Source organism: Heterodontus francisci, chromosome X (assembly GCF_036365525.1).
Source record: "Heterodontus francisci isolate sHetFra1 chromosome X, sHetFra1.hap1, whole genome shotgun sequence".
Taxonomy (NCBI): Eukaryota; Metazoa; Chordata; class Chondrichthyes; order Heterodontiformes; family Heterodontidae; genus Heterodontus; species Heterodontus francisci.
In genome coordinates, this window is record NC_090421.1 from 33,703,957 (window position 1) to 33,836,041 (window position 132,085).

The window sequence follows — 132,085 nt, forward strand, 5'->3', positions numbered from 1 at the left end:
AGAGTGTCAAAGAGTTTCAGAGAGTGTCAGAGAGTGTCAGAGAGTGTCAGAGAGTTTCAGAGAGTGTCAGAGAGTGTCAGAGAGTTTCAGAGTGTGTCAGAGCGTTTCAGAGAGTGTCTGAGCGTGGCAGAGATTGCCAGAGTGTTTCTGAGAGTTTCTGAGTGTGTCAGAGAATGTCAGAGATGGTCAGAGATTTCAGAGAGTGTCACAGACTTTCAGAGAGTGTCAGAGAGATTGCAGAGAGTGTCAGAAAGTGTCAGAGAACTTCAGAGAGAGGCAGAGAGTTTCAGAGAGTTTCAGAGAGCTTCAGGGAGTGAGAGAGTGTCAGATCGTGACAGAGAGTTTCGGTGAGTGTCAGAGAGTTTCAGACGGTTTCAGAGAGTGTAAGAGATAGTCTGAGAGTGTCAGAGAATGACAAAGTGTTTCAGAGAGTGTCAGAGAGTGTCAGAGTGTGTCAGAGAATGTCGGAGAGTTTCTGAGAGTATCTGTGAGTGTAAGAGTGTGTCAGAGAGTGTCAGAGACTGTCCGAGGGTTCTGAGATATTCTGAGTCTGTCAGAGAGTGTCAGAGAGTTTCAGAGAGTTTCAGAGAGTGTCACAGAGTGTCAGAGAGCGTCAGAGTTTCACAGTGTGTCACAGAGTGTCAGATAGTGTCATAGAGTTTCAGAGAGTGTCAGATACTTTCAGAGAGTGTCAGAGAGTTTCAGAGAGCTTCAGAGAGTGACAGAGTGTCAGATAGTGACAGAGAGTTTCAGTGACTGTCAGAGAGTTTCAGAGCGTTTCAGAGAGTGTAAGAGATAGTCTGAGAGTGTCCGAGAATGTCAAAGATTTTCAGAGAGTGTCAGAGAGTGTCAAAGAGTTTCAGAGAATGTCAGAGAGTGTCAGAGAGTGTCTGAGAGTTTCAGAGTGTTTCAGAGAGTGTCAGAGAGTGTCTGAGAGTTTCAGAGAGAGTCAAAGATTTTCAGAGAGTTTCAGAGAGTGTCAGAGAGTGTCGGAGAGGCTCAGAGAGTTTCAGAGAGTTTCTGAGAGTGTCACAGCGTGTCAGAGAGTTTCAGAGAGCTTCAGAGAGTGTCAGAGAGTGTCTGAGAGTTTCAGAGAGTTTCAGAGTGTGTCAAAGAGTTTCAGAGAGTGTCAGAGAGTGTCAGAGAGTGTCAGAGAGTTTCAGAGAGTGTCAGAGAGTGTCAGAGAGTTTCAGAGAGTGTCAGAGCGTTTCAGAGAGTGTCTGAGCGTGTCAGAGATTGCCAGAGTGTTTCTGAGAGTTTCTGAGTTTGTCAGAGAATGTCAGAGATGGCCAGAGACTTCAGAGAGTGTCACAGACTTTCAGAGAGTGTCAGAGAGTGTCAAAGAGTTTCAGACGGTGTCAGAGAGTGTCAGAGATTGTCAGAGAGTTTCAGAGTGTTTCAGAGAGTTTCAGAGAGTGTCAGAGATTGTCTGAGAGTGTCAGAGAGTGTCAGAGTGTGTCAGAGAATGTCGGAGAGTTTCTGAGAGTATCTGTGAGTGTAAGAGTGTGTCAGAGAGTGTCAGAGACTGTCCGAGGGTTCTGAGATATTCTGAGTCTGTCAGAGAGTGTCAGAGAGTTTCAGAGAGTTTCAGAGAGTGTCACAGAGTGTCAGAGAGCGTCAGAGTTTCACAGTGTGTCACAGAGTGTCAGAGAGTGTCATAGAGTTTCAGAGAGTGTCAGATAGTGTCAGAGAGTGTCAGAGAGTTTCAGAGAGCTTCAGAGAGTGACAGAGTGTCAGATAGTGACAGAGAGTTTCAGTGAGTGTCAGAGAGTTTCAGAGAGTTTCAGAGAGTGTAAGAGATAGTCTGAGAGTGTCCGAGAATGTCAAAGATTTTCAGAGAGTGTCAGAGAGTGTCAAAGAGTTTCAGAGAATGTCAGAGAGTGTCAGAGAGTGTCTGAGAGTTTCAGAGTGTTTCAGAGAGTGTCAGAGAGTGTCTGAGAGTGTCAAAGAGTTTCAGAGAGTGTCAGAGAGTGGCTGAGAGTTTCAGAGAGTTTCAGAGAGTGTCAAAGATTTTCAGAGAGTTTCAGAGAGTGTCAGAGTGTGTCAGAGAGGGTCAGAGAGTTTCAGAGAGTTTCTGAGAGTGTCACAGCGTGTCAGAGAGTTTCAGAGAGCTTCAGAGAGTGTCAGAGAGTGTCTGAGAGTTTCAGAGAGTTTCAAGTGTGTCAAAGAGTTTCAGAGAGTGTCAGAGAGTGTCAGAGAGTGTCAGAGAGTTTCAGAGAGTTTCAGAGAGTGCCAGAGAGTTTCAGAGAGTGTCAGAGCGTTTCAGAGAGTGTCTGAGCGTGTCAGAGATTGCCAGAGTGTTTCTGAGAGTTTCTGAGTTTGTCAGAGAATGTCAGAGATGGTCAGAGACTTCAGAGAGTGTCACAGACTTTCAGAGAGTGTCAGAGAGATTGCAGAGACTGTCAGAGAGTGTCAGAGAGCTTCAGAGAGTGGCAGAGAGTTTCAGAGAGTTTCAGAGAGCTTCAGAGAGTGACAGAGTGTCAGATAGTGACAGAGAGTGTCAGAGAGTGTCAAAGAGCTTCAGAGAGTGACAGAGTGTCAGATAGTGACAGAGAGTGTCAGAGAGTGTCAGAGAGTTTCAGAGTGTTTCAGAGAGTTTCAGAGAGTGTCAGAGATTGTCTGAGAGTGTCAGAGTGTGTCAGAGAATGTCGGAGAGTTTCTGAGAGTATCTGTGAGTGTAAGAGTGTGTCAGAGAGTGTCAGAGACTGTCCGAGGGTTCTGAGATATTCTGAGTCTGTCAGAGAGTGTCAGAGAGTTTCAGAGAGTTTCAGAGAGTGTCACAGAGTGTCCGAGAGCGTCAGAGTTTCACAGTGTGTCACAGAGTGTCAGAGAGTGTCATAGAGTTTCAGAGAGTGTCAGATAGTGTCAGAGAGTGTCAGAGAGTTTCAGAGAGCTTCAGAGAGTGTCGGAGAGTGTCAGAGAGTCTCAGAGATTTTCAGAGAGTTTCAAAGTGTTTCAGAGAGTTTCAGAGAGTGTCAGAGAGGGTCTGAGAGTGTCAGAGAGCTTCAGAGAGTGTCAGAGAGCTTCAGAGAGTGTCGGAGAGTGTCAGAGAGTGTCAGAGATTTTCAGAGAGTTTCAGAGAGCGTCAGAGAGGGTCAGAGAGTTTCAGAGAGTTTCTGAGAGTGTCACAGCGTGTCAGAGAGTTTCAGAGAGCTTCAGAGAGTTTCAGAGAGTTTCAGAGAGTGTCAGAGAGTGTCAGAGAGGGTCAGAGAGTGTCAGAGAGTTTCAGAGAGCTTCAGAGAGTGTCAGAGAGTTTCAGAGAGTGTCTGAGAGTTTCAGAGAGTTTCAGAGAGTGTCAAAGAGTTTCAGAGAGTGTCAGAGAGTGTCAGAGAGTGTCAGAGAGTTTCAGAGAGTGTCAGAGAGTGTCAGAGAGTTTCAGAGTGTGTCAGAGCGTTTCAGAGAGTGTCTGAGCGTGGCAGAGATTGCCAGAGTGTTTCTGAGAGTTTCTGAGTGTGTCAGAGAATGTCAGAGATGGTCAGAGATTTCAGAGAGTGTCACAGACTTTCAGAGAGTGTCAGAGAGATTGCAGAGAGTGTCAGAAAGTGTCAGAGAACTTCAGAGAGAGGCAGAGAGTTTCAGAGAGTTTCAGAGAGCTTCAGGGAGTGAGAGAGTGTCAGATCGTGACAGAGAGTTTCGGTGAGTGTCAGAGAGTTTCAGACGGTTTCAGAGAGTGTAAGAGATAGTCTGAGAGTGTCAGAGAATGACAAAGTGTTTCAGAGAGTGTCAGAGATTGTCAGAGAGTTTCAGAGTGTTTCAGAGAGTGTCGGAGAATGTCGGAGAGTTTCTGAGAGTATCTGTGAGTACAAGAGTGTGTCAGAGAGTGTCAGAGACTGTCCGAGGGTTCTGAGATATTCTGAGTCTGTCAGAGAGTGTCAGAGAGTTTCAGAGAGTTTCAGAGAGTGTCGCAGTGTGTCAGAGAGTGTCAGAGAGTTTCAGACAGTGTCCGATAGTGTCAGAGAGTGTCAGAGAGTTTCAGAGAGAGTCAGAGAGTGTCAGACAGTGTCAGAGATTTTCTGAGAGTGTCACAGACTGTCAGAGAGTTTCAGAGAGCTTCAGAGAGTGTCGGAGAGTGTCAGAGAGTGTCAGAGATTTTCAGAGAGTTTCAGAGTGTTTCAGAGAATTTCAGAGAGTGTCAGAGAGGGTCTGAGAGTGTCAGAGAGTTTCAGAGAGCTTCAGAGAGTGTCGGAGAGTGTCAGAGAGTGTCAGAGATTTTCAGAGAGTTTCAGAGAGTGTCAGAGAGGGTCAGAGAGTTTCAGAGAGTTTCTGAGAGTGTCACAGCGTGTTAGAGAGTTTCAGAGAGCTTCAGAGAGTTTCAGAGAGTGTCAGAGAATCTCAGAGAGTGTCAGAGAGATTCAGAGAGTGTCAGAGAGTGTCAGAGAGTTTCAGAGAGTGTCAGAGCGTTTCAGAGAGTGTCTGAGCGTGTCAGAGATTGCCAGAGAGTTTCAGAGAGTTTCCGAGAGCTTCAGAGAGTGACAGAGTGTCAGATAGTGTCAGATAGTGACAGAGAGTTTCAGTGAGTGTCAGAGAGTTTCAGAGAGTGTCAGAGAGTGTCAAAGAGTTTCAGAGGGTGTCAGAGAGTGTCAGAGAGTGTCAGAGAGTTTCAGAGACTTTCAGAGAGTGCCAGAGAGTTTCAGAGAGTGTCAGAGCGTTTCAGAGAGTGTCTGAGCGTGTCAGAGATTGCCAGAGTGTTTCTGAGAGTTTCTGAGTTTGTCAGAGAATGTCAGAGATGGTCAGAGACTTCAGAGAGTGTCACAGACTTTCAGAGAGCGTCAGAGAGATTGCAGAGACTGTCAGAGAGTGTCAGAGAGCTTCAGAGAGTGGCAGAGAGTTTCAGAGAGTTTCAGAGAGCTTCAGAGAGTGACAGAGTGTCAGATAGTGACAGAGAGTGTCAGAGAGTGTCAAAGAGCTTCAGAGAGTGACAGAGTGTCAGATAGTGACAGAGAGTGTCAGAGAGTGTCAGAGAGTTTCAGAGTGTTTCAGAGAGTTTCAGAGAGTGTCAGAGATTGTCTGAGAGTGTCAGAGTGTGTCAGAGAATGTCGGAGAGTTTCTGAGAGTATCTGTGAGTGTAAGAGTGTGTCAGAGAGTGTCAGAGACTGTCCGAGGGTTCTGAGATATTCTGAGTCTGTCAGAGAGTGTCAGAGAGTTTCAGAGAGTTTCAGAGAGTGTCACAGAGTGTCCGAGAGCGTCAGAGTTTCACAGTGTGTCACAGAGTGTCAGAGAGTGTCATAGAGTTTCAGAGAGTGTCAGATAGTGTCAGAGAGTGTCAGAGAGTTTCAGAGAGCTTCAGAGAGTGTCGGAGAGTGTCAGAGAGTGTCAGAGATTTTCAGAGAGTTTCAGAGTGTTTCAGAGAATTTCAGAGAGTGTCAGAGAGGGTCTGAGAGTGTCAGAGAGTTTCAGAGAGCTTCAGAGAGTGTCGGAGAGTGTCAGAGAGTGTCAGAGATTTTCAGAGAGTTTCAGAGAGTGTCAGAGAGGGTCAGAGAGTTTCAGAGAGTTTCTGAGAGTGTCACAGCGTGTTAGAGAGTTTCAGAGAGCTTCAGAGAGTTTCAGAGAGTGTCAGAGAATCTCAGAGAGTGTCAGAGAGATTCAGAGAGTGCCAGAGAGTGTCAGAGAGTTTCAGAGAGTGTCAGAGCGTTTCAGAGAGTGTCTGAGCGTGTCAGAGATTGCCAGAGAGTTTCAGAGAGCTTCAGAGAGTGACAGAGTGTCAGATAGTGTCAGATAGTGACAGAGAGTTTCAGTGAGTGTCAGAGAGTTTCAGAGAGTGTCAGAGAGTGTCAAAGAGTTTCAGAGGGTGTCAGAGAGTGTCAGAGATTGTCAGAGAGTTTCAGAGTGTTTCAGAGAGTTTCAGAGAGGGTCTGAGAGTGTCAGAGTGTGTCGGAGAATGTCGGAGAGTTTCTGAGAGTATCTGTGAGTGTAAGAGTGTGTCAGAGAGTGTCAGAGACTGTCCGAGGGTTCTGAGATATTCTGAGTCTGTCAGAGAGTGTCAGAGAGTTTCAGAGAGTTTCAGAGAGTGTCACAGAGTGTCAGAGAGCGTCAGAGAGTTTCACAGTGTGTCACAGAGTGTCAGAGAGGGTCAGAGAGTTTCAGAGAGTTTCAGGGTGTTTCAGAGAGCTTCAGAGAGTGTCAGAGAGTGTCTGAGAGTTTCAGAGAGTTTCAGAGTGTGTCAAAGAGTTTCAGAGAGTGTCAGAGAGTGTCAGAGAGTGTCAGAGAGTTTCAGAGAGTGTCAGAGAGTGTCAGAGAGTTTCAGAGAGTGTCAGAGCGTTTCAGAGAGTGTCTGAGCGTGTCAGAGATTGCCAGAGTGTTTCTGAGAGTTTCTGAGTTTGTCAGAGAATGTCAGAGATGGTCAGAGACTTCAGAGAGTGTCACAGACTTTCAGAGAGTGTCAGAGAGATTGCAGAGACTGTCAGAGAGTGTCAGAGAGCTTCAGAGAATGGCAGAGAGTTTCAGAGAGTTTCAGAGAGCTTCAGAGAGTGACAGAGTGTCAGATAGTGACAGAGAGTGTCAGAGAGTGTCAAAGAGTTTCAGACGGTGTCAGAGAGTGTCAGAGATTGGCAGAGAGTTTCAGAGTGTTTCAGAGAGTTTCCGAGAGTGTCAGAGATTGTCTGAGAGTGTCAGAGAGTGTCAGAGTGTGTCAGAGAATGTCGGAGAGTTTCTGAGAGTATCTGTGAGTGTAAGAGTGTGTCAGAGAGTGACAGAGACTGTCCGAGGGTTCTGAGATATTCTGAGTCTGTCAGAGAGTGTCAGAGAGTGTCATAGAGTTTCAGAGAGTGTCAGATAGTGTCAGAGAGTGTCAGAGAGTTTCAGAGAGCTTCACAGAGTGTCGGAGAGTGTCAGAGATTTTCAGGGAGTTTCAGAGTGTTTCTGAGAGTTTCAGAGAGTGTCAGAGAGGGTCTGAGAATGTCATGGAGCTTCAGAGAATGTCGGAGAGTGTCAGAGAGTGTCAGAGATTTTCAGAGAGTTTCACAGAGCGTCAGAGAGGGTCAGAGAGTTTCAGAGAGTTTCTGAGAGTGTCACAGCGTGTCAAAGAGTTTCAGAGAGCTTCAGAGAGTTTCAGAGAGTGTCAGAGAGTGTCAGAGAGGGTCAGAGAGTTTCAGAGAGTTTCTGAGAGTGTCACAGCGTGTCAGAGAGTTTCAGAGAGCTTCAGAGAGTTTCAGAGAGTGTCTGAGAGTTTCAGAGAGTTTCAGAGACTGTCAAAGAGTTTCAGAGAGTGTCAGAGAGTGTCAGAGAGTTTCAGAGAGTGTCAGAGAGTGTCAGAGAGTTTCAGAGAGTTTCAGAGAGTGTCAGAGAGTGTCAGAGAGTTTCAGAGAGTGTCAGAGCGTTTCAGAGAGTGTCTGAGCGTGGCAGAGATTGCCAGAGTGTTTCTGAGAGTTTCTCAGTGTGTCAGAGAATGTCAGAGATGGTCAGAGATTTCAGAGAGTGTCACAGACTTTCAGAGAGTGTCAGAGAGATTGCAGAGAGTGTCAGAGAGTGTCAGAGAGCTTCAGAGAGTGGCAGAGAGTTTCAGAGAGTTTCAGAGAGCTTCAGAGAGTGACAAAGAGTGGAAGAGATAGTCTGAGAGTGTCCGAGAATGTCAAAGATTTTCAGAGAGTGTCAGAGAGTGTCAAAGAGTTTAAGAGAATGTCAGAGAGTGTCAGAGAGTGTCTGAGAGTTTCAGAGCGTTTCAGAGAGTGTCAGAGAGTGTCTGAGAGTGTCAAAGAGTTTCAGAGAGTGTCAGAGAGTGTCTGAGAGTTTCAGAGAGTTTCAGAGAGTGTCAAAGATTTTCAGAGAGTTTCAGAGAGTGTCAGAGAGTGTCAGAGAGGGTCAGAGAGTTTCAGAGAGTTTCTGAGAGTGTCACAGCGTGTCAGAGAGTTTCAGAGAGCTTCAGAGAGTGTCAGAGAGTGTCTGAGAGTTTCAGAGAGTTTCAGAGTGTGTCAAAGAGTTTCAGAGAGTGTCAGAGAGTGTCAGAGAGTGTCAGAGAGTTTCAGAGAGTGTCAGAGAGTGTCAGAGAGTTTCTGAGAGTGTCACAGCGTGTCAGAGAGTTTCAGAGAGCTTCAGAGAGTTTCAGAGAGTGTCTGAGAGTTTCAGAGAGTTTCAGAGAGTGTCAAAGAGTTTCAGAGAGTGTCAGAGAGTGTCAGAGAGCGTCAGAGAGTTTCAGAGAGTGTCAGAGAGTGTCAGAGAGTTTCAGAGAGTTTCAGAGAGTGTCAGAGAGTGTCAGAGAGTTTCAGAGAGTGTCAGAGCGTTTCAGAGAGTGTCTGAGCGTGGCAGAGATTGCCAGAGTGTTTCTGAGAGTTTCTCAGTGTGTCAGAGAATGTCAGAGATGGTCAGAGATTTCAGAGAGTGTCACAGACTTTCAGAGAGTGTCAGAGAGCTTCAGAGAGTGGCAGAGAGTTTCAGAGAGTTTCAGAGAGCTTCAGAGAGTGACAGAGAGTGGAAGAGATAGTCTGAGAGTGTCCGAGAATGTCAAAGATTTTCAGAGAGTGTCAGAGAGTGTCAAAGAGTTTAAGAGAATGTCAGAGAGTGTCTGAGAGTGTCAAAGAGTTTCAGAGAGTGTCAGAGAGTGTCTGAGAGTTTCAGAGAGTTTCAGAGAGTGTCAAAGATTTTCAGAGAGTTTCAGAGAGTGTCAGAGAGTGTCAGAGAGGGTCAGAGAGTTTCAGAGAGTTTCTGAGAGTGTCACAGCGTGTCAGAGAGTTTCAGAGTGCTTCAGAGAGTGTCAGAGAGTGTCTGAGATTTTCAGAGAGTTTCAGAGTGTGTCAAAGAGTTTCAGAGAGTGTCAGAGAGTGTCAGAGAGTGTCAGAGAGTTTCAGAGAGTGTCAGAGAGTGTCAGAGAGTTTCAGAGAGTGTCAGAGCGTTTCAGAGAGTGTCTGAGCGTGTCAGAGATTGCCAGAGTGTTTCTGAGAGTTTCTGAGTTTGTCAGAGAATGTCAGAGATGGTCAGAGACTTCAGAGAGTGTCACAGACTTTCAGAGAGTGTCAGAGAGATTGCAGAGACTGTCAGAGAGTGTCAGAGAGCTTCAGAGAGTGGCAGAGAGTTTCAGAGAGTTTCAGAGAGCTTCAGAGAGTGACAGAGTGTCAGATAGTGACAGAGAGTGTCAGAGAGTGTCAAAGAGTTTCAGACGGTGTCAGAGAGTGTCAGAGATTGTCAGAGAGTTTCAGAGTGTTTCAGAGAGTTTCAGAGAGTGTCAGAGATTGTCTGAGAGTGTCAGAGAGTGTCAGAGTGTGTCAGAGAATGTCGGAGAGTTTCTGAGAGCATCTGTGAGTGTAAGAGTGTGTCAGAGAGTGTCAGAGACTGTCCGAGGGTTCTGAGATATTCTGAGTCTGTCAGAGAGTGTCAGAGAGTTTCAGAGAGTTTCAGAGAGTGTCACAGAGTGTCAGAGAGCGTCAGAGTTTCACAGTGTGTCACAGAGTGTCAGAGAGTGTCATAGAGTTTCAGAGAGTGTCAGATAGTTTCAGAGAGTGTCAGAGAGTTTCAGAGAGCTTCAGAGAGTGACAGAGTGTCAGATAGTGACAGAGAGTTTCAGTGAGTGTCAGAGAGTTTCAGAGAGTTTCAGAGAGTGTAAGAGATAGTCTGAGAGTGTCCGAGAATGTCAAAGATTTTCAGAGAGTGTCAGAGAGTGTCAAAGAGTTTCAGAGAATGTCAGAGAGTGTCAGAGAGTGTCTGAGAGTTTCAGAGTGTTTCAGAGAGTGTCAGAGAGTGTCTGAGAGTGTCAAAGAGTTTCAGAGAGTGTCAGAGAGTTTCAGAGAGTTTCAGAGAGTGTCAAAGATTTTCAGAGAGTTTCAGAGAGTGTCAGAGAGTGTCAGAGAGGGTCAGAGAGTTTCAGAGAGTTTCTGAGAGTGTCACAGCGTGTCAGAGAGTTTCAGAGAGCTTCAGAGAGTGTCAGAGAGTGTCTGAGAGTTTCAGAGAGTTTCAGAGTGTGTCAAAGAGTTTCAGAGAGTGTCAGAGAGTGTCAGAGAGTGTCAGAGAGTTTCAGAGAGTATCAGAGAGTGTCAGAGAGTTTCAGAGAGTGTCAGAGCGTTTCAGAGAGTGTCTGAGCGTGTCAGAGATTGCCAGAGTGTTTCTGAGAGTTTCTGAGTTTGTCAGAGAATGTCAGAGATGGTCAGAGACTTCAGAGAGTGTCACAGACTTTCAGAGAGTGTCAGAGAGATTGCAGAGACTGTCAGAGAGTGTCAGAGAGCTTCAGAGAGTGGCAGAGAGTTTCAGAGAGTTTCAGAGAGCTTCAGAGAGTGACAGAGTGTCAGATAGTGGCAGAGAGTGTCAGAGAGTGTCAAAGAGTTTCAGACGGTGTCAGAGAGTGTCAGAGATTGTCAGAGAGTTTCAGAGTGTTTCAGAGAGTTTCAGAGAGTGTCAGAGTTTGTCTGAGAGTGTCAGAGAGTGTCAGAGTGTGTCAGAGAATGTCGGAGAGTTTCTGAGAGTATCTGTGAGTGTAAGAGTGTGTCAGAGAGTGTCAGAGACTGTCCGAGGGTTCTGAGATATTGTGAGTCTGTCAGAGAGTGTCAGAGAGTTTCAGAGAGTTTCAGAGAGTGTCACAGAGTGTCAGAGAGCGTCAGAGTTTCACAGTGTGTCACAGAGTGTCAGAGAGTGTCATAGAGTTTCAGAGAGTGTCAGATAGTGTCAGAGCGTGTCAGAGAGTTTCAGAGAGCTTCCGAGACTGTCGGAGAGTGTCAGAGAGTGTCAGAGATTTTCAGAGAGTTTCAAAGTGTTTCAGAGAGTTTCAGAGAGTGTCAGAGAGGGTCTGAGAGTGTCAGAGAGCTTCAGAGAGTGTCAGAGAGCTTCAGAGAGTGTCGGAGAGTGTCAGAGAGTGTCAGAGATTTTCAGAGAGTTTCAGAGAGCGTCAGAGAGGGTCAGAGAGTTTCAGAGAGTTTCTGAGAGTGTCACAGCGTGTCAGAGAGTTTCAGAGAGCTTCAGAGAGTTTCAGAGAGTTTCAGAGAGTGTCAGAGAGTGTCAGAGAGGGTCAGAGAGTGTCAGAGAGTTTCAGAGAGCTTCAGAGAGTTTCAGAGAGTGTCTGAGAGTTTCAGAGAGTTTCAGAGAGTGTCAAAGTGTTTCAGAGAGTGTCAGAGAGTGTCAGAGAGTGTCAGAGAGTTTCAGAGAGTGTCAGAGAGTGTCAGAGAGTTTCAGAGAGTGTCAGAGCGTTTCAGAGAGTGTCTGAGCGTGGCAGAGATTGCCAGAGTGTTTCTGAGAGTTTCTGAGTGTGTCAGAGAATGTCAGAGATGGTCAGAGATTTCAGAGAGTGTCACAGACTTTCAGAGAGTGTCAGAGAGATTGCAGAGAGTGTCAGAGAGTGTCAGAGAGCTTCAGAGAGTGGCAGAGAGTGTCAGAGAGTTTCAGAGAGCTTCAGGGAGTGACAGAGTGTCAGATCGTGACAGAGAGTTTCGGTGAGTGTCAGAGAGTTTCAGACGGTTTCAGAGAGTGTAAGAGATAGTCTGAGAGTGTCAGAGAATGACAAAGTGTTTCAGAGAGTGTCAGAGATTGTCAGAGAGTTTCAGAGTGTTTCAGAGAGTGTCGGAGAATGTCGGAGAGTTTCTGAGAGTATCTGTGAGTGCAAGAGTGTGTCAGAGAGTGTCAGAGACTGTCCGAGGTTTCTGAGGTATTCTGAGTGTGTCAGAGAGTGTCAGAGAGTTTCAGAGAGTGTCGCAGTGTGTCAGAGAGCGTCAGAGTGTGTCACAGAGTGTCAGAGAGTGTCAGAGAGTTTCAGAGAGTGTCCGATAGTGTCAGAGAGTGTCAGAGAGTTTCAGAGAGTGTCAGAGAGTGTCAGAGAGTGTCTGAGAGTGTCAGACAGTGTCAGAGATTTTCTGAGAGTGCCACAGACTGTCAGAGAGTTTCAGAGAGCTTCAGAGAGTGTCGGAGAGTGTCAGAGAGTGTCAGAGATTTTCAGAGAGTTTCAGAGTGTTTCAGAGAATTTCAGAGAGTGTCAGAGAGGGTCTGAGAGTGTCAGAGAGTTTCAGAGAGCTTCAGAGAGTGTCGGAGAGTGTCAGAGAGTGTCAGAGATTTTCAGAGAGTTTCAGAGAGTGTCAGAGAGGGTCAGAGAGTTTCAGAGAGTTTCTGAGAGTGTCACAGCGTGTCAGAGAGTTTCAGAGAGCTTCAGAGAGTTTCAGAGAGTGTCAAAAAGTTTCAGAGAGTGTCAGAGAATCTCAGAGAGTGTCAGAGAGATTCAGAGAGTGTCAGAGAGTGTCAGAGAGTTTCAGAGAGTGTCAGAGCGTTTCAGAGAGTGTCTGAGCGTGTCAGAGATTGCCAGAGAGTTTCAGAGAGTTTCAGAGAGCTTCAGAGAGTGACAGAGAGTTTCAGAGAGTGTCAGAGAGTGTCAAAGAGTTTCAGAGGGTGTCAGAGAGTGTCAGAGATTGCTAGAGAGTTTCAGAGTGTTTCAGAGAGTTTCAGAGAGTGTCAGAGAGGGTCTGAGAGTGTCAGAGAGTGTCAGAGTGTGTCGGAGAATGTCGGAGCGTTTCTGAGAGTATCTGTGAGTGTAAGAGTGTGTCAGAGAGTGTCAGAGACTGTCCGAGGGTTCTGAGATATTCTGAGTCTGTCAGAGAGTGTCAGAGAGTTTCAGAGAGTTTCAGAGAGTGTCACAGAGTGTCAGAGAGCGTCAGAGAGTTTCACAGTGTGTCACAGAGTGTCAGAGAGGGTCAGAGAGTTTCAGAGAGTGTCAGATAGTGTCAGAGAGTGTCAGAGAGTTTCAGAGTGTTTCAGAGAGTTTCAGAGAGTGTCAGAGAGTCTCTGAGATTTTCAGAGAGTTTCAGAGTGTGTCAAAGAGTTTCAGAGAGTGTCAGAGAGTGTCAGAGAGTGTCAGATAGTTTCAGAGAGTGTCAGAGAGTGTCAGAGAGTTTCAGAGAGTGTCAGAGCGTTTCAGAGAGTGTCTGAGCGTGTCAGAGATTGCCAGAGTGTTTCTGAGAGTTTCTGAGTTTGTCAGAGAATGTCAGAGATGGTCAGAGACATCAGAGAGTGTCACAGACTTTCAGAGAGTGTCAGAGAGATTGCAGAGACTGTCAGAGAGTGTCAGAGAGCTTCAGAGAGTGGCAGAGAGTTTCAGAGAGTTTCAGAGAGCTTCAGAGAGTGACAGAGTGTCAGATAGTGACAGAGAGTGTCAGAGAGTGTCAAAGAGTTTCAGACGGTGTCAGAGAGTGTCAGAGATTGTCAGAGAGTTTCAGAGTGTTTCAGAGAGTTTCAGAGAGTGTCAGAGATTGTCTGAGAGTTTCAGAGAGTGTCAGAGTGTGTCAGAGAATGTCGGAGAGTTTCTGAGAGTATCTGTGAGTGTGAGAGTGTGTCAGAGAGTGTCAGAGACTGTCCGAGGGTTCTGAGATATTCTGAGTCTGTCAGAGAGTGTCAGAGAGTTTCAGAGAGTTTCAGAGAGTGTCACAGAGTGTCAGAGAGCGTCAGAGTTTCACAGTGTGTCACAGAGTGTCAGAGAGTGCCATAGAGTTTCAGAGAGTGTCAGATAGTGTCAGAGAGTGTCAGAGAGTTTCAGAGAGCTTCAGAGAGTGTCGGAGAGTGTCAGAGAGTGTCAGAGATTTTCAGAGAGTTTCAGAGTGTTTCAGAGAGTTTCAGAGAGTGTCAGAGAGGGTCTGAGAATGTCATGGAGCTTCAGAGAATGTCGGAGAGTGTCAGAGAGTGTCAGAGATTTTCAGAGAGTTTCAGAGAGCGTCAGAGAGGGTCAGAGAGTTTCAGAGAGTTTCTGAGAGTGTCACAGCGTGTCAGAGAGTTTCAGAGAGCTTCAGAGAGTTTCAGAGAGTTTCAGAGAGTGTCAGAGAGTGTCAGAGAGGGTCAGAGAGTTTCAGAGAGTTTCTGAGAGTGTCACAGCGTGTTAGAGAGTTTCAGAGAGCTTCAGAGAGTTTCAGAGAGTGTCTGAGAGTTTCAGAGAGTTTCAGAGAGTGTCAAAGAGTTTCAGAGAGTGTCAGAGAGTGTCAGAGAGTGTCAGAGAGTTTCAGAGAGTGTCAGAGAGTGTCAGAGAGTTTCAGAGAGTTTCAGAGAGTGTCAGAGAGTGTCAGAGAGTTTCAGAGAGTGTCAGAGCGTTTCAGAGAGTGTCTGAGCGTGGCAGAGATTGCCAGAGTGTTTCTGAGAGTTTCTGAGCGTGTCAGAGAATGTCAGAGATGGTCAGAGATTTCAGAGAGTGTCACAGACTTTCAGAGAGTGTCAGAGAGATTGCAGAGAGTGTCAGAGAGTGTCAGAGAGCTTCAGAGAGTGGCAGAGAGTTTCAGAGAGTTTCAGAGAGCTTCAGAGAGTGACAGAGTGTCAGATAGTGACAGAGAGTTTCAGTGAGTGTCAGAGAGTTTCAGACGGTTTCAGAGAGTGTAAGAGAGTGTCCGAGGGTTCTGAGGTATTCTGAGTGTGTCAGAGAGTTTCAGAGAGTTTCAGAGAGTTTCAGAGAGTTTCAGAGAGTTTCAGAGATTGTCGCAGAGTGTCAGAGAGTGTCAGAGTGTTTCAGAGAGTGTCCGATAGTGTCAGAGAGTGTCAGAGAGTTTCAGAGAGTGTCAGAGAGTGTCAGAGACTGTCCGAGGGTTCTGAGATATTCTGAGTCTGTCAGAGAGTGTCAGAGAGTTTCAGAGAGTTTCAGAGAGTGTCACAGAGTGTCAGAGAGCGTCAGAGAGTTTCACAGTGTGTCACAGAGTGTCAGAGAGGGTCAGAGAGTTTCAGAGAGTGTCAGATAGTGTCAGAGAGTGTCAGAGAGTTTCAGAGTGTTTCAGAGAGTTTCAGAGAGTGTCAGAGAGTGTCTGAGATTTTCAGAGAGTTTCAGAGTGTGTCAAAGAGTTTCAGAGAGTGTCAGAGAGTGTCAGAGAGTGTCAGAGAGTTTCAGAGAGTGTCAGAGAGTTTCAGAGAGTGTCAGAGCGTTTCAGAGAGTGTCTGAGCGTGTCAGAGATTGCCAGAGTGTTTCTGAGAGTTTCTGAGTTTGTCAGAGAATGTCAGAGATGGTCAGAGACATCAGAGAGTGTCACAGACTTTCAGAGAGTGTCAGAGAGATTGCAGAGACTGTCAGATAGTGTCAGAGAGCTTCAGAGAGTGGCAGAGAGTTTCAGAGAGTTTCAGAGAGCTTCAGAGAGTGACAGAGTGTCAGATAGTGACAGAGAGTGTCAGAGAGTGTCAAAGAGTTTCAGACGGTGTCAGAGAGTGTCAGAGATTGTCAGAGAGTTTCAGAGTGTTTCAGAGAGTTTCAGAGAGTGTCAGAGATTGTCTGAGAGTGTCAGAGAGTGTCAGAGTGTGTCAGAGAATGTCGGAGAGTTTCTGAGAGTATCTGTGAGTGTGAGAGTGTGTCAGAGAGTGTCAGAGACTGTCCGAGGGTTCTGAGATATTCTGAGTCTGTCAGAGAGTGTCAGAGAGTTTCAGAGAGTTTCAGAGAGTGTCACAGAGTGTCAGAGAGCGTCAGAGTTTCACAGTGTGTCACAGAGTGTCAGAGAGTGTCAGAGAGTTTCAGAGAGCTTCAGAGAGTGTCGGAGAGTGTCAGAGAGTGTCAGAGATTTTCAGAGAGTTTCAGAGTGTTTCAGAGAGTTTCAGAGAGTGTCAGAGAGGGTCTGAGAATGTCATGGAGCTTCAGAGAATGTCGGAGAGTGTCAGAGAGTGTCAGAGATTTTCAGAGAGTTTCAGAGAGCGTCAGAGAGGGTCAGAGAGTTTCAGAGAGTTTCTGAGAGTGTCACAGCGTGTCAGAGAGTTTCAGAGAGCTTCAGAGAGTTTCAGAGAGTTTCAGAGAGTGTCAGAGAGTGTCAGAGAGGGTCAGAGAGTTTCAGAGAGTTTCTGAGAGTGTCACAGCGTGTTAGAGAGTTTCAGAGAGCTTCAGAGAGTTTCAGAGAGTGTCTGAGAGTTTCAGAGAGTTTCAGAGAGTGTCAAAGAGTTTCAGAGAGTGTCAGAGAGCTTCAGAGAGTGTCGGAGAGTGTCAGAGAGTGTCAGAGATTTTCAGAGAGTTTCAGAGTGTTTCAGAGAGTTTCAGAGAGTGTCAGAGAGGGTCTGAGAATGTCATGGAGCTTCAGAGAATGTCGGAGAGTGTCAGAGAGTGTCAGAGATTTTCAGAGAGTTTCAGAGAGCGTCAGAGAGGGTCAGAGAGTTTCAGAGAGTTTCTGAGAGTGTCACAGCGTGTCAGAGAGTTTCAGAGAGCTTCAGAGAGTTTCAGAGAGTTTCAGAGAGTGTCAGAGAGTGTCAGAGAGGGTCAGAGAGTTTCAGAGAGTTTCTGAGAGTGTCACAGCGTGTTAGAGAGTTTCAGAGAGCTTCAGAGAGTTTCAGAGAGTGTCTGAGAGTTTCAGAGAGTTTCAGAGAGTGTCAAAGAGTTTCAGAGAGTGTCAGAGAGTGTCAGAGAGTGTCAGAGAGTTTCAGAGAGTGTCAGAGAGTGTCAGAGAGTTTCAGAGAGTTTCAGAGAGTGTCAGAGAGTGTCAGAGAGTTTCAGAGAGTGTCAGAGCGTTTCAGAGAGTGTCTGAGCGTGGCAGAGATTGCCAGAGTGTTTCTGAGAGTTTCTGAGCGTGTCAGAGAATGTCAGAGATGGTCAGAGATTTCAGAGAGTGTCACAGACTTTCAGAGAGTGTCAGAGAGATTGCAGAGAGTGTCAGAGAGTGTCAGAGAGCTTCAGAGAGTGGCAGAGAGTTTCAGAGAGTTTCAGAGAGCTTCAGAGAGTGACAGAGTGTCAGATAGTGACAGAGAGTTTCAGTGAGTGTCAGAGAGTTTCAGACGGTTTCAGAGAGTGTAAGAGATAGTCTGAGAGTGTCAGAGAATGACAAAGTGTTTCAGAGAGTGTCAGAGAGTGTCCGAGGGTTCTGAGGTATTCTGAGTGTGTCAGAGAGTTTCAGAGAGTTTCAGAGAGTTTCAGAGATTGTCACAGAGTGTCAGAGAGTGTCAGAGTGTTTCAAAGAGTGTCCGATAGTGTCAGAGAGTGTCAGAGAGTTTCAGAGAGTGTCAGAGAGTGTCAGAGAGTGTCAGAGACTGTCCGAGGGTTCTGAGGTATTCTGAGTGTGTCAGAGAGTGTCAGAGAGTTTCAGAGAGTTTCAGAGAGTGTCGCAGAGTGTCAGAGAGCGTCAGAGAGTTTCACAGTGTGTCACAGAGTGTCAGAAAGCATCAGAGAGTTTCACAGTGTGTCACAGAGTGCCAGAGAGTGTCAGAGAGGGTCTGAGAGTGTCAGAGAGTTTCAGAGAGCTTCAGAGAGTGTCGGAGAGTGTCAGAGAGTGTCAGAGATTTTCAGAGCGCTTAAGAGAGTGTCAGAGAGGATCAGAGAGATTCAAAGAGTTTCTGAGAGTGTCACAGCGTGTCAGAGAGTGTCTGAGAGCTTCAAAGAGTTTCAGAGAGTGTCAAAGAGGTTCAGAGAGTGTCAGAGAATCGCAGAGAGTGTCGGAGAGTTTCAGAGAGTGTCAGAGAGTGTCAGAGAGTTTCAGAGAGTGTCAGAGCGTTTCAGAGAGTGTCTGAGCGTGTCAGAGATTGCCAGAGGGATTCTGAGCGTTTCTGAGTGTGTCAGAGAGTGTCAGAGACTTTCAGAGATTTCAGAGAGAGTCACAGACTTTCAGAGAGTGTCAGAGAGATAGCAGAGAGTGTCAGAGAGTGTCAGAGAGCTTCAGAGAGTGGCAGAGAGTTTCAGAGAGTTTCAGAGAGCTTCAGAGAGTGATAGAGTGTCAGATAGTGAAAGAGAGTTTCAGTGAGTGTCAGAGAGTTTCAGAGAGTGTCAGAGCGTTTCAGAGAGTGTCTGAGCGTGTCAGAGATTGCCAGAGGGATTCTGAGCGTTTCTGAGTGTGTCAGAGAGTGTCAGAGACTTTCAGAGATTTCAGAGAGAGTCACAGACTTTCAGAGAGTGTCAGAGAGATAGCAGAGAGTGTCAGAGAGTGTCAGAGAGCTTCAGAGAGTGGCAGAGAGTTTCAGAGAGTTTCAGAGAGCTTCAGAGAGTGACAGAGTGTCAGATAGTGACAGAGAGTTTCAGTGAGTGTCAGAGAGTTTCAGACGGTTTCAGAGAGTGTAAGAGATAGTCTGAGAGTGTCAGAGAATGACAAAGTGTTTCAGAGAGTGTCAGAGAGTGTCCGAGGGTTCTGAGGTATTCTGAGTGTGTCAGAGAGTTTCAGAGAGTTTCAGAGAGTTTCAGAGATTGTCGCAGAGTGTCAGAGAGTGTCAGAGTGTTTCAGAGAGTGTCCGATAGTGTCAGAGAGTGTCAGAGAGTTTCAGAGAGTGTCAGAGAGTGTCAGAGAGTGTCAGAGACTGTCCGAGGGTTCTGAGGTATTCTGAGTGTGTCAGAGAGTGTCAGAGAGTTTCAGAGAGTTTCAGAGAGTGTCGCAGAGTGTCAGAGAGCGTCAGAGAGTTTCACAGTGTGTCACAGAGTGTCAGAAAGCATCAGAGAGTTTCACAGTGTGTCACAGAGTGCCAGAGAGTGTCAGAGAGGGTCTGAGAGTGTCAGAGAGTTTCAGAGAGCTTCAGAGAGTGTCGGAGAGTGTCAGAGAGTGTCAGAGATTTTCAGAGAGCTTAAGAGAGTGTCAGAGAGGATCAGAGAGATTCAAAGAGTTTCTGAGAGTGTCACAGCGTGTCAGAGAGTGTCTGAGAGCTTCAAAGAGTTTCAGAGAGTGTCAAAGAGGTTCAGAGAGTGTCAGAGAATCGCAGAGAGTGTCGGAGAGTTTCAGAGAGTGTCAGAGAGTGTCAGAGAGTTTCAGAGAGTGTCAGAGCGTTTCAGAGAGTGTCTGAGCGTGTCAGAGATTGCCAGAGGGATTCTGAGCGTTTCTGAGTGTGTCAGAGAGTGTCAGAGACTTTCAGAGATTTCAGAGAGAGTCACAGACTTTCAGAGAGTGTCAGAGAGATAGCAGAGAGTGTCAGAGAGTGTCAGAGAGCTTCAGAGAGTGGCAGAGAGTTTCAGAGAGTTTCAGAGAGCTTCAGAGAGTGATAGAGTGTCAGATAGTGACAGAGAGTTTCAGTGAGTGTCAGAGAGTTTCAGAGAGTGTCAGAGCGTTTCAGAGAGTGTCTGAGCGTGTCAGAGATTGCCAGAGGGATTCTGAGCGTTTCTGAGTGTGTCAGAGAGTGTCAGAGACTTTCAGAGATTTCAGAGAGAGTCACAGACTTTCAGAGAGTGTCAGAGAGATAGCAGAGAGTGTCAGAGAGTGTCAGAGAGCTTCAGAGAGTGGCAGAGAGTTTCAGAGAGTTTCAGAGAGCTTCAGAGAGTGACAGAGTGTCAGATAGTGACAGAGAGTTTCAGTGAGTGTCAGAGAGTTTCAGAGAGTGTAAGAGATAGTCTGAGAGTGTCAGAGAATGTCAAAGAGTTTCAGAGAGTGTCAGAGAGTGTCAAAGAGTTTCAGAGGGTGTCAGAGAGTGTCATAGATTGTCAGAGAGTTTCAGAGTGTTTCAGAGAGTTTCAGAGAGTGTCAGAGAGGGTCAGAGAGTGTCATAGTGTGTCGGAGAATGTCGGAGAGTTTCTGAGAGTATCTGTGAGTGTCAGAGAGTGTCAGAGAGTTTCAGAGACTGTCCGAGGGTTCTGAGGTATTCTGAGTGTCTCAGAGAGTGTCAGAGAGTTTCAGAGAGTTTCAGAGAGTGCCGCAGAATGTCAGAGAGCGTCAGAGAGTTTCACAGTGTGTCACAGAGTGTCAGAGAGTGTCAGAGAGTTTCAGAGAGTGTCAGATACTGTGAGAGAGTGTCAGAGAGTTTCAGGGAGTGTCAGAGAGTGTCAGAGAGTGTCTGAGAGTGTCAGACAGTGTCAGAGATTTTCTGAGAGTGTCACAGAGTGTCAGAGAGTTTCAGAGAGCTTCAGAGAGTGTCGGAGAGTTTCAGAGAGTGTCAGAGATTTTCAGAGAGTTTAAGAGTGTTTCAGAGAGTTTCAGAGAGTGTCAGAGAGGGTCTGAGAGTGTCAGAGATTTTCAGAGATCTTCAGAGAGTGTCGGAGAGCTTCAGAGAGTGTCGGAGAGTGTCAGAGAGTGTCAGAGATTTTCAGAGAGTTTCAGAGAGCGTCAGAGAGGGTCAGAGAGTTTCAGAGAGTTTCTGAGTGTGTCACAGCGTGTCAGAGAGTTTCAGAGAGCTTCAGAGAGTTTCAGAGAGTTTCAGAGAGTGTCGGAGAGTGTCAGAGAGTGTCAGAGATTTTCAGAGAGTTTCAGAGTGTTTCAGAGAGTTTCAGAGAGTGTCAGAGAGGGTCTGAGAATGTCATGGAGCTTCAGAGAATGTCGGAGAGTGTCAGAGAGTGTCAGAGATTTTCAGAGAGTTTCAGAGAGCGTCAGAGAGGGTCAGAGAGTTTCAGAGAGTTTCTGAGAGTGTCACAGCGTGTCAGAGAGTTTCAGAGAGCTTCAGAGAGTTTCAGAGAGTTTCAGAGAGTGTCAGAGAGTGTCAGAGAGGGTCAGAGAGTTTCAGAGAGTTTCTGAGAGTGTCACAGCGTGTCAGAGAGTTTCAGAGAGCTTCAGAGAGTTTCAGAGAGTGTCTGAGAGTTTCAGAGAGTTTCAGAGAGTGTCAAAGAGTTTCAGAGAGTGTCAGAGAGTGTCAGAGAGTGTCAGAGAGTTTCAGAGAGTGTCAGAGAGATAGCAGAGAGTGTCAGAGAGTGTCAGAGAGCTTCAGAGAGTGGCAGAGAGTTTCAGAGAGTTTCAGAGAGCTTCAGAGAGTGACAGAGTGTCAGATAGTGACAGAGAGTTTCAGTGAGTGTCAGAGAGTTTCAGTGAGTGTAAGAGAGTTTCAGACGGTTTCAGAGAGTGTAAGAGATAGTCTGAGAGTGTCAGAGAATGACAAAGTGTTTCAGAGAGTGTCAGAGAGTGTCCGAGGGTTCTGAGGTATTCTGAGTGTGTCAGAGAGTTTCAGAGAGTTTCAGAGAGTTTCAGAGATTGTCACAGAGTGTCAGAGAGTGTCAGAGTGTTTCAAAGAGTGTCCGATAGTGTCAGAGAGTGTCAGAGAGTTTCAGAGAGTGTCAGAGAGTGTCAGAGAGTGTCAGAGACTGTCCGAGGGTTCTGAGGTATTCTGAGTGTGTCAGAGAGTGTCAGAGAGTTTCAGAGAGTTTCAGAGAGTGTCGCAGAGTGTCAGAGAGCGTCAGAGAGTTTCACAGTGTGTCACAGAGTGTCAGAAAGCATCAGAGAGTTTCACAGTGTGTCACAGAGTGCCAGAGAGTGTCAGAGAGGGTCTGAGAGTGTCAGAGAGTTTCAGAGAGCTTCAGAGAGTGTCGGAGAGTGTCAGAGAGTGTCAGAGATTTTCAGAGAGCTTAAGAGAGTGTCAGAGAGGATCAGAGAGATTCAAAGAGTTTCTGAGAGTGTCACAGCGTGTCAGAGAGTGTCTGAGAGCTTCAAAGAGTTTCAGAGAGTGTCAAAGAGGTTCAGAGAGTGTCAGAGAATCGCAGAGAGTGTCGGAGAGTTTCAGAGAGTGTCAGAGAGTGTCAGAGAGTTTCAGAGAGTGTCAGAGCGTTTCAGAGAGTGTCTGAGCGTGTCAGAGATTGCCAGAGGGATTCTGAGCGTTTCTGAGTGTGTCAGAGAGTGTCAGAGACTTTCAGAGATTTCAGAGAGAGTCACAGACTTTCAGAGAGTGTCAGAGAGATAGCAGAGAGTGTCAGAGAGTGTCAGAGAGCTTCAGAGAGTGGCAGAGAGTTTCAGAGAGTTTCAGAGAGCTTCAGAGAGTGATAGAGTGTCAGATAGTGACAGAGAGTTTCAGTGAGTGTCAGAGAGTTTCAGAGAGTGTCAGAGCGTTTCAGAGAGTGTCTGAGCGTGTCAGAGATTGCCAGAGGGATTCTGAGCGTTTCTGAGTGTGTCAGAGAGTGTCAGAGACTTTCAGAGATTTCAGAGAGAGTCACAGACTTTCAGAGAGTGTCAGAGAGATAGCAGAGAGTGTCAGAGAGTGTCAGAGAGCTTCAGAGAGTGGCAGAGAGTTTCAGAGAGTTTCAGAGAGCTTCAGAGAGTGACAGAGTGTCAGATAGTGACAGAGAGTTTCAGTGAGTGTCAGAGAGTTTCAGACGGTTTCAGAGAGTGTAAGAGATAGTCTGAGAGTGTCAGAGAATGACAAAGTGTTTCAGAGAGTGTCAGAGAGTGTCCGAGGGTTCTGAGGTATTCTGAGTGTGTCAGAGAGTTTCAGAGAGTTTCAGAGAGTTTCAGAGATTGTCGCAGAGTGTCAGAGAGTGTCAGAGTGTTTCAGAGAGTGTCCGATAGTGTCAGAGAGTGTCAGAGAGTTTCAGAGAGTGTCAGAGAGTGTCAGAGAGTGTCAGAGACTGTCCGAGGGTTCTGAGGTATTCTGAGTGTGTCAGAGAGTGTCAGAGAGTTTCAGAGAGTTTCAGAGAGTGTCGCAGAGTGTCAGAGTGCGTCAGAGAGTTTCACAGTGTGTCACAGAGTGTCAGAAAGCATCAGAGAGTTTCACAGTGTGTCACAGAGTGCCAGAGAGTGTCAGAGAGGGTCTGAGAGTGTCAGAGAGTTTCAGAGAGCTTCAGAGAGTGTCGGAGAGTGTCAGAGAGTGTCAGAGATTTTCAGAGAGCTTAAGAGAGTGTCAGAGAGGATCAGAGAGATTCAAAGAGTTTCTGAGAGTGTCACAGCGTGTCAGAGAGTGTCTGAGAGCTTCAAAGAGTTTCAGAGAGTGTCAAAGAGGTTCAGAGAGTGTCAGAGAATCGCAGAGAGTGTCGGAGAGTTTCAGAGAGTGTCAGAGAGTGTCAGAGAGTTTCAGAGAGTGTCAGAGCGTTTCAGAGAGTGTCTGAGCGTGTCAGAGATTGCCAGAGGGATTCTGAGCGTTTCTGAGTGTGTCAGAGAGTGTCAGAGACTTTCAGAGATTTCAGAGAGAGTCACAGACTTTCAGAGAGTGTCAGAGAGATAGCAGAGAGTGTCAGAGAGTGTCAGAGAGCTTCAGAGAGTGGCAGAGAGTTTCAGAGAGTTTCAGAGAGCTTCAGAGAGTGATAGAGTGTCAGATAGTGACAGAGAGTTTCAGTGAGTGTCAGAGAGTTTCAGAGAGTGTCAGAGCGTTTCAGAGAGTGTCTGAGCGTGTCAGAGATTGCCAGAGGGATTCTGAGCGTTTCTGAGTGTGTCAGAGAGTGTCAGAGACTTTCAGAGATTTCAGAGAGAGTCACAGACTTTCAGAGAGTGTCAGAGAGATAGCAGAGAGTGTCAGAGAGTGTCAGAGAGCTTCAGAGAGTGGCAGAGAGTTTCAGAGAGTTTCAGAGAGCTTCAGAGAGTGACAGAGTGTCAGATAGTGACAGAGAGTTTCAGTGAGTGTCAGAGAGTTTCAGAGAGTGTAAGAGATAGTCTGAGAGTGTCAGAGAATGTCAAAGAGTTTCAGAGAGTGTCAGAGAGTGTCAAAGAGTTTCAGAGGGTGTCAGAGAGTGTCATAGATTGTCAGAGAGTTTCAGAGTGTTTCAGAGAGTTTCAGAGAGTGTCAGAGAGGGTCTGAGAGTGTCAGAGAGTGTCATAGTGTGTCGGAGAATGTCGGAGAGTTTCTGAGAGTATCTGTGAGTGTCAGAGAGTGTCAGAGAGTTTCAGAGACTGTCCGAGGGTTCTGAGGTATTCTGAGTGTCTCAGAGAGTGTCAGAGAGTTTCAGAGAGTTTCAGAGAGTGCCGCAGAATGTCAGAGAGCGTCAGAGAGTTTCACAGTGTGTCACAGAGTGTCAGAGAGTGTCAGAGAGTTTCAGAGAGTGTCAGATACTGTGAGAGAGTGTCAGAGAGTTTCAGGGAGTGTCAGAGAGTGTCAGAGAGTGTCTGAGAGTGTCAGACAGTGTCAGAGATTTTCTGAGAGTGTCACAGAGTGTCAGAGAGTTTCAGAGAGCTTCAGAGAGTGTCGGAGAGTTTCAGAGAGTGTCAGAGATTTTCAGAGAGTTTAAGAGTGTTTCAGAGAGTTTCAGAGAGTGTCAGAGAGGGTCTGAGAGTGTCAGAGATTTTCAGAGATCTTCAGAGAGTGTCGGAGAGCTTCAGAGAGTGTCGGAGAGTGTCAGAGAGTGTCAGAGATTTTCAGAGAGTTTCAGAGAGCGTCAGAGAGGGTCAGAGAGTTTCAGAGAGTTTCTGAGTGTGTCACAGCGTGTCAGAGAGTTTCAGAGAGCTTCAGAGAGTTTCAGAGAGTTTCAGAGAGTGTCGGAGAGTGTCAGAGAGTGTCAGAGATTTTCAGAGAGTTTCAGAGTGTTTCAGAGAGTTTCAGAGAGTGTCAGAGAGGGTCTGAGAATGTCATGGAGCTTCAGAGAATGTCGGAGAGTGTCAGAGAGTGTCAGAGATTTTCAGAGAGTTTCAGAGAGCGTCAGAGAGGGTCAGAGAGTTTCAGAGAGTTTCTGAGAGTGTCACAGCGTGTCAGAGAGTTTCAGAGAGCTTCAGAGAGTTTCAGAGAGTTTCAGAGAGTGTCAGAGAGTGTCAGAGAGGGTCAGAGAGTTTCAGAGAGTTTCTGAGAGTGTCACAGCGTGTCAGAGAGTTTCAGAGAGCTTCAGAGAGTTTCAGAGAGTGTCTGAGAGTTTCAGAGAGTTTCAGAGAGTGTCAAAGAGTTTCAGAGAGTGTCAGAGAGTGTCAGAGAGTGTCAGAGAGTTTCAGAGAGTGTCAGAGAGATAGCAGAGAGTGTCAGAGAGTGTCAGAGAGCTTCAGAGAGTGGCAGAGAGTTTCAGAGAGTTTCAGAGAGCTTCAGAGAGTGACAGAGTGTCAGATAGTGACAGAGAGTTTCAGTGAGTGTCAGAGAGTTTCAGTGAGTGTAAGAGATAGTCTGAGAGTGTCAGAGAATGTCAAAGAGTTTCAGAGAGTGTCAGAGAGTGTCAAAGAGTTTCAGAGGGTGTCAGAGAGTGTCATAGATTGTCAGAGAGTTTCAGAGTGTTTCAGAGAGTTTCAGAGAGGTTCAGAGAGGGTCTGAGAGTGTCAGAGAGTGTCATAGTGTGTCGGAGAATGTCGGAGAGTTTCTGAGAGTATCTGTGAGTGTCAGAGAGTGTCAGAGAGTTTCAGAGACTGTCCGAGGGTTCTGAGGTATTCTGAGTGTCTCAGAGAGTGTCAGAGAGTTTCAGAGAGTTTCAGAGAGTGTCGCAGAATGTCAGAGAGCGTCAGAGAGTTTCACAGTGTGTCACAGAGTGTCAGAGAGTGTCAGAGAGTTTCAGAGAGTGTCAGATACTGTGAGAGAGTGTCAGAGAGTTTCAGGGAGTGTCAGAGAGTGTCAGAGAGTGTCTGAGAGTGTCAGACAGTGTCAGAGATTTTCTGAGAGTGTCACAGAGTGTCAGAGAGTTTCAGAGAGCTTCAGAGAGTGTCGGAGAGTTTCAGAGAGTGTCAGAGATTTTCAGAGAGTTTCAGAGTGTTTCAGAGAGTTTCAGAGAGTGTCAGAGAGGGTCTGAGAGTGTCAGAGAGTTTCAGAGATCTTCAGAGAGTGTCGGAGAGTGTCAGAGAGTGTCAGAGATTTTCAGAGAGTTTCAGAGAGCGTCAGAGAGGGTCAGAGAGTTTCAGAGAGTTTCTGAGAGTGTCACAGCGTGTCAGAGAGTTTCAGAGAGCTTCAGAGAGTTTCAGAGAGTTTCAGAGAGTGTCAGAGAGTGTCAGAGAGGGTCAGAGAGTTTCAGAGAGTTTCTGAGAGTGTCACAGCGTGTCAGAGAGTTTCAGAGAGCTTCAGAGAGTTTCAGAGAGTGTCAGAGAGTTTCAGAGAGCTTCAGAGAGTTTCAGAGAGTTTCAGAGAGTGTCAGAGAGTGTCAGAGAGTGTCAGAGAGTTTCAGAGAGTGTCAGAGAGTGTCAGAGAGTTTCAGAGAGTTTCAGAGAGTGTCAGAGAGTGTCAGAGAGTTTCAGAGAGTGTCTGAGCGTGGCAGAGATTGCCAGAGTGTTTCTGAGAGTTTCTGAGTGTGTCAGAGAATGTCAGAGATGGTCAGAGATTTCAGAGAGTGTCACTGACTTTCAGAGAGTGTCAGAGAGATTGCAGAGAGTGTCAGAGAGTGTCAGAGAGCTTCAGAGAGTGGCAGAGAGTTTCAGAGAGTTTCAGAGAGCTTCAGAGAGTGACAGAGTGTCAGATAGTGACAGAGAGTTTCAGTGAGTGTCAGAGAGTTTCAGACGGTTTCAGAGAGTGTAAGAGATAGTCTGAGAGTGTCAGAGAATGACAAAGTGTTTCAGAGAGTGTCAGAGAGTGTCCGAGGGTTCTGAGGTATTCTGAGTGTGTCAGAGAGTTTCAGAGAGTATCAGAGAGTTTCAGAGATTGTCGCAGAGTGTCAGAGAGTGTCAGAGTGTTTCAGAGAGTGTCCGATAGTGTCAGAGAGTGTCAGAGAGTTTCAGAGAGTGTCAGAGAGTGTCAGAGAGTGTCAGAGACTGTCCGAGGGTTCTGAGGTATTCTGAGTGTGTCAGAGAGTGTCAGAGAGTTTCAGAGAGTTTCAGAGAGATTGCAGAGAGTGTCAGAGAGTGTCAGAGAGCTTCAGAGAGTGGCAGAGAGTTTCAGAGAGTTTCAGAGAGCTTCAGAGAGTGACAGATTGTCAGATAGTGACAGAGAGTTTCAGTGAGTGTCAGAGAGTTTCAGACGGTTTCAGAGAGTGTAAGAGATAGTCTGAGAGTGTCAGAGAATGACAAAGTGTTTCAGAGAGTGTCAGAGAGTGTCCGAGGGTTCTGAGGTATTCTGAGTGTGTCAGAGAGTTTCAGAGAGTTTCAGAGAGTTTCAGAGAGTTTCAGAGATTGTCGCAGAGTGTCAGAGAGTGTCAGAGTGTTTCAGAGAGTGTCCGATAGTGTCAGAGAGTGTCAGAGAGTTTCAGAGAGTGTCAGAGAGTGTCAGAGAGTGTCAGAGACTGTCCGAGGGTTCTGAGGTATTCTGAGTGTGTCAGAGAGTGTCAGAGAGTTTCAGAGAGTTTCAGAGAGTGTCGCAGAGTGTCAGAGAGCGTCAGAGAGTTTCACAGTGTGTCACAGAGTGTCAGAAAGCGTCAGAGAGTTTCACAGTGTGTCACAGAGTGCCAGAGAGTGTCAGAGAGGGTCTGAGAGTGTCAGAGAGTTTCAGAGAGCTTCAGAGAGTGTCGGAGAGTGTCAGAGAGTGTCAGAGATTTTCAGAGAGCTTAAGAGAGTGTCAGAGAGGATCAGAGAGATTCAAAGAGTTTCTGAGAGTGTCACAGCGTGTCAGAGAGTGTCTGAGAGCTTCAAAGAGTTTCAGAGAGTGTCAAAGAGGTTCAGAGAGTGTCAGAGAATCGCAGAGAGTGTCAGAGAGTTTCAGAGAGTGTCAGAGAGTGTCAGAGAGTTTCAGAGAGTGTCAGAGCGTTTCAGAGAGTGTCTGAGCGTGTCAGAGATTGCCAGAGGGATTCTGAGCGTTTCTGAGTGTGTCAGAGAGTGTCAGAGACTTTCAGAGATTTCAGAGAGAGTCACAGACTTTCAGAGAGTGTCAGAGAGATAGCAGAGAGTGTCAGAGAGTGTCAGAGAGCTTCAGAGAGTGGCAGAGAGTTTCAGAGAGTTTCAGAGAGCTTCAGAGAGTGACAGAGTGTCAGATAGTGACAGAGAGTTTCAGTGAGTGTCAGAGAGTTTCAGAGAGTGTAAGAGATAGTCTGAGAGTGTCAGAGAATGTCAAAGAGTTTCAGAGAGTGTCAGAGAGTGTCAAAGAGTTTCAGAGGGTGTCAGAGAGTGTCATCGATTGTCAGAGAGTTTCAGAGTGTTTCAGAGAGTTTCAGAGAGTGTCAGAGAGGGTCTGAGAGTGTCAGAGAGTGTCATAGTGTGTCGGAGAATGTCGGAGAGTTTCTGAGAGTATCTGTGACTGTCAGAGAGTGTCAGAGAGTTTCAGAGACTGTCCGAGGGTTCTGAGGTATTCTGAGTGTCTCAGAGAGTGTCAGAGAGTTTCAGAGAGTTTCAGAGAGTGTCGCAGAATGTCAGAGAGCGTCAGAGAGTTTCACAGTGTGTCACAGAGTGTCAGATAGTGACAGAGAGTTTCAGTGAGTGTCAGAGAGTTTCAGACGGTTTCAGAGAGTGTAAGAGATAGTCTGAGAGTGTCAGAGAATGACAAAGTGTTTCAGAGAGTGTCAGAGAGTGTCCGAGGGTTCTGAGGTATTCTGAGTGTGTCAGAGAGTTTCAGAGAGTTTCAGAGAGTTTCAGAGATTGTCGCAGAGTGTCAGAGAGTGTCAGAGTGTTTCAGAGAGTGTCCGATAGTGTCAGAGAGTGTCAGAGAGTTTCAGAGAGTGTCAGAGAGTGTCAGAGAGTGTCAGAGACTGTCCGAGGGTTCTGAGGTATTCTGAGTGTGTCAGAGAGTGTCAGAGAGTTTCAGAGAGTTTCAGAGAGTGTCGCAGAGTGTCAGAGAGCGTCAGAGAGTTTCACAGTGTGTCACAGAGTGTCAGAAAGCGTCAGAGAGTTTCACAGAGTGTCACAGAGTGCCAGAGAGTGTCAGAGAGGGTCTGAGAGTGTCAGAGAGTTTCAGAGAGCTTCAGAGAGTGTCGGAGAGTGTCAGAGAGTGTCAGAGATTTTCAGAGAGCTTAAGAGAGTGTCAGAGAGGATCAGAGAGATTCAAAGAGTTTCTGAGAGTGTCACAGCGTGTCAGAGAGTGTCTGAGAGCTTCAAAGAGTTTCAGAGAGTGTCAAAGAGGTTCAGAGAGTGTCAGAGAATCGCAGAGAGTGTCGGAGAGTTTCAGAGAGTGTCAGAGAGTGTCAGAGAGTTTCAGAGAGTGTCAGAGCGTTTCAGAGAGTGTCTGAGCGTGTCAGAGATTGCCAGAGGGATTCTGAGCGTTTCTGAGTGTGTCAGAGAGTGTCAGAGACTTTCAGAGATTTCAGAGAGAGTCACAGACTTTCAGAGAGTGTCAGAGAGATAGCAGAGAGTGTCAGAGAGTGTCAGAGAGCTTCAGAGAGTGGCAGAGAGTTTCAGAGAGTTTCAGAGAGCTTCAGAGAGTGACAGAGTGTCAGATAGTGACAGAGAGTTTCAGTGAGTGTCAGAGAGTTTCAGAGAGTGTAAGAGATAGTCTGAGAGTGTCAGAGAATGTCAAAGAGTTTCAGAGAGTGTCAGAGAGTGTCAAAGAGTTTCAGAGGGTGTCAGAGAGTGTCATCGATTGTCAGAGAGTTTCAGAGTGTTTCAGAGAGTTTCAGAGAGTGTCAGAGAGGGTCTGAGAGTGTCAGAGAGTGTCATAGTGTGTCGGAGAATGTCGGAGAGTTTCTGAGAGTATCTGTGAGTGTCAGAGAGTGTCAGAGAGTTTCAGAGACTGTCCGAGGGTTCTGAGGTATTCTGAGTGTCTCAGAGAGTGTCAGAGAGTTTCAGAGAGTTTCAGAGAGTGTCGCAGAATGTCAGAGAGCGTCAGAGAGTTTCACAGTGTGTCACAGAGTGTCAGAGAGTGTCAGAGAGTTTCAGAGAGTGTCAGATACTGTGAGAGAGTGTCAGAGAGTTTCAGGGAGTGTCAGAGAGTGTCAGAGAGTGTCTGAGAGTGTCAGACAGTGTCAGAGATTTTCTGAGAGTGTCACAGAGTGTCAGAGAGTTTCAGAGAGCTTCAGAGAGTGTCGGAGAGGGTCTGAGAGTGTCAGAGAGTTTCAGAGATCTTCAGAGAGTGTCGGAGAGTGTCAGAGAGTGTCAGAGATTTTCAGAGAGTTTCAGAGAGCGTCAGAGAGGGTCAGAGAGTTTCAGAGAGTTTCTGAGAGTGTCACAGCGTGTCAGAGAGTTTCAGAGAGCTTCAGAGAGTTTCAGAGAGTTTCAGAGAGTTTCAGAGAGTGTCAGAGAGGGTCTGAGAGTGTCAGAGAGTTTCAGAGATCTTCAGAGAGTGTCGGAGAGTGTCAGAGAGTGTCAGAGATTTTCAGAGAGTTTCAGAGAGCGTCAGAGAGGGTCAGAGAGTTTCAGAGAGTTTCTGAGAGTGTCACAGCGTGTCAGAGAGTTTCAGAGAGCTTCAGAGAGTTTCAGAGAGTTTCAGAGAGTGTCAGAGAGGGTCAGAGGGTTTCAGAGAGTTTCTGAGAGTGTCACAGCGTGTCAGAGAGTTTCAGAGAGCTTCAGAGAGTTTCAGAAAGTGTCAGAGAGTTTCAGAGAGCTTCAGAGAGTTTCAGAGAGTTTCAGAGAGTGTCAGAGAGTGTCAGAGAGTGTCAGAGAGTTTCAGAGAGTGTCAGAGAGTGTCAGAGAGTTTCAGAGAGTTTCAGAGAGTGTCAGAGAGTTTCAGAGAGTGTCAGAGCGTTTCAGAGAGTGTCTGAGCGTGGCAGAGATTGCCAGAGTGTTTCTGAGAGTTTCTGAGTGTGTCAGAGAATGTCAGAGATGGTCAGAGATTTCAGAGAGTGTCACAGACTTTCAGAGAGTGTCAGAGAGCTTCAGAGAGTGGCAGAGAGTTTCAGAGAGTTTCAGAGAGCTTCAGAGAGTGACAGAGTGTCAGATAGTGACAGAGAGTTTCAGTGAGTGTCAGAGAGTTTCAGACGGTTTCAGAGAGTGTAAGAGATAGTCTGAGAGTGTCAGAGAATGACAAAGTGTTTCAGAGAGTGTCAGAGAGTGTCCGAGGGTTCTGAGGTATTCTGAGTGTGTCAGAGAGTTTCAGAGAGTTTCAGAGAGTTTCAGAGATTGTCGCAGAGTGTCAGAGAGTGTCAGAGTGTTTCAGAGAGTGTCCGATAGTGTCAGAGAGTGTCAGAGAGTTTCAGAGAGTGTCAGAGAGTGTCAGAGAGTGTCAGAGACTGTCCGAGGGTTCTGAGGAAAACTGAGTGTGTCAGAGAGTTTCAGAGAGTTTCAGAGAGTGTCGCAGAGTGTCAGAGAGCGTCAGAGAGTTTCACAGTGTGTCACAGAGTGTCAGAAAGCGTCAGAGAGTTTCACAGTGTGTCACAGAGTGCCAGAGAGTGTCAGAGAGGGTCTGAGAGTGTCAGAGAGTTTCAGAGAGCTTCAGAGAGTGTCGGAGAGTGTCAGAGAGTGTCAGAGATTTTCAGAGAGCTTAAGAGAGTGTCAGAGAGGATCAGAGAGATTCAAAGAGTTTCTGAGAGTGTCACAGCGTGTCAGAGAGTGTCTGAGAGCTTCAAAGAGTTTCAGAGAGTGTCAAAGAGGTTCAGAGAGTGTCAGAGAATCGCAGAGAGTGTCGGAGAGTTTCAGAGAGTGTCAGAGAGTGTCAGAGAGTTTCAGAGAGTGTCAGAGCGTTTCAGAGAGTGTCTGAGCGTGACAGAGATTGCCAGAGGGATTCTGAGCGTTTCTGAGTGTGTCATAGAGTGTCAGAGACTTTCAGAGATTTCAGAGAGAGTCACAGGCTTTCAGAGAGTGTCAGAGAGATAGCAGAGAGTGTCAGAGAGTGTCAGAGAGCGTCAGAGAGTGGCAGAGAGTTTCAGAGAGTTTCAGAGAGCTTCAGAGAGTGACAGAGTGTCAGATAGTGACAGAGAGTTTCAGTGAGTGTCAGAGAGTTTCAGAGAGTGTAAGAGATAGTCTGAGAGTGTCAGAGAATGTCAAAGAGTTTCAGAGAGTGTCAGAGAGTGTCAAAGAGTTTCAGAGGGTGTCAGAGAGTGTCATCGATTGTCAGAGAGTTTCAGAGTGTTTCAGAGAGTTTCAGAGAGTGTCAGAGAGGGTCTGAGAGTGTCAGAGAGTGTCATAGTGTGTCGGAGAATGTCGGAGAGTTTCTGAGAGTATCTGTGAGTGTCAGAGAGTGTCAGAGAGTTTCAGAGACTGTCCGAGGGTTCTGAGGTATTCTGAGTGTCTCAGAGAGTGTCAGAGAGTTTCAGAGAGTTTCAGAGAGTGTCGCAGAATGTCAGAGAGCGTCAGAGAGTTTCACAGTGTGTCACAGAGTGTCAGAGAGTGTCAGAGAGTTTCAGAGAGTGTCAGATACTGTGAGAGAGTGTCAGAGAGTTTCAGGGAGTGTCAGAGAGTGTCAGAGAGTGTCTGAGAGTGTCAGACAGTGTCAGAGATTTTCTGAGAGTGTCACAGAGTGTCAGAGAGTTTCAGAGAGCTTCAGAGAGTGTCGGAGAGGGTCTGAGAGTGTCAGAGAGTTTCAGAGATCTTCAGAGAGTGTCGGAGAGTGTCAGAGAGTGTCAGAGATTTTCAGAGAGTTTCAGAGAGCGTCAGAGAGGGTCAGAGAGTTTCAGAGAGTTTCTGAGAGTGTCACAGTGTGTCAGAGAGTTTCAGAGAGCTTCAGAGAGTTTCAGAGAGTTTCAGAGAGTGTCAGAGAGTGTCAGAGAGTGTCAGAGATTTTCAGAGAGTTTCAGAGTGTTTCAGAGAGTTTCGGAGAGTGTCAGAGAGGGTCTGAGAGTGTCAGAGAGTTTCAGAGATCTTCAGAGAGTGTCGGAGAGTGTCAGAGAGTGTCAGAGATTTTCAGAGAGTTTCAGAGAGCGTCAGAGAGGGTCAGAGAGTTTCAGAGAGTTTCTGAGAGTGTCACAGCGTGTCAGAGAGTTTCAGAGAGCTTCAGAGAGTTTCAGAGAGTTTCAGAGAGTGTCAGAGAGTGTCAGAGAGGGTCAGAGAGTTTCAGAGAGTTTCTGAGAGTGTCACAGCGTGTCAGAGAGTTTCAGAGAGCTTCAGAGAGTTTCAGAGAGTGTCAGAGAGTTTCAGAGAGCTTCAGAGAGTTTCAGAGAGTTTCAGAGAGTGTCAGAGAGTGTCAGAGAGTGTCAGAGAGTTTCAGAGAGTGTCAGAGAGTGTCAGAGAGTTTCAGAGAGTTTCAGAGAGTGTCAGAGAGTGTCAGAGAGTTTCAGAGAGTGTCAGAGCGTTTCAGAGAGTGTCTGAGCGTGGCAGAGATTGCCAGAGTGTTTCTGAGAGTTTCTGAGTGTGTCAGAGAATGTCAGAGATGGTCAGAGATTTCAGAGAGTGTCACAGACTTTCAGAGAGTGTCAGAGAGATTGCAGAGAGTGTCAGAGAGTGTCAGAGAGCTTCAGAGAGTGGCAGAGAGTTTCAGAGAGTTTCAGAGAGCTTCAGAGAGTGACAGAGTGTCAGATAGTGACAGAGAGTTTCAGTGAGAGTCAGAGAGTTTCAGACGGTTTCAGAGAGTGTAAGAGATAGTCTGAGAGTGTCAGAGAATGACAAAGTGTTTCAGAGAGTGTCAGAGAGTGTCCGAGGGTTCTGGGGTATTCTGAGTGTGTCAGAGAGTTTCAGAGAGTTTCAGAGAGTTTCAGAGATTGTCGCAGAGTGTCAGAGAGTGTCAGAGTGTTTCAGAGAGTGTCCGATAGTGTCAGAGAGTGTCAGAGAGTTTCAGAGAGTGTCAGAGAGTGTCAGAGAGTGTCAGAGACTGTCCGAGGGTTCTGAGGTATTCTGAGTGTGTCAGAGAGTGTCAGAGAGTTTCAGAGAGTTTCAGAGAGTGCCGCAGAGTGTCAGAGAGCGTCAGAGAGTTTCACAGTGTGTCACAGAGTGTCAGAAAGCGTCAGAGAGTTTCACAGTGTGTCACAGAGTGCCAGAGAGTGTCAGAGAGGGTCTGAGAGTGTCAGAGAGTTTCAGAGAGCTTCAGAGAGTGTCGGAGAGTGTCAGAGAGTGTCAGAGATTTTCAGAGAGCTTAAGAGAGTGTCAGAGAGGATCAGAGAGATTCAAAGAGTTTCTGAGAGTGCCACAGCGTGTCAGAGAGTGTCTGAGAGTGTCTGAGAGTTTCAGAGAGTTTCAGAGAGTGTCAGAGAGTGTCGCAGAATGTCAGAGAGTGTCAGAGAGTTTCAGAGAGTGTCAGATACTGTGAGAGCGTGTCAGAGAGTTTCAGGGAGTGTCAGAGAGTGTCAGAGAGTGTCTGAGAGTGTCAGAGAGTGTCAGAGATTTTCTGAGAGTGTCACAGAGTGTCAGAGAGTTTCAGAGAGCTTCAGAGAGTGTCGGAGAGGGTCTGAGAGTGTCAGAGAGTTTCAGAGATCTTCAGAGAGTGTCGGAGAGTGTCAGAGAGTGTCAGAGATTTTCAGAGAGTTTCAGAGAGCGTCAGAGAGGGTCAGAGAGTTTCAGAGAGTTTCTGAGAGTGTCACAGCGTGTCAGAGAGTTTCAGAGAGCTTCAGAGAGTTTCAGAGAGTTTCAGAGAGTGTCAGAGAGTGTCAGAGAGTGTCAGAGATTTTCAGAGAGTTTCAGAGTGTTTCAGAGAGTTTCGGAGAGTGTCAGAGAGGGTCTGAGAGTGTCAGAGAGTTTCAGAGATCTTCAGAGAGTGTCGGAGAGTGTCAGAGAGTGTCAGAGATTTTCAGAGAGTTTCAGAGAGCGTCAGAGAGGGTCAGAGAGTTTCAGAGAGTTTCTGAGAGTGTCACAGCGTGTCAGAGAGTTTCAGAGAGCTTCAGAGAGTTTCAGAGAGTTTCAGAGAGTGTCAGAGAGTGTCAGAGAGGGTCAGAGAGTTTCAGAGAGTTTCTGAGAGTGTCACAGCGTGTCAGAGAGTTTCAGAGAGCTTCAGAGAGTTTCAGAGAGTGTCAGAGAGTTTCAGAGAGCTTCAGAGAGTTTCAGAGAGTTTCAGAGAGTGTCAGAGAGTGTCAGAGAGTGTCAGAGAGTTTCAGAGAGTGTCAGAGAGTGTCAGAGAGTTTCAGAGAGTTTCAGAGAGTGTCAGAGAGTGTCAGAGAGTTTCAGAGAGTGTCAGAGCGTTTCAGAGAGTGTCTGAGCGTGGCAGAGATTGCCAGAGTGTTTCTGAGAGTTTCTGAGTGTGTCAGAGAATGTCAGAGATGGTCAGAGATTTCAGAGAGTGTCACAGACTTTCAGAGAGTGTCAGAGAGATTGCAGAGAGTGTCAGAGAGTGTCAGAGAGCTTCAGAGAGTGGCAGAGAGTTTCAGAGAGTTTCAGAGAGCTTCAGAGAGTGACAGAGTGTCAGATAGTGACAGAGAGTTTCAGTGAGTGTCAGAGAGTTTCAGACGGTTTCAGAGAGTGTAAGAGATAGTCTGAGAGTGTCAGAGAATGACAAAGTGTTTCAGAGAGTGTCAGAGAGTGTCCGAGGGTTCTGAGGTATTCTGAGTGTGTCAGAGAGTTTCAGAGAGTTTCAGAGAGTTTCAGAGATTGTCGCAGAGTGTCAGAGAGTGTCAGAGTGTTTCAGAGAGTGTCCGATAGTGTCAGAGAGTGTCAGAGAGTTTCAGAGAGTGTCAGAGAGTGTCAGAGAGTGTCAGAGACTGTCCGAGGGTTCTGAGGTATTCTGAGTGTGTCAGAGAGTGTCAGAGAGTTTCAGAGAGTTTCAGAGAGTGTCGCAGAGTGTCAGAGAGCGTCAGAGAGTTTCACAGTGTGTCACAGAGTGTCAGAAAGCGTCAGAGAGTTTCACAGTGTGTCACAGAGTGCCAGAGAGTGTCAGAGAGGGTCTGAGAGTGTCAGAGAGTTTCAGAGAGCTTCAGAGAGTGTCGGAGAGTGTCAGAGAGTGTCAGAGATTTTCAGAGAGCTTAAGAGAGTGTCAGAGAGGATCAGAGAGATTCAAAGAGTTTCTGAGAGTGCCACAGCGTGTCAGAGAGTGTCTGAGAGCTTCAAAGAGTTTCAGAGAGTGTCAAAGAGGTTCAGAGAGTGTCAGAGAATCGCAGAGAGTGTCGGAGAGTTTCAGAGAGTGTCAGAGAGTGTCAGAGAGTTTCAGAGAGTGTCAGAGCGTTTCAGAGAGTGTCTGAGCGTGTCAGAGATTGCCAGAGGGATTCTGAGCGTTTCTGAGTGTGTCAGAGAGTGTCAGAGACTTTCAGAGATTTCAGAGAGAGTCACAGACTTTCAGAGAGTGTCAGAGAGATAGCAGAGAGTGTCAGAGAGTGTCAGAGAGCTTCAGAGAGTGGCAGAGAGTTTCAGAGAGTTTCAGAGAGCTTCAGAGAGTGACAGAGTGTCAGATAGTGACAGAGAGTTTCAGTGAGTGTCAGAGAGTTTCAGAGAGTGTAAGAGATAGTCTGAGAGTGTCAGAGAATGTCAAAGAGTTTCAGAGAGTGTCAGAGAGTGTCAAAGAGTTTCAGAGGGTGTCAGAGAGTGTCATCGATTGTCAGAGAGTTTCAGAGTGTTTCAGAGAGTGTCGGAGAGGGTCTGAGAGTGTCAGAGAGTTTCAGAGATCTTCAGAGAGTGGCGGAGAGTGTCAGAGAGTGTCAGAGATTTTCAGAGAGTTTCAGAGAGCGTCAGAGAGGGTCAGAGAGTTTCAGAGAGTTTCTGAGAGTGTCACAGCGTGTCAGAGAGTTTCAGAGAGCTTCAGAGAGTTTCAGAGAGTTTCAGAGAGTGTCAGAGAGTGTCAGAGAGTGTCAGAGATTTTCAGAGAGTTTCAGAGTGTTTCAGAGAGTTTCGGAGAGTGTCAGAGAGGGTCTGAGAGTGTCAGAGAGTTTCAGAGATCTTCAGAGAGTGTCGGAGAGTGTCAGAGAGTGTCAGAGATTTTCAGAGAGTTTCAGAGAGCGTCAGAGAGGGTCAGAGAGTTTCAGAGAGTTTCTGAGAGTGTCACAGCGTGTCAGAGAGTTTCAGAGAGCTTCAGAGAGTTTCAGAGAGTTTCAGAGAGTGTCAGAGAGTGTCAGAGAGGGTCAGAGAGTTTCAGAGAGTTTCTGAGAGTGTCACAGCGTGTCAGAGAGTTTCAGAGAGCTTCAGAGAGTTTCAGAGAGTGTCAGAGAGTTTCAGAGAGCTTCAGAGAGTTTCAGAGAGTTTCAGAGAGTGTCAGAGAGTGTCAGAGAGTGTCAGAGAGTTTCAGAGAATGTCAGAGAGTGTCAGAGAGTTTCAGAGAGTTTCAGAGAGTGTCAGAGAGTGTCAGAGAGTTTCAGAGAGTGTCAGAGCGTTTCAGAGAGTGTCTGAGCGTGGCAGAGATTGCCAGAGTGTTTCTGAGAGTTTCTGAGTGTGTCAGAGAATGTCAGAGATGGTCAGAGATTTCAGAGAGTGTCACAGACTTTCAGAGAGTGTCAGAGAGATTGCAGAGAGTGTCAGAGAGTGTCAGAGAGCTTCAGAGAGTGGCAGAGAGTTTCAGAGAGTTTCAGAGAGCTTCAGAGAGTGACAGAGTGTCAGATAGTGACAGAGAGTTTCAGTGAGTGTCAGAGAGTTTCAGACGGTTTCAGAGAGTGTAAGAGATAGTCTGAGAGTGTCAGAGAATGACAAAGTGTTTCAGAGAGTGTCAGAGAGTGTCCGAGGGTTCTGAGGTATTCTGAGTGTGTCAGAGAGTTTCAGAGAGTTTCAGAGAGTTTCAGAGATTGTCGCAGAGTGTCAGAGAGTGTCAGAGTGTTTCAGAGAGTGTCCGATAGTGTCAGAGAGTGTCAGAGAGTTTCAGAGAGTGTCAGAGAGTGTCAGAGAGTGTCAGAGACTGTCCGAGGGTTCTGAGGTATTCTGAGTGTGTCAGAGAGTGTCAGAGAGTTTCAGAGAGTTTCAGAGAGTGTCGCAGAGTGTCAGAGAGCGTCAGAGAGTTTCACAGTGTGTCACAGAGTGTCAGAAAGCGTCAGAGAGTTTCACAGTGTGTCACAGAGTGCCAGAGAGTGTCAGAGAGGGTCTGAGAGTGTCAGAGAGTTTCAGAGAGCTTCAGAGAGTGTCGGAGAGTGTCAGAGAGTGTCAGAGATTTTCAGAGAGCTTAAGAGAGTGTCAGAGAGGATCAGAGAGATTCAAAGAGTTTCTGAGAGTGCCACAGCGTGTCAGAGAGTGTCTGAGAGTGTCTGAGAGTTTCAGAGAGTTTCAGAGAGTGTCAGAGAGTGTCGCAGAATGTCAGAGAGTGTCAGAGAGTTTCAGAGAGTGTCAGATACTGTGAGAGCGTGTCAGAGAGTTTCAGGGAGTGTCAGAGAGTGTCAGAGAGTGTCTGAGAGTGTCAGAGAGTGTCAGAGATTTTCTGAGAGTGTCACAGAGTGTCAGAGAGTTTCAGAGAGCTTCAGAGAGTGTCGGAGAGGGTCTGAGAGTGTCAGAGAGTTTCAGAGATCTTCAGAGAGTGTCGGAGAGTGTCAGAGAGTGTCAGAGATTTTCAGAGAGTTTCAGAGAGCGTCAGAGAGGGTCAGAGAGTTTCAGAGAGTTTCTGAGAGTGTCACAGCGTGTCAGAGAGTTTCAGAGAGCTTCAGAGAGTTTCAGAGAGTTTCAGAGAGTGTCAGAGAGTGTCAGAGAGTGTCAGAGATTTTCAGAGAGTTTCAGAGTGTTTCAGAGAGTTTCGGAGAGTGTCAGAGAGGGTCTGAGAGTGTCAGAGAGTTTCAGAGATCTTCAGAGAGTGTCGGAGAGTGTCAGAGAGTGTCAGAGATTTTCAGAGAGTTTCAGAGAGCGTCAGAGAGGGTCAGAGAGTTTCAGAGAGTTTCTGAGAGTGTCACAGCGTGTCAGAGAGTTTCAGAGAGCTTCAGAGAGTTTCAGAGAGTTTCAGAGAGTGTCAGAGAGTGTCAGAGAGGGTCAGAGAGTTTCAGAGAGTTTCTGAGAGTGTCACAGCGTGTCAGAGAGTTTCAGAGAGCTTCAGAGAGTTTCAGAGAGTGTCAGAGAGTTTCAGAGAGCTTCAGAGAGTTTCAGAGAGTTTCAGAGAGTGTCAGAGAGTGTCAGAGAGTGTCAGAGAGTTTCAGAGAGTGTCAGAGAGTGTCAGAGAGTTTCAGAGAGTTTCAGAGAGTGTCAGAGAGTGTCAGAGAGTTTCAGAGAGTGTCAGAGCGTTTCAGAGAGTGTCTGAGCGTGGCAGAGATTGCCAGAGTGTTTCTGAGAGTTTCTGAGTGTGTCAGAGAATGTCAGAGATGGTCAGAGATTTCAGAGAGTGTCACAGACTTTCAGAGAGTGTCAGAGAGATTGCAGAGAGTGTCAGAGAGTGTCAGAGAGCTTCAGAGAGTGGCAGAGAGTTTCAGAGAGTTTCAGAGAGCTTCAGAGAGTGACAGAGTGTCAGATAGTGACAGAGAGTTTCAGTGAGTGTCAGAGAGTTTCAGACGGTTTCAGAGAGTGTAAGAGATAGTCTGAGAGTGTCAGAGAATGACAAAGTGTTTCAGAGAGTGTCAGAGAGTGTCCGAGGGTTCTGAGGTATTCTGAGTGTGTCAGAGAGTTTCAGAGAGTTTCAGAGAGTTTCAGAGATTGTCGCAGAGTGTCAGAGAGTGTCAGAGTGTTTCAGAGAGTGTCCGATAGTGTCAGAGAGTGTCAGAGAGTTTCAGAGAGTGTCAGAGAGTGTCAGAGAGTGTCAGAGACTGTCCGAGGGTTCTGAGGTATTCTGAGTGTGTCAGAGAGTGTCAGAGAGTTTCAGAGAGTTTCAGAGAGTGTCGCAGAGTGTCAGAGAGCGTCAGAGAGTTTCACAGTGTGTCACAGAGTGTCAGAAAGCGTCAGAGAGTTTCACAGTGTGTCACAGAGTGCCAGAGAGTGTCAGAGAGGGTCTGAGAGTGTCAGAGAGTTTCAGAGAGCTTCAGAGAGTGTCGGAGAGTGTCAGAGAGTGTCAGAGATTTTCAGAGAGCTTAAGAGAGTGTCAGAGAGGATCAGAGAGATTCAAAGAGTTTCTGAGAGTGCCACAGCGTGTCAGAGAGTGTCTGAGAGCTTCAAAGAGTTTCAGAGAGTGTCAAAGAGGTTCAGAGAGTGTCAGAGAATCGCAGAGAGTGTCGGAGAGTTTCAGAGAGTGTCAGAGAGTGTCAGAGAGTTTCAGAGAGTGTCAGAGCGTTTCAGAGAGTGTCTGAGCGTGTCAGAGATTGCCAGAGGGATTCTGAGCGTTTCTGAGTGTGTCAGAGAGTGTCAGAGACTTTCAGAGATTTCAGAGAGAGTCACAGACTTTCAGAGAGTGTCAGAGAGATAGCAGAGAGTGTCAGAGAGTGTCAGAGAGCTTCAGAGAGTGGCAGAGAGTTTCAGAGAGTTTCAGAGAGCTTCAGAGAGTGACAGAGTGTCAGATAGTGACAGAGAGTTTCAGTGAGTGTCAGAGAGTTTCAGAGAGTGTAAGAGATAGCCTGAGAGTGTCAGAGAATGTCAAAGAGTTTCAGAGAGTGTCAGAGAGTGTCAAAGAGTTTCAGAGGGTGTCAGAGAGTGTCATCGATTGTCAGAGAGTTTCAGAGTGTTTCAGAGAGTGTCGGAGAGGGTCTGAGAGTGTCAGAGAGTTTCAGAGATCTTCAGAGAGTGGCGGAGAGTGTCAGAGAGTGTCAGAGATTTTCAGAGAGTTTCAGAGAGCGTCAGAGAGGGTCAGAGAGTTTCAGAGAGTTTCTGAGAGTGTCACAGCGTGTCAGAGAGTTTCAGAGAGCTTCAGAGAGTTTCAGAGAGTTTCAGAGAGTGTCAGAGAGTGTCAGAGAGTGTCAGAGATTTTCAGAGAGTTTCAGAGTGTTTCAGAGAGTTTCGGAGAGTGTCAGAGAGGGTCTGAGAGTGTCAGAGAGTTTCAGAGATCTTCAGAGAGTGTCGGAGAGTGTCAGAGAGTGTCAGAGATTTTCAGAGAGTTTCAGAGAGCGTCAGAGAGGGTCAGAGAGTTTCAGAGAGTTTCTGAGAGTGTCACAGCGTGTCAGAGAGTTTCAGAGAGCTTCAGAGAGTTTCAGAGAGTTTCAGAGAGTGTCAGAGAGTGTCAGAGAGGGTCAGAGAGTTTCAGAGAGTTTCTGAGAGTGTCACAGCGTGTCAGAGAGTTTCAGAGAGCTTCAGAGAGTTTCAGAGAGTGTCAGAGAGTTTCAGAGAGCTTCAGAGAGTTTCAGAGAGTTTCAGAGAGTGTCAGAGAGTGTCAGAGAGTGTCAGAGAGTTTCAGAGAATGTCAGAGAGTGTCAGAGAGTTTCAGAGAGTTTCAGAGAGTGTCAGAGAGTGTCAGAGAGTTTCAGAGAGTGTCAGAGCGTTTCAGAGAGTGTCTGAGCGTGGCAGAGATTGCCAGAGTGTTTCTGAGAGTTTCTGAGTGTGTCAGAGAATGTCAGAGATGGTCAGAGATTTCAGAGAGTGTCACAGACTTTCAGAGAGTGTCAGAGAGATTGCAGAGAGTGTCAGAGAGTGTCAGAGAGCTTCAGAGAGTGGCAGAGAGTTTCAGAGAGTTTCAGAGAGCTTCAGAGAGTGACAGAGTGTCAGATAGTGACAGAGAGTTTCAGTGAGTGTCAGAGAGTTTCAGACGGTTTCAGAGAGTGTAAGAGATAGTCTGAGAGTGTCAGAGAATGACAAAGTGTTTCAGAGAGTGTCAGAGAGTGTCCGAGGGTTCTGAGGTATTCTGAGTGTGTCAGAGAGTTTCAGAGAGTTTCAGAGAGTTTCAGAGATTGTCGCAGAGTGTCAGAGAGTGTCAGAGTGTTTCAGAGAGTGTCCGATAGTGTCAGAGAGTGTCAGAGAGTTTCAGAGAGTGTCAGAGAGTGTCAGAGAGTGTCAGAGACTGTCCGAGGGTTCTGAGGTATTCTGAGTGTGTCAGAGAGTGTCAGAGAGTTTCAGAGAGTTTCAGAGAGTGTCGCAGAGTGTCAGAGAGCGTCAGAGAGTTTCACAGTGTGTCACAGAGTGTCAGAAAGCGTCAGAGAGTTTCACAGTGTGTCACAGAGTGCCAGAGAGTGTCAGAGAGGGTCTGAGAGTGTCAGAGAGTTTCAGAGAGCTTCAGAGAGTGTCGGAGAGTGTCAGAGAGTGTCAGAGATTTTCAGAGAGCTTAAGAGAGTGTCAGAGAGGATCAGAGAGATTCAAAGAGTTTCTGAGAGTGCCACAGCGTGTCAGAGAGTGTCTGAGAGCTTCAAAGAGTTTCAGAGAGTGTCAAAGAGGTTCAGAGAGTGTCAGAGAATCGCAGAGAGTGTCGGAGAGTTTCAGAGAGTGTCAGAGAGTGTCAGAGAGTTTCAGAGAGTGTCAGAGCGTTTCAGAGAGTGTCTGAGCGTGTCAGAGATTGCCAGAGGGATTCTGAGCGTTTCTGAGTGTGTCAGAGAGTGTCAGAGACTTTCAGAGATTTCAGAGAGAGTCACAGACTTTCAGAGAGTGTCAGAGAGATAGCAGAGAGTGTCAGAGAGTGTCAGAGAGCTTCAGAGAGTGGCAGAGAGTTTCAGAGAGTTTCAGAGAGCTTCAGAGAGTGACAGAGTGTCAGATAGTGACAGAGAGTTTCAGTGAGTGTCAGAGAGTTTCAGAGAGTGTAAGAGATAGTCTGAGAGTGTCAGAGAATGTCAAAGAGTTTCAGAGAGTGTCAGAGAGTGTCAAAGAGTTTCAGAGGGTGTCAGAGAGTGTCATCGATTGTCAGAGAGTTTCAGAGTGTTTCAGAGAGTTTCAGAGAGTGTCAGAGAGGGTCTGAGAGTGTCAGAGAGTGTCATAGTGTGTCGGAGAATGTCGGAGAGTTTCTGAGAGTATCTGTGAGTGTCAGAGAGTGTCAGAGAGTTTCAGAGACTGTCCGAGGGTTCTGAGGTATTCTGAGTGTCTCAGAGAGTGTCAGAGAGTTTCAGAGAGTTTCAGAGAGTGTCGCAGAATGTCAGAGAGCGTCAGAGAGTTTCACAGTGTGTCACAGAGTGTCAGAGAGTGTCAGAGAGTTTCAGTGAGTGTCAGATACTGTGAGAGAGTGTCAGAGAGTTTCAGGGAGTGTCAGAGAGTGTCAGAGAGTGTCTGAGAGTGTCAGACAGTGTCAGAGATTTTCTGAGAGTGTCACAGAGTGTCAGAGAGTTTCAGAGAGCTTCAGAGAGTGTCGGAGAGTTTCAGAGAGTGTCAGAGATTTTCAGAGAGTTTCAGAGTGTTTCAGAGAGTTTCAGAGAGTGTCAGAGAGGGTCTGAGAGTGTCAGAGAGTTTCAGAGATCTTCAGAGAGTGTCGGAGAGTGTCAGAGAGTGTCAGAGATTTTCAGAGAGTTTCAGAGAGCGTCAGAGAGGGTCAGAGAGTTTCAGAGTTTTTCTGAGAGTGTCACAGCGTGTCAGAGAGTTTCAGAGAGCTTCAGAGAGTTTCAGAGAGTTTCAGAGATTGTCAGAGAGTTTCAGAGAGTGTCTGAGAGTTTCAGAGAGTTTCAGAGAGTGTCAAAGAGTTTCAGAGAGTGTCAGAGAGTGTCAGAGAGTGTCAGAGAGTTTCAGAGATTGTCAGAGAGTGTCAGAGAGTTTCAGAGAGTGTCAGAGCGTTTCAGAGAGTGTCTGAGCGTGGCAGAGATTGCCAGAGTGTTTCTGAGAGTTTCTGAGTGTGTCAGAGAATGTCAGAGATGGTCAGAGATTTCAGAGAGTGTCACAGACTTTCAGAGAGTGTCAGAGAGATTGCAGAGAGTGTCAGAGAGTGTCAGAGAGCTTCAGAGAGTGGCAGAGAGTTTCAGAGAGTTTCAGAGAGCTTCAGAGAGTGACAGAGTGTCAGATAGTGACAGAGAGCTAGAGTGAGTGTCAGAGAGTTTCAGACGGTTTCAGAGAGTGTAAGAGATAGTCTGAGAGTGTCAGAGAATGACAAAGTGCTTCAGAGAGTGTCAGAGAGTGTCCGAGGGTTCTGAGGTATTCTGAGTGTGTCAGAGAGTTTCAGAGAGTTTCAGAGAGTTTCAGAGAGTGTCGCAGAGTGTCAGAGAGCGTCAGAGAGTTTCACAGTGTGTCACAGAGTGTCAGAGAGTGTCAGAGTGTTTCAGAGAGTGTCCGATCGTGTCAGAGAGTTTCAGAGAGTGTCAGAGAGTGTCAGAGAGTGTCAGAGACTGTCCGAGGGTTCTGAGGTATTCTGAGTGTGTCAGAGAGTGTCAGAGAGTTTCAGACAGTTTCAGAGAGTGTCGCAGAGTGTCAGAGAGTTTCACAGTGTGTCACAGAGTGTCAGAAAGCGTCAGAGAGTTTCACAGTGTGTCACAGAGTGTCAGAGAGTGTCAGAGAGGGTCTGAGAGTGTCAGAGAGTTTCAGAGAGCTTCAGAGAGTGTCGGAGAGTGTCAGAGAGTGTCAGAGATTTTCAGAGAGCTTAAGAGAGTGTCAGAGAGGATCAGAGAGATTCAAAGAGTTTCTGAGAGTGTCACAGCGTGTCAGAGAGTGTCTGAGAGCTTCAAAGAGTTTCAGAGAGTGTCAAAGAGGTTCAGAGAGTGTCAGAGAATCGCAGAGAGTGTCGGAGAGTTTCAGAGAGTGTCAGAGAGTGTCAGAGAGTTTCAGAGAGTGTCAGAGCGTTTCAGAGAGTGTCTGAGCGTGTCAGAGATTGCCAGAGGGATTCTGAGCGTTTCTGAGTGTGTCAGAGAGTGTCAGAGACTTTCAGAGATTTCAGAGAGAGTCACAGACTTTCAGAGAGTGTCAGAGAGATAGCAGAGAGTGTCAGAGAGTGTCAGAGAGCTTCAGAGAGTGGCAGAGAGTTTCAGAGAGTTTCAGAGAGCTTCAGAGAGTGACAGAGTGTCAGATAGTGACAGAGAGTTTCAGTGAGTGTCAGAGAGTTTCAGAGAGTGTAAGAGATAGTCTGAGAGTGTCAGAGAATGTAAAAGAGTTTCAGAGAGTGTCAGAGAGTGTCAAAGAGTTTCAGAGGGTGTCAGAGAGTGTCATAGATTGTCAGAGAGTTTCAGAGTGTTTCAGAGAATTTCAGAGAGTGTCAGAGAGGGTCTGAGAGTGTCAGAGAGTGTCATAGTGTGTCGGAGAATGTCGGAGAGTTTCTGAGAGTATCTGTGAGTGTCAGAGAGTGTCAGAGAGTTTCAGAGACTGTCCGAGGGTTCTGAGGTATTCTGAGTGTCTCAGAGAGTGTCAGAGAGTTTCAGAGAGTTTCAGAGAGTGTCGCAGAATGTCAGAGAGCGTCAGAGAGTTTCACAGTGTGTCACAGAGTGTCAGAGAGTGTCAGAGAGTTTCAGAGAGTGTCAGATACTGTGAGAGAGTGTCAGAGAGTTTCAGAGAGTGTCAGAGAGTGTCTGAGAGTGTCAGACAGTGTCAGAGATTTTCTGAGAGTGTCACAGAGTGTCAGAGAGTTTCAGAGAGCTTCAGAGAGTGTCGGAGAGTTTCAGAGAGTGTCAGAGATTTTCAGAGAGTTTCAGAGTGTTTCAGAGAGTTTCAGAGAGTGTCAGAGAGGGTCTGAGAGTGTCAGAGAGTTTCAGAGATCTTCAGAGAGTGTCGGAGAGTGTCAGAGAGTGTCAGAGATTTTCAGAGAGTTTCAGAGAGGGTCAGAGAGTTTCAGAGAGTTTCTGAGAGTGTCACAGCGTGTCAGAGAGTTTCAGAGAGCTTCAGAGTGTTTCAGAGAGTTTCAGAGAGTGTCAGAGAGTGTCAGAGAGGGTCAGAGAGTTTCTGAGAGTGTCACAGCGTGTCAGAAAGTTTCAGAGAGCTTCAGAGAGTTTCAGAGAGTGTCTGAGAGTTTCAGAGAGTTTCAGAGAGTGTCAAAGAGTTTCAGAGAGTTTCAGAGAGTTTCAGAGAGTGTCAAAGAGTTTCAGAGAGTTTCAGAGAGTTTCTGAGCGTTTCTGAGTGTGTCAGAGAGTGTCAGAGACTTTCAGAGATTTCAGAGAGAGTCACAGACTTTCAGAGAGTGTCAGAGTGATAGCAGAGAGTGTCAGAGAGTGTCAGAGAGCTTCAGAAAGTGTCAGAGAGTGTCAAAGAGTTTCAGAGGGTGTCAGAGAGTGTCATAGATTGTCAGAGAGTTTCAGAGTGTTTCAGAGAGTTTCAGAGAGTGTCAGAGAGGGTCTGAGAGTGTCAGAGAGTGTCATAGTGTGTCGGAGAATGTCGGAGAGTTTCTGAGAGTATCTGTGAGTGTCAGAGAGTGTCAGAGAGTTTCAGAGACTGTCCGAGGGTTCTGAGGTATTCTGAGTGTCTCAGAGAGTGTCAGAGAGTTTCAGAGAGTTTCAGAGAGCTTCAGAGAGTGACAGAGTGTCAGATAGTGACAGAGAGTTTCAGTGAGTGTCAGAGAGTTTCAGAGAGTGTAAGAGATAGTCTGAGAGTGTCAGAGAATGTAAAAGAGTTTCAGAGAGTGTCAGAGAGTGTCAAAGAGTTTCAGAGGGTGTCAGAGAGTGTCAGAGATTGTCAGAGAGTTTCAGAGTGTTTCAGAGAGTTTCAGAGAGTGTCAGAGAGGGTCTGAGAGTGTCAGAGAGTGTCATAGTGTGTCGGAGAATGTCGGAGAGTTTCTGAGAGTATCTGTGAGTGTCAGAGAGTGTCAGAGAGTTTCAGAGACTGTCCGAGGGTTCTGAGGTATTCTGAGTGTCTCAGAGAGTGTCAGAGAGTTTCAGAGAGTTTCAGAGAGTGTCGCAGAATGTCAGAGAGCGTCAGAGAGTTTCACAGTGTGTCACAGAGTGTCAGAGAGTGTCAGAGTGTTTCAGAGAGTGTCCGATCGTGTCAGAGAGTTTCAGAGAGTGTCAGAGAGTGTCAGAGAGTGTCAGAGACTGTCCGAGGGTTCTGAGGTATTCTGAGTGTGTCAGAGAGTGTCAGAGAGTTTCAGAGAGTTTCAGAGAGTGTCGCAGAGTGTCAGAGAGTTTCACAGTGTGTCACAGAGTGTCAGAAAGCGTCAGAGAGTTTCACAGTGTGTCACAGAGTGTCAGAGAGTGTCAGAGAGGGTCTGAGAGTGTCAGAGAGTTTCAGAGAGCTTCAGAGAGTGTCGGAGAGTGTCAGAGAGTGTCAGAGATTTTCAGAGAGCTTAAGAGAGTGTCAGAGAGGATCAGAGAGATTCAAAGAGTTTCTGAGAGTGTCACAGCGTGTCAGAGAGTGTCTGAGAGCTTCAAAGAGTTTCAGAGAGTGTCAAAGAGGTTCAGAGAGTGTCAGAGAATCGCAGAGAGTGTCGGAGAGTTTCAGAGAGTGTCAGAGAGTGTCAGAGAGTTTCAGAGAGTGTCAGAGCGTTTCAGAGAGTGTCAGAGAGTGTCAGAGACTTTCAGAGATTTCAGAGAGAGTCACAGACTTTCAGAGAGTGTCAGAGAGATAGCAGAGAGTGTCAGAGAGTGTCAGAGAGCTTCAGAGAGTGGCAGAGAGTTTCAGAGAGTTTCAGAGAGCTTCAGAGAGTGACAGAGTGTCAGATAGTGACAGAGAGTTTCAGTGAGTGTCAGAGAGTTTCAGAGAGTGTAAGAGATAGTCTGAGAGTGTCAGAGAATGTAAAAGAGTTTCAGAGAGTGTCAGAGAGTGTCAAAGAGTTTCAGAGGGTGTCAGAGAGTGTCATAGATTGTCAGAGAGTTTCAGAGTGTTTCAGAGAATTTCAGAGAGTGTCAGAGAGGGTCTGAGAGTGTCAGAGAGTGTCATAGTGTGTCGGAGAATGTCGGAGAGTTTCTGAGAGTATCTGTGAGTGTCAGAGAGTGTCAGAGAGTTTCAGAGACTGTCCGAGGGTTCTGAGGTATTCTGAGTGTCTCAGAGAGTGTCAGAGAGTTTCAGAGAGTTTCAGAGAGTGTCGCAGAATGTCAGAGAGCGTCAGAGAGTTTCACAGTGTGTCACAGAGTGTCAGAGAGTGTCAGAGAGTTTCAGAGAGTGTCAGATACTGTGAGAGAGTGTCAGAGAGTTTCAGAGAGTGTCAGAGAGTGTCTGAGAGTGTCAGACAGTGTCAGAGATTTTCTGAGAGTGTCACAGAGTGTCAGAGAGTTTCAGAGAGCTTCAGAGAGTGTCGGAGAGTTTCAGAGAGTGTCAGAGATTTTCAGAGAGTTTCAGAGTGTTTCAGAGAGTTTCAGAGAGTGTCAGAGAGGGTCTGAGAGTGTCAGAGAGTTTCAGAGATCTTCAGAGAGTGTCGGAGAGTGTCAGAGAGTGTCAGAGATTTTCAGAGAGTTTCAGAGAGGGTCAGAGAGTTTCAGAGAGTTTCTGAGAGTGTCACAGCGTGTCAGAGAGTTTCAGAGAGCTTCAGAGTGTTTCAGAGAGTTTCAGAGAGTGTCAGAGAGTGTCAGAGAGGGTCAGAGAGTTTCTGAGAGTGTCACAGCGTGTCAGAAAGTTTCAGAGAGCTTCAGAGAGTTTCAGAGAGTGTCTGAGAGTTTCAGAGAGTTTCAGAGAGTGTCAAAGAGTTTCAGAGAGTTTCAGAGAGTTTCAGAGAGTGTCAAAGAGTTTCAGAGAGTTTCAGAGAGTTTCTGAGCGTTTCTGAGTGTGTCAGAGAGTGTCAGAGACTTTCAGAGATTTCAGAGAGAGTCACAGACTTTCAGAGAGTGTCAGAGTGATAGCAGAGAGTGTCAGAGAGTGTCAGAGAGCTTCAGAAAGTGTCAGAGAGTGTCAAAGAGTTTCAGAGGGTGTCAGAGAGTGTCATAGATTGTCAGAGAGTTTCAGAGTGTTTCAGAGAGTTTCAGAGAGTGTCAGAGAGGGTCTGAGAGTGTCAGAGAGTGTCATAGTGTGTCGGAGAATGTCGGAGAGTTTCTGAGAGTATCTGTGAGTGTCAGAGAGTGTCAGAGAGTTTCAGAGACTGTCCGAGGGTTCTGAGGTATTCTGAGTGTCTCAGAGAGTGTCAGAGAGTTTCAGAGAGTTTCAGAGAGCTTCAGAGAGTGACAGAGTGTCAGATAGTGACAGAGAGTTTCAGTGAGTGTCAGAGAGTTTCAGAGAGTGTAAGAGATAGTCTGAGAGTGTCAGAGAATGTAAAAGAGTTTCAGAGAGTGTCAGAGAGTGTCAAAGAGTTTCAGAGGGTGTCAGAGAGTGTCAGAGATTGTCAGAGAGTTTCAGAGTGTTTCAGAGAGTTTCAGAGAGTGTCAGAGAGGGTCTGAGAGTGTCAGAGAGTGTCATAGTGTGTCGGAGAATGTCGGAGAGTTTCTGAGAGTATCTGTGAGTGTCAGAGAGTGTCAGAGAGTTTCAGAGACTGTCCGAGGGTTCTGAGGTATTCTGAGTGTCTCAGAGAGTGTCAGAGAGTTTCAGAGAGTTTCAGAGAGTGTCGCAGAATGTCAGAGAGCGTCAGAGAGTTTCACAGTGTGTCACAGAGTGTCAGAGAGTGTCAGAGAGTTTCAGAGAGTGTCAGATACTGTGAGAGAGTGTCAGAGACTTTCAGAGAGTGTCAGAGAGTGTCAGAGAGTGTCTGAGAGTGTCAGACAGTGTCAGAGATTTTCTGAGAGTGTCACAGAGTGTCAGAGAGTTTCAGAGAGCTTCAGAGAGTGTCGGAGAGTTTCAGAGAGTGTCAGAGATTTTCAGAGAGTTTCAGAGAGTGTCAGAGAGGGTCTGAGAGTGTCAGAGAGTTTCAGAGAGCTTCAGAGAGTGTCGGAGAGTGTCAGAGTGTGTCAGAGATTTTCAGAGAGTTTCTGAGAGTGTCACAGCGTGTCAGAGAGTTTCAGAGAGCTTCAGAGAGTTTCAGAGAGTTTCAGAGAGTGTCAAAGAGTTTCAGAGAGTGTCAGAGAATCTCAGAGAGTGTCAGAGAGATTCAGAGAGTGTCAGAGAGTGTCAGAGAATTTCAGAGAGTGTCAGAGCGTTTCAGAGAGTGTCTGAGCGTTTCAGAGATTGCCAGAGGGTTTCTGAGCGTTTCTGAGTGTGTCAGAGACTTTCAGAGATTTCAGAGAGAGTCACAGACTTTCAGAGAGTGTCAGAGAGATTGCAGAGAGTGTCAGAGAATGTCAGAGATCTTCAGAGAGTGGCAGAGATTTTCTGAGAGTTTCAGAGAGCTTCAGAGAGTGACAGAGTGTCAGATAGTGAAAGAGAGTTTCAGTGAGTGTCAGAGAGTTTCAGAGAGTTTCAGAGAATGTAAGAGATAGTCTGAGAGTGTCCGAAAATGTCAAAGATTTTCAGAGAGTGTCAGAGAGTGTCAAAGAGTTTCAGAGTGGGTCAGAGAGTGTCAGAGAGTTTCAGAGTGTTTCAGAGAGTGTCAGAGAGTGTCAGAGAGTGTCTGAGAGTGTCAAAGAGTTTCAGAGAGTGTCAGAGAGTTTCAGAGAGTGTAAGAGAGTGTCAGAGAGGATCAGAGAGTTTCAGAGAGTTTCTGAGAGTGTCAGAGAGTTTCAGAGAGTGTCAGAGCGTTTCAGAGAGTGTCTGAGCGTGTCAGAGATTGCCAGAGTGTTTCTGAGAGTTTCTGAGTGTGTCAGAGAATGTCAGAGATGGTCAGAGATTTCAGAGAGTGTCACAGACTTTCAGAGAGTGTCAGAGAGATTGCAGAGAGTGTCAGAGAGTGTCAGAGAGCTTCAGAGCGTGGCAGAGAGTTTCAGAGAGTTTCAGAGAGCGTCAGAGAGTGACAGAGTGTCAGATAGTGACAGAGAGTTTCAGTGAGTGTCAGAGAGTTTCAGAGAGTTTCAGAGAGGGTAAGAGATAGTCTGAGAGTGTCAGAGAATTTCTAAGAGTTTCAGAGAGTGTCAGAGAGTGTCAAAGAGTTTCAGAGAGTGTAAGAGATAGTCTGAGAGTGTCAGAGAATTTCAAAGAGTTTCAGAGAGTGTCAGAGAGTGTCAAAGAGTTTCAGAGGGTGTCAGAGAGTGTCAGAGATTGTCAGAGAGTTTCAGAGTGTTTCAGAGAGTTTCAGAGAGTGTCAGAGAGGGTCTGAGAGTGTCAGAGAGTGTCAGAGTGTGTCGGAGAATGTCGGAGAGTTTCTGAGAGTATCTGTGAGTGTAAGAGTGTGTCAGAGAGTTTCAGAGACTGTCCGAGGGTTCTGAGGTACTCTGAGTGTGTCAGAGAGTGTCAGAGGGTTTCAGAAAGTTTCACAGTGTGTCACAGAGTGTCAGAGAGTGTCAGAGAGTTTCAGAGAGTGTCAGATAGTGTCAGAGAGTGTCAGTGAGTTTCAGAGAGTGTCAGAGAGTGTCTGAGAGTGTCAGACAGTGTCAGAGATTTTCTGAGAGTGTCACAGAGTGTCAGAGAGTTTCAGAGAGCTTCAGAGAGTGTCAGAGAGTGTCGGAGATTTTCAGAGAGTGTCAGAGAGGGTCAGAGAGTTTCAGAGAGTTTCTGAGAGTGTCACAGCGTGTTAGAGAGTTTCAGAGAGCTTCAGAGAGTTTCAGAGAGTGTCAAAAAGTTTCAGAGAGTGTCAGAGAATCTCAGAGAGTATCAGAGAGATTCAGAGAGTGTCAGAGAGTGTCAGAGAGTTTCAGAGAGTGTCAGAGCGTTTCAGAGAGTGTCAGAGAGTGTCAGAGAGCTTCAGAGAGTGGCTGAGATTTTCAGAGAGTTTCAGAGAGCTTCAGAGAGTGACAGAGTGTCAGATAGTGACAGAGAGTTTCAGTGAGTGTCAGAGAGTTTCAGAGAGTTTCAGAGATTGTAAGAGATAGTCTGAGAGTGTCCGAGAATGTCAAAGAGTTTCAGAGAGTGTCAGAGAGTGTCAAAGAGTTTCACAGAGTGTCAGAGTGTGTCAGAGAGTTTCAGAGTGTTTCAGAGAATGTCAGAGAGTGTCAGAGAGTGTCTGAGAGTTTCAGAGTGTTTCAGAGAGTGTCAGAGAGTGTCAGAGAGTGTCTGAGAGTGTCAAAGAGTTTCAGAGAGTGTCAGAGAGTGTCGGAGAGTTTCAGAGTGTTTCAGAGAATGTCAGAGAGTGTCAGAGAGGGTCTGAGAGTTTCAGAGTGTTTCAGAGAGTGTCAGAGAGTGTGAGAGATATTCAGAGAGAGTCAGAGAGTGTCAGAGCATGTCGGAGAGTTTCTGAGAGTATCCGTGAGTGTCAGAGAGTTTCACAGTGTGTCACAGAGTGTCAGAGAGTGTCAGAGAGTTTCAGAGAGTGTAAGAGAGTGTCAGAGAGGATCAGAGAGTTTCAGAGAGTTTCTGAGAGTGTCACAGCGTGTCAGAGAGTTTCAGAGAGCTTCAGAGAGTTTCAGAGAGTGTCAAAGAATTTCAGAGAGTGTCAGAGAATCTCAGAGAGTGTCAGAGAGATTCAGAGAGTGTCAGAGAGTGTCAGAGAGTTTCAGAGAGTGTCAGAGCCTTTCAGAGAGTGTCTGAGCGTGTCAGAGATTGCCAGAGGGTTTCTGAGTGTGTCAGAGAGTGTCAGAGACTTTCAGAGATTTCAGAGAGAGTCACAGACTTTCAGAGAGTGTCAGAGAGATTGCAGAGAGTGTCAGAGAGTGTCAGAGAGCTTCAGAGAGTGGCAGAGATTTTCAGAGAGTTTCAGAGAGCTTCAGAGAGTGACAGAGTGTCAGATAGTGACAGAGAGTTTCAGTGAGTGTCAGAGAGTTTCAGAGAGTTTCAGAGAATGTAAGAGATAGTCTGAGAGTGTCCGAGATTGTCAAAGAGTTTCAGAGAGTGTCAGAGAGTGTCAAAGAGTTTCAGAGAATGTCAGAGAGTGTCAGAGAGTGTCTGAGAGTGTCAAAGAGTTTCAGAGAGTGTCAGAGAGTGTCTGAGAGTTTCAGAGAGTTTCAGAGATTGTCAAAGAGTTTCAGAGAGTGTCAGAGAGTGTCAGAGAGTTTCAGAGAGTTTCAGAGAGTGTCAGAGAGTTTCAGAGAGTGTCAGAGCGTTTCAGAGAGTGTCTGAGCGTGTCAGTGATTGCCAGAGAGTTTCTGAGAGTTTCTGAGTGTGTCAGAGAATGTCAGAGATGGTCAGAGATTTCAGACAGTGTCACAGACATTCAGAGAGTGTCAGAGAGATAGCAGGGAGTGTCAGAGAGTGTCAGAGAGCTTCAGAGAGTGGCAGAGAGTTTCAGAGAGTTTCAGAGAGCTTCAGAGAGCTTCAGAGAGTGACAGAGTGTCAGATAGTGACAGAGAGTTTCAGTGAGTGTCAGAGAGTTTCAGAGAGTGTCAGAGAGTGTCAAAGAGTTTCAGAGGGTGTCAGAGAGTGTCAGAGATTGTCAGAGAGTTTCAGAGTGTTTCAGAGAGTTTCAGAGAGTGTCAGAGAGGTTCTGAGAGTGTCAGAGAGTGTCATAGTGTGTCGGAGAATGTCGGAGACTTTCTGAGAGTATCTGTGAGTGTCAGAGTGTGTCAGAGAGTTTCAGAGACTGTCCGAGGGTTCTGAGGTATTCTGAGTGTGTCACAGAGTGTCAGAGAGTGTCAGAGAGTTTCAGAGAGTGTCAGATAGTGTCAGAGAGTGTCAGAGAGTTTCAGAGAGTGTCAGAGAGGGTCTGAGAGTGTCAGAGAGTTTCAGAGAGCTTCAGAGAGTGTCGGAGAGTGTCAGAGAGTGTCAGAGATTTTCAGAGAGTTTCAGAGAGTGTCGCAGAATGTCAGAGAGCGTCAGAGAGTTTCACAGTGTGTCACAGAGTGTCAGAGAGTGTCAGGGAGTTTCAGAGAGTGTCAGATAGTGTCAGAGAGTGTCAGAGAGTTTCAGAGAGTGTCAGAGAGTGTCAGAGAGTGTCTGAGAGTGTCAGACAGTGTCAGAGATTTTCTGAGAGTGTCACAGAGTGTCAGAGAGTTTCAGAGAGCTTCAGAGAGTGTCGGAGTGTTTCAGAGAGTGTCAGAGATTTTCAGAGAGTTTCAGAGCGTTTCAGAGAGTTTCAGAAAGTGTCAGAGAGTGTCTGAGAGTGTCAGAGAGTTTCAGAGAGCTTCAGAGAGTGTCGGAGAGTGTCAGAGAGTGTCAGAGGTTTTCAGAGAGTTTCAGAGAGTGTCAGAGAGGGTCAGAGAGTTTCAGAGAGTGTCAGATAGCGTCAGAGAGTGTCAGAGAGTTTCAGGGAGTGTCAGAGAGGGTCTGAGTGTGACAGAGAGTTTCAGAGACTGTCCGAGGGTTCTGAGGTATTCTGAGTGTGTCAGAGAGTGTCAGAGAGTTTCAGAGAGTGTCGCAGAGTGTCAGAGAGCGTCAGAGAGTTTCACAGTGTGTCACAGAGTGTCAGAGAGTGTCAGAGAGATTCAGAGAGTGTCAGATAGTGTCAGAGAGTGTCAGAGAGGGTCTGAGAGTGTCAGAGAGTTTCAGAGAGCTTCAGAGAGTGTCGGAGACTGTCAGAGAGTGTCAGAGATTTTCAGAGAGTTTAAGAGAGTGTCAGAGAGGATCAGAGAGATTCAAAGAGTTTCTGAGAGTCTCACAGCGTGTCAGAGAGTGTCTGAGAGCTTCAAAGAGTTTCAGAGAGTGTCAAAGAGGTTCAGAGAGTGTCACAGAATCGCAGAGAGTGTCGGAGAGTTTCAGAGAGTGTCAGAGAGTGTCAGAGAGTTTCAGAGAGTGTCAGAGCGTTTCAGAGAGTGTCTGAGCGTGTCAGAGATTGCCAGAGGGTTTCTGAGCGTTTCTGAGTGTGTCAGAGAGTGTCAGAGACTTTCAGAGATTTCAGAGAGAGTCACAGACTTTCAGAGAGTGTCAGAGAGATAGCAGAGAGTGTCAGAGAGTGTCAGAGAGCTTCAGAGAGTGGCAGAGAGTTTCAGAGAGTTTCAGAGAGCTTCAGAGAGTGACAGAGTGTCAGATAGTGACAGAGAGTTTCAGTGAGTGTCAGAGAGTTTCAGAGAGTGTAAGAGATAGTCTGAGAGTGTCAGAGAATGTAAAAGAGTTTCAGAGAGTGTCAGAGAGTGTCAAAGAGTTTCAGAGGGTGTCAGAGAGTGTCAGAGATTGTCAGAGAGTTTCAGAGTGTTTCAGAGAGTTTCAGTGAGTGTCAGAGAGTTTCAGAGAGTTTCAGAGAGGGTAAGAGATAGTCTGAGAGTGTCAGAGAACTTCTAAGAGTTTCAGAGAGTGTCAGAGAGTGTCAAAGAGTTTCAGAGAGTGTAAGAGATATTCTGAGAGTGTCAGAGAATTTCAAAGAGTTTCAGAGAGTGTCAGAGAGTGTCAAAGAGTTTCAGAGGGTGTCAGAGAGTGTCAGAGATTGTCAGAGAGTTTCAGAGTGTTTCAGAGAGTTTCAGAGAGTGTCAGAGAGGGTCTGAGAGTGTCAGAGAGTGTCAGAGTGTGTCGGAGAATGTCGGAGAGTTTCTGAGAGTGTCTGTGAGTGTAAGAGTGTGTCAGAGAGTTTCAGAGACTGTCCGAGGGTTCTGAGGTACTCTGAGTGTGTCAGAGTGTCAGAGGGTTTCAGAGAGTTTCACAGTGTGTCAGAGAGTGTCAGAGAGTGTCAGAGAGTTTCAGAGAGTGTCAGATAGTGTCAGAGAGTGTCAGTGAGTTTCAGAGAGTGTCAGAGAGTGTCTGAGAGTGTCAGACAGTGTCAGAGAATTTCTGAGAGTGTCACAGAGTGTCAGAGAGTTTCAGAGAGCTTCAGAGAGTGTCGGAGAGTGTCAGAGAGTGTCAGAGAGTTTCAGAGTGTTTCAGAGAGTTTCAGAGAGAGTCAGAGAGGATCTGAGAGTGTCAGAGAGTTTCAGAGAGCTTCAGAGAGTGTCGGAGAGTGTCAGAGAGTGTCAGAGATTTTCAGAGAGTTTCAGAGAGTGTCAGAGAGGGTCAGAGAGTTTCAGAGAGTTTCTGAGAGTGTCACAGCGTGTCAGAGAGTTTCAGAGAGCTTCAGAGAGTTTCAGAGAGTGTCAAAAGGTTTCAGAGAGTGTCAGAGAATCTCAGAGAGTATCAGAGAGATTCAGAGAGTGTCAGAGAGTTTCAGAGAGTGTCAGAGCGTTTCAGAGAGTGTCAGAGAGTGTCAGAGAGCTTCAGAGAGTGGCTGAGATTTTCAGAGAGTTTCAGAGAGCTTCAGAGAGTGACAGAGTGTCAGATAGTGACAGAGAGTTTCAGTGAGTGTCAGAGAGTTTCAGAGATTGTAAGAGATAGTCTGAGAGTGTCCGAGAATGTCAAAGAGTTTCAGAGAGTGTCAGAGAGTGTCAAAGTGTTTCACAGAGTGTCAGAGTGTGTCAGAGAGTTTCAGAGTGTTTCAGAGAATGTCAGAGAGTGTCAGAGAGTGTCTGAGAGTTTCAGAGTGTTTCAGAGAGTGTCAGAGAGTGTCAGAGAGTGTCTGAGAGTGTCAAAGAGTTTCAGAGAGTGTCAGAGAGTGTCGGAGAGTTTCAGAGTGTTTCAGAGAATGTCAGAGAGTGTCAGAGAGGGTCTGAGAGTTTCAGAGTGTTTCAGAGAGTGTCAGAGAGTGTCAGAGATATTCAGAGAGAGTCAGAGAGTGTCAGAGCATGTTGGAGAGTTTCTGAGAGTATCCGTGAGTGTCAGAGAGTTTCACAGTGTGTCACAGAGTGTCAGAGAGTGTCAGAGAGTTTCAGAGAGTGTAAGAGAGTGTCAGAGAGGATCAGAGAGTTTCAGAGAGTTTCTGAGAGTGTCACAGCGTGTCAGAGAGTTTCAGAGAGCTTCAGAGAGTTTCAGAGAGTGTCAAAGAATTTCAGAGAGTGTCAGAGAATCTCAGAGAGTGTCAGAGAGATTCAGAGAGTGTCAGAGAGTGTCAGAGAGTTTCAGAGAGTGTCAGAGCCTTTCAGAGAGTGTCTGAGCCTGTCAGAGATTGCCAGAGGGTTTCTGAGTGTGTCAGAGAGTGTCAGAGACTTTCAGAGATTTCAGAGAGAGTCACAGACTTTCAGAGAGTGTCAGAGAGATTGCAGAGACTGTCAGAGAGTGTCAGAGAGCTTCAGAGAGTGGCAGAGATTTTCAGAGAGTTTCAGAGAGCTTCAGAGAGTGACAGAGTGTCAGATAGTGACAGAGAGTTTCAGTGAGTGTCAGAGAGTTTCAGAGAATGTAAGAGATAGTCTGAGAGTGTCCGAGATTGTCAAAGAGTTTCAGAGAGTGTCAGAGAGTGTCAAAGAGTTTCAGAGAATGTCAGAGAGTGTCAGAGAGTGTCTGAGAGTGTCAAAGAGTTTCAGAGAGTGTCAGAGAGTGTCTGAGAGTTTCAGAGAGTTTCAGAGAGTGTCAAAGAGTTTCAGAGAGTGTCAGAGAGTGTCAGAGAGTTTCAGAGAGTTTCAGAGAGTGTCAGAGAGTTTCAGAGAGTGTCAGAGCGTTTCAGAGAGTGTCTGAGCGTGTCAGTGATTGCCAGAGAGTTTCTGAGAGTTTCTGAGTGTGTCAGAGAATGTCAGAGATGGTCAGAGATTTCAGACAGTGTCACAGACATTCAGAGAGTGTCAGAGAGATAGCAGAGAGTGTCAGATGGTGACAGAGAGTTTCAGTGAGTGTCAGAGAGTTTCAGAGAGTGTCAGAGAGTGTCAAAGAGTTTCAGAGGGTGTCAGAGAGTGTCAGAGATTGTCAGAGAGTTTCAGAGTGTTTCAGAGAGTTTCAGAGAGTGTCAGAGAGGTTCTGAGAGTGTCAGAGAGTGTCATAGTGTGTCGGAGAATGTCGGAGACTTTCTGAGAGTATCTGTGAGTGTCAGAGTGTGTCAGAGAGTTTCAGAGACTGTCCGAGGGTTCTGAGGTATTCTGAGTGTGTCAGAGAGTGTCAGAGAGTGTCAGAGAGTTTCAGAGAGTGTCAGATAGTGTCAGAGAGTGTCAGAGAGTTTCAGAGAGTGTCAGAGAGGGTCTGAGAGTGTCAGAGAGTTTCAGTGAGCTTCAGAGTGTGTCGGAGAGTGTCAGAGAGTGTCAGAGATTTTCAGAGAGTTTCAGAGAGTGTCGCAGAATGTCAGAGAGCGTCAGAGAGTTTCACAGTGTGTCACAGAGTGTCAGAGAGTGTCAGAGAGTTTCAGAGAGTGTCAGATAGTGTCAGAGAGTGTCAGAGAGTTTCAGAGAGTGTCAGATAGTGTCAGAGAGTGTCAGAGAGTTTCAGAGAGTGTCAGAGAGTGTCAGAGAGTGTCTGAGAGTGTCAGACAGGGTCAGAGATTTTCTGAGAGTGTCACAGAGTGTCAGAGAGTTTCAGAGAGCTTCAGAGAGTGTCGGAGTGTTTCAGAGAGTGTCAGAGATTTTCAGAGAGTTTCAGAGCGTTTCAGAGAGTTTCAGAGAGTGTCAGAGAGTGTCTGAGAGTGTCAGAGAGTTTCAGAGAGCTTCAGAGAGTGTCGGAGCGTGTCAGAGAGTGTCAGAGATTTTCAGAGAGTTTCAGAGAGTGTCAGAGAGGATCAGAGAGTTTCAGAGATTGTCAGATAGTGTCAGAGAGTGTCAGAGAGTTTCAGAGAGTGTCAGAGAGGGTCTGAGTGTGTCAGAGAGTTTCAGAGACTGTCCGAGGGTTCTGAGGTATTCTGAGTGTGTCAGAGAGTGTCAGAGAGTTTCAGAGAGTGTCGCAGAGTGTCAGAGAGCGTCAGAGAGTTTCACAGTGTGTCACAGAGTGTCAGAGAGTGTCAGAGAGTTTCAGAGAGTGTCAGATAGTGTCAGAGAGTGTCAGAGAGTTTCAGAGAGTGTCAGAGAGTGTCAGAGAGTGTCTGAGAGTGTCAGACAGTGTCAGAGATTTTCTGAGAGTGTCACAGAGTGTCAGAGAGTTTCAGAGAGCTTCAGAGAGTGTGGGAGAGTGTCAGAGAGTGTCAGAGATTTTCAGAGAGTTTCAGAGTGTTTCAGAGAGTTTCAGAGAGTGTCAGAGAGGGTCTGAGAGTGTCAGAGAGTTTCAGAGAGCTTCAGAGAGTGTCGGAGAGTGTCAGAGAGTGTCAGAGATTTTCAGAGAGTTTCAGAGAGTGTCAGAGAGGGTCAGAGAGTTTCAGAGAGTTTCTGAGAGTGTCACAGCGTGTCATAGAGTTTCAGAGAGCTTCAGAGAGTTTCAGAGAGTGTCAAATAACTTTCAGAGAGTGTCAGAGAATCTCAGAGAGTGTCAGAGAGATTCAGAGAGTGTCAGAGAGTGTCAGAGAGTTTCAGAGAGTGTCAGAGCGTTTCAGAGAGTGTCTGAGCGTGTCAGAGATTGCCAGAGGGTTTCTGAGCGTTTCTGAGTGTGTCAGAGAGTGTCAGAGAGTGTCTGAGAGTTTCAGAGTGTTTCAGAGAGTGTCAGAGAGTGTCAGAGAGTGTCTGAGAGTGTCAAAGAGTTTCAGAGAGTGTCAGAGAGTGTCGGAGAGTTTCAGAGTGTTTCAGAGAATGTCAGAGAGTGTCAGAGAGGGTCTGAGAGTTTCAGAGTGTTTCAGAGAGTGTCAGAGAGTGTCAGAGATATTCAGAGAGAGTCAGAGAGTGTCAGAGCATGTTGGAGAGTTTCTGAGAGTATCCGTGAGTGTCAGAGAGTTTCACAGTGTGTCACAGAGTGTCAGAGAGTGTCAGAGAGTTTCAGAGAGTGTAAGAGAGTGTCAGAGAGGATCAGAGAGTTTCAGAGAGTTTCTGAGAGTGTCACAGCGTGTCAGAGAGTTTCAGAGAGCTTCAGAGAGTTTCAGAGAGTGTCAAAGAATTTCAGAGAGTGTCAGAGAATCTCAGAGAGTGTCAGAGAGATTCAGAGAGTGTCAGAGAGTGTCAGAGAGTTTCAGAGAGTGTCAGAGCCTTTCAGAGAGTGTCTGAGCGTGTCAGAGATTGCCAGAGGGTTTCTGAGTGTGTCAGAGAGTGTCAGAGACTTTCAGAGATTTCAGAGAGAGTCACAGACTTTCAGAGAGTGTCAGAGAGATTGCAGAGAGTGTCAGAGAGTGTCAGAGAGCTTCAGAGAGTGGCAGAGATTTTCAGAGAGTTTCAGAGAGCTTCAGAGAGTGACAGAGTGTCAGATAGTGACAGAGAGTTTCAGTGAGTGTCAGAGAGTTTCAGAGAGTTTCAGAGAATGTAAGAGATAGTCTGAGAGTGTCCGAGATTGTCAAAGAGTTTCAGAGAGTGTCAGAGAGTGTCAAAGAGTTTCAGAGAATGTCAGAGAGTGTCAGAGAGTGTCTGAGAGTGTCAAAGAGTTTCAGAGAGTGTCAGAGAGTGTCTGAGAGTTTCAGAGAGTTTCAGAGAGTGTCAAAGAGTTTCAGAGAGTGTCAGAGAGTGTCAGAGAGTTTCAGAGAGTTTCAGAGAGTGTCAGAGAGTTTCAGAGAGTGTCAGAGCGTTTCAGAGAGTGTCTGAGCGTGTCAGTGATTGCCAGAGAGTTTCTGAGAGTTTCTGAGTGTGTCAGAGAATGTCAGAGATGGTCAGAGATTTCAGACAGTGTCACAGACATTCAGAGAGTGTCAGAGAGATAGCAGAGAGTGTCAGATAGTGACAGAGAGTTTCAGTGAGTGTCAGAGAGTTTCAGAGAGTGTCAGAGAGTGTCAAAGAGTTTCAGAGGGTGTCAGAGAGTGTCAGAGATTGTCAGAGAGTTTCAGAGTGTTTCAGAGAGTTTCAGAGAGTGTCAGAGAGGTTCTGAGAGTGTCAGAGAGTGTCATAGTGTGTCGGAGAATGTCGGAGACTTTCTGAGAGTATCTGTGAGTGTCAGAGTGTGTCAGAGAGTTTCAGAGACTGTCCGAGGGTTCTGAGGTATTCTGAGTGTGTCAGAGAGTGTCAGAGAGTTTCAGAGAGTGTCAGATAGTGTCAGAGAGTGTCAGAGAGTTTCAGAGAGTGTCAGAGAGGGTCTGAGAGTGTCAGAGAGTTTCAGAGAGCTTCAGAGTGTGTCGGAGAGTGTCAGAGAGTGTCAGAGATTTTCAGAGAGTTTCAGAGAGTGTCGCAGAATGTCAGAGAGCGTCAGAGAGTTTCACAGTGTGTCACAGAGTGTCAGAGAGTTTCAGAGAGTGTCAGATAGTGTCAGAGAGTGTCAGAGAGTTTCAGAGAGTGTCAGATAGTGTCAGAGAGTGTCAGAGAGTTTCAGAGAGTGTCAGAGAGTGTCAGAGAGTGTCAGAGAGTGTCTGAGAGTGTCAGACAGGGTCAGAGATTTTCTGAGAGTGTCACAGAGTGTCAGAGAGTTTCAGAGAGCTTCAGAGAGTGTCGGAGTGTTTCAGAGAGTGTCAGAGATTTTCAGAGAGTTTCAGAGCGTTTCAGAGAGTTTCAGAGAGTGTCAGAGAGTGTCTGAGAGTGTCAGAGAGTTTCAGAGAGCTTCAGAGAGTGTCGGAGCGTGTCAGAGAGTGTCAGAGATTTTCAGAGAGTTTCAGAGAGTGTCAGAGAGGATCAGAGAGTTTCAGAGAGTGTCAGATAGTGTCAGAGAGTGTCAGAGAGTTTCAGAGAGTGTCAGAGAGGGTCTGAGTGTGTCAGAGAGTTTCAGAGACTGTCCGAGGGTTCTGAGGTATTCTGAGTGTGTCAGAGAGTGTCAGAGAGTTTCAGAGAGTGTCGCAGAGTGTCAGAGAGCGTCAGAGAGTTTCACAGTGTGTCACAGAGTGTCAGAGAGTGTCAGAGAGTTTCAGAGAGTGTCAGATAGTGTCAGAGAGTGTCAGAGAGTTTCAGAGAGTGTCAGAGAGTGTCAGAGAGTGTCTGAGAGTGTCAGACAGTGTCAGAGATTTTCTGAGAGTGTCACAGAGTGTCAGAGAGTTTCAGAGAGCTTCAGAGAGTGTGGGAGAGTGTCAGAGAGTGTCAGAGACTTTCAGAGAGTTTCAGAGTGTTTCAGAGAGTTTCAGAGAGTGTCAGAGAGGGTCTGAGAGTGTCAGAGAGTTTCAGAGAGCTTCAGAGAGTGTCGGAGAGTGTCAGAGAGTGTCAGAGATTTTCAGAGAGTTTCAGAGAGTGTCAGAGAGGGTCAGAGAGTTTCAGAGAGTTTCTGAGAGTGTCACAGCGTGTCATAGAGTTTCAGAGAGCTTCAGAGAGTTTCAGAGAGTGTCAAAAACTTTCAGAGAGTGTCAGAGAATCTCAGAGAGTGTCAGAGAGATTCAGAGAGTGTCAGAGAGTGTCAGAGAGTTTCAGAGAGTGTCAGAGCGTTTCAGAGAGTGTCTGAGCGTGTCAGAGATTGCCAGAGGGTTTCTGAGCGTTTCTGAGTGTGTCATAGAGTGTCAGAGACGTTCAGAGATTTCAGAGAGAGTCACAGACTTTCAGAGAGTGTCAGAGATATTGCAGAGAGTGTCAGAGAGTGTCAGAGAGCTTCAGAGAGTGGCAGAGATTTTCAGAGAGTTTCAGAGAGCTTCAGAGAGTGACAGAGTGTCAGATAGTGACAGAGAGTTTCAGTGAGTGTCAGAGAGTTTCAGAGAGTTTCAGAGAATGTAAGAGATAGTCTGAGAGTGTCCGAGAATGTCAAAGAGTTTCAGAGAGTGTCAGAGAGTGTCAAAGAGTTTCAGAGAGGGTCAGAGAGTGTCAGAGAGTTTCAGAGTGTTTCAGAGAATGTCAGAGAGTGTCAGAGAGTGTCTGAGAGTTTCAGAGTGTTTCAGAGAGTGTCAGAGAGTGTCTCAGAGTGTCAAAGAGTTTCAGAGAGTGTCAGAGAGTGTCTGAGAGTTTCAGAGAGTTTCAGAGAGTGTCAAAGAGTTTCAGAGAGTGTCAGAGAGTGTCAGAGAGTTTCAGAGAGTGTCAGAGAGTTTCAGAGAGTGTCAGAGCGTTTCAGAGAGTGTCTGAGCGTGTCAGAGATTGCCAGAGTGTTTCTGAGAGTTTCTGAGTGTGTCAGAGAATGTCAGAGATGGTCAGAGATTTCAGAGAGTGTCACAGACTTTCAGAGAGTGTTCAGAGAGATAGCAGAGAGTGTCAGAGAGTGTCAGAGAGCTTCAGAGAGTGGCAGAGAGTTTCAGAGAGTTTCAGAGAGCTTCAGAGAGTGACAGAGTGTCAGATAGTGACTGAGAGTTTCAGTGAGTGTCAGAGAGTTTCAGAGAGTGTAAGAGATAGTCTGAGAGTGTCAGAGAATGTCAAAGAGTTTCAGAGTGTTTCAGAGAGTTTCAGAGAGTGTCAGAGAGGGTCTGAGAGTGTCAGAGAGTTTCAGAGAGTTTCAGAGAGTGTCAGAGAGGGTCAGAGAGTTTCAGAGAGTTTCTGAGAGTGTCACAGCGTGTCATAGAGTTTCAGAGAGCTTCAGAGAGTTTCAGAGAGTGTCAAAAACTTTCAGAGAGTGTCAGAGAATCTCAGAGAGTGTCAGAGAGATTCAGAGAGTGTCAGAGAGTGTCAGAGAGTTTCAGAGAGTGTCAGAGCGTTTCAGAGAGTGTCTGAGCGTGTCAGAGATTGCCAGAGGGTTTCTGAGCGTTTCTGAGTGTGTCAGAGAGTGTCAGAGACGTTCAGAGATTTCAGAGAGAGTCACAGACTTTCAGAGAGTGTCAGAGATATTGCAGAGAGTGTCAGAGAGTGTCAGAGAGCTTCAGAGAGTGGCAGAGATTTTCAGAGAGTTTCAGAGAGCTTCAGAGAGTGACAGAGTGTCAGATAGTGACAGAGAGTTTCAGTGAGTGTCAGAGAGTTTCAGAGAGTTTCAGAGAATGTAAGAGATAGTCTGAGAGTGTCCGAGAATGTCAAAGAGTTTCAGAGAGTGTCAGAGAGTGTCAAAGAGTTTCAGAGAGGGTCAGAGAGTGTCAGAGAGTTTCAGAGTGTTTCAGAGAATGTCAGAGAGTGTCAGAGAGTGTCTGAGAGTTTCAGAGTGTTTCAGAGAGTGTCAGAGAGTGTCTCAGAGTGTCAAAGAGTTTCAGAGAGTGTCAGAGAGTGTCTGAGAGTTTCAGAGAGTTTCAGAGAGTGTCAAAGAGTTTCAGAGAGTGTCAGAGAGTGTCAGAGAGTTTCAGAGAGTTTCAGAGAGTGTCAGAGAGTTTCAGAGAGTGTCAGAGAGTTTCAGAGAGTGTCTGAGCGTGTCAGAGATTGCCAGAGTGTTTCTGAGAGTTTCTGAGTGTGTCAGAGAATGTCAGAGATGGTCAGAGATTTCAGAGAGTGTCACAGACTTTCAGAGAGTGTTCAGAGAGACAGCAGAGAGTGTCTGAGAGTGTCAGAGAGCTTCAGAGAGTGGCAGAGAGTTTCAGAGAGTTTCAGAGAGCTTCAGAGAGTGACAGAGTGTCAGATAGTGACTGAGAGTTTCAGTGAGTATCAGAGAGTTTCAGAGAGTGTAAGAGATAGTCTGAGAGTGTCAGAGAATGTCAAAGAGTTTCAGAGTGTTTCAGAGAGTTTCAGAGAGTGTCAGAGAGGGTCTGAGAGTGTCAGAGAGTGTCATAGTGTGTCGGAGAATGTCGGAGAGTTTCTGAGAGTATCTGTGAGTGTCAGAGTGTGTCAGAGAGTTTCAGAGACTGTCCGAGGGTTCTGAGGTATTCTGAGTGTGTCAGAGAGTGTCAGAGAGTTTCAGAGAGTTTCAGAGAGTGTCGCAGAGTGTCAGAGAGCGTCAGAGAGTTTCACAGTGTGTCACAGAGTGTCAGAGAGTGTCAGAGAGTTTCAGAGATTGTCAGATAGTGTCAGAGAGTGTCAGAGAGTTTCAGAGAGTCTCAGAGAGTGTCAGAGAGTGTCTGAGAGTGTCAGACAGTGTCAGAGATTTTCTGAGAGTGTCACAGAGTGTCAGAGAGTTTCAGAGAGCTTCAGAGAGTGTCGGAGAGTGTCAGAGAGTGTCAGAGATTTTCAGAGAGTTTCAGAGTGTTTCAGAGATTTCAGAGAAAGTCACAGACTTTCAGAGAGTGTTCAGAGAGATAGCAGAGAGTGTCAGAGAGTGTCAGAGAGCTTCAGAGAGTGGCAGAGAGTTTCAGAGAGTTTCAGAGAGCTTCAGAGAGTGACAGAGTGTCAGATAGTGACAGAGAGTTTCAGTGAGTGTCAGAGAGTTTCAGAGAGTGTAAGAGATAGTCTGAGAGTGTCAGAGAATGTCAAAGAGTTTCAGAGTGTTTCAGAGAGTTTCAGAGAGTGTCAGAGAGGGTCTGAGAGTGTCAGAGAGTGTCAAAGAGTTTCACAGAGTGTCAGAGAGCGTCAGGTAGTTTCAGCGTGTTTCAGAGAATGTCAGAGAGTGTCAGAGAGTATCTGAGAGTTTCAGAGTGTTTCGGAGAGTGTCAGAGAGTGTCAGAGAGTGTCTGAGAGTGTCAAAGAGTTTCAGAGAGTGTCAGAGAGTGTCAGAGAGTGTCAGAGAGTTTCAGAGTGTTTCAGAGAATGTCAGAGAGTGTCTGAGAGTTTCAGAGTGTTTCAGAGAGTGTCAGAGAGTGTCAGAGATATTCAGAGAGAGTCAGAGAGTGTCAGAGCATGTCGGAGAGTTTCTGAGAGTATCCGTGAGTGTCAGAGAGTTTCACAGTGTGTCAGAGTGTCAGAGAGTGTCAGAGAGTTTCAGAGAGTGTAAGTGAGTGTCAGAGAGGATCAGAGAGTTTCAGAGAGTTTCTGAGAGTGTCACAGCGTGTCAGAGAGTTTCAGAGAGCTTCAGAGAGTTTCAGAGAGTGTCAAAGAGTTTCAGAGAGTGTCAGAGAATCTCAGAGAGTGTCAGAGAGTTTCAGAGAGTGTCAGAGCCTTTCAGAGAGTGTCTGAGCGTGTCAGAGATTGCCAGAGGGTTTCTGAGCGTTTCTGAGTGTGTCAGAGAGTGTCAGAGACTTTCAGACATTTCAGAGAGAGTCACAGACTTTCAGAGAGTGTCAGAGAGATTGCAGAGAGTGTCAGAGGGTGTCAGAGAGCTTCAGAGAGTGGCAGAGATTTTCAGAGAGTTTCAGAGAGCTTCAGAGAGTGACAGAGTGTCAGATAGTGACAGAGAGTTTCAGTGAGTGTCAGAGAGTTTCAGAGAATGTAAGAGATAGTCTGAGAGTGTCCGAGAATGTCAAAGAGTTTCAGAGAGTGTCAGAGAGTGTCAAAGAGTTTCAGAGAGGGTCAGAGAGTGTCAGAGAGTTTCAGAGTGTTTCAGAGAATGTCAGAGAGTGTCAGAGAGTGTCTGAGAGTTTCAGAGTGTTTCAGAGAGTGTCAGAGAGTGTCTCAGATTGTCAAAGAGTTTCAGAGAGTGTCAGAGAGTGTCTGAGAGTTTCAGAGAGTTTCAGAGAGTGTCAAAGAGTTTCAGAGAGTGTCAGAGAGTGTCAGAGAGTGTCAGAGAGTTTCAGAGAGTTTCAGAGAGTGTCAGAGAGTTTCAGAGAGTGTCAGAGCCTTTCAGAGAGTGTCTGAGCGTGTCAGAGATTGCCAGAGTGTTTCTGAGAGTTTCTGAGTGTGTCAGAGAATGTCAGAGATGGTCAGAGATTTCAGAGAGTGTCACAGACTTTCAGAGAGTGTTCAGAGAGATAGCAGAGAGTGTCAGAGAGTGTCAGAGAGCTTCAGAGAGTGGCAGAGAGTTTCAGAGAGTTTCAGAGAGCTTCAGAGAGTGACAGAGTGTCAGATAGTGACAGAGAGTTTCAGTGAGTGTCAGAGAGTTTCAGAGAGTGTAAGAGATAGTCTGAGAGTGTCAGAGAATGTCAAAGAGTTTCAAGGTGTTTCAGAGAGTTTCAGAGAGTGTCAGAGAGGGTCTGAGAGTGTCAGAGAGTGTCATAGTGTGTCGGAGAATGTCGGAGAGTTTCTGAGAGTATCTGTGAGTGTCAGAGTGTGTCAGAGAGTTTCAGAGACTGTCCGAGGGTTCTGAGGTATTCTGAGTGTGTCAGAGAGTGTCAGAGAGTTTCAGAGAGTTTCAGAGAGTGTCGCAGAATGTCAGAGAGCGTCAGAGAGTTTCACAGTGTGTCACAAAGTGTCAGAGAGTGTCAGAGAGTTTCAGAGAGTGTCAGATAGTGTCAGAGAGTGTCAGAGAGTTTCAGAGAGGGTCAGAGACTGTCAGAAAGTGTCTGAGAGTGTCAGACAGTGTCAGAGATTTTCTGAGAGTGTCACAGAGTGTCAGAGAGTTTCAGAGAGCTTCAGAGAGTGTCGGAGAGTTTCAGAGAGTGTCAGAGATTTTCAGAGAGTTTCAGAGTGTTTCAGAGAGTTTCAGAGAGGGTCTGAGAGTGTCAGAGAATTTCAGAGAGCTTCAGAGAGTGTCGGAGAGTGTCAGAGAGTGTCAGAGATTTTCAGAGAGTTTCAGAGAGTGTCAGAGAGGGTCAGAGAGTTTCAGAGAGTTTCTGAGAGTGTCACAGCGTGTCAGAGAGTTTCAGAGAGCTTCAGAGAGTGTCAGAGAGTTTCAGAGAGTGTCAAAGTGTTTCAGAGAGTGTCAGAGAATCTCAGAGAGTGTCAGAGAGATTCAGAGAGTGTCAGAGAGTGTCAGAGAGTGTCAGAGAGTTTCAGAGAGTGTCAGAGCGTTTCAGAGAGTGTCTGAGCGTGTCAGAGATTGCCAGAGGGTTTCTGAGCGTTTCTGAGTGTGTCAGAGACTTTCAGAGATTTCAGAGAGTGTCACAGACTTTCAGAGAGTGTCAGAGAGATTGCAGAGAGTGTCAGAGAGTGTCAGAGAGCTTCAGAGAGTGGCAGAGATTTTCAGAGAGTTTCAGAGAGCTTCAGAGAGTGACAGAGTGTCAGATAGTGACTGAGAGTTTCAGTGAGTGTCAGAGAGTTTCAGAGAGTTTCAGAGAATGTAAGAGATGGTCTGAGAGTGTCCAAAAATGTCAAAGAGTTTCAGAGAGTGTCAGAGAGTGTCAAAGAGTTTCAGAGAGGGTCAGAGAGTGTCAGAGAGTTTCAGAGTGTTTCAGAGAATGTCAGAGCGTGTCAGAGAGTGTCTGAGAGTTTCAGAGTGTTTCAGAGAGTGTCAGAGAGTGTCAGAGAGTGTCAGAGAGTGTCTGAGAGTGTCAAAGAGTTTCAGAGAGTGTCAGAGAGTGTCTGAGAGTTTCAGAGAGTTTCAGAGAGTGTCAAAGAGTTTCAGAGAGTTTCAGAGAGTGTCAGAGAGTTTCAGAGAGTGTCAGAGCGTTTCAGAGAGTGTCTGAGCGTGTCAGAGATTGCCAGAGTGTTTCTGAGAGTTTCTGAGTGTGTCAGAGAATGTCAGAGATGGTCAGAGATTTCAGAGAGTGTCACAGACTTTCAGAGAGTGTCAGAGAGATTGCAGAGAGTGTCAGAGAGTGACAGAGAGCTTCAGAGAGTGGCAGAGAGTTTCAGAGAGTTTCAGAGAGCTTCAGAGAGCTTCAGAGAGTGACAGAGTGTCAGATAGTGACAGAGAGTTTCAGTGAGTGTCAGAGAGTTTCAGAGAGTTTCAGAGAGTGTAAGAGATAGTCTGTGAGTGTCAGAGAATGTCAAAGAGTTTCAGAGAGTGTCAGAGAGTGTCAGAGAGTTTCAGAGAGTGTCAGAGCGTTTCAGAGAGTGTCTGAGCGTGTCACAGATTGCCAGAGGGTTTCTGAGCGTTTCTGAGTGTGTCAGAGAGTTTCAGAGACGTTCAGAGATTTCAGAGAGAGTCACAGACTTTCAGAGAGTGTCAGCGAGATTGCATAGAGTGTCAGAGAGTGTCAGAGAGCTTCAGAGAGTGGCAGAGAGTTTCAGAGAGTTTCAGAGAGCTTCAGAGAGTGACAGAGTGTCAGATAGTGACAGAGAGTTTCAGTGAGTGTCAGAGAGTTTCAGAGAGTTTCAGAGAGTGTAAGAGATAGTCTGTGAGTGTCAGAGAATGTCAAAGAGTTTCAGAGAGTGTCAGAGAGTGTCAGAGAGTTTCAGAGAGTGTCAGAGCGTTTCAGAGAGTGTCTGAGCGTGTCACAGATTGCCAGAGGGTTTCTCAGCGTTTCTGAGTGTGTCAGAGAGTTTCAGAGACGTTCAGAGATTTCAGAGAGAGTCACAGACTTTCAGAGAGTGTCAGAGAGATTGCATAGAGTGTCAGAGAGTGTCAGAGAGCTTCAGAGAGTGGCAGAGATTTTCAGAGAGTTTCAGAGAGCTTCAGAGTGTGACAGAGTGTCAGATAGTGACAGAGAGTTTCAGTGAGTGTCAGAGAGTTACAGAGAGTTTCAGAGATTGTAAGAGATAGTCTGAGAGAGTCCGAGAATGTCAAAGAGTTTCAGAGAGTGTCAGAGAGTGTCAAAGAGTTTCACAGAGTGTCAGAGAGTGTCAGAGAGTTTCAGAGTGTTTCAGAGAATGTCAGAGAGTGTCAGAGAGTGTCTGAGAGTTTCAGAGTGTTTCAGAGAGTGTCAGAGAGTGTCAGAGAGTGTCTGAGAGTGTCAAAGAGTTTCAGAGAGTGTCAGAGAGTGTCAAAGATTTTCAGAGAGTGTCAGAGAGGGTCAGAGAGTGTCAGAGAGTTTCAGAGTGTTTCAGAGAATGTCAGAGAGTGTCAGAGAGTGTCTGAGAGTTTCAGAGTGTTTCAGAGAGTGTCAGAGAGTGTCAGAGCATGTCAGAGAGTTTCTGAGAGTATCCGTGAGTGTCAGAGAATTTCACAGTGTGTCACAGAGTGTCAGAGAGTGTCAGAGAGTTTCAGAGATTGTAAGAGAGTGTCAGAGAGTGTCTGAGAGTGTCAGAGAGTGTCAGAGAGTGTCAGAGATTTTCTGAGAGTGTCACAGATTGTCAGAGAGTTTCAGAGAGCTTCGGAGAGTGTCGGAGAGTGTCAGAGAGTGTCAGTGATTTTCAGAGAGTTTCAGAGAGTGTCAGAGAGTGTCAGAGAGGATCAGAGAGTTTCAGAGAGTTTCTGAGAGTGTCACAGCGTGTCAGAGAGTTTCAGAGAGCTTCAGAGAGTGTCAGAGAGTGTCTGCGAGTGTCAGAGTGTGTCAGAGAGTGTCAGAGAGTTTCAGAGAGTGTCAGAGTGTGTCAGAGAGTTTCAGAGAGTGTCAGAGCGTTTCAGAGAATGTCTGAGCGTGTCAGAGATTGGCAGAGTGTTTCTGAGAGTTTCAGAATGTTTCAGAGAGTGTCAGAGAGTGTCAGAGAGTGTCTGAGAGTGTCAAAGTGTTTCAGAGAGTGTCAGAGAGTGTCTGAGAGTTTCAGAGAGTTTCAGAGAGTTTCAAAGAGTTTCAGAGAGTTTCAGAGAGTGTCAGAGAGTTTCAGAGAGTGTCAGAGCGTTTCAGAGAGTGTCTGAGCGTGTCAGAGATTGCCAGACTGTTTCTGAGAGTTTCTGAGTGTGTCAGATAATGTCAGAGATGGTCAGAGATTTCAGAGAGTGTCACAGACTTTCAGAGAGTGTCAGAGAGATTGCAGAGAGTGTCAGAGAGTGTCAGAGAGCTTCAGAGAGTGGCAGAGAGTTTCAGAGAGTTTCAGAGAGCTTCAGAGAGTGACAGAGTGTCAGATAGTGACAGAGAGTTTCAGTGAGTGTCAGAGAGTTTCAGAGAGTTTCAGAGAGTGTAAGAGATAGTCTGAGAGTGTCAGAGAATGTCAAAGAGTTTCAGAGAGTGTCAGAGAGTGTCAAAGAGTTTCAGAGGTTGTCAGAGAGTGTCAGAGATTGTCAGAGAGTTTCAGAGTGTTTCAGAGAGTTTCAGAGAGTGTCAGAGAGTGTCAGTGATTTTCAGAGAGTTTCAGAGAGTGTCAGAGAGTGTCAGAGAGGGTCAGAGAGTTTCAGAGAGTTTCTGAGAGTGTCACAGCGTGTCAGAGAGTTTCAGAGAGCTTCAGAGAGTGTCAGAGAGTGTCTGAGAGTTTCAGAGAGTTTCAGAGAGTGTCAAAGAGTTTCAGAGAGTTTCAGAGAGTGTCAGAGAGTGTCAGAGAGTTTCAGAGAGTGTCAGAGTGTGTCAGAGAGTTTCAGAGAGTGCCAGAGCGTTTCAGAGAGTGTCTGAGCGAGTCAGAGATTGGCAGAGTGTTTCTGAGAGTTTCAGAGAGCTTCAGAGTGTGACAGAGTGTCAGATAGTGACAGAGAGATTCAGTGAGTGTCAGAGAGTTACAGAGAGTTTCAGAGATTGTAAGAGATAGTCTGAGAGAGTCCGAGAATGTCAAAGATTTTCAGAGAGTGTCAGAGAGTGTCAAAGAGTTTCACAGAGTGTCAGAGAGTGTCAGAGAGTTTCAGAGTGTTTCAGAGAATGTCAGAGAGTGTCAGAGAGTGTCTGAGAGTTTCAGAGTGTTTCAGAGAGTGTCAGAGAGTGTCAGAGAGTGTCTGAGAGTGTCAAAGAGTTTCAGAGAGTGTCAGAGAGTGTCAGAGAGTTTCAGAGACTGTCAGAGAGGGTCAGAGAGTGTCAGAGAGTTTCAGAGTGTTTCAGAGAATGTCAGAGAGTGTCAGAGAGTGTCAGAGAGTTTCAGAGTGTTTCAGAGAGTGTCAGAGAGTGTCAGAGATATTCAGAGAGAGTCAGAGAGTGTCAGAGCATGTCGGAGAGTTTCTGAGAGTATCCGTGAGTGTCAGAGAATTTCACAGTGTGCCACAGAGTGTCAGAGAGTGTCAGAGAGTTTCAGAGATTGTAAGAGAGTGTCAGAGAGTGTCTGAGAGTGTCAGAGAGTGTCAGAGAGTGTCAGAGATTTTCTGAGAGTGTCACAGAGTGTCAGAGAGTTTCAGAGAGCTTCAGATAGTGTCGGAGAGTGTCAGAGAGTGTCAGTGATTTTCAGAGAGTTTCAGAGAGTGTCAGAGAGTGTCAGAGAGGATCAGAGAGTTTCAGAGAGTTTCTGAGAGTTTCAGAGAGTTTCAGAGAGCTTCAGAGAGTGTCAGAGAGTGTCTGAGAGTGTCAGAGTGTGTCAGAGAGTGTCAGAGAGTTTCAGAGAGTGTCAGAGTGTGGCAGAGAGTTTCAGAGAGTGTCAGAGCGTTTCAGAGAGTGTCTGAGCGTGTCAGAGATTGGCAGAGTGTTTCTGAGAGTTTCAGAGTGTTTCAGAGAGTGTCAGAGAGTGTCAGAGAGTGTCTGAGAGTGTCTGAGAGTTTCAGAGAGTTTCAGAGAGTGTCAAAGAGTTTCAGAGAGTTTCAGAGAGTGTCAGAGAGTTTCAGAGAGTGTCAGAGCGTTTCAGAGAGTGTCTGAGCATGTCAGAGATTGCCAGAGTGTTTCTGAGAGTTTCTGAGTGTGTCAGAGAATGTCAGAGAGTGTCAGAGAGATTCAGAGAGTGTCAGAGAGTGTCAGAGAGTTTCAGAGAGTGTCAGAGCGTTTCAGAGAGTGTCTGAGCGTGTCACAGATTGCCAGAGGGTTTCTGAGCGTTTCTGAGTGTGTCAGAGAGTGTCAGAGACGTTCAGAGATTTCAGAGAGAGTCACAGTCTTTCAGAGAGTGTCAGAGAGATTGCAGAGAGTGTCAGAGAGTGTCAGAGAGCTTCAGAGAGTGGCAGAGATTTTCAGAGAGTTTCAGAGAGCTTCAGAGTGTGACAGAGTGTCAGATAGTGACAGAGAGTTTCAGTGAGTGTCAGAGAGTTACAGAGAGTTTCAGAGATTGTAAGAGATAGTCTGAGAGTGTCCGAGAATGTCAAAGAGTTTCAGAGAGTGTCAGAGAGTGTCAAAGAGTTTCACAGAGTGTCAGAGAGTGTCAGAGAGTTTCAGAGTGTTTCAGAGAATGTCAGAGAGTGTCAGAGAGTGTCTGAGAGTTTCAGAGTGTTTCAGAGAGTGTCAGAGAGTGTCAGAGAGTGTCTGAGAGTGTCAAAGAGTTTCAGAGAGTGTCAAAGAGTGTCAAAGAGTTTCAGAGAGTGTCAGAGTGGGTCAGAGAGTGTCTGAGAGTTTCAGAGTGTTTCAGAGAGTGTCAGAGAGTGTCAGAGAGTGTCAGAGAGTGTCTGAGAGTTTCAGAGTGTTTCAGAGAGTGTCAGAGAGTGTCAGAGCATGTCGGAGAGTTTCTGAGAGTATCCGTGAGTGTCAGAGAATTTCACAGTGTGTCACAGAGTGTCAGAGAGTGTCAGAGAGTTTCAGAGATTGTAAGAGAGTGTCAGAGAGTGTCTGAGAGTGTCAGAGAGTGTCAGAGAGTGTCAGAGATTTTCTGAGAGTGTCACAGAGTGTCAGAGAGTTTCAGAGAGCTTCAGAGAGTGTCGGAGAGTGTCAGAGAGTGTCAGTGATTTTCAGAGAGTTTCAGAGAGTGTCAGAGAGTGTCAGAGAGGGTCAGAGAGTTTCAGAGAGTTTCTGAGAGTGTCACAGCGTGTCAGAGAGTTTCAGAGAGCTTCAGAGAGTGTCAGAGAGTGTCTGAGAGTTTCAGAGAGTTTCAGAGAGTGTCAAAGAGTTTCAGAGAGTTTCAGAGAGTGTCAGAGAGTGTCAGAGAGTTTCAGAGAGTGTCAGAGTGTGTCAGAGAGTTTCAGAGAGTGTCAGAGCGTTTCAGAGAGTGTCTGAGCGTGTCAGAGATTGGCAGAGTGTTTCTGAGAGTTTCAGAGAGCTTCAGAGTGTGACAGAGTGTCAGATAGTGACAGAGAGTTTCAGTGAGTGTCAGAGAGTTACAGAGAGTTTCAGAGATTGTAAGAGATAGTCTGAGAGAGTCCGAGAATGTCAAAGAGTTTCAGAGAGTGTCAGAGAGTGTCAAAGAGTTTCACAGAGTGTCAGAGAGTGTCAGAGAGTTTCAGAGTGTTTCAGAGAGTGTCAGAGAGTGTCAGAGAGTGTCTGAGAGTTTCAGAGTGTTTCAGAGAGTGTCAGAGAGTGTCAGAGAGTGTCTGAGAGTGTCAAAGAGTTTCAGAGAGTGTCAGAGAGTGTCAAAGAGTTTCAGAGAGTGTCAGAGATGGTCAGAGAGTGTCAGAGAGTTTCAGAGTGTTTCAGAGAATGTCAGAGAGTGTCAGAGAGTGTCAGAGAGTTTCAGAGTGTTTCAGAGAGTGTCAGAGAGTGTCAGAGAGTGTCAGAGATATTCAGAGAGAGTCAGAGAGTGTCAGAGCATGTCGGAGAGTTTCTGAGAGTATCCGTGAGTGTCAGAGAATTTCACAGTGTGTCACAGAGTGTCAGAGAGTGTCAGAGAGTTTCAGAGATTGTAAGAGAGTGTCAGAGAGTGTCTGAGAGTGTCAGAGAGTGTCAGAGAGTGTCAGAGATTTTCTGAGAGTGTCACAGAGTGTCAGAGAGTTTCAGAGAGCTTCAGATAGTGTCGGAGAGTGTCAGAGAGTGTCAGTGATTTTCAGAGAGTTTCAGAGAGTGTCAGAGAGTGTCAGAGAGGATCAGAGAGTTTCAGAGAGTTTCTGAGAGTTTCAGAGAGTTTCAGAGAGCTTCAGAGAGTGTCAGAGAGTGTCTGAGAGTGTCAGAGTGTGTCAGAGAGTGTCAGAGAGTTTCAGAGAGTGTCAGAGTGTGGCAGAGAGTTTCAGAGAGTGTCAGAGCGTTTCAGAGAGTGTCTGAGCGTGTCAGAGATTGGCAGAGTGTTTCTGAGAGTTTCAGAGTGTTTCAGAGAGTGTCAGAGAGTGTCAGAGAGTGTCTGAGAGTGTCTGAGAGTTTCAGAGAGTTTCAGAGAGTGTCAAAGAGTTTCAGAGAGTTTCAGAGAGTGTCAGAGAGTTTCAGAGAGTGTCAGAGCGTTTCAGAGAGTTTCTGAGCGTGTCAGAGATTGCCAGAGTGTTTCTGAGAGTTTCTGAGTGTGTCAGAGAATGTCAGAGATGGTCAGAGATTTCAGAGAGTGTCACAGACTTTCAGAGAGCGTCAGAGAGATTGCAGAGAGTGTCAGATAGTGACAGAGAGTTTCAGTGAGTGTCAGAGAGTTTCAGAGAGTGTAAGAGATAGTCTGAGAGTGTCAGAGATTGTCAAAGAGTTTCAGAGAGTGTCAGAGAGTGTCAGAGAGTTTCAGAGATTGTAAGAGAGTGTCAGAGAGTGTCTGAGAGTGTCAGAGAGTGTCAGAGAGTGTCAGAGATTTTCTGAGAGTGTCACAGAGTGTCAGAGAGTTTCAGAGAGCTTCAGATAGTGTCGGAGAGTGTCAGAGAGTGTCAGTGATTTTCAGAGAGTTTCAGAGAGTGTCAGAGAGTGTCAGAGAGGATCAGAGAGTTTCAGAGAGTTTCTGAGAGTTTCAGAGAGTTTCAGAGAGCTTCAGAGAGTGTCAGAGAGTGTCTGAGAGTGTCAGAGTGTGTCAGAGAGTGTCAGAGAGTTTCAGAGAGTGTCAGAGTGTGGCAGAGAGTTTCAGAGAGTGTCAGAGCGTTTCAGAGAGTGTCTGAGCGTGTCAGAGATTGGCAGAGTGTTTCTGAGAGTTTCAGAGTGTTTCAGAGAGTGTCAGAGAGTGTCAGAGAGTGTCTGAGAGTGTCTGAGAGTTTCAGAGAGTTTCAGAGAGTGTCAAAGAGTTTCAGAGAGTTTCAGAGAGTGTCAGAGAGTTTCAGAGAGTGTCAGAGCGTTTCAGAGAGTTTCTGAGCGTGTCAGAGATTGCCAGAGTGTTTCTGAGAGTTTCTGAGTGTGTCAGAGAATGTCAGAGATGGTCAGAGATTTCAGAGAGTGTCACAGACTTTCAGAGAGCGTCAGAGAGATTGCAGAGAGTGTCAGATAGTGACAGAGAGTTTCAGTGAGTGTCAGAGAGTTTCAGAGAGTGTAAGAGATAGTCTGAGAGTGTCAGAGATTGTCAAAGAGTTTCAGAGAGTGTCAGAGAGTGTCAAAGAGTTTCAGAGGGTGTCAGAGAGTGTCAGAGATTGTCAGAGAGTTTCAGAGTGTTTCAGAGAGTGTCAGAGAGGGTCTGAGAGTGTCAGAGAGTGTCAGAGTGTGTCGGAGAATGTCGGAGAGTTTCTGAGAGTATCTGTGAGTGTAAGAGTGTGTCAGAGAGTTTCAGAGACTGTCCGAGGGTTCTGAGGTATTCTGAGTGTGTCAGAGAGTGTCAGAGAGTGTCAGAGAGATTCAGAGAGTGTCAGATAGTGTCAGAGAGTGTCAGAGAGTTTCAGAGAGTGTCAGAGAGTGTCAGACAGTGTCAGAGATTTTCTGAGAGCGTCACAGAGTGTCAGAGAGTTTCAGAGAGCTTCAGAGAGTGTCGGAGAGTGTCAGAGAGTGTCAGAGATTTTCAGAGAGTGTCAGAGTGTTTCAGAGAATTTCAGAGAGTGTCAGAGAGGGTCTGAGAGTGTCAGAGAGTTTCAGAGAGCTTCAGAGAGTGTCGGAGAGTGTCAGAGAGTGTCAGAGATTTTCAGAGAGTTTCAGAGAGTGTCAGAGAGGTTCAGAGAGTTTCAGAGAGTTTCTGAGAGTGTCACAGCGTGTCAGAGAGTTTCAGAGAGCTTCAGAGAGTTTCAGAGAGTGTCAAAAAGTTTCCGAGTGTGTCAGAGAGTGTCAGAGAGTGTCAGAGAGTGTCTGAGAGTGTCAAAGAATTTCAGAGAGTGTCAGAGAGTGTCAAAGAGTTTCAGAGAGTGTCAGAGAGGGTCAGAGAGTGTCAGAGAGTTTCAGAGTGTTTCAGAGAATGTCAGAGAGTGTCAGAGAGTGTCTGAGAGTTTCAGAGTGTTTCAGAGAGTGTCAGAGAGTGTCAGAGAGTGTCAGAGAGTGTCAGAGATATTCAGAGAGAGTCAGAGAGTGTCAGAGCATGTCGGAGAGTTTCCGAGAGTATCCGTGAGTGTCAGAGAATTTCACAGTGTGTCACAGAGTGTCACAGAGTGTCAGAGAATTTCAGAGATTGTAAGAGAGTGTCAGAGAGTTTCAGAGAGCTTCAGATAGTGTCGGAGAGTGTCAGAGAGTGTCAGTGATTTTCAGAGAGTTTCAGAGAGTTTCTGAGAGTGTCACAGCGTGTCAGAGAGTTTCAGAGAGCTTCAGAGAGTGTCAGAGAGTGTCTGAGAGTGTCAGAGTGTGTCAGAGAGTGTCAGAGAGTTTCAGAGAGTGTCAGAGTGTGTCAGAGAGTTTCAGAGAGTGTCAGAGCGTTTCAGAGAGTGTCTGAGCGTGTCAGAGATTGGCAGAGTGTTTCTGAGAGTTTCAGAGTGTTTCAGAGAGTGTCAGAGAGTGTCAGAGAGTGTCTGAGAGTGTCAAAGAGTTTCAGAGAGTGTCAGAGAGTGTCTGAGAGTTTCAGAGAGTTTCAGAGAGTTTCAGAGAGTTTCAGAGAGTGTCAGAGAGTTTCAGAGAGTGTCAGAGCGTTTCAGAGAGTGTCTGAGCGTGTCAGAGATTGCCAGAGTGTTTCTGAGAGTTTCTGAGTGTGTCAGAGAATGTCAGAGATGGTCAGAGATTTCAGAGAGTGTCACAGACTTTCAGAGAGTGTCAGAGAGATTGCAGAGAGTGTCAGAGAGTGTCAGAGAGCTTCAGAGAGTTGCAGAGAGTTTCAGAGAGTTTCAGAGAGCTTCAGAGAGTTTCAGAGAATGTAAGAGATAGTCTGAGAGTGTCAGAGAATGTCAAAGAGTTTCAGAGAGTGTCAGAGAGTGTCAAAGAGTTTCAGAGGGTGTCAGAGAGTGTCAGAGATTGTCAGAGAGTTTCAGAGTGTTTCAGAGAGTTTCAGAGAGTGTCAGAGAGGGTCTGAGAGTGTCAGAGAGTGTCAGAGTGTGTCGGAGAATGTCGGAGAGTTTCTGAGAGTATCTGTGAGTGTAAGAGTGTGTCAGAGAGTTTCAGAGACTGTCCGAGGGTTCTGAGGTATTCTGAGTGTGTCAGAGAGTGTCAGAGAGTTTCAGAGAGTTTCAGAGAGTGTCGCAGAGTGTCAGAGAACGTCAGAGAGTTTCACAGTGTGTCACAGAGTGTCAGAGAGTGTCAGAGAGTTTCAGAGAGTGTCAGATAGTGTCAGAAAGTGTCAGAGAGTTTCAGAGAGTGTCAGAGAGTGTCAGACAGTGTCAGAGATTTTCTGAGAGTGTCACAGAGTGTCAGAGAGTTTCAGAGAGCTTCAGAGAGTGTCGGAGAGTGTCAGAGAGTGTCAGAGATTTTCAGAGAGTTTCAGAGTGTTTCAGAGAATTTCAGAGATTTTCAGAGAGGGTCTGAGAGTGTCAGAGAGTTTCAGAGAGCTTCAGAGAGTGTCGGAGTGTGTCAGAGAGTGTCAGAGATTTTCAGAGAGTTTCAGAGCGTGTCAGAGAGGGTCAGAGAGTTTCAGAGAGTTTCTGAGAGTGTCACAGCGTGTCAGAGAGTTTCAGAGAGCTTCAGAGAGTTTCAGAGAGTGTCAAAAAGTTTCAGAGAGTGTCAGAGAATCTCAGAGAGTGTCAGAGAGATTCAGAGAGTGTCAGAGAGTGTCAGAGAGTTTCAGAGAGTGTCAGAGCGTTTCAGAGAGTGTCTGAGCGTGTCAGAGATTGCCAGAGGGTTTCTGAGCGTTTCTGAGTGTGTCAGAGAGTGTCAGAGACGTTCAGAGATTTCAGAGAGAGTCACAGACTTTCAGAGAGTGTCAGAGAGATTGCATAGTGTGTCAGAGAGTGTCAGAGAGCTTCAGAGAGTGGCAGAGATTTTCAGAGAGTTTCAGAGAGCTTCAGAGTGTGACAGAGTGTCAGATAGTGACAGAGAGTTTCAGTGATTGTCAGAGAGTTACAGAGAGTTTCAGAGATTGTAAGAGATAGTCTGAGAGTGTCCGAGAATGTCAAAGAGTTTCAGAGAGTGTCAGAGAGTGTCAAAGAGTTTCACAGAGTGTCAGAGAGTGTCAGAGAGTTTCAGAGTGTTTCAGAGAATGTCAGAGAGTGTCAGAGAGTGTCTGAGAGTTTCCGAGTGTTTCAGAGAGTGTCAGAGAGTGTCAGAGAGTGTCTGAGAGTGTCAAAGAGTTTCAGAGAGTGTCAGAGAGTGTCAAAGAGTTTCAGAGAGTGTCAGAGTGGGTCAGAGAGTGTCTGAGAGTTTCAGAGTGTTTCAGAGAGTGTCAGAGAGTGTCAGAGAGTGTCAGAGAGTGTCTGAGAGTTTCAGAGTGTTTCAGAGAGTGTCAGAGAGTGTCAGAGAGTGTCAGAGACATTCAGAGAGAGTCAGAGAGTGTCAGAGCATGTCGGAGAGTTTCTGAGAGTATCCGTGAGTGTCAGAGAATTTCACAGTGTGTCACAGAGTGTCAGAGAGTGTCAGAGAGTGTCAGAGAGTTTCAGAGATTGTAAGAGAGTGTCAGAGAGTGTCTGAGAGTGTCAGAGAGTGTCAGAGAGTGTCAGAGATTTTCTGAGAGTGTCACAGAGTGTCAGAGAGTTTCAGAGAGCTTCAGAGAGTGTCGGAGAGTGTCAGAGAGTGTCAGTGATTTTCAGAGAGTTTCAGAGAGTGTCAGAGAGTGTCAGAGAGGGTCAGAGAGTTTCAGAGAGTTTCTGAGAGTGTCACAGCGTGTCAGAGAGTTTCAGAGAGCTTCAGAGAGTGTCAAAGAGTTTCAGAGAGTGTCAGAGAGTGTATGAGATAGTCTGAGAGTGTCAGAGAATGTCAAAGCGTTTCAGAGAGTGTCAGAGAGTGTCAAAGAGTTTCAGAGGGTGTCAGAGAGTGTCAGAGATTGTCAGAGAGTTTCAGAGTGTTTCAGAGAGTTTCAGAGAGTGTCAGAGAGGGTCTGAGAGTGTCAGAGAGTGTCAGAGTGTGTCGGAGAATGTCGGAGAGTTTCTGAGAGTATCTGTGAGTGTAAGAGTGTGTCAGAGGGTTTCAGAGACTGTCCGAGGGTTCTGAGGTATTCTGAGTGTGTCAGAGAGTGTCAGAGAGTTTCAGAGAGTTTCAGAGAGTGTCGCAGAGTGTCAGAGAGCGTCAGAGAGTTTCACAGTGTGTCACAAAGTGTCAGAGAGTGTCAGAGAGTTTCAGAGAGTGTCAGATAGTGTCAGAGAGTGTCAGAGAGTTTCAGAGTGTCAGAGAGTGTCAGAGAGTGTCAGAGATTTTCAGAGAGTTTCAGAGAGCTTCAGAGAGTGTCGGAGAGTGTCAGAGAGTGTCAGAGATTTTCAGAGAGTTTCAGAGTGTTTCAGAGAATTTCAGAGTGTGTCAGAGAGGGTCTGAGAGTGTCAGAGAGTTTCAGAGAGCTTCAGAGAGTGTCGGAGAGTGTCAGAGAGTGTCAGAGATTTTCAGAGAGTTTCAGAGAGTGTCAGAGAGGGTCAGAGAGTTTCAGAGAGTTTCTGAGAGTGTCACAGCGTGTCAGAGAGTTTCAGAGAGTTTCAGAGTGTGTCAAAAAGTTTCAGAGAGTGTCAGAGAATCTCAGAGAGTGTCAGAGAGATTCAGAGAGTGTCAGAGAGTGTCAGAGAGTTTCAGAGAGTGTCAGAGCGTTTCAGAGAGTGTCTGAGCGTGTCAGAGATTGCCAGAGGGTTTCTGAGCGTTTCTGAGTGTGTCAGAGAGTGTCAGAGACGTTCAGAGATTTCAGAGAGAGTCACAGACTTTCAGAGAGTGTCAGAGAGATTGCATAGAGTGTCAGAGAGTGTCAGAGAGCTTCAGAGAGTGGCAGAGATTTTCAGAGAGTTTCAGAGAGCTTCAGAGAGCGACAGAGTGTCAGATAGTGACAGAGAGTTTCAGTGAGTGTCAGAGAGTTTCAGAGAGTTTCAGAGAGTGTAAGAGATAGTCTGAGAGTGTCAGAGAATGTCAAAGAGTTTCAGAGAGTGTCAGAGAGTGTCAAAGAGTTTCAGAGGGTGTCAGAGAGTGTCAGAGATTGTCAGAGAGTTTCAGAGTGTTTCAGAGAGTTTCAGCGAGTGTCAGAGAGGGTCTGAGAGGGTCAGAGAGTGTCAGATTGTGTCGGAGAATGTCGGAGAGTTTCTGAGAGTATCTGTGAGTGTAAGAGTGTGTCAGAGAGTTTCAGAGACTGTCCGAGGGTTCTGAGGTATTCTGAGTGTGTCAGAGAGTGTCAGAGAGCGTCAGAGAGTTTCAGAGAGTGTCGCAGAGTGTCAGAGAGTGTCAGAGAGTTTCAGAGAGTGTCAGAGAGTGTCAGACAGTGTCAGAGATTTTCTGAGAGTGTCACAGAGTGTCAGAGAGTTTCAGAGAGCTTCAGAGAGTGTCGGAGAGTGTCAGAGAGTGTCAGAGATTTTCAGAGAGTTTCAGAGTGTTTCAGAGAATTTCAGAGTGTGTCAGAGAGGGTCTGAGAGTGTCAGAGAGTTTCAGAGAGCTTCAGAGAGTGTCGGAGAGTGTCAGAGAGTGTCAGAGATTTTCAGAGAGTTTCAGAGAGTGTCAGAGAGGGTCAGAGAGTTTCAGAGAGTTTCTGAGAGTGTCACAGCGTGTCAGAGATTTTCAGAGAGTTTCAGAGAGCTTAAGAGAGTGACAGAGTGTCAGATAGTGACAGAGAGTTTCAGTGAGTGTCAGAGAGTTACAGAGAGTTTCAGAGATTGTAAGAGATAGTCTGAGAGTGTCCGAGAATGTCAAAGAGTTTCAGAGAGTGTCAGAGAGTGTCAAAGAGTTTCACAGAGTGTCAGAGAGTGTCAGAGAGTTTCAGACTGTTTCAGAGAATGTCAGAGAGTGTCAGAGAGTGTCTGAGAGTTTCTGAGTGTTTCAGAGAGTGTCAGAGAGTGTCAGAGGGTGTCTGAGAGTGTCAAAGAGTTTCAGAGAGTGTCAGAGAGTGTCAAAGAGTTTCAGAGAGTGTCAGAGAGGGTCAGAGAGTGTCAGAGAGTTTCAGAGTGTTTCAGAGAATGTCAGAGAGTGTCAGAGAGTGTCTGAGAGTTTCAGAGTGTTTCAGAGAGTGTCAGAGAGTGTCAGAGATATTCAGAGAGAGTCAGAGAGTGTCAGAGCATGTCGGAGAGTTTCTGAGAGTATCCGTGAGTGTCAGAGAATTTCACAGTGTGTCACAGAGTGTCAGAGAGTGTCAGAGAGTTTCAGAGATTGTAAGAGAGTGTCAGAGAGTTTCAGAGAGTGTCAGAGCGTTTCAGAGAGTGTCTGAGCGTGTCAGAGATTGGCAGAGTGTTTCTGAGAGTTTCTGAGTGTGTCAGAGAATGTCAGAGACGGTCAGACATTTCAGAGAGAGTCACAGACTTTCAGAGAGTGTCAGAGAGATTGCAGAGAGTGTCAGAGAGTGTCAGAGAGCTTCAGAGAGTGGCAGAGAGTGTCAGGAGGGTCAGAGAGTGTCAGAGAGTGTCAGAGATTTTCTGAGAGTTTCACAGAGTGTCAGAGAGTTTCAGAGAGCTTCAGAGAGTGTCGGAGAGTGTCAGAGAGTGTCAGTGATTTTCAGAGCGTTTCAGAGAGTTTCAGAGAGTGTCAGAGAGTGTCAGAGAGGGTCAGAGAGTTTCAGAGAGTTTCTGAGAGTGTCACAGCGTGTCAGAGAGTTTCAGAGAGCTTCAGAGAGTGTCAGAGAGTGTCTGAGAGTTTCAGAGAGTTTCAGAGAGCGTCAAAGAGTTTCAGAGAGTGTCAGAGAGTGTCAGAGAGTGTCAGAGAGTTTCAGAGAGTGTCAGAGTGTGTCAGAGAGTTTCAGAGAGTGTCAGAGCGTTTCAGAGAGTGTCTGAGCGTGTCAGAGATTGGCAGAGTGTTTCTGAGAGTTTCTGAGTGTGTCAGAGAATGTCAGAGACGGTCAGACATTTCAGAGAGAGTGACAGACTTTCAGAGAGTGTCAGAGAGATTGCAGAGAGTGTCAGAGAGTGTCAGAGAGCTTCAGAGAGTGGCAGAGAGTTTCAGAGAGCTTCAGAGAGTGACAGAGTGTCAGATAGTGACAGAGAGTTTCAGAGAGTTTCAGAGAGTGTAAGAGATAGTCTGAGAGTGTCAGAGAATGTCAAAGAGTTTCAGAGAGTGTCAAAGAGTTTCAGAGGGTGTCAGAGAGTGTCAGAGATTGTCAGAGTGTTTCAGAGTGTTTCAGAGATTTTCAGTGAGTGTCAGAAAGGGTCTGAGAGTGTCAGAGAGTGTCAGAGTGTGTCAGAGAATGTCGGAGAGTTTCAGAGAGTATCTGTGAGTGTAAGAGTGTGTCAGAGAGTGTCAGAGACTGTCCGAGGGTTCTGAGATATTCTGAGTGTGTCAGAGAGTGTCAGAGAGTTTCAGAGAGTGTCGCAGAATGTCAGAGAACGTCAGAGAGTTTCACAGTGTGTCACAGAGTGTCAGAGAGTGTCAGAGAGGATCTGAGAGTGTCAGAGAGTTTCAGAGAGTTTCAGAGAGTGTCCGAGAGTGTCAGAGAGTGTCAGAGATTTTCAGAGAGCTTCAGAGAGTGTCAGAGAGTGTCTGAGAGTTTCAGAGAGTGTCAGAGAGTTTCAGAGAGTGTCAGAGAGTTTCAGAGAGTGTAAGAGCGTGTCAGAGAGTTTCAGAGAGTGTCAGAGCGCTTCAGAGAGTGTCTCAGCGTGTCAGAGATTGGCAGAGTGTTTCTGAGAGTTTCTGAGTGTGTCAGAGAATGTCAGAGACGTTCAGACATTTCAGAGAGAGTCACAGACTTTCAGAGAGTGTCAGAGAGATTGCAGAGTGTGTCAGAGAGTGTCAGAGAGCTTCAAAGAGTGGCAGAGAGTTTCAGAGAGCTTCAGAGAGTGACAGAGTGTCAGATAGTGACAGAGAGTTTCAGAGAGTGTAAGAGAGTGTAAGAGATAGTCTGAGAGTTTCAGAGAATGTCAAAGAGTTTCAGAGAGTGTCAAAGAGTTTCAGAGGGTGTCAGAGAGTGTCCGAGATTGTCAGAGAGTTTCAGAGTGTTTCAGAGAGTTTCAGTGAGTGTCAGAGAGGGTCTGAGAGTGTCAGAGTGTGTCAGAGAATGTCGGAGAGTTTCTGAGAGTATCTGTGAGTGTAAGAGTGTGTCAGAGAGTGTCAGAGACTGTCCGAGGGTTCTGAGATATTCTGAGTGTGTCAGAGAGTGTCAGAGAGTTTCAGAGAGTTTCAGAGAGTGTCACAGAGTGTCAGAGAGCGTCAGAGAGATTCACAGTGTGTCACAGAGTGTCAGAGAGTGTCAGAGAGTTTCAGAGAGTGTCGGATAGTGTCAGAGAGTGTCAGAGAGTTTCAGAGAGTTTCAGAGAGTGTCAGAGAGGGTCTGAGAGTGTCAGAGAGTGTCAGAGATTTTCTGAGAGTGTCACAGAGTGTCAGAGAGTTTCAGAGAGCTTCAGAGAGTGTCGGAGAGTGTCAGAGAGTGTCAGAGATTTTCAGAGAGTTTCAGAGTGTTTCAGAGAGTTTCAGAGAGTGTCAGAGAGGGTCTGAGAGTGTCAGAGAGTTTCAGAGAGCTTCAGAAAGTGTCGGAGAGTGTCAGAGATTTTCAGAGAGTTTCAGAGAGTGTCAGAGAGGGTCGGAGAGTTTCAGAGAGTTTCTGAGAGTGTCACAGCGTGTCAGAGAGTTTCAGAGAGTTTCAGAGAGTGTCAAAGAGTTTCAGAGAGTGTCAGAGAATCTCAGAGAGTGTCAGAGAGATTCAGAGAGTGTCAGAGAGTTTCAGAGAGAGTCAGAGCGTTTCAGAGAGTGTCTGAGAGTGTCGGAGAGTGTCAGAGATTTTCAGAGAGTGTCACAGAGTGTCAGAGAGTTTCAGAGAGCTTCAGAGAGTGTCGGAGAGTGTCAGAGAGTGTCAGAGATATTCATAGAGTGTCAGAGTGTGTCAGAGAGTTTCAGAGAGTGTCAGAGCGTTTCAGAGAGTGTCTGAGCGTGTCAGAGATTGGCAGAGTGTTTCTGAGAGTTTCTGAGTGTGTCAGAGAATGTCAGAGACGGTCAGACATTTCAGAGAGAGTGACAGACTTTCAGAGAGTGTCAGAGAGATTGCAGAGAGTGTCAGAGAGTGTCAGAGAGCTTCAGAGAGTGGCAGAGAGTTTAAGAGAGCTTCAGAGAGTGACAGAGTGTCAGATAGTGACAGAGAGTTTCAGAGAGTGTAAGAGATAGTCTGAGAGTGTCAGAGAATGTCAAAGAGTTTCAGAGAGTGTCAAAGAGTTTCAGAGGGTGTCAGAGAGTGTCAGAGATTGTCAGAGAGTTTCAGAGTGTTTCAGAGATTTTCAGTGAGTGTCAGAAAGGGTCTGAGAGTGTCAGAGAGTGTCAGAGTGTGTCAGAGAATGTCGGAGAGTTTCTGAGAGAATCTGTGAGTGTAAGAGTGTGTCAGAGAGTGTCAGAGACTGTCCGAGGGTTCTGAGATATCCTGAGTGTGTCAGAGAGTGTCAGAGAGTTTCAGAGAGTTTCAGAGAGTGTCGCAGAATGTCAGAGAGTTTCAGAGAGTTTCACAGTGTGTCACAGAGTGTCAGAGAGTGTCAGAGAGGATCTGAGAGTGTCAGAGAGTTTCAGAGAGCTTCAGAGAGTGTCCGAGAGTGTCAGAGAGTGTCAGACAATGTCAGAGATTTTCAGAGAGCTTCAGAGAGTGTCAGAGAGTGTCTGAGAGTTTCAGAGAGTTTCAGAGAGTGTCAAAGAGTTTCAGAGAGTGTCACAGAGAGTGTCAGAGATTGTCAGAGAGTTTCAGAGAGTGTAAGAGCGTGTCAGAGAGTTTCAGAGAGTGTCAGAGAGATTGCAGAGAGTGTCAGAGAGTGTCAGAGAGCTTCAGAGAGTGGCAGAGAGTTTCAGAGAGCTTCAGAGAGTGACAGAGTGTCAGATAGTGACAGAGAGTTTCAGAGAGTTTCAGAGAGTGTAAGAGATAGTCTGAGCGTGTCAGAGAATGTCAAAGAGTTTCAGAGAGTGTCAGAGAGTTTCAGAGGGTGTCAGAGAGTGTCAGAGATTGTCAGAGAGTTTCAGAGTGTTTCAGAGAGTTTCAGTGAGTGTCAGAGAGGGTCTGAGAGTGTCACAGAGTGTCAGAGTGTGTCAGAGAATGTCGGAGAGTTTCTGAGAGTATCTGTGTGTGTAAGAGTGTGTCAGAGAGTGTCAGAGAATGTCCGAGGGTTCTGAGATATTCTGAGTGTGTCAGTGAGTGTCAGAGAGTTTCAGAGAGTTTCAGAGAGTGTCACAGAGTGTCAGAGAGCGTCAGAGAGTTTCACAGTGTGTCACAGAGTGTCAGAGAGTGTCAGAGAGTTTCAGAGAGTGTCGGATAGTGTCAGAGAGTGTCAGAGAGTTTCAGAGAGTGTCAGAGAGTGTCTGAGAGTGTCAGAGAGTGTCAGAGTGTGTCAATGAGTTTCAGAGAGTGTCAGAGAGTGTCAGAGAGTGTCAGAGAGTTTCAGAGTGTTTCAGAGAATGTCAGAGAGTGTCAGAGAGTGTCTGAGAGTTTCAGAGTGTTTCAGAGAGTGTCAGAGAGTGTCAGAGAGTATCAGAGTGTTTCAGAGAATGTAGGAGATTGTCAGAGAATGTCAGAGAGTTTCAGAGTGTTTCAGAGAGTGTCAGAGAGTGTCAGAGAGGGTCAGAGAGTTTCAGAGAGTTTCAGAGAGCTTCAGAGTGTCGGAGAGTGTCAGAGAGTGTCAGAGATTTTCAGAAAGTTTCAGAGTGTTTCAGAGAGTTTCAGAGAGTGTCACAGAGTGTCAGAGAGCGTCAGAGAGTTTCACAGTGTGTCACAGAGTGTCGGAGAGTGTCAGAGAGTTTCAGAGAGTGTCGGATAGTGTCAGAGAGTGTCAGAGAGTTTCAGAGAGTGTCAGAGAGTGTCTGAGAGTGTCAGAGAATGTCAAAGAGTTTCAGAGAGTGTCAGAGAGTGTCAAAGAGTTTCACAGAGTGTCAGAGAGTGTCAGAGAGTTTCAGACTGTTTCAGAGAATGTCAGAGAGTGTCAGAGAGTGTCTGAGAGTTTCTGAGTGTTTCAGAGAGTGTCAGAGAGTGTCAGAGGGTGTCTGAGAGTGTCAAAGAGTTTCAGAGAGTGTCAGAGAGTGTCAAAGAGTTTCAGAGAGTGTCAGAGAGGGTCAGAGAGTGTCAGAGAGTTTCAGAGTGTTTCAGAGAATGTCAGAGAGTGTCAGAGAGTGTCTGAGAGTTTCAGAGTGTTTCAGAGAGTGTCAGAGAGTGTCAGAGATATTCAGAGAGAGTCAGAGAGTGTCAGAGCATGTCGGAGAGTTTCTGAGAGTATCCGTGAGTGTCAGAGAATTTCACAGTGTGTCACAGAGTGTCAGAGAGTGTCAGAGAGTTTCAGAGATTGTAAGAGAGTGTCAGAGAGTTTCAGAGAGTGTCAGAGCGTTTCAGAGAGTGTCTGAGCGTGTCAGAGATTGGCAGAGTGTTTCTGAGAGTTTCCGAGTGTGTCAGAGAATGTCAGAGACGGTCAGACATTTCAGAGAGAGTCACAGACTTTCAGAGAGTGTCAGAGAGATTGCAGAGAGTGTCAGAGAGTGTCAGAGAGCTTCAGAGAGTGGCAGAGAGTGTCAGGAGGGTCAGAGAGTGTCAGAGAGTGTCAGAGATTTTCTGAGAGTTTCACAGAGTGTCAGAGAGTTTCAGAGAGCTTCAGAGAGTGTCGGAGAGTGTCAGAGAGTGTCAGTGATTTTCAGAGCGTTTCAGAGAGTGTCAGAGAGGGTCAGAGAGTTTCAGAGAGTTTCTGAGAGTGTCACAGCGTGTCAGAGAGTTTCAGAGAGCTTCAGAGAGTGTCAGAGAGTGTCTGAGAGTTTCAGAGAGTTTCAGAGAGCGTCAAAGAGTTTCAGAGAGTGTCAGAGAGTGTCAGAGAGTGTCAGAGAGTTTCAGAGAGTGTCAGAGTGTGTCAGAGAGTTTCAGAGAGTGTCAGAGCGTTTCAGAGAGTGTCTGAGCGTGTCAGAGATTGGCAGAGTGTTTCTGAGAGTTTCTGAGTGTGTCAGAGAATGTCAGAGACGGTCAGACATTTCAGAGAGAGTGACAGACTTTCAGAGAGTGTCAGAGAGATTGCAGAGAGTGTCAGAGAGTGTCAGAGAGCTTCAGAGAGTGGCAGAGAGTTTCAGAGAGCTTCAGAGAGTGACAGAGTGTCAGATAGTGACAGAGAGTTTCAGAGAGTTTCAGAGAGTGTAAGAGATAGTCTGAGAGTGTCAGAGAATGTCAAAGAGTTTCAGAGAGTGTCAAAGAGTTTCAGAGGGTGTCAGAGAGTGTCAGAGATTGTCAGAGTGTTTCAGAGTGTTTCAGAGATTTTCAGTGAGTGTCAGAAAGGGTCTGAGAGTGTCAGAGAGTGTCAGAGTGTGTCAGAGAATGTCGGAGAGTTTCAGAGAGTATCTGTGAGTGTAAGAGTGTGTCAGAGAGTGTCAGAGACTGTCCGAGGGTTCTGAGATATTCTGAGTGTGTCAGAGAGTGCCAGAGAGTTTCAGAGAGTGTCGCAGAATGTCAGAGAACGTCAGAGAGTTTCACAGTGTGTCACAGAGTGTCAGAGAGTGTCAGAGAGGATCTGAGAGTGTCAGAGAGTTTCAGAGAGCTTCAGAGAGTGTCCGAGAGTGTCAGAGAGTGTCAGAGATTTTCAGAGAGCTTCAGAGAGTGTCAGAGAGTGTCTGAGAGTTTCAGAGAGTGTCAGAGAGTTTCAGAGAGTGTCAGAGAGTTTCAGAGAGTGTAAGAGCGTGTCAGAGAGTTTCAGAGAGTGTCAGAGCGCTTCAGAGAGTGTCTCAGCGTGTCAGAGATTGGCAGAGTGTTTCTGAGAGTTTCTGAGTGTGTCAGAGAATGTCAGAGACGTTCAGACATTTCAGAGAGAGTCACAGACTTTCAGAGAGTGTCAGAGAGATTGCAGAGTGTGTCAGAGAGTGTCAGAGAGCTTCAAAGAGTGGCAGAGAGTTTCAGAGAGCTTCAGAGAGTGACAGAGTGTCAGATAGTGACAGAGAGTTTCAGAGAGTGTAAGAGAGTGTAAGAGATAGTCTGAGAGTTTCAGAGAATGTCAAAGAGTTTCAGAGAGTGTCAAAGAGTTTCAGAGGGTGTCAGAGAGTGTCCGAGATTGTCAGAGAGTTTCAGAGTGTTTCAGAGAGTTTCAGTGAGTGTCAGAGAGGGTCTGAGAGTGTCAGAGTGTGTCAGAGAATGTCGGAGAGTTTCTGAGAGTATCTGTGAGTGTAAGAGTGTGTCAGAGAGTGTCAGAGACTGTCCGAGGGTTCTGAGATATTCTGAGTGTGTCAGAGAGTGTCAGAGAGTTTCAGAGAGTTTCAGAGAGTGTCACAGAGTGTCAGAGAGCGTCAGAGAGATTCACAGTGTGTCACAGAGTGTCAGAGAGTGTCAGAGAGTTTCAGAGAGTGTCGGATAGTGTCAGAGAGTGTCAGAGAGTTTCAGAGAGTTTCAGAGAGTGTCAGAGAGGGTCTGAGAGTGTCAGAGAGTGTCAGAGATTTTCTGAGAGTGTCACAGAGTGTCAGAGAGTTTCAGAGAGCTTCAGAGAGTGTCGGAGAGTGTCAGAGAGTGTCAGAGATTTTCAGAGAGTTTCAGAGTGTTTCAGAGAGTTTCAGAGAGTGTCAGAGAGGGTCTGAGAGTGTCAGAGAGTTTCAGAGAGCTTCAGAAAGTGTCGGAGAGTGTCAGAGATTTTCAGAGAGTTTCAGAGAGTGTCAGAGAGGGTCGGAGAGTTTCAGAGAGTTTCTGAGAGTGTCACAGCGTGTCAGAGAGTTTCAGAGAGTTTCAGAGAGTGTCAAAGAGTTTCAGAGAGTGTCAGAGAATCTCAGAGAGTGTCAGAGAGATTCAGAGAGTGTCAGAGAGTTTCAGAGAGAGTCAGAGCGTTTCAGAGAGTGTCTGAGAGTGTCGGAGAGTGTCAGAGATTTTCAGAGAGTGTCACAGAGTGTCAGAGAGTTTCAGAGAGCTTCAGAGAGTGTCGGAGAGTGTCAGAGAGTGTCAGAGATTTTCAGAGAGTTTCAGAGTGTTTCAGAGAGTGTCAGAGATTTTCTGAGAGTGTCACAGAGTGTCAGAGTTTCAGAGAGCTTCAGAGAGTGACAGAGTGTCAGATAGTGACAGAGAGTTTCAGAGAGTGTAAGAGATAGTCTGAGAGTGTCAGAGAATGTCAAAGAGTTTCAGAGAGTGTCAAAGACTTTCAGAGGGTGTCAGAGAGGGTCTGAGAGTGTCAGAGACTGTCCGAGGGTTCTGAGATATCCTGAGTGTGTCAGAGAGTGTCAGAGAGTTTCAGAGAGTTTCAGAGAGTGTCGCAGAATGTCAGAGAGTTTCAGAGAGTTTCACAGTGTGTCACAGAGTGTCAGAGAGTGTCAGAGAGGATCTGAGAGTGTCAGAGAGTTTCAGAGAGCTTCAGAGAGTGTCCGAGAGTGTCAGAGAGTGTCAGATATTTTCAGAGAGCTTCAGAGAGTGTCAGAGAGTGTCTGAGAGTTTCAGAGAGTTTCAGAGAGTGTCAAAGAGTTTCAGAGAGTGTCACAGAGAGTGTCAGAGAGTGTCAGAGAGTTTCAGAGAGTGTAAGAGCGTGTCAGAGAGTTTCAGAGAGTGTCAGAGCGCTTCAGAGAGTGTCTGAGCGTGTCAGAGATTGCCAGAGTGTTTCTGAGAGTTTCTGAGGGTGTCAGAGAATGTCAGAGACGGTCAGACATTTCAGAGAGAGTGACAGACTTTCAGAGAGTGTCAGAGAGATTGCAGAGAGTGTCAGAGAGTGTCAGAGAGCTTCAGAGAGTGGCAGAGAGTTTCAGAGAGCTTCAGAGAGTGACAGAGTGTCAGATAGTGACAGAGAGTTTCAGAGAGTTTCAGAGAGTGTAAGAGATAGTCTGAGAGTGTCAGAGAATGTCAAAGAGTTTCAGAGAGTGTCAGAGAGTTTCAGAGGGTGTCAGAGAGTGTCAGAGATTGTCAGAGAGTTTCAGAGTGTTTCAGAGAGTTTCAGTGAGTGTCAGAGAGGGTCTGAGAGTGTCACAGAGTGTCAGAGTGTGTCAGAGAATGTCGGAGAGTTTCTGAGAGTATCTGTGTGTGTAAGAGTGTGTCAGAGAGTGTCAGAGAATGTCCGAGGGTTCTGAGATATTCTGAGTGTGTCAGTGAGTGTCAGAGAGTTTCAGAGAGTTTCAGAGAGTGTCACAGAGTGTCAGAGAGCGTCAGAGAGTTTCACAGTGTGTCACAGAGTGTCAGAGAGTGTCAGAGAGTTTCAGAGAGTGTCGGATAGTGTCAGAGAGTGTCAGAGAGTTTCAGAGAGTGTCAGAGAGTGTCTGAGAGTGTCAGAGAGTGTCAGAGTGTGTCAATGAGTTTCAGAGAGTGTCAGAGAGTGTCAGAGAGTGTCAGAGAGTTTCAGAGTGTTTCAGAGAATGTCAGAGAGTGTCAGAGAGTGTCTGAGAGTTTCAGAGTGTTTCAGAGAGTGTCAGAGAGTGTCAGAGAGTATCAGAGTGTTTCAGAGAATGTAGGAGATTGTCAGAGAATGTCAGAGAGTTTCAGAGTGTTTCAGAGAGTGTCAGAGAGTGTCAGAGAGGGTCAGAGAGTTTCAGAGAGTTTCAGAGAGCTTCAGAGTGTCGGAGAGTGTCAGAGAGTGTCAGAGATTTTCAGAAAGTTTCAGAGTGTTTCAGAGAGTTTCAGAGAGTGTCACAGAGTGTCAGAGAGCGTCAGAGAGTTTCACAGTGTGTCACAGAGTGTCGGAGAGTGTCAGAGAGTTTCAGAGAGTGTCGGATAGTGTCAGAGAGTGTCAGAGAGTTTCAGAGAGTGTCAGAGAGTGTCTGAGAGTGTCAGAGAGTGTCAGAGATTTTCTGAGAGTGTCACAGAGTGTCAGAGAGTTTCAGAGAGCTTCAGAGAGTGTCGGAGAGTGTCAGAGAGTGTCAGAGATTTTCAGAGATTTTCAGAGTGTTTCAGAGAGTTTCAGAGAGTGTCGGAGAGTGTCAGAGGTTTTCAGAGAGTTTCAGAGAGTGTCAGAGAGGGTCAGAGATTTTCAGAGAGTTTCAGAGAGTGTCAGAGAGGGTCAGAGAGTTTCAGAGAGTTTCTGAGAGTGACAGAGTGTCAGATAGTGACAGAGAGTTTCAGAGAGTTTCAGAGAGTGTAAGAGATAGTCTGAGAGTGTCAGAGAATGTCAAAGAGTTTCAGAGAGTGTCAGAGAGTTTCAGAGGGTGTCAGAGAGTGTCAGAGATTGTCAGAGAGTTTCAGAGTGTTTCAGAGAGTTTCAGTGAGTGTCAGAGAGGGTCTGAGAGTGTCACAGAGTGTCAGAGTGTGTCAGAGAATGTCGGAGAGTTTCTGAGAGTATCTGTGTGTGTAAGAGTGTGTCAGAGAGTGTCAGAGAATGTCCGAGGGTTCTGAGATATTCTGAGTGTGTCAGTGAGTGTCAGAGAGTTTCAGAGAGTTTCAGAGAGTGTCACAGAGTGTCAGAGAGCGTCAGAGAGTTTCACAGTGTGTCACAGAGTGTCAGAGAGTGTCAGAGATTTTCAGAGTGTGTCGGATAGTGTCAGAGAGTGTCAGAGAGTTTCAGAGAGTGTCAGAGAGTGTCTGAGAGTGTCAGAGAGTGTCAGAGAGTGTCAATGAGTTTCAGAGAGTGTCAGAGAGTGTCAGAGAGTTTCAGAGTGTTTCAGAGAATGTCAGAGAGTGTCAGAGAGTGTCTGAGAGTTTCAGAGTGTTTCAGAGAGTGTCAGAGAGTGTCAGAGAGTATCAGAGTGTTTCAGAGAATGTAGGAGATTGTCAGAGAATGTCAGAGAGTTTCAGAGTGTTTCAGAGAGTGTCAGAGAGTGTCAGAGAGTGTCAGAGAGGGTCAGAGAGTTTCAGAGAGTTTCAGAGAGCTTCAGAGTGACGGAGAGTGTCAGAGAGTGTCAGAGATTTTCAGAAAGTTTCAGAGTGTTTCAGAGAGTTTCAGAGAGTGTCACAGAGTGTCAGAGAGCGTCAGAGAGTTTCACAGTGTGTCACAGAGTGTCAGAGAGTGTCAGAGAGTTTCAGAGAGTGTCGGATAGTGTCAGAGAGTGTCAGAGAGTTTCAGAGAGTGTCAGAGAGTGTCTGAGAGTGTCAGAGAGTGTCAGAGATTTTCTGAGAGTGTCACAGAGTGTCAGAGAGTTTCAGAGAGCTTCAGAGAGTGTCGGAGAGTGTCAGAGAGTGTCAGAGATTTTCAGAGATTTTCAGAGTGTTTCAGAGAGTTTCAGAGAGTGTCAGAGAGGGTCTGAGAGTGTCAGAGAGTTTCAGAGAGCTTCAGAAAGTGTCGGAGAGTGTCAGAGATTTTCAGAGAGTTTCAGAGAGTGTCAGAGAGGGTCAGAGAGTTTCAGAGAGTTTCTGAGAGTGTCACAGCGTGTCAGAGAGTTTCAGAGAGCTTCGGAGAGTTTCAGAGAGTGTCAAAGAGTTTCAGAGAGTGTCAGAGAAACTCAGAGAGTTTCAGAGAGATTCAGAGAGTGTCAGAGAGTTTCAGAGAGTGTCAGAGCGTTTCAGAGAGTGTCTGAGCGTGTCAGAGATTGCCAGAGGGTTTCTGAGCGTTTCTGAGTGTATCAGAGAGTGTCAGAGACTTTCAGAGATTTCAGAGAGAGTCACAGACTTTCAGAGAGTGTCAGAGAGATTGCAGAGAGAGTCAGAGAGTGTCAGAGAGCTTCAGAGAGTGGCAGAGATTTTCAGAGAGTTTCAGAGAGCTTCAGAGAGTGACAGAGTGTCAGATCGTGACAGAGAGTTTCAGAGAGTGTCACAGAGTGTCAGAGAGCGTCAGAGAGTTTCACAGTGTGTCACAGAGTGTCAGAGAGTGTCAGAGAGTTTCAGAGAGTGTCGGATAGTGTCAGAGAGTGTCAGAGAGTTTCAGAGAGTGTCAGAGAGTGTCTGAGAGTGTCAGAGAGTGTCAGAGAGTGTCAATGAGTTTCAGAGAATGTCAGAGAGTGTCAGAGAGTTTCAGAGTGTTTCAGAGAATGTCAGAGAGTGTCAGAGAGTGTCTGAGAGTTTCAGAGTGTTTCAGAGAGTGTCAGAGAGTGTCAGAGAGTATCAGAGTGTTTCAGAGAATGTAGGAGATTGTCAGAGAATGTCAGAGAGTTTCAGAGTGTTTCAGAGAGTGTCAGAGCGTTTCAGAGAGTGTCTGAGCGTGTCAGAGATTGCCAGAGGGTTTCTGAGCGTTTCTGAGTGTATCAGAGAGTGTCAGAGACTTTCAGAGATTTCAGAGAGAGTCACAGACTTTCAGAGAGTGTCAGAGAGATTGCAGAGAGAGTCAGAGAGTGTCAGAGAGCTTCAGAGAGTGGCAGAGATTTTCAGAGAGTTTCAGAGAGCTTCAGAGAGTGACAGAGTGTCAGATCGTGACAGAGAGTTTCAGAGAGTGTCACAGAGTGTCAGAGAGCGTCAGAGAGTTTCACAGTGTGTCACAGAGTGTCAGAGAGTGTCAGAGAGTTTCAGAGAGTGTCGGATAGTGTCAGAGAGTGTCAGAGAGTTTCAGAGAGTGTCAGAGAGTGTCTGAGAGTGTCAGAGAGTGTCAGAGAGTGTCAATGAGTTTCAGAGAATGTCAGAGAGTGTCAGAGAGTTTCAGAGTGTTTCAGAGAATGTCAGAGAGTGTCAGAGAGTGTCTGAGAGTTTCAGAGTGTTTCAGAGAGTGTCAGAGAGTGTCAGAGAGTATCAGAGTGTTTCAGAGAATGTAGGAGATTGTCAGAGAATGTCAGAGAGTTTCAGAGTGTTTCAGAGAGTGTCAGAGAGTGTCAGAGAGTGTCAGAGAGGGTCAGAGAGTTTCAGAGATTTTCAGAAAGTTTCAGAGTGTTTCAGAGAGTTTCAGAGAGTGTCACAGAGTGTCAGAGAGCGTCAGAGAGTTTCACAGTGTGTCACAGAGTGTCAGAGAGTGTCAGAGAGTTTCAGAGAGTGTCGGATAGTGTCAGAGAGTGTCAGAGAGTTTCAGAGAGTGTCAGAGAGTGTCTGAGAGTGTCAGAGAGTGTCAGAGATTTTCTGAGAGTGTCACAGAGTGTCAGAGAGTTTCAGAGAGCTTCAGAGAGTGTCGGAGAGTGTCAGAGAGTGTCAGAGATTTTCAGAGATTTTCAGAGTGTTTCAGAGAGTTTCAGAGAGTGTCAGAGAGGGTCTGAGAGTGTCAGAGAGTTTCAGAGAGCTTCAGAAAGTGTCGGAGAGTGTCAGAGATTTTCAGAGAGTTTCAGAGAGTGTCAGAGAGGGTCAGAGAGTTTCAGAGAGTTTCTGAGAGTGTCACAGCGTGTCAGAGAGTTTCAGAGAGCTTCGGAGAGTTTCAGAGAGTGTCAAAGAGTTTCAGAGAGTGTCAGAGAAACTCAGAGAGTTTCAGAGAGATTCAGAGAGTGTCAGAGCGTTTCAGAGAGTGTCTGAGCGTGTCAGAGATTGCCAGAGGGTTTCTGAGCGTTTCTGAGTGTATCAGAGAGTGTCAGAGACTTTCAGAGATTTCAGAGAGAGTCACAGACTTTCAGAGAGTGTCAGAGAGATTGCAGAGAGAGTCAGAGAGTGTCAGAGAGCTTCAGAGAGTGGCAGAGATTTTCAGAGAGTTTCAGAGAGCTTCAGAGAGTGACAGAGTGTCAGATCGTGACAGAGAGTTTCAGTGAGTGTGAGAGAGTGTCAATGAGTTTCAGAGAGTGTCAGAGAGTGTCAGAGAGTGTCAATGAGTTTCAGAGAGTGTCAGAGAGTGTCAGAGAGTTTCAGAGTGTTTCAGAGAATGTCAGAGAGTGTCAGAGAGTGTCTGAGAGTTTCAGAGTGTTTCAGAGAGTGTCAGAGAGTGTCAGAGAGTATCAGAGTGTTTCAGAGAATGTAGGAGATTGTCAGAGAATGTCAGAGAGTTTCAGAGTGTTTCAGAGAGTGTCAGAGAGTGTCAGAGAGTGTCAGAGAGGGTCAGAGAGTTTCAGAGAGTTTCAGAGAGCTTCAGAGTGTCGGAGAGTGTCAGAGAGTGTCAGAGATTTTCAGAAAGTTTCAGAGTGTTTCAGAGAGTTTCAGAGAGTGTCACAGAGTGTCAGAGAGCGTCAGAGAGTTTCACAGTGTGTCACAGAGTGTCAGAGAGTGTCAGAGAGTTTCAGAGAGTCTCGGATAGTGTCAGAGAGTGTCAGAGAGTTTCAGAGAGTGTCAGAGAGTGTCTGAGAGTGTCAGAGAGTGTCAGAGATTTTCTGAGAGTGTCACAGAGTGTCAGAGAGTTTCAGAGAGCTTCAGAGAGTGTCGGAGAGTGTCAGAGAGTGTCAGAGATTTTCAGAGATTTTCAGAGTGTTTCTGAGAGTTTCAGAGAGTGTCAGAGAGGGTCTGAGAGTGTCAGAGAGTTTCAGAGAGCTTCAGAAAGTGTCGGAGAGTGTCAGAGATTTTCAGAGAGTTTCAGAGAGTGTCAGAGAGGGTCAGAGAGTTTCAGAGAGTTTCTGAGAGTGTCACAGCGTGTCAGAGAGTTTCAGAGAGCTTCGGAGAGTTTCAGAGAGTGTCAAAGAGTTTCAGAGAGTGTCAGAGAAACTCAGAGAGTTTCAGAGAGATTCAGAGAGTGTCAGAGAGTTTCAGAGAGTGTCAGAGCGTTTCAGAGAGTGTCTGAGCGTGTCAGAGATTGCCAGAGGGTTTCTGAGCGTTTCTGAGTGTATCAGAGAGTGTCAGAGACTTTCAGAGATTTCAGAGAGAGTCACAGACTTTCAGAGAGTGTCAGAGAGATTGCAGAGAGAGTCAGAGAGTGTCAGAGAGCTTCAGAGAGTGGCAGAGATTTTCAGAGAGTTTCAGAGAGCTTCAGAGAGTGACAGAGTGTCAGATCGTGACAGAGAGTTTCAGTGAGTGTGAGAGAGTGTCAATGAGTTTCAGAGAGTGTCAGAGAGTGTCAGAGAGTGTCAGAGAGTTTCAGAGTGTTTCAGAGTGTTTCAGAGAATGTCAGAGAGTGTCAGAGAGTGTCTGAGAGTTTCAGAGTGTTTCAGAGAGTGTCAGAGAGTGTCAGAGAGTGTCTGAGAGTGTCAAAGTGTTTCAGACAGTGTCAGAGAGTGTCAAAGAGTTTCAGAGAGTGTCAGAGAGTGTCAGAGAGGGTCTGAGAGTGTCAGAGAGTGTCAGAGTGTGTCAGAGAATGTCGGAGAGTTTCTGAGAGTATCTGTTAGTGTAAGAGTGTGTCAGAGAGTGTCAGAGACTGTCCGAGGGTTCTGAGATATTCTGAGTGTGTCAGAGAGTGTCAGAGAGTTTCAGAGAGTTTCAGAGAGTGTCACAGAGTGTCAGAGAGCGTCAGAGAGTTTCACAGTGTGTCACAGAGTGTCAGAGAGTGTCAGAGAGTTTCAGAGAGTGTCGGATTGTGTCAGAGAGTGTCAGAGAGTTTCAGAGAGTGTCAGAGAGTGTCTGAGAGTGTCAGAGAGTGTCAGAGATTTTCTGAGAGTGTCACAGAGTGTCAGAGAGTTTCAGAGAGCTTCAGAGAGTGTCGGAGAGTGTCAGAGAGTTTCAGAGATTTTCAGAGAGTTTCAGAGTGTTTCAGAGAGTTTCAGAGAGTGTCAGATAGGGTCTGAGAGTGTCAGAGAGTTTCAGAGAGCTTCAGAAAGTGTTGGAGAGTGTCAGAGATTTTCAGAGAGTTTCAGAGAGTGTCAGAGAGGGTCAGAGAGTTTCAGAGAGTTTCAGAGAGCTTCAGAGAGTGTCGGAGATTGTCACAGAGTGTCAGAGAGTGTCAGAGAGCGTCAGAGAGTTTCACAGTGTGTCACAGAGTGTCAGGGAGTGTCAGAGAGTTTCAGAGAGTGTCGGATAGAGTCAGAGAGTGTCAGAGAGTTTCAGAGAGTGTCAGAGAGTGTCTGAGAGTGTCAGAGAGTGTCAGAGATTTTCTGAGAGTGTCACAGAGTGTCAGAGAGTTTCAGAGAGCTTCAGAGAGTGGCGGAGAGTGTCAGAGAGTGTCAGAGATTTTCAGAGAGTTTCAGAGTGTTTCAGAGAGTTTCAGAGAGTGTCAGAGAGGGTCTGAGAGTGTCAGAGAGTTTCAGAGAGCTTCAGAAAGTGTCGGAGAGTGTCAGAGATTTTCAGAGAGTGTCAGAGAGGGTCAGAGAGTTTCAGAGAGTTTCAGAGAGCTTCAGAGAGTGTCGGAGAGTGTCACAGAGTGTCAGAGAGTGTCAGAGAGCGTCAGAGAGTTTCACAGTGTGTCACAGAGTGTCAGAGAGTGTCAGAGAGTTTCAGAGAGTGTCGGATAGAGTCAGAGAGTGTCAGAGAGTGTCAGAGATTTTCTGAGAGTGTCACAGAGTGTCAGAGAGTTTCAGAGAGCTTCAGAGAGTGTCGGAGGGTGTCAGAGAGTGTCAGAGATTTTCAGAGAGTTTCAGAGTGTTTCTGAGAGTTTCAGAGAGTGTCAGAGAGGGTCTGAGCGTGTCAGAGAGTTTCAGAGAGCTTTAGAAAGTGTCGGAGAGTGTCAGAGATTTTCAGAGAGTTTCAGAGAGTGTCAGAGAGCTTCAGAGTGTCGGATAGAGTCAGAGAGTGTCAGAGAGTGTCAGAGAGTTTCAGAGAGTGTCAGAGAGTGTCTGAGAGTGTCAGAGAGTGTCAGAGATTTTCAGAGAATTTCAGAGAGTGTCAGAGAGGGTCAGAGTGTTTCAGAGAGTTTCAGAGAGTGTCACAGCGTGTCAGAGAGTTTCAGAAAGTTTCAGAGAGTTTCAGAGAGTGTCAAAGAGTTTCAGAGAGTGTCAGAGAATCTCAGAGAGTTTCAGAGAGATTCAGAGAGTGTCTGAGAGTGTCAGAGAGTGTCAGAGATTTTCTGAGAGTGTCACAGAGTGTCAGAGAGTTTCAGAGAGCTTCAGAGAGTGGCGGAGAGTGTCAGAGAGTGTCAGAGATTTTCAGAGAGTTTCAGAGTGTTTCAGAGAGTTTCAGAGAGTGTCAGAGAGGGTCTGAGAGTGTCAGAGAGTTTCAGAGAGCTTCAGAAAGTGTTGGAGAGTGTCAGAGATTTTCAGAGAGTTTCAGAGAGTGTCAGAGAGGGTCAGAGAGTTTCAGAGAGTTTCAGAGAGCTTCAGAGAGTGTCGGAGAGTGTCACAGTGTGTCAGAGAGTGTCAGAGAGCGTCAGAGATTTTCACAGAGTGTCACAGAGTGTCAGAGAGTGTCAGAGAGTTTCAGAGAGTGTCGGATAGAGTCAGAGAGTGTCAGAGAGTTTCAGAGAATGTCAGAGAGTTTCAGAGAGTGTCAAAGAGTTTCAGAGAGTGTCAGAGAATCTCAGAGAGTGTCAGAGAGATTCAGAGAGTGTCAGAGAGTTTCAGAGAGAGTCAGAGCGTTTCAGAGAGTGTCTGAGCGTGTCAGAGATTGCCAGAGGGTTTCTGAGCGTTTCTGAGTGTATCAGAGAGTGTCAGAAACTTTCAGAGCTTTCAGAGAGAGTCACAGACTTTCACAGAGTGTCAGAGAGATTGCAGAGAGTGTCAGGGAGCTTCAGAGAGTTGCAGAGATTTTCAGAGAGTTTCAGAGAGCTTCAGAGAGTGACAGAGTGTCAGATAGTGACAGAGAGTTTCAGTGAGTGTCAGAGAGTTTCAGAGAGTTTCAGAGAGTGTAAGAGATAGTCTGAGAGTGTCCGAGAATGTCAAAGAGTTTCAGAGAGTGTCAGAGAGTGTCAATGAGTTTCAGAGAGTGTCAGAGAGTGTCAGAGAGTGTCAGAGAGTTTCAGAGTGTTTCAGAGAATGTCAGAGAGTGTCAGAGAGTGTCAGAGAGTGTCTGAGAGTTTCAGAGTGTTTCAGAGAGTGTCAGAGAGTGTCAGAGAGTGTCAGAGAGTATCAGAGTGTTTCAGAGAATGTAGGAGATTGTCAGAGAATGTCTGAGAGTTTCAGAGTGTTTCAGAGAGTGTCAGAGAGTGTCAGAGAGGGTCAGAGAGTTTCAGAGAGTTTCAGAGAGCTGCAGAGTGTCGGAGAGTGTCAGAGAGTGTCAGAGATTTTCACACAGTTTCAGAGTGTTTCAGAGAGTTTCAGAGAGTGTCACAGAGTGTCAGAGAGCGTCAGAGAGTTTCACAGTGTGTCACAGAGTGTCAGGGAGTGTCAGAGAGTTTCAGAGAGTTTCAGAGAGTTTCAGAGAGCTTCAGAGAGTGTCGGAGATTGTCACAGAGTGTCAGAGAGTGTCAGAGAGCGTCAGAGAGTTTCACAGTGTGTCACAGAGTGTCAGGGAGTGTCAGAGAGTTTCAGAGAGTGTCGGATAGAGTCAGAGAGTGTCAGAGAGTTTCAGAGAGTGTCAGAGAGTGTCTGAGAGTGTCAGAGAGTGTCAGAGATTTTCTGAGAGTGTCACAGAGTGTCAGAGAGTTTCAGAGAGCTTCAGAGAGTGGCGGAGAGTGTCAGAGAGTGTCAGAGATTTTCAGAGAGTTTCAGAGTGTTTCAGAGAGTTTCAGAGAGTGTCAGAGAGGGTCTGAGAGTGTCAGAGAGTTTCAGAGAGCTTCAGAAAGTGTCGGAGAGTGTCAGAGATTTTCAGAGAGTGTCAGAGAGGGTCAGAGAGTTTCAGAGAGTTTCAGAGAGCTTCAGAGAGTGTCGGAGAGTGTCACAGAGTGTCAGAGAGTGTCAGAGAGCGTCAGAGAGTTTCACAGTGTGTCACAGAGTGTCAGAGAGTGTCAGAGAGTTTCAGAGAGTGTCGGATAGAGTCAGAGAGTGTCAGAGAGTGTCAGAGATTTTCTGAGAGTGTCACAGAGTGTCAGAGAGTTTCAGAGAGCTTCAGAGAGTGTCGGAGGGTGTCAGAGAGTGTCAGAGATTTTCAGAGAGTTTCAGAGTGTTTCTGAGAGTTTCAGAGAGTGTCAGAGAGGGTCTGAGCGTGTCAGAGAGTTTCAGAGAGCTTTAGAAAGTGTCGGAGAGTGTCAGAGATTTTCAGAGAGTTTCAGAGAGTGTCAGAGAGCTTCAGAGTGTCGGATAGAGTCAGAGAGTGTCAGAGAGTGTCAGAGAGTTTCAGAGAGTGTCAGAGAGTGTCTGAGAGTGTCAGAGAGTGTCAGAGATTTTCAGAGAATTTCAGAGAGTGTCAGAGAGGGTCAGAGTGTTTCAGAGAGTTTCAGAGAGTGTCACAGCGTGTCAGAGAGTTTCAGAAAGTTTCAGAGAGTTTCAGAGAGTGTCAAAGAGTTTCAGAGAGTGTCAGAGAATCTCAGAGAGTTTCAGAGAGATTCAGAGAGTGTCTGAGAGTGTCAGAGAGTGTCAGAGATTTTCTGAGAGTGTCACAGAGTGTCAGAGAGTTTCAGAGAGCTTCAGAGAGTGGCGGAGAGTGTCAGAGAGTGTCAGAGATTTTCAGAGAGTTTCAGAGTGTTTCAGAGAGTTTCAGAGAGTGTCAGAGAGGGTCTGAGAGTGTCAGAGAGTTTCAGAGAGCTTCAGAAAGTGTTGGAGAGTGTCAGAGATTTTCAGAGAGTTTCAGAGAGTGTCAGAGAGGGTCAGAGAGTTTCAGAGAGTTTCAGAGAGCTTCAGAGAGTGTCGGAGAGTGTCACAGTGTGTCAGAGAGTGTCAGAGAGCGTCAGAGATTTTCACAGAGTGTCACAGAGTGTCAGAGAGTGTCAGAGAGTTTCAGAGAGTGTCGGATAGAGTCAGAGAGTGTCAGAGAGTTTCAGAGAATGTCAGAGAGTTTCAGAGAGTGTCAAAGAGTTTCAGAGAGTGTCAGAGAATCTCAGAGAGTGTCAGAGAGATTCAGAGAGTGTCAGAGAGTTTCAGAGAGAGTCAGAGCGTTTCAGAGAGTGTCTGAGCGTGTCAGAGATTGCCAGAGGGTTTCTGAGCGTTTCTGAGTGTATCAGAGAGTGTCAGAAACTTTCAGAGCTTTCAGAGAGAGTCACAGACTTTCACAGAGTGTCAGAGAGATTGCAGAGAGTGTCAGGGAGCTTCAGAGAGTTGCAGAGATTTTCAGAGAGTTTCAGAGAGCTTCAGAGAGTGACAGAGTGTCAGATAGTGACAGAGAGTTTCAGTGAGTGTCAGAGAGTTTCAGAGAGTTTCAGAGAGTGTAAGAGATAGTCTGAGAGTGTCCGAGAATGTCAAAGAGTTTCAGAGAGTGTCAGAGAGTGTCAATGAGTTTCAGAGAGTGTCAGAGAGTGTCAGAGAGTGTCAGAGAGTTTCAGAGTGTTTCAGAGAATGTCAGAGAGTGTCAGAGAGTGTCAGAGAGTGTCTGAGAGTTTCAGAGTGTTTCAGAGAGTGTCAGAGAGTGTCAGAGAGTGTCAGAGAGTATCAGAGTGTTTCAGAGAATGTAGGAGATTGTCAGAGAATGTCTGAGAGTTTCAGAGTGTTTCAGAGAGTGTCAGAGAGTGTCAGAGAGGGTCAGAGAGTTTCAGAGAGTTTCAGAGAGCTGCAGAGTGTCGGAGAGTGTCAGAGAGTGTCAGAGATTTTCACACAGTTTCAGAGTGTTTCAGAGAGTTTCAGAGAGTGTCACAGAGTGTCAGAGAGCGTCAGAGAGTTTCACAGTGTGTCACAGAGTGTCAGAGAGTGTCAGAGAGTTTCAGAGAGTGTCGGATAGTGTCAGAGAGTTTCAGAGAGTGTCAGAGAGTGTCTGAGAGTGTCAGAGAGTGTCAGAGATTTTCAGAGGGTTTCAGAGAGTGTCAGAGAGGGTCACAGAGTTTCAGAGAGTTTCTGAGAGTGTCACAGCGTGTCAGAGAGTTTCAGAGAGCTTCAGAGAGTTTCAGAGAGTGTCAAAGAGTTTCAGAGAGTGTCAGAGAATCTCAGAGAGTGTCAGAGAGATTCAGAGAGTGTCCGAGAGTTTCAGAGAGTGTCAGAGCGTTTCAGAGAGTTTCTGAGCGTGTCAGAGATTGCCAGAGGGTTTCTGAGCGTTTCTGAGTGTATCAGAGAGTGTCAGAGACTTTCAGAGATTTCAGAGAGAGTCACAGACTTTCAGAGTGTCAGAGAGATTGCAGAGAGTGTCAGAGAGTGTCAGAGAGCTTCAGAGAGTGGCAGAGATTTTCAGAGAGTTTCAGAGAGCTTCTGAGAGTGACAGAGTGTCAGATAGTGACAGAGAGTTTCAGTGAGTGTCAGAGAGTTTCAGAGAGTGTGAGAGATAGTCTGAGAGTGTCCGAGAATGTCAAAGAGTTTCAGAGAGTGTCAGAGAGTGTCAATGAGTTTCAGAGAGTGTCAGAGAGTGTCAGAGAGTTTCAGAGTGTTTCAGAGAATGTCAGAGAGTGTCAGAGAGTGTCTGAGAGTTTCAGAGTGTTTCAGAGAGTGTCAGAGATTGTCAGAGAGTGTCTGAGAGTGTCAAAGAGTTTCAGACAGTGTCAGAGAGTGTCAAAGTGTTTCAGAGAGTGTCAGAGTGTGTCAGAGAGTGTCAGAGAGTGTCAGAGAGTATCAGAGTGTTTCAGAGAATGTCAGAGAATGTCTGAGAGTTTCAGAGAGTTGCAGAGAGTGTAAGAGATAGTCTGAGAGTGTCAGAGAGTGTCAAAGAGTATCACAGAGTGTCAGAGAGATTCAGAGAGCTTCAGATAGTGTCGGAGAGTGTCAGAGAGTGTCAGTGATTTTCAGAGAGTTTCAGAGAGTGTCAGAGAGTGTCAGAGATGGTCAGAGAGTTTCAGAGAGTTTCTGAGAGTGTCACAGCGTGTCAGAGAGCTTCAGAGAGCTTCAGAGAGTGTCTGAGAGTTTCAGAGAGTTTCAGAGAGCTTCAGAGAGTTACAGAGTGTCAGATAGTGACAGAGAGCTCGAGTGAGTGTCAGAGAGTTTCAGAGAGTGTAAGAGAGTGTAAGAGATAGTCTGAGCGTGTCAGAGAATGTCAAAGAGTTTCAGAGAGTGTCAGAGAGTGTCAAAGAGTTTCAGAGGGTGTCAGAGAGTGTCAGAGATTGTCAGAGAGTTTCAGAGTGTTTCAGAGAGTTTCAGAGAGTGTCAGAGAGTGTCTGAGAGTATCAGAGAGTGTCAGAGTGTGTCAGAGAATGTTGGAGAGTTTCTGAGAGTATCTGTGAGTGTAAGAGTGTGTCAGAGAGTGTCAGAGACTGTCCGAGGGTTCTGAGATATTCTGAGTGTGTCAGAGAGTGTCAGAGAGTTTCAGAGAGTTTCAGAGAGTGTCACAGAGTGTCAGAGAGCCTCAGAGAGTTTCACAGTGTGTCACAGAGTGGCAGAGAGTGTCAGAGAGTTTCAGAGAGTGTCAGATAGTGTCAGAGAGTGTCAGAGAGTTTCAGAGAGTGTCAGAGAGTGTCAGACAGTGTCAGAGATTTTCTGAGAGTGTCACAGAGTGTCAGAGAGTTTCAGTGAGCTTCAGAGAGTGTCGGAGAGTGTCAGAGAGTGTCAGAGATTTTCAGAGAGTTTCAGAGTGTTTCAGAGAGTTTCAGAGAGTGTCAGAGAGGGTCTGAGAGTGTCAGAGAGTTTCAGAGAGTGTCAGAGAGTGTCAAAGAGTTTCAGAGAGTGTCAGAGAGTGTCAGAGTGTTTCAGAGAATGTCAGAGATTTTCAGAGAATGTCTGAGTGTTTCAGAGTGTTTCAGAGTGTTTCAGAGAGTGTCCGAGAGTGTCAGAGAGTGTCAGAGAGTTTCAGAGAGTTTCAGAGAGTGCCACAGAGTGTCAGAGAGCGTCAGAGAGTTTCACAGTGTGTCACAGAGTGTCAGAGAGTGTCAGAGAGTTTCAGAGAGTGTTGGATAGTGTCAGAGAGTTTCAGAGAGTGTCAGAGAGTGTCAAAGAGTTTCTGAGAGTGTCAGAGAGTGTCAGAGAGTATCAGAGTGTTTCAGAGAATGTCAGAGATTTTCAGAGAATGTCTGAGTGTTTCAGAGTGTTTCAGAGAGTGTCCGAGAGTGTCAGAGAGTTTCAGAGAGTTTCAGAGAGTTGCAGAGAGTGTAAGAGATAGTCTGAGAGTGTCAGAGATTGTCAGAGAGTTTCAGAGAATGTAAGAGAGTGTCAGAGAGTGTCTCAGAGTGTCAGAGAGTGTCAGAGATTTTCTGAGAGTGTCACAGAGTGTCAGAGAGTTTCAGAGAGCTTCAGATAGTGTCGGAGAGTGTCAGAGAATGTCAGTGATTTTCAGAGAGTTTCAGAGAGTGTCAGAGAGTGTCAGAGAGGGTCAGAGAGTTTCAGAGAGTTTCTGAGAGTGTCACAGCGTGTCAGAGAGTTTCAGAGAGCTTCAGAGAGTGTCAGAGAGTGTCTGAGAGTTTCAGAGAATTTCAGAGAGTTTCTGAGAGTTTCAGAGAGTGTCAGAGAGTGTCAGAGAGTTTCAGAGAGTGTCAGAGAGTGTCAGAGAGTTTCAGAGAGTGTCAGAGCGTTTCAGAGAGTGTCTGAGCGTGTCAGAGATTGCCAGAGTGTTTCTGAGAGTTTCTGAGTGTGTCAGAGAATGTCAGAGACGGTCAGAGATTTCAGAGATTGTCAGGGAGATTGCAGTGAGTTTCAGAGAGTGTCAGAGAGCTTCAGAGAGTGGCAGAGAGTTTCAGAGAGTTTCAGAGAGCTTCAGAGAGTGACAGAGTGTCAGATAGTGACAGAGAGCTCGAGTGAGTGTCAGAGAGTTTCAGAGAGTTTCAGAGAGTGTAAGAGATAGTCTGAGCGTGTCAGAGAATGTCAAAGAGTTTCAGAGAGTGTCAGAGAGTGTCAAAGAGTTTCAGAGGGTGTCAGAGAGTGTCAGAGATTGTCAGAGAGTTTCAGAGTGTTTCAGAGAGTTTCAGAGAGTGTCAGAGAGTGTCTGAGAGTGTCAGAGTGTGTCAGAGAATGTTGGAGAGTTTCTGAGAGTATCTGTGAGTGTAAGAGTGTGTCAGAGAGTGTCAGAGACTGTCCGAGGGTTCTGAGATATTCTGAGTGTGTCAGAGAGTGTCAGAGAGTTTCAGAGAGTTTCAGAGAGTGTCACAGAGTGTCAGAGAGCCTCAGAGAGTTTCACAGTGTGTCACAGAGTGTCAGAGAGTGTCAGAGAGTTTCAGAGGGTGTCAGATAGTGTCAGAGAGTTTCAGAGAGTGTCAGAGAGTGTCAGACAGTGTCAGAGATTTTCTGAGAGTGTCACAGAGTGTCAGAGCGTTTCAGAGAGTGTCTGAGCGTGTCAGAGATTGCCAGAGTGTTTCTGAGAGTTTCTGAGTGTGTCAGAGAATGTCAGAGACGGTCAGAGATTTCAGAGAGAGTCACAGACATTCAGAGAGTGTCAGAGAGATTGCAGTGAGTTTCAGAGAGTGTCAGAGAGCTTCAGAGAGTGTCTGAGAGTTTCAGAGTGTTTCAGAGAGTGTCAGAGAGTGTCAGAGAGTGTCAGAGATATTCAGAGAGAGTCAGAGAGTGTCAGAGCATGTTGGAGAGTTTCTGAGAGTATCCGTGAGTGTCAGAGAGTTTCACAGTGTGTCACAGATTGTCAGAGAGTGTCAGAGAGTTTCAGAGAGTGTAAGAGAGTGTCAGAGAGTGTCTGAGAGTGTCAAAGAGTGTCAGAGATTTTCTGAGAGTGTCACAGAGTGTCAGAGAGTTTCAGAGAGTTTCAGAGAGTGTCAGAGAGTTTCAGAGAGTGTCAGAGCGTTTCAGAGAGTGTCTGAGCGTGTCAGAGATTGCCAGAGTGTTTCTGAGAGTTTCTGAGTGTGTCAGAGAATGTCAGAGACGGTCAGAGATTTCAGAGAGAGTCACAGACTTTCAGAGAGTGTCAGAGAGATTGCAGAGAGTGTCAGAGAGTGTCAGAGAGCTTCAGAGAGTGGCAGAGAGTCTCAGAGAGCTTCAGAGAGTGACAGAGTGTCAGATAGTGACAGAGAGTTTCAGTGAGTGTCAGAGAGTTTCAGAGAGTTTCAGAGAGTGTCAGAGATAGTCTGAGAGTGTCAGAGAATGTCAAAGAGTTTCAGAGAGTGTCAAAGAGTTTCAGAGGGTGTCAGAGAGTGTCAGAGAGTGTCAGAGAGTTTCAGAGTGCTTCAGAGAGTTTCAGTGAGTGTCAGAGAGGGTCTGAGAGTGTCAGAGAGTGTCAGAGTGTGTCAGAGAATGTCGGAGAGTTTCTGAGAGTATCTGTGAGTGTAAGAGTGTGTCAGAGAGTGTCAGAGACTGTCCGAGGGTTCTGAGATATTCTGAGTGTGTCAGAGAGTGTCAGAGAGTTTCAGAGAGTTTCAGAGAGTGCCACAGAGTGTCAGAGAGCGTCAGAGAGTTTCACAGTGTGTCACAGAGTGTCAGAGAGTGTCAGAGAGTGTCGGATAGTGTCAGAGAGTTGCAGAGAGTGTCAGAGAGTGTCAAAGAGTTTCAGAGAGTGTCAGAGAGTGTCAGAGAGTATCAGAGTGTTTCAGAGAATGTCAGAGATTTTCAGAGAATGTCTGAGTGTTTCAGAGTGTTTCAGAGTGTTTCAGAGAGTGTCCGAGAGTGTCAGAGAGTGTCAGAGAGTTTCAGAGAGTTGCAGAGAGTGTAAGAGATAGTCTGAGAGTGTCAGAGATTGTCAGAGAGTTTCAGAGAATGTAAGAGAGTGTCAGAGAGTGTCTGAGAGTGTCAGAGAGTGTCAGAGATTTTCTGAGTGTGTCACAGAGTGTCAGAGAGTTTCAGAGAGCTTCAGATAGTGTCGGAGAGTGTCAGAGAGTGTCAGTGATTTTCAGAGAGTTTCAGAGAGTGTTAGAGAGTGTCAGAGAGGGTCAGAGAGTTTCAGAGAGTTTCTGAGAGTGTCACAGCGTGTCAGAGAGTTTCAGAGAGCTTCAGAGAGTGTCAGAGAGTGTCTGAGAGTTTCAGAGAATTTCAGAGAGTGTCTGAGAGTTTCAGAGAGTGTCAGAGAGTGTCAGAGAGTTTCAGAGAGTGTCAGAGCGTTTCAGAGAGTGTCTGAGCGTGTCAGAGATTGCCAGAGTGTTTCTGAGAGTTTCTGAGTGTGTCAGAGAATGTCAGAGACGGTCAGAGATTTCAGAGAGAGTCACAGACATTCAGAGAGTGTCAGAGAGATTGCAGTGAGTTTCAGAGAGTGTCAGAGAGCTTCAGAGAGTGGCAGAGAGTTTCAGAGAGTTTCAGAGAGCTTCAGAGAGTGACAGAGTGTCAGATAGTGACAGAGAGCTCGAGTGAGTGTCAGAGAGTTTCAGAGAGTGTCAGAGAGTGTCAATGAGTTTCAGAGAGTGTCAGAGAGTGTCAGAGAGTTTCAGAGTGTTTCAGAGAATGTCAGAGAGTGTCAGAGAGTGTCTGAGAGTTTCAGAGTGTTTCAGAGAGTGTCAGAGAGTGTCAGAGAGTGTCTGAGAGTGTCAAAGAGTTTCAGACAGTGTCAGAGAGTGTCAAAGTGTTTCAGAGAGTGTCAGAGTGTGTCAGAGAGTGTCAGAGAGTGTCAGAGAGTATCAGAGTGTTTCAGAGAATGTCAGAGAATGTCTGAGAGTTTCAGAGAGTTGCAGAGAGTGTAAGAGATAGTCTGAGAGTGTCAGAGAGTGTCAAAGAGTATCACAGAGTGTCAGAGAGATTCAGAGAGCTTCAGATAGTGTCGGAGAGTGTCAGAGAGTGTCAGTGATTTTCAGAGAGTTTCAGAGAGTGTCAGAGAGTGTCAGAGATGGTCAGAGAGTTTCAGAGAGTTTCTGAGAGTGTCACAGCGTGTCAGAGAGCTTCAGAGAGCTTCAGAGAGTGTCTGAGAGTTTCAGAGAGTTTCAGAGAGCTTCAGAGAGTTACAGAGTGTCAGATAGTGACAGAGAGCTCGAGTGAGTGTCAGAGAGTTTCAGAGAGTGTAAGAGAGTGTAAGAGATAGTCTGAGCGTGTCAGAGAATGTCAAAGAGTTTCAGAGAGTGTCAGAGAGTGTCAAAGAGTTTCAGAGGGTGTCAGAGAGTGTCAGAGATTGTCAGAGAGTTTCAGAGTGTTTCAGAGAGTTTCAGAGAGTGTCAGAGAGTGTCTGAGAGTATCAGAGAGTGTCAGAGTGTGTCAGAGAATGTTGGAGAGTTTCTGAGAGTATCTGTGAGTGTAAGAGTGTGTCAGAGAGTGTCAGAGACTGTCCGAGGGTTCTGAGATATTCTGAGTGTGTCAGAGAGTGTCAGAGAGTTTCAGAGAGTTTCAGAGAGTGTCACAGAGTGTCAGAGAGCCTCAGAGAGTTTCACAGTGTGTCACAGAGTGGCAGAGAGTGTCAGAGAGTTTCAGAGAGTGTCAGATAGTGTCAGAGAGTGTCAGAGAGTTTCAGAGAGTGTCAGAGAGTGTCAGACAGTGTCAGAGATTTTCTGAGAGTGTCACAGAGTGTCAGAGAGTTTCAGTGAGCTTCAGAGAGTGTCGGAGAGTGTCAGAGAGTGTCAGAGATTTTCAGAGAGTTTCAGAGTGTTTCAGAGAGTTTCAGAGAGTGTCAGAGAGGGTCTGAGAGTGTCAGAGAGTTTCAGAGAGTGTCAGAGAGTGTCAAAGAGTTTCAGAGAGTGTCAGAGAGTGTCAGAGTGTTTCAGAGAATGTCAGAGATTTTCAGAGAATGTCTGAGTGTTTCAGAGTGTTTCAGAGTGTTTCAGAGAGTGTCCGAGAGTGTCAGAGAGTGTCAGAGAGTTTCAGAGAGTTTCAGAGAGTGCCACAGAGTGTCAGAGAGCGTCAGAGAGTTTCACAGTGTGTCACAGAGTGTCAGAGAGTGTCAGAGAGTTTCAGAGAGTGTTGGATAGTGTCAGAGAGTTTCAGAGAGTGTCAGAGAGTGTCAAAGAGTTTCTGAGAGTGTCAGAGAGTGTCAGAGAGTATCAGAGTGTTTCAGAGAATGTCAGAGATTTTCAGAGAATGTCTGAGTGTTTCAGAGTGTTTCAGAGAGTGTCCGAGAGTGTCAGAGAGTTTCAGAGAGTTTCAGAGAGTTGCAGAGAGTGTAAGAGATAGTCTGAGAGTGTCAGAGATTGTCAGAGAGTTTCAGAGAATGTAAGAGAGTGTCAGAGAGTGTCTGAGAGTGTCAGAGAGTGTCAGAGATTTTCTGAGAGTGTCACAGAGTGTCAGAGAGTTTCAGAGAGCTTCAGATAGTGTCGGAGAGTGTCAGAGAATGTCAGTGATTTTCAGAGAGTTTCAGAGAGTGTCAGAGAGTGTCAGAGAGGGTCAGAGAGTTTCAGAGAGTTTCTGAGAGTGTCACAGCGTGTCAGAGAGTTTCAGAGAGCTTCAGAGAGTGTCAGAGAGTGTCTGAGAGTTTCAGAGAATTTCAGAGAGTTTCTGAGAGTTTCAGAGAGTGTCAGAGAGTGTCAGAGAGTTTCAGAGAGTGTCAGAGAGTGTCAGAGAGTTTCAGAGAGTGTCAGAGCGTTTCAGAGAGTGTCTGAGCGTGTCAGAGATTGCCAGAGTGTTTCTGAGAGTTTCTGAGTGTGTCAGAGAATGTCAGAGACGGTCAGAGATTTCAGAGAGAGTCACAGACATTCAGAGATTGTCAGAGAGATTGCAGTGAGTTTCAGAGAGTGTCAGAGAGTGGCAGAGAGTTTCAGAGAGTTTCAGAGAGCTTCAGAGAGTGACGGAGTGTCAGATAGTGACAGAGAGCTCGAGTGAGTGTCAGAGAGTTTCAGAGAGTTTCAGAGAGTGTAAGAGATAGTCTGAGCGTGTCAGAGAATGTCAAAGAGTTTCAGAGAGTGTCAGAGAGTGTCAAAGAGTTTCAGAGGGTGTCAGAGAGTGTCAGAGATTGTCAGAGAGTTTCAGAGTGTTTCAGAGAGTTTCAGAGAGTGTCAGAGAGTGTCTGAGAGTGTCAGAGTGTGTCAGAGAATGTTGGAGAGTTTCTGAGAGTATCTGTGAGTGTAAGAGTGTGTCAGAGAGTGTCAGAGACTGTCCGAGGGTTCTGAGATATTCTGAGTGTGTCAGAGAGTGTCAGAGAGTTTCAGAGAGTTTCAGAGAGTGTCACAGAGTGTCAGAGAGCCTCAGAGAGTTTCACAGTGTGTCACAGAGTGTCAGAGAGTGTCAGAGAGTTTCAGAGAGTGTCAGATAGTGTCAGAGAGTTTCAGAGAGTGTCAGAGAGTGTCAGACAGTGTCAGAGATTTTCTGAGAGTGTCACAGAGTGTCAGAGCGTTTCAGAGAGTGTCTGAGCGTGTCAGAGATTGCCAGAGTGTTTCTGAGAGTTTCTGAGTGTGTCAGAGAATGTCAGAGACGGTCAGAGATTTCAGAGAGAGTCACAGACATTCAGAGAGTGTCAGAGAGATTGCAGTGAGTTTCAGAGAGTGTCAGAGAGCTTCAGAGAGTGTCTGAGAGTTTCAGAGTGTTTCAGAGAGTGTCAGAGAGTGTCAGAGAGTGTCAGAGATATTCAGAGAGAGTCAGAGAGTGTCAGAGCATGTTGGAGAGTTTCTGAGAGTATCCGTGAGTGTCAGAGAGTTTCACAGTGTGTCACAGAGTGTCAGAGAGTGTCAGAGAGTTTCAGAGAGTGTAAGAGAGTGTCAGAGAGTGTCTGAGAGTGTCAGAGAGTGTCAGAGATTTTCTGAGAGTGTCACAGAGTGTCAGAGAGTTTCAGAGAGCTTCAGAGAGTGTCGGAGAGTGTCAGAGGGTGTCAGTGATTTTCAGAGAGTTTCAGAGAGTGTCAGAGAGTGTCTGAGAGTTTCAGAGAGTTTCAGAGTGTGTCAAAGAGTTTCAGAGAGTGTCAGAGAGTGTCAGAGAGTGTCAGAGAGTTTCAGAGAGTGTCAGAGAGTGTCAGAGAGTTTCAGAGAGTGTCAGAGCGTTTCAGAGAGTGTCTGAGCGTGTCAGAGATTGCCAGAGTGTTTCTGAGAGTTTCTGAGTGTGTCAGAGAATGTCAGAGACGGTCAGAGATTTCAGAGAGAGTCACAGACTTTCAGAGAGTGTCAGAGAGATTGCAGAGAGTGTCAGAGAGTGTCAGAGAGCTTCAGAGAGTGGCAGAGAGTCTCAGAGAGCTTCAGAGAGTGACAGAGTGTCAGATAGTGACAGAGAGTTTCAGTGAGTGTCAGAGAGTTTCAGAGAGTTTCAGAGAGTGTCAGAGATAGTCTGAGAGTGTCAGAGAATGTCAAAGAGTTTCAGAGAGTGTCAAAGAGTTTCAGAGGGTGTCAGAGAGTGTCAGAGAGTGTCAGAGAGTTTCAGAGTGCTTCAGAGAGTTTCAGTGAGTGTCAGAGAGGGTCTGAGAGTGTCAGAGAGTGTCAGAGTGTGTCAGAGAATGTCGGAGAGTTTCTGAGAGTATCTGTGAGTGTAAGAGTGTGTCAGAGAGTGTCAGAGACTGTCCGAGGGTTCTGAGATATTCTGAGTGTGTCAGAGAGTGTCAGAGAGTTTCAGAGAGTTTCAGAGAGTGCCACAGAGTGTCAGAGAGCGTCAGAGAGTTTCACAGTGTGTCACAGAGTGTCAGAGAGTGTCAGAGAGTGTCGGATAGTGTCAGAGAGTTGCAGAGAGTGTCAGAGAGTGTCAAAGAGTTTCAGAGAGTGTCAGAGAGTGTCAGAGAGTATCAGAGTGTTTCAGAGAATGTCAGAGATTTTCAGAGAATGTCTGAGTGTTTCAGAGTGTTTCAGAGTGTTTCAGAGAGTGTCCGAGAGTGTCAGAGAGTGTCAGAGAGTTTCAGAGAGTTGCAGAGAGTGTAAGAGATAGTCTGAGAGTGTCAGAGATTGTCAGAGAGTTTCAGAGAATGTAAGAGAGTGTCAGAGAGTGTCTGAGAGTGTCAGAGAGTGTCAGAGATTTTCTGAGTGTGTCACAGAGTGTCAGAGAGTTTCAGAGAGCTTCAGATAGTGTCGGAGAGTGTCAGAGAGTGTCAGTGATTTTCAGAGAGTTTCACAGAGTGTTAGAGAGTGTCAGAGAGGGTCAGAGAGTTTCAGAGAGTTTCTGAGAGTGTCACAGCGTGTCAGAGAGTTTCAGAGAGCTTCAGAGAGTGTCAGAGAGTGTCTGAGAGTTTCAGAGAATTTCAGAGAGTGTCTGAGAGTTTCAGAGAGTGTCAGAGAGTGTCAGAGAGTTTCAGAGAGTGTCAGAGCGTTTCAGAGAGTGTCTGAGCGTGTCAGAGATTGCCAGAGTGTTTCTGAGAGTTTCTGAGTGTGTCAGAGAATGTCAGAGACGGTCAGAGATTTCAGAGAGAGTCACAGACATTCAGAGAGTGTCAGAGAGATTGCAGTGAGTTTCAGAGAGTGTCAGAGAGCTTCAGAGAGTGGCAGAGAGTTTCAGAGAGTTTCAGAGAGCTTCAGAGAGTGACAGAGTGTCAGATAGTGACAGAGAGCTCGAGTGAGTGTCAGAGAGTTTCAGAGAGTTTCAGAGAGTGTAAGAGATAGTCTGAGCGTGTCAGAGAATGTCAAAGAGTTTCAGAGAGTGTCAGAGAGTGTCAAAGAGTTTCAGAGGGTGTCAGAGAGTGTCAGAGATTGTCAGAGAGTTTCAGAGTGTTTCAGAGAGTTTCAGAGAGTTTCAGAGAGTGTCTGAGAGTGTCAGAGTGTGTCAGAGAATGTTGGAGAGTTTCTGAGAGTATCTGTGAGTGTAAGAGTGTGTCAGACAGTGTCAGAGACTGTCCGAGGGTTCTGAGATTTTCTGAGTGTGTCAGAGAGTGTCAGAGAGTTTCAGAGAGTTTCAGAGAGTGTCACAGAGTGTCAGAGAGCCTCAGAGAGTTTCACAGTGTGTCACAGAGTGTCAGAGAGTGTCAGAGAGTTTTAGAGAGTGTCAGATAGTGTCAGAGAGTGTCAGAGAGTTTCAGAGAGTGTCAGAGAGTGTCAGACAGTGTCAGAGATTTTCTGAGAGTGTCACAGAGTGTCAGAGCGTTTCAGAGAGTGTCTGAGCGTGTCAGAGATTGCCAGAGTGTTTCTGAGAGTTTCTGAGTGTGTCAGAGAATGTCAGAGACGGTCAGAGATTTCAGAGAGAGTCACAGACATTCAGAGAGTGTCAGAGAGATTGCAGTGAGTTTCAGAGAGTGTCAGAGAGCTTCAGAGAGTGTCTGAGAGTTTCAGAGTGTTTCAGAGAGTGTCAGAGAGTGTCAGAGAGTGTCAGAGATATTCAGAGAGAGTCAGAGAGTGTCAGAGCATGTTGGAGAGTTTCTGAGAGTATCCGTGAGTGTCAGAGAGTTTCACAGTGTGTCACAGAGTGTGAGAGAGTGTCAGAGAGTTTCAGAGAGTGTAAGAGAGTGTCAGAGAGTGTCAGAGAGTGTCAGAGAGGGTCAGAGAGTTTCAGAGATTTTCTGAGAGTGTCACAGCGTGTCAGAGAGTTTCAGAGAGCTTCAGAGAGTGTCAGAGAGTGTCTGAGAGTTTCAGAGAGTTTCAGAGTGTGTCAAAGAGTTTCAGAGAGTGTCAGAGAGTGTCAGAGAGTGTCAGAGAGTTTCAGAGAGTGTCAGAGAGTGTCAGAGAGTTTCAGAGAGTGTCAGAGCGTTTCAGAGAGTGTCTGAGCGTGTCAGAGATTGCCAGAGTGTTTCTGAGAGTTTCTGAGTGTGTCAGAGAATGTCAGAGACGGTCAGAGATTTCAGAGAGAGTCACAGACTTTCAGAGAGTGTCAGAGAGTTTGCAGAGAGTGTCAGAGAGTGTCAGAGAGCTTCAGAGAGTGGCAGAGAGTTTCAGAGAGCTTCAGAGAGTGACAGAGTGTCAGATAGTGACAGAGAGTTTCAGTGAGTGTCAGAGAGTTTCAGAGAGTTTCAGAGAGTGTAAGAGATAGTCTGAGAGTGTCAGAGAATGTCAAAGAGTTTCAGAGAGTGTCAAAGAGTTTCAGAGAGTGTCACAGAGTGTCAGAGCGTTTCAGAGAGTGTCTGAGCGTGTCAGAGATTGCCAGAGTGTTTCTGAGAGTTTCTGAGTGTGTCAGAGAATGTCAGAGACGGTCAGAGATTTCAGAGAGAGTCACAGACATTCAGAGAGTGTCAGAGAGATTGCAGTGAGTTTCAGAGAGTGTCAGAGAGCTTCAGAGAGTGTCTGAGAGTTTCAGAGTGTTTCAGAGAGTGTCAGAGAGTGTCAGAGAGTGTCAGAGATATTCAGAGAGAGTCAGAGAGTGTCAGAGCATGTTGGAGAGTTTCTGAGAGTATCCGTGAGTGTCAGAGAGTTTCACAGTGTGTCACAGAGTGTCAGAGAGTGTCAGAGAGTTTCAGAGAGTGTAAGAGAGTGTCAGAGAGTGTCTGAGAGTGTCAGAGAGTGTCAGAGATTTTCTGAGAGTGTCACAGAGTGTCAGAGAGTTTCAGAGAGCTTCAGAGAGTGTCGGAGAGTGTCAGAGGGTGTCAGTGGTTTTCAGAGAGTTTCAGAGAGTGTCAGAGAGTGTCAGAGAGGGTCAGAGAGTTTCAGAGATTTTCTGAGAGTGTCACAGCGTGTCAGAGAGTTTCAGAGAGCTTCAGAGAGTGTCAGAGAGTGTCAGAGAGTGTCAGAGAGTTTCAGAGAGTGTCAGAGAGTGTCAGAGAGTTTCAGAGAGTGTCAGAGCGTTTCAGAGAGTGTCTGAGCGTGTCAGAGATTGCCAGAGTGTTTCTGAGAGTTTCTGAGTGTGTCAGAGAATGTCAGAGACGGTCAGAGATTTCAGAGAGAGTCACAGACTTTCAGAGAGTGTCAGAGAGATTGCAGAGAGTGTCAGAGAGTGTCAGAGAGCTTCAGAGAGTGGCAGAGAGTTTCAGAGAGCTTCAGAGAGTGACAGAGTGTCAGATAGTGACAGAGAGTTTCAGTGAGTGTCAGAGAGTTTCAGAGAGTTTCAGAGAGTGTAAGAGATAGTCTGAGAGTGTCAGAGAATGTCAAAGAGTTTCAGAGAGTGTCAAAGAGTTTCAGAGGGTGTCAGAGAGTGTCAGAGAGTGTCAGAGAGTTTCAGAGTGCTTCAGAGAGTTTCAGTGAGTGTCAGAGAGGGTCTGAGAGTGTCAGAGAGTGTCAGAGTGTGTCAGAGAATGTCGGAGAGTTTCTGAGAGTATCTGTGAGTGTAAGAGTGTGTCAGAGAGTGTCAGAGACTGTCCGAGGGTTCTGAGATATTCTGAGTGTGTCAGAGAGTGTCAGAGAGTTTCAGAGAGTTTCAGAGAGTGTCACAGAGTGTCAGAGAGCGTCAGAGAGTTTCACAGTGTGTCACAGAGTGTCAGAGAGTGTTAGAGAGTTTCAGAGAGTGTTGGATAGTGTCAGAGAGTTTCAGAGAGTGTCAGAGAGTGTCAAAGAGTTTCAGAGAGTGTCAGAGAGTGTCAGAGAGTATCAGAGTGTTTCAGAGAATGTCAGAGATTTTCAGAGAATGTCTGAGTGCTTCGCAGTGTTTCAGAGTGTTTCAGAGAGTGTCCGAGAGTGTCAGAGAGTGTCAGAGAGTTTCAGAGAGTTGCAGAGAGTGTAAGAGATAGTCTGAGAGTGTCAGAGATTGTCAGAGAGTTTCAGAGAGTGTAAGAGAGTGTCAGAGAGTGTCTGAGAGTGTCAGAGAGTGTCAGAGATTTTCTGAGAGTGTCACAGAGTGTCAGAGGGTTTCAGAGAGCTTCAGATAGTGTCGGAGAGTGTCAGAGAGTGTCAGTGATTTTCAGAGAGTTTCAGAGAGTGTCAGAGAGTGTCAGAGAGGGTCAGAGAGTTTCAGAGAGTTTCTGAGAGTGTCACAGCGTGTCAGAGAGTTTCAGAGAGCTTCAGAGAGTGTCAGAGAGTGTCTGAGAGTTTCAGAGAGTTTCAGAGAGTGTCAAAGAGTTTCAGAGAGTGTCAGAGAGTGTCAGAGAGTTTCAGAGAGTGTCAGAGAGTGTCAGAGAGTTTCAGAGAGTGTCAGAGCTTTTCAGAGAGTGTCTGAGCGTGTCAGAGATTGCCAGAGTGTTTCTGAGAGTTTCTGAGTGTGTCAGAGAATGTCAGAGACGGTCAGAGATTTCAGAGAGAGTCACAGACATTCAGAGAGTGTCAGAGAGATTGCAGTGAGTTTCAGAGAGTGTCAGAGAGCTTCAGAGAGTGGCAGAGAGTTTCAGAGAGCTTCAGAGAGTGACAGAGTGTCAGATAGTGACAGAGAGCTCGAGTGAGTGTCAGAGAGTTTCAGAGAGTTTCAGAGAGTGTCAAAGAGTTTCAGAGGGTGTCAGAGAGTGTCAGAGATTGTCAGAGAGTTTCAGAGTGTTTCAGAGAGTGTCAAAGAGTTTCAGAGGGTGTCAGAGAGTGTCAGAGATTGTCAGAGAGTTTCAGAGTGTTTCAGAGAGTTTCAGAGAGTGTCAGAGAGTGTCTGAGAGTGTCAGACTGTGTCAGAGAATGTTGGAGAGTTTCTGAGAGTATCTGTGAGTGTAAGAGTGTGTCAGAGAGTGTCAGAGACTGTCCGAGGGTTCTGAGATTTTCTGAGTGTGTCAGAGAGTGTCAGAGAGTTTCAGAGAGTTTCAGAGAGTGTCACAGAGTGTCAGAGTGCCTCAGAGAGTTTCACAGTGTGTCACAGAGTGTCAGAGAGTGTCAGAGAGTTTCAGAGAGTGTCAGATAGTGTCAGAGAGTGTCAGAGAGTTTCAGAGAGTGTCAGAGAGTGTCAGACAGTGTCAGAGATTTTCTGAGAGTGTCACAGAGTGTCAGAGCGTTTCAGAGAGTGTCTGAGCGTGTCAGAGATTGCCAGAGTGTTTCTGAGAGTTTCTGAGTGTGTCAGATAATGTCAGAGACGGTCAGAGATTTCAGAGAGAGTCACAGACATTCAGAGAGTGTCAGAGAGATTGCAGTGAGTTTCAGAGAGTGTCAGAGAGCTTCAGAGAGTGTCTGAGAGTTTCAGAGTGTTTCAGAGAGTGTCAGAGAGTGTCAGAGATATTCAGAGAGAGTCAGAGAGTGTCAGAGCATGTTGGAGAGTTTCTGAGAGTATCCGTGAGTGTCAGAGAGTTTCACAGTGTGTCACAGAGTGTCAGAGAGTGTCAGAGAGTTTCAGAGAGTGTAAGAGAGTGTCAGAGAGTGTCAGAGAGTGTCAGAGAGGGTCAGAGAGGGTCAGAGAGTTTCAGAGATTTTCTGAGAGTGTCACAGCGTGTCAGAGAGTTTCAGAGTGCTTCAGAGAGTGTCAGAGAGTTTCAGAGAGTTTCAGAGTGTGTCAAAGAGTTTCAGAGAGTGTCAGAGAGTCTCAGAGAGTGTCAGAGAGTTTCAGAGAGTGTCAGAGAGTGTCAGAGAGTTTCAGAGAGTGTCAGAGCGTTTCAGAGAGTGTCTGAGCGTGTCAGAGATTGCCAGAGTGTTTCTGAGAGTTTCTGAGTGTGTCAGAGAATGTCAGAGACGGTCAGAGATTTCAGAGAGAGTCACAGACTTTCAGAGAGTGTCAGAGAGATTGCAGAGAGTGTCAGAGAGTGTCAGAGAGCTTCAGAGAGTGGCAGAGAGTTTCAGAGAGCTTCAGAGAGTGACAGAGTGTCAGATAGTGACAGAGAGTTTCAGTGAGTGTCAGAGAGTTTCAGAGAGTTTCAGAGAGTGTCACAGAGTGTCAGAGAGCCTCAGAGAGTTTCACAGTGTGTCACAGAGTGTCAGAGAGTGTCAGAGAGTTTCAGAGAGTGTCAGATAGTGTCAGAGAGTGTCAGAGAGTTTCAGAGAGTGTCAGAGAGTGTCAGACAGTGTCAGAGATTTTCTGAGAGTGTCACAGAGTGTCAGAGCGTTTCAGAGAGTGTCTGAGCGTGTCAGAGATTGCCAGAGTGTTTCTGAGAGTTTCTGAGTGTGTCAGATAATGTCAGAGACGGTCAGAGATTTCAGAGAGAGTCACAGACATTCAGAGAGTGTCAGAGAGATTGCAGTGAGTTTCAGAGAGTGTCAGAGAGCTTCAGAGAGTGTCTGAGAGTTTCAGAGTGTTTCAGAGAGTGTCAGAGAGTGTCAGAGATATTCAGAGAGAGTCAGAGAGTGTCAGAGCATGTTGGAGAGTTTCTGAGAGTATCCGTGAGTGTCAGAGAGTTTCACAGTGTGTCACAGAGTGTCAGAGAGTGTCAGAGAGTTTCAGAGAGTGTAAGAGAGTGTCAGAGAGTGTCAGAGAGTGTCAGAGAGGGTCAGAGAGGGTCAGAGAGTTTCAGAGATTTTCTGAGAGTGTCACAGCGTGTCAGAGAGTTTCAGAGTGCTTCAGAGAGTGTCAGAGAGTGTCAGAGAGTTTCAGAGAGTTTCAGAGTGTGTCAAAGAGTTTCAGAGAGTGTCAGAGAGTGTCAGAGAGTGTCAGAGAGTTTCAGAGAGTGTCAGAGAGTGTCAGAGAGTTTCAGAGAGTGTCAGAGCGTTTCAGAGAGTGTCTGAGCGTGTCAGAGATTGCCAGAGTGTTTCTGAGAGTTTCTGAGTGTGTCAGAGAATGTCAGAGACGGTCAGAGATTTCAGAGAGAGTCACAGACTTTCAGAGAGTGTCAGAGAGATTGCAGAGAGTGTCAGAGAGTGTCAGAGAGCTTCAGAGAGTGGCAGAGAGTTTCAGAGAGCTTCAGAGAGTGACAGAGTGTCAGATAGTGACAGAGAGTTTCAGTGAGTGTCAGAGAGTTTCAGAGAGTTTCAGAGAGTGTCACAGAGTGTCAGAGAGCCTCAGAGAGTTTCACAGTGTGTCACAGAGTGTCAGAGAGTGTCAGAGAGTTTCAGAGAGTGTCAGATAGTGTCAGAGAGTGTCAGAGAGTTTCAGAGAGTGTCAGAGAGTGTCAGACAGTGTCAGAGATTTTCTGAGAGTGTCACAGAGTGTCAGAGCGTTTCAGAGAGTGTCTGAGCGTGTCAGAGATTGCCAGAGTGTTTCTGAGAGTTTCTGAGTGTGTCAGATAATGTCAGAGACGGTCAGAGATTTCAGAGAGAGTCACAGACATTCAGAGAGTGTCAGAGAGATTGCAGTGAGTTTCAGAGAGTGTCAGAGAGCTTCAGAGAGTGTCTGAGAGTTTCAGAGTGTTTCAGAGAGTGTCAGAGAGTGTCAGAGATATTCAGAGAGAGTCAGAGAGTGTCAGAGCATGTTGGAGTGTTTCTGAGAGTATCCGTGAGTGTCAGAGAGTTTCACAGTGTGTCACAGAGTGTCAGAGAGTGTCAGAGAGTTTCAGAGAGTGTAAGAGAGTGTCAGAGAGTGTCAGAGAGTGTCAGAGAGGGTCAGAGAGGGTCAGAGAGTTTCAGAGATTTTCTGAGAGTGTCACAGCGTGTCAGAGAGTTTCAGAGTGCTTCAGAGAGTGTCAGAGAGTGTCAGAGAGTTTCAGAGAGTTTCAGAGTGTGTCAAAGAGTTTCAGAGAGTGTCAGAGAGTGTCAGAGAGTGTCAGAGAGTTTCAGAGAGTGTCAGAGAGTGTCAGAGAGTTTCAGAGAGTGTCAGAGCGTTTCAGAGAGTGTCTGAGCGTGTCAGAGATTGCCAGAGTGTTTCTGAGAGTTTCTGAGTGTGTCAGAGAATGTCAGAGACGGTCAGAGATTTCAGAGAGAGTCACAGACTTTCAGAGAGTGTCAGAGAGATTGCAGAGAGTGTCAGAGAGTGTCAGAGAGCTTCAGAGAGTGGCAGAGAGTTTCAGAGAGCTTCAGAGAGTGACAGAGTGTCAGATAGTGACAGAGAGTTTCAGTGAGTGTCAGAGAGTTTCAGAGAGTTTCAGAGAGTGTAAGAGATAGTCTGAGAGTGTCAGAGAGGGTCTGAGAGTGTCAGAGAGTGTCAGATTGTGTCAGAGAATGTCGGAGAGTTTCTGAGAGTATCTGTGAGTGTAAGAGTGTGTCAGAGAGTGTCAGAGACTGTCCGAGGGTTCTGAGATATTCTGAGTTTGTCAGAGAGTGTCAGAGAGTTTCAGAGAGATTCAGAGAGTGTCACAGAGTGTCAGAGAGCGTCAGAGAGTTTCACAGTGTGTCACAGAGTGTCAGAGAGTGTCAGAGAGTTTCAGAGAGTGTCGGATAGTGTCAGAGAGTGTCAGAGAGTGTCTGAGAGTGTCAGAGAGTGTCAGAGATTTTATGAGAGTGTCACAGAGTGTGAGAGAGTTTCAGAGAGCTTCAGAGAGTGTCGGAGAGTGTCAGAGAGTGTCAGAGATTTTCAGAGAGTTTCAGAGTGTTTCAGAGAGTTTCAGAGAGTGTCAGAGAGGGTCTGAGAGTGTCAGAGAGTTTCAGAGAGCTTCAGAAAGTGTCGGAGAGTGTCAGAGATTTTCAGAGAGTTTCAGAGAGTGTCAGAGAGAGTCAGAGAGTTTCAGAGAGTTTCTGAGAGTGTCACAGCGTGTCAGAGAGTTTCAGAGAGCTTCAGAGAGTTTCAGAGAGTTTCAGAGCGTGTCAAAGAGTTTAAGAGAGTGTCAGAGAATCTCAGAGAGTGTCAGAGAGATTCAGAGAGAGTCACAGACTTTCAGAGAGTGTCAGAGAGATTGCAGAGAGTGTCAGAGAGTGTCAGAGAGCTTCAGAGAGTGGCAGAGATTTTCAGAGAGTTTCAGAGAGCTTCAGAGAGTGACAGAGTGTCATATAGTGACAGAGAGTTTCAGTGAGTGTCAGAGACTTTCAGAGAGTTTCAGAGAGTGTAAGAGATAGTCTGAGAGTGTCCGAGAATGTCAAAGAGTTTCGGAGAGTGTCAGAAAGTGTCAATGAGTTTCAGAGAGTGTCAGAGAGTGTCAGAGAGTTTCAGAGTGTTTCAGAGAATGTCAGAGAGTGTCAGAGAGTGTCTGAGAGTTTCAGAGTGTTTCAGAGAGTGTCAGAGAGTGTCAGAGAGTGTCTGAGAGTGTCAAAGAGTTTCAGAGTGTGTCAGAGAGTGTCAAAGAGTTTCAGAGAGTGTCAGAGAGTGTCAGAGAGTATCAGAGTGTTTCAGAGAATGTCAGAGATTGTCAGAGAATGTCTGAGTGTTTCAGAGTGTTTCAGAGAGTGTCCGAGAGCGTCAGAGAGTGTCAGAGAGTTTCAGAGAGTTGCAGAGAGTGTAACAGATAGTCTGAGAGTGTCAGAGAGTGTCAAAGAGTTTCACAGAGTGTCAGAGAGTGTCAGAGAGTGCTGAGATATTCATAGAGTTTCAGAGAATGTCGGAGAGTTTCTGAGAGTATCCGTGAGTGTCAGAGAGTTTCAGAGAGTGTAAGAGAGTGTCAGAGAGTGTCTGAGAGTGTCAGAGAGTGTCAGAGATTTTCTGAGAGTGTCACAGAGTGTCAGAGAGTTTCAGAGAGTGTCAGATAGTGTCAGAGAGTTTCAGAGAGTGTCAGAGAGTGTCAGACAGTGTCAGAGATTTTCTGAGAGTGTCACAGAGTGTCAGAGCGTTTCAGAGAGTGTCTGAGCGTGTCAGAGATTGCCAGAGTGTTTCTGAGAGTTTCTGAGTGTGTCAGAGAATGTCAGAGACGGTCAGAGATTTCAGAGAGAGTCACAGACATTCAGAGAGTGTCAGAGAGATTGCAGTGAGTTTCAGAGAGTGTCAGAGAGCTTCAGAGAGTGTCTGAGAGTTTCAGAGTGTTTCAGAGAGTGTCAGAGAGTGTCAGAGAGTGTCAGAGATATTCAGAGAGAGTCAGAGAGTGTCAGAGCATGTTGGAGAGTTTCTGAGAGTATCCGTGAGTGTCAGAGAGTTTCACAGTGTGTCACAGAGTGTCAGAGAGTGTCAGAGATTTTCTGAGAGTGTCACAGAGTGTCAGAGAGTTTCAGAGAGCTTCAGAGAGTGTCGGAGAGTGTCAGAGGGTGTCAGTGATTTTCAGAGAGTTTCAGAGAGTGTCAGAGAGTGTCAGAGAGGGTCAGAGAGTTTCAGAGATTTTCTGAGAGTGTCACAGCGTGTCAGAGAGTTTCAGAGAGCTTCAGAGCGTGTCAGAGAATCTCAGAGAGTGTCAGAGAGATTCAGAGAGAGTCACAGACTTTCAGAGAGTGTCAGAGAGATTGCAGAGAGTGTCAGAGAGTGTCAGAGAGCTTCAGAGAGTGGCAGAGATTTTCAGAGAGTTTCAGAGAGCTTCAGAGAGTGACAGAGTGTCAGATAGTGACAGAGAGTTTCAGTGAGTGTCAGAGACTTTCAGAGAGTTTCAGAGAGTGTAAGAGATAGTCTGAGAGTGTCCGAGAATGTCAAAGAGTTTCAGAGAGTGTCAGAGAGTGTCAATGAGTTTCAGAGAGTGTCAGAGAGTGTCAGAGAGTTTCAGAGTGTTTCAGAGAATGTCAGAGAGTGTCAGAGAGTGTCTGAGAGTTTCAGGGTGTTTCAGAGAGTGTCAGAGAGTGTCAGAGAGTGTCTGAGAGTGTCAAAGAGTTTCAGAGTGTGTCAGAGAGTGTCAAAGAGTTTCAGAGAGTGTCAGAGAGTGTCAGAGAGTATCAGAGTGTTTCAGAGAATGTCAGAGATTGTCAGAGAATGTCTGAGTGTTTCAGAGTGTTTCAGAGAGTGTCAGAGAGTGTCAGAGAGTTTCAGAGAGTTGCAGAGAGTGTAACAGATAGTCTGAGAGTGTCAGAGAGTGTCAAAGAGTTTCACAGAGTGTCAGAGAGTGTCAGAGAGTGTCTGAGATATTCATAGAGTTTCAGAGAATGTCGGAGAGTTTCTGAGAGTATCCGTGAGTGTCAGAGAGTTTCACAGTGTGTCACAGAGTGTCAGAGAGTGTCAGAGAGTTTCAGAGAGTGTAAGAGAGTGTCAGAGAGTGTCTGAGAGTGTCAGAGAGTGTCAGAGATTTTCTGAGAGTGTCACAGAGTGTCAGAGAGTTTCAGAGAGTGTCAGATAGTGTCAGAGAGTGTCAGAGAGTTTCAGAGAGTGTCAGAGAGTTTCAGAGAGTGTCAGAGAGTGTCAGACAGTGTCAGAGATTTTCTGAGAGTGTCACAGAGTGTCAGAGCGTTTCAGAGAGTGTCTGAACGTGTCAGAGATTGCCAGAGTGTTTCTGAGAGTTTCTGAGTGTGTCAGAGAATGTCAGAGACGGTCAGAGATTTCAGAGAGAGTCACAGACATTCAGAGAGTGTCAGAGAGATTGCAGTGAGTTTCAGAGAGTGTCAGAGAGCTTCAGAGAGTGTCTGAGAGTTTCAGAGAGTGTCAGAGATTGTCAGAGAGTGTCAGAGATATTCAGAGAGAGTCAGAGAGTGTCAGAGCATGTTGGAGAGTTTCTGAGAGTATCCGTGAGTGTCAGAGAGTTTCACAGTGTGTCACAGAGTGTCAGAGAGTGTCAGAGAGTTTCAGAGAGTGTAAGAGAGTGTCAGAGAGTGTCTGAGAGTGTCAGAGAGTGTCAGAGAGTGTCAGAGATTTTCTGAGAGTGTCACATAGTGTCAGAGAGTTTCAGAGAGCTTCAGAGAGTGTCGGAGAGTGTCAGAGGGTGTCAGTGGTCAGTGATTTTCAGAGAGTTTCAGAGAGTGTCAGAGAGTGTCAGAGAGGGTCAGAGAGTTTCAGAGATTTTCTGAGAGTGTCACAGCGTGTCAGAGAGTTTCAGAGAGCTTCAGAGAGTGTCAGAGAGTGTCTGAGAGTTTCAGAGAGTTTCAGAGTGTGTCAAAGAGTTTCAGAGAGTGTCAGAGAGTGTCAGAGAGTTTCAGAGAGTTTCAGAGAGTGTCAGAGAGTGTCAGAGAGTTTCAGAGAGTGTCAGAGCGTTTCAGAGAGTGTCTGAGCGTGTCAGAGATTGCCAGAGTGTTTCTGAGAGTTTCTGAGTGTGTCAGATAATGTCAGAGACGGTCAGAGATTTCAGAGAGAGTCACAGACATTCAGAGAGTGTCAGAGAGATTGCAGTGAGTTTCAGAGAGTGTCAGAGAGCTTCAGAGAGTGTCTGAGAGTTTCAGAGTGTTTCAGAGAGTGTCAGAGAGTGTCAGAGATATTCAGAGAGAGTCAGAGAGTGTCAGAGCATGTTGGAGAGTTTCTGAGAGTATCCGTGAGTGTCAGAGAGTTTCACAGTGTGTCACAGAGTGTCAGAGAGTGTCAGAGAGTTTCAGAGAGTGTAAGAGAGTGTCAGAGAGTGTCAGAGAGTGTCAGAGAGGGTCAGAGAGGGTCAGAGAGTTTCAGAGATTTTCTGAGAGTGTCACAGCGTGTCAGAGAGTTTCAGAGTGCTTCAGAGAGTGTCAGAGAGTGTCAGAGAGTTTCAGAGAGTTTCAGAGTGTGTCAAAGAGTTTCAGAGAGTGTCAGAGAGTGTCAGAGAGTGTCAGAGAGTTTCAGAGAGTGTCAGAGAGTGTCAGAGAGTTTCAGAGAGTGTCAGAGCGTTTCAGAGAGTGTCTGAGCGTGTCAGAGATTGCCAGAGTGTTTCTGAGAGTTTCTGAGTGTGTCAGAGAATGTCAGAGACGGTCAGAGATTTCAGAGAGAGTCACAGACTTTCAGAGAGTGTCAGAGAGATTGCAGAGAGTGTCAGAGAGTGTCAGAGAGCTTCAGAGAGTGGCAGAGAGTTTCAGAGAGCTTCAGAGAGTGACAGAGTGTCAGATAGTGACAGAGAGTTTCAGTGAGTGTCAGAGAGTTTCAGAGAGTTTCAGAGAGTGTCACAGAGTGTCAGAGAGCCTCAGAGAGTTTCACAGTGTGTCACAGAGTGTCAGAGAGTGTCAGAGAGTTTCAGAGAGTGTCAGATAGTGTCAGAGAGTGTCAGAGAGTTTCAGAGAGTGTCAGAGAGTGTCAGACAGTGTCAGAGATTTTCTGAGAGTGTCACAGAGTGTCAGAGCGTTTCAGAGAGTGTCTGAGCGTGTCAGAGATTGCCAGAGTGTTTCTGAGAGTTTCTGAGTGTGTCAGATAATGTCAGAGACGGTCAGAGATTTCAGAGAGAGTCACAGACATTCAGAGAGTGTCAGAGAGATTGCAGTGAGTTTCAGAGAGTGTCAGAGAGCTTCAGAGAGTGTCTGAGAGTTTCAGAGTGTTTCAGAGAGTGTCAGAGAGTGTCAGAGATATTCAGAGAGAGTCAGAGAGTGTCAGAGCATGTTGGAGTGTTTCTGAGAGTATCCGTGAGTGTCAGAGAGTTTCACAGTGTGTCACAGAGTGTCAGAGAGTGTCAGAGAGTTTCAGAGAGTGTAAGAGAGTGTCAGAGAGTGTCAGAGAGTGTCAGAGAGGGTCAGAGAGGGTCAGAGAGTTTCAGAGATTTTCTGAGAGTGTCACAGCGTGTCAGAGAGTTTCAGAGTGCTTCAGAGAGTGTCAGAGAGTGTCAGAGAGTTTCAGAGAGTTTCAGAGTGTGTCAAAGAGTTTCAGAGAGTGTCAGAGAGTGTCAGAGAGTGTCAGAGAGTTTCAGAGAGTGTCAGAGAGTGTCAGAGAGTTTCAGAGAGTGTCAGAGCGTTTCAGAGAGTGTCTGAGCGTGTCAGAGATTGCCAGAGTGTTTCTGAGAGTTTCTGAGTGTGTCAGAGAATGTCAGAGACGGTCAGAGATTTCAGAGAGAGTCACAGACTTTCAGAGAGTGTCAGAGAGATTGCAGAGAGTGTCAGAGAGTGTCAGAGAGCTTCAGAGAGTGGCAGAGAGTTTCAGAGAGCTTCAGAGAGTGACAGAGTGTCAGATAGTGACAGAGAGTTTCAGTGAGTGTCAGAGAGTTTCAGAGAGTTTCAGAGAGTGTAAGAGATAGTCTGAGAGTGTCAGAGAGGGTCTGAGAGTGTCAGAGAGTGTCAGATTGTGTCAGAGAATGTCGGAGAGTTTCTGAGAGTATCTGTGAGTGTAAGAGTGTGTCAGAGAGTGTCAGAGACTGTCCGAGGGTTCTGAGATATTCTGAGTTTGTCAGAGAGTGTCAGAGAGTTTCAGAGAGATTCAGAGAGTGTCACAGAGTGTCAGAGAGCGTCAGAGAGTTTCACAGTGTGTCACAGAGTGTCAGAGAGTGTCAGAGAGTTTCAGAGAGTGTCGGATAGTGTCAGAGAGTGTCAGAGAGTGTCTGAGAGTGTCAGAGAGTGTCAGAGATTTTATGAGAGTGTCACAGAGTGTGAGAGAGTTTCAGAGAGCTTCAGAGAGTGTCGGAGAGTGTCAGAGAGTGTCAGAGATTTTCAGAGAGTTTCAGAGTGTTTCAGAGAGTTTCAGAGAGTGTCAGAGAGGGTCTGAGAGTGTCAGAGAGTTTCAGAGAGCTTCAGAAAGTGTCGGAGAGTGTCAGAGATTTTCAGAGAGTTTCAGAGAGTGTCAGAGAGAGTCAGAGAGTTTCAGAGAGTTTCTGAGAGTGTCACAGCGTGTCAGAGAGTTTCAGAGAGCTTCAGAGAGTTTCAGAGAGTTTCAGAGCGTGTCAAAGAGTTTAAGAGAGTGTCAGAGAATCTCAGAGAGTGTCAGAGAGATTCAGAGAGAGTCACAGACTTTCAGAGAGTGTCAGAGAGATTGCAGAGAGTGTCAGAGAGTGTCAGAGAGCTTCAGAGAGTGGCAGAGATTTTCAGAGAGTTTCAGAGAGCTTCAGAGAGTGACAGAGTGTCATATAGTGACAGAGAGTTTCAGTGAGTGTCAGAGACTTTCAGAGAGTTTCAGAGAGTGTAAGAGATAGTCTGAGAGTGTCCGAGAATGTCAAAGAGTTTCGGAGAGTGTCAGAAAGTGTCAATGAGTTTCAGAGAGTGTCAGAGAGTGTCAGAGAGTTTCAGAGTGTTTCAGAGAATGTCAGAGAGTGTCAGAGAGTGTCTGAGAGTTTCAGAGTGTTTCAGAGAGTGTCAGAGAGTGTCAGAGAGTGTCTGAGAGTGTCAAAGAGTTTCAGAGTGTGTCAGAGAGTGTCAAAGAGTTTCAGAGAGTGTCAGAGAGTGTCAGAGAGTATCAGAGTGTTTCAGAGAATGTCAGAGATTGTCAGAGAATGTCTGAGTGTTTCAGAGTGTTTCAGAGAGTGTCCGAGAGCGTCAGAGAGTGTCAGAGAGTTTCAGAGAGTTGCAGAGAGTGTAACAGATAGTCTGAGAGTGTCAGAGAGTGTCAAAGAGTTTCACAGAGTGTCAGAGAGTGTCAGAGAGTGCTGAGATATTCATAGAGTTTCAGAGAATGTCGGAGAGTTTCTGAGAGTATCCGTGAGTGTCAGAGAGTTTCAGAGAGTGTAAGAGAGTGTCAGAGAGTGTCTGAGAGTGTCAGAGAGTGTCAGAGATTTTCTGAGAGTGTCACAGAGTGTCAGAGAGTTTCAGAGAGTGTCAGATAGTGTCAGAGAGTTTCAGAGAGTGTCAGAGAGTGTCAGACAGTGTCAGAGATTTTCTGAGAGTGTCACAGAGTGTCAGAGCGTTTCAGAGAGTGTCTGAGCGTGTCAGAGATTGCCAGAGTGTTTCTGAGAGTTTCTGAGTGTGTCAGAGAATGTCAGAGACGGTCAGAGATTTCAGAGAGAGTCACAGACATTCAGAGAGTGTCAGAGAGATTGCAGTGAGTTTCAGAGAGTGTCAGAGAGCTTCAGAGAGTGTCTGAGAGTTTCAGAGTGTTTCAGAGAGTGTCAGAGAGTGTCAGAGAGTGTCAGAGATATTCAGAGAGAGTCAGAGAGTGTCAGAGCATGTTGGAGAGTTTCTGAGAGTATCCGTGAGTGTCAGAGAGTTTCACAGTGTGTCACAGAGTGTCAGAGAGTGTCAGAGATTTTCTGAGAGTGTCACAGAGTGTCAGAGAGTTTCAGAGAGCTTCAGAGAGTGTCGGAGAGTGTCAGAGGGTGTCAGTGATTTTCAGAGAGTTTCAGAGAGTGTCAGAGAGTGTCAGAGAGGGTCAGAGAGTTTCAGAGATTTTCTGAGAGTGTCACAGCGTGTCAGAGAGTTTCAGAGAGCTTCAGAGCGTGTCAGAGAATCTCAGAGAGTGTCAGAGAGATTCAGAGAGAGTCACAGACTTTCAGAGAGTGTCAGAGAGATTGCAGAGAGTGTCAGAGAGTGTCAGAGAGCTTCAGAGAGTGGCAGAGATTTTCAGAGAGTTTCAGAGAGCTTCAGAGAGTGACAGAGTGTCAGATAGTGACAGAGAGTTTCAGTGAGTGTCAGAGACTTTCAGAGAGTTTCAGAGAGTGTAAGAGATAGTCTGAGAGTGTCCGAGAATGTCAAAGAGTTTCAGAGAGTGTCAGAGAGTGTCAATGAGTTTCAGAGAGTGTCAGAGAGTGTCAGAGAGTTTCAGAGTGTTTCAGAGAATGTCAGAGAGTGTCAGAGAGTGTCTGAGAGTTTCAGGGTGTTTCAGAGAGTGTCAGAGAGTGTCAGAGAGTGTCTGAGAGTGTCAAAGAGTTTCAGAGTGTGTCAGAGAGTGTCAAAGAGTTTCAGAGAGTGTCAGAGAGTGTCAGAGAGTATCAGAGTGTTTCAGAGAATGTCAGAGATTGTCAGAGAATGTCTGAGTGTTTCAGAGTGTTTCAGAGAGTGTCAGAGAGTGTCAGAGAGTTTCAGAGAGTTGCAGAGAGTGTAACAGATAGTCTGAGAGTGTCAGAGAGTGTCAAAGAGTTTCACAGAGTGTCAGAGAGTGTCAGAGAGTGTCTGAGATATTCATAGAGTTTCAGAGAATGTCGGAGAGTTTCTGAGAGTATCCGTGAGTGTCAGAGAGTTTCACAGTGTGTCACAGAGTGTCAGAGAGTGTCAGAGAGTTTCAGAGAGTGTAAGAGAGTGTCAGAGAGTGTCTGAGAGTGTCAGAGAGTGTCAGAGATTTTCTGAGAGTGTCACAGAGTGTCAGAGAGTTTCAGAGAGTGTCAGATAGTGTCAGAGAGTGTCAGAGAGTTTCAGAGAGTGTCAGAGAGTTTCAGAGAGTGTCAGAGAGTGTCAGACAGTGTCAGAGATTTTCTGAGAGTGTCACAGAGTGTCAGAGCGTTTCAGAGAGTGTCTGAACGTGTCAGAGATTGCCAGAGTGTTTCTGAGAGTTTCTGAGTGTGTCAGAGAATGTCAGAGACGGTCAGAGATTTCAGAGAGAGTCACAGACATTCAGAGAGTGTCAGAGAGATTGCAGTGAGTTTCAGAGAGTGTCAGAGAGCTTCAGAGAGTGTCTGAGAGTTTCAGAGAGTGTCAGAGATTGTCAGAGAGTGTCAGAGATATTCAGAGAGAGTCAGAGAGTGTCAGAGCATGTTGGAGAGTTTCTGAGAGTATCCGTGAGTGTCAGAGAGTTTCACAGTGTGTCACAGAGTGTCAGAGAGTGTCAGAGAGTTTCAGAGAGTGTAAGAGAGTGTCAGAGAGTGTCAGAGAGTGTCAGAGATTTTCTGAGAGTGTCACATAGTGTCAGAGAGTTTCAGAGAGCTTCAGAGAGTGTCGGAGAGTGTCAGAGGGTGTCAGTGGTCAGTGATTTTCAGAGAGTTTCAGAGAGTGTCAGAGAGTGTCGGAGAGGGTCAGAGAGTTTCAGAGATTTTCTGAGAGTGTCACAGCGTGTCAGAGAGTTTCAGAGAGCTTCAGAGAGTGTCAGAGAGTGTCTGAGAGTTTCAGAGAGTTTCAGAGTGTGTCAAAGAGTTTCAGAGAGTGTCAGAGAGTGTCAGAGAGTTTCAGAGAGTTTCAGAGAGTGTCAGAGAGTGTCAGAGAGTTTCAGAGAGTGTCAGAGCGTTTCAGAGAGTGTCTGAGCGTGTCAGAGATTGCCAGAGTGTTTCTGAGAGTTTCTGAGTGTGTCAGAGAATGTCAGAAACGGTCAGAGATTTCAGAGAGAGTCACAGACTTTCAGAGAGTGTCAGAGAGATTGCAGAGAGTGTCAGAAAGTGTCAGAAAGCTTCAGAGAGTGGCAGAGAGTTTCAGAGAGCTTCAGAGAGTGACAGAGTGTCAGATAGTGACAGAGAGTTTCAGTGAGTGTCAGAGAGTTTCAGAGAGTTTCAGAGAGTGTAAGAGATAGTCTGAGAGTGTCAGAGAATGTCAAAGAGTTTCAGAGAGTGTCAAAGAGTTTCAGAGGGTGTCAGAGAGTGTCAGAGAGTGTCAGAGAGTTTCAGAGTGCTTCAGAGAGTTTCAGTGATTGTCAGAGAGGGTCTGAGAGTGTCAGAGAGTGTCAGAGTGTGTCAGAAAATGTCGGAGAGTTTCTGAGAGTATCTGTGAGTGTAAGAGTGTGTCAGAGAGTGTCAGAGACTGTCCGAGGGTTCTGAGATATTCTGAGTGTGTCAGAGAGTGTCAGAGAGTTTCAGAGAGTTTCAGAGAGTGTCACAGAGTGTCAGAGAGCGTCAGAGAGTTTCACAGTGTGTCACAGAGTGTCAGAGAGTGTCAGAGAGTTTCAGAGCGTGTCGGATAGTGTCAGAGAGTGTCAGAGAGTGTCAGAGAGTGTCTGAGAGTGTCAGAGAGTGTCAGAGATTTTCTGAGAGTGTCACAGAGTGTCAGAGAGTTTCAGAGAGCTTCAGAGAGTGTCGGAGAGTGTCAGAGAGTGTCAGAGATTTTCAGAGAGTTTCAGAGTGTTTCAGAGAGTTTCAGAGAGTGTCAGAGAGGGTCTGAGAGTGTCAGAGAGTTTCAGAGAGCTTCAGAAAGTGTCGGAGAGTGTCAGAGATTTTCAGAGAGTTTCAGAGAGTGTCAGAGAGAGTCAGAGAGTTTCAGAGAGTTTCTGAGAGTGTCACAGCGTGTCAGAGAGTTTCAGAGAGCTTCAGAGAGTTTCAGAGAGTTTCAGAGCGTGTCAAAGAGTTTCAGAGAGTGTCAGAGAATCTCAGAGAGTGTCAGAGAGATTCAGAGAGAGTCACAGACTTTCAGAGAGTGTCAGAGAGATTGCAGAGAGTGTCAGAGAGTGTCAGAGAGCTTCAGAGAGTGGCAGAGATTTTCAGAGAGTTTCAGAGAGCTTCAGAGAGTGACAGAGTGTCAGATAGTGACAGAGAGTTTCAGTGAGTGTCAGAGACTTTCAGAGAGTTTCAGAGAGTGTAAGAGATAGTCTGAGAGTGTCCGAGAATGTCAAAGAGTTTCGGGGAGTGTCAGAGAGTGTCAATGAGTTTCAGAGAGTGTCAGAGAGTGTCAGAGAGTTTCAGAGTGTTTCAGAGAATGTCAGAGAGTGTCAGAGAGTGTCTGAGAGTTTCAGAGTGTTTCAGAGAGTGTCAGAGAGTGTCAGAGAGTGTCTGAGATTGTCAAAGAGTTTCAGAGTGTGTCAGAGAGTGTCAAAGAGTTTCAGAGAGTGTCAGAGAGTGTCAGAGAGTATCAGAGTGTTTCAGAGAATGTCAGAGATTGTCAGAGAATGTCAGAGTGTTTCAGAGTGTTTCAGAGAGTGTCCGAGAGTGTCAGAGATTGTCAGAGAGTTTCAGAGAGTTGCAGAGAGTGTAACAGATAGTCTGAGACTGTCAGAGAGTGTCAAAGAGTTTCACAGAGTGTCAGAGAGTGTCAGAGAGTGTCTGAGATATTCATAGAGTTTCAGAGAATGTCTGAGAGTTTCAGAGAGTTTCAGAGAGTGTCAAAGAGTTTCAGAGAGTATCAGAGAGTGTCAGAGAGTGTCAGAGAGTTTCAGAGAGTGTCAGAGAGTTTCAGAGAGTGTCGGAGAGTGTCAGAGAGTGTCAGTGATTTGCAGAGAGTTTCAGAGAGTGTCAGAGAGGGTCAGAGAGTTTCAGAGACTTTCTGAGAGCGTCACAGCGTGTCAGAGAGTTTCAGAGAGCTTCAGCGAGTGTCAAAGAGTTTCAGAGAGTATCAGAGAGTGTCAGAGAGTTTCAGAGAGTGTCAGAGAGTGTCAGAGAGGGTCTGAGAGTGTCAGAGAGTTTCAGAGAGCTTCAGAGAGTGTCGGAGAGTGTCAGAGAGTGTCAGAGATTTTCAGAGAGTTTCCGAGAGTGTGAGAGAGGGTCAGAGAGTTTCAGAGAGTTTCAAAGAGTTTCAGAGAGTTTCAGAGAGTGTCAGAGAGTGTCAGAGTGGGTCAGAGAGTTTCAGAGAGTTTCTGAGAGTGTCACAGCGTGTCAGAGAGTGTCAGAGAGTTTCAGAGAGTGTCTGAGCGTGTCAGAGATTGCCAGAGGGTTTCTGAGCGTTTCTGAGTGTGTCAGAGAGTGTCAGAGACTTTCAGAGATTTCAGAGAGAGTCACAGACTTTCAGAGAGTGTCAGGGAGATTGCAGAGAGTGTCAGAGAGTGTCAGAGAGCTTCAGATAGTGACAGAGAGTTTCAGTGAGTGTCAGAGAGTTTCAGAGAGTTTCAGAGAGTGTAAGAGATAGTCTGAGAGTGTCCGAGAATGTCAAAGAGTTTCAGAGAGTGTCAGAGAATGTCATAGAGTTTCACAGAGTGTCAGAGAGTGTCAGTGAGTTTCAGAGTGGTTCAGAGTATGTCAGAGAGTGTCAGAGAGTGTCTGAGAGTTTCAGAGTGTTTCAGAGAGTGTCAGAGAGTGTCAGAGAGTGTCTGAGAGTGTCAAAGAGTTTCAGAGATTGTCAGAGAGTGTCAAAGAGTTTCAGAGAGTGTCAGAGAGTGTCAGAGAGAGTCAGAGAGTTTCAGAGTGTTTCAGAGAATGTCAGAGAGTGTCAGAGAGTGTATGAGATTTTCAGAGTGTTTCAGAGAGTGTCAGACAGTGTCAGAGAGTGTCAGAGATATTCATAGAGTGTCAGAGAGTGTCAGAGAATGTCGGAGAGTTTCTGAGAGTATCCGTGAGTGTCAGAGAGTTTCACAGTGTGTCACAGTGTGTCAGAGAGTGTCAGAGAGTTTCAGAGAGTGTAAGAGAGGGTCAGAGAGTTTCTGAGAGTGTCACAGAGTGTCAGAGAGTTTCAGAGAGCTTCAGAGAGTGTCGCAGAGTGTCAGAGAGTGTCAGTGATTTTCAGAGAGTTTCAGAGAGTGTCACAGAGTGTCAGAGAGTGTCAGAGAGTTTCAGAGAGTGTAAGAGAGTGTCACAGCGTGTCAGAGAGTGTCAGAGAGTTTCAGAGAGTGTCAGAGATTTTCTGAGAGTGTCACAGAGTGTCAGAGAGTTTCAGAGAGCTTCAGAGAGTGTCGCAGAGTGTCAGAGTGTGTCAGTGATTTACAGAGAGTTTCAGAGAGTGTCAGAGAGGGTCAGAGAGTTTCAGAGAGTTTCTGAGAGAGTCACAGCGTGTCAGAGAGTTTCAGAGAGCTTCAGAGAGTGTCAGAGAGTGTCTGAGAGTTTCAGAGAGTGTCAAAGAGTTTCAGAGAGTATCAGAGAGTGTCAGAGAGTGTCAGAGAATTTCAGAGAGTTTCAGAGCGTTTCAGAGAGTGTCTGAGCGTGTCAGAGATTGCCAGAGGGTTTCTGAGCGTTTCTGAGTGTGTCAGAGAGTGTCAGAGACTTTCAGAGATTTCAGAGAGAGTCACAGACTTTCAGAGAGTGTCTGAGAGATTGCAGAGAGAGTCAGAGAGTGCCAGAGAGCTTCAGAGAGTGGCAGAAAGTTTCAGAGAGTTTCAGAGAGCTTCAGAGAGTGACAGAGTGTCAGATAGTGACAGAGAGTTTCAGTGAGTGTCAGAGAGTTTCAGAGAGTTTCAGAGAGTGACAGAGTGTCAGATAGTGACAGAGAGTTTCAGTGAGTGTCAGAGAGTTTCAGAGAGTGTAAGAGAGTGTAAGAGATAGTCTGAGAGTGTCCGAGAATGTCAAAGAGTTTCAGAGAGTGTCAGAGAGTGTCATAGAGTTTCACAGAGTGTCAGAGAGTGTCAGTGAGTTTCAGAGTGGTTTAGAGAATGTCAGAGAGTGTCAGAGAGTGTCTGAGAGTTTCAGAGTGTTTCAGAGAGTGTCAGAGAGTGTCAGAGAGTGTCTGAGAGTGTCAGACAGTGTCAGAGATTGTCAGAGAGTGTCAAAGAGTTTCAGAGAGTGTCAGAGAGAGTCAGAGAGTTTCAGAGTGTTTCAGAGAATGTCAGAGAGTGTCAGAGAGTGTATGAGATTTTCAGAGTGTTTCAGAGAGTGTCAGAGAGTGTCAGAGAATGTCGGAGAGTTTCTGAGAGTATCCGTGAGTGTCAGAGAGTTTCACAGTGTGTCACAGTGTGTCAGAGAGTGTCAGAGAGTGTAAGAGAGTGTAAGAGAGGGTCAGAGAGTTTCTGAGAGTGTCACAGAGTGTCAGAGAGTTTCAGAGAGCTTCAGAGAGTGTCGCAGAGTGTCAGAGAGTGTCAGTGATTTTCAGAGAGTTTCAGAGAGTGTCACAGAGTGTCAGAGAGTGTCAGAGAGTTTCAGAGAGTGTAAGAGAGTGTCACAGCGTGTCAGAGAGTGTCAGAGAGTTTCAGAGAGTGTCAGAGATTTTCTGAGAGTGTCACAGAGTGTCAGAGGGTTTCAGAGAGCTTCAGAGAGTGTCGCTGAGTGTCAGAGAGTGTCAGAGAGTTTCAGAGAGTGTCAGAGAGTGTCAGAGAGTTTCAGAGAGTGTCAGAGCGTTTCAGAGAGTGTCTGAGCGTGTCAGAGATTGCCAGAGTGTTTCTGAGAGTTTCTGAGTGTGTCAGAGAATGTCAGAGACGGTCAGAGATTTCAGAGAGAGTCACAGACTTTCAGAGAGTGTCTGAGAGATTGCAGAGAGAGTCAGAGAGTGTCAGAGAGCTTCAGAGAGTGGCAGAAAGTTTCAGAGAGTTTCAGAGAGCTTCAGAGAGTGACAGAGTGTCAGATAGTGACAGAGAGTTTCAGTGAGTGTCAGAGAGTTTCAGAGAGTTTCAGAGAGTGTAAGAGATAGTCTGAGAGTGTCAGAGAATGTCAAAGAGTTTCAGACAGTGTCAGAGAGTGTCAAAGAGTTTCAGAGGGTGTCAGAGAGTGTCAGAGATTGTCAGAGAGTTTCAGAGTGTTTCAGAGAGTTTCAGAGAGTGTCAGAGAGAGTCTGAGAGTGTCAGAGAGTGTCAGAGTGTGTCAGAGGATGTCGGAGAGTTTCTGAGAGTATCTGTGAGTGTAAGAGTGTGTCAGAGAGCGTCAGAGACTGTCCGAGGGTTCTGAGATATTCTGAGTGTGTCA